General features: G+C 46.8%; 1 long non-coding RNA gene and 1 pseudogene across 2 annotated transcripts; both read left to right on the forward strand.

The window, feature by feature from the left end:
* The first annotated feature begins 16,815 nt into the window (after positions 1-16,815).
* On the forward strand, positions 16,816-52,411 carry LOC308546663 (prolactin-releasing peptide receptor-like; annotated as a pseudogene). The gene is made up of 4 exons: positions 16,816-16,830; positions 43,646-44,781; positions 51,913-51,964; positions 52,307-52,411. The product of its transcript is annotated as a prolactin-releasing peptide receptor-like (transcript).
* Positions 52,412-60,075: 7,664 nt separating this feature from the next.
* Positions 60,076-73,246, forward strand: LOC308569086. The gene is made up of 4 exons (XR_014000553.1): positions 60,076-60,233; positions 61,018-61,328; positions 62,107-62,221; positions 72,552-73,246. It is a non-coding gene; the product is annotated as an uncharacterized lncRNA (long non-coding RNA).
* Positions 73,247-111,637: the final 38,391 nt, after the last annotated feature.

Genomic DNA, 111,637 nt, shown 5'->3' on the forward strand with positions numbered 1-111,637 from the left:
TTTATCATAAAAGCTCTGGCTTTTATCATAAATAACGAATTGCAGACTAAAAGTAATCAGGGGAGAAACACTCAGAGATACGTGTTCATCTAAATGCTGTTGTTCTAAGGTTGAGCTCTTAGGTAGGATTCGTGCTACTTGTGAAGAGTCTGTATTTACGAATTGTCCTTTTGCAAAGGCAAACCTTTTGTAACCATTGGCATTTTCTGAGATACTGTTAAACGTATTTTGACATTTACACATCTCACCCATTGTGTTCCTGGTTTATTAAAGCACTTCTATTCACCTGAAAGATTAAGGTTAAAATATTTTAAAACTTGAATTTTAAATGTAAAAGTTTCTTTTATTGCAGTGAATCTCACTTGCTGATCTTTGTATAGTGAATGCATCTGAATCAGCCAAGAAGGTTTTCTAAACTCTAGATTCCTGGGCCCTAATCCTTAGAGATCCTGATGACTTAACATTTTTTTTTTTTTTAAATATATCTTTATTGATTTCAGAGAGAGGAAAGGAGAGGGAGAGAGAGAGACAGAAACATCAATGATGAGAGAGTCATTGATCAAGCCTGCAACTGGGCATGTGCCCGACCGGGAATCGAACCCCAATCGCCTGGATCCAAGGTCGACGCTCAACCGCTGAGCCACTCCTGGCCGGGCGATGACTTAACATTTTAAGTGTGTTATCATTTGGTCTTTAGAAACTCAGCTTAAAAATAGTTGCCCTTCATTTAATACACGTTTTTTGTTTCTTTATCTTTATTTTAATCACTGCTTGGAGTTCCATAAAACGGCAGGTCTGGTTGGCGGCTCACACCGATTGGTTGTGGTCCCCGGAGCACTGTTCCGAGGCTCTTTCCACACCCTGTTTGAGCTGAGCGAGGTGGAGGGACACGATTGAGGGCATTTTGCCATGAGTCTGTTCAGGGCTGAGTGAGGTGGCCCTTGTGTCATTTTCAGTCCTTATTTTTTTTTTTTTTGCCATTTCTAACTTGGCTGTTCTCCTGTTGATTTTTTTTTTTTTTTTTTAACTTACCAATGACCCAGCATTGCACAGCATTAGCGTAAATTTTTTCAAATTTATAATTATATTTACTTAAGATTACAATTTTACAATTGAGCTCACTGGAATAAATAGAGCATTGACATTTTATGGTTTTTGATATACGCAGCTAAGATGTTTGCAAAGAGTGAAAATTTGAAAGGGCCAGATTAATAGACTCCAAAAGGGTAGCAGTGCTCACAGGCAGGGCCACCAGCAAGGGAGGCGGGTGCTGGTTCCCGCACACCCCTGCTACAGGTGGGCATTAGTTACAGTTACAGGTCGGTGAGCAGGGGGGGGGATTGTGTTTATTTTAGCCTGAGTTTGCATAAATATTAACAAGGCTTTTATTCTGTTTTTCTTATAAATTATTCAGTCCTGTCTTTCATTTATCTGGTCTTAGTGATTTGTAAAAATGCTTTATAATAAAGATACTAATTCACCTTTGATGCAAATATTTCCTTCCCTCATATTTAGAATTTTTGATAAGGCCCATTTAAAAATCTCTAGAGATTTTCATTAAATTTTGTTATATCGGTAAAATGTAAAGACATCTGTTTTCTTTACACTGTAAATTCTTTTTAGAAAGGAAATTTAACCTCTTGTATCTTCTTTATCAGAATAAAATTGCACTTAATTTGGTTTAATATATATTTAATTTAATTTGTCTATATGATTTTCTTAAAGAATCTTTTCCTTCCCTCACAGAGTGGGTTCAGATGGCTCCAACTCTATTTTCTAAATTTATTCCAAACATTCTCCCTCTGGCGGTGGAATCTGAACTTTCTGAATATGCTGCTCAAGATCAGAAACTTCAGAGAGAACTTATACAGAATGGTTTTATGAGGCAAGTTTTATTTTCTTTTGTGACAAAATATGTCCAGTTTGTGGAAAGGAAGGCACCTGGCTCCTCATTTGGCACAGTTGTGACCACAGTAGTAGGTGGATCATTGACTCACTTTTCTTGCTGGGACTGGGGAGAGACATTCACTTCCATAGATTTTGAGGCCAAATTAAGTCTCAGGATATTGGTCTTGACCAAGATCACTGGTACCAAGTCTCTAGTTTCAGCACAGGTTAAGAAGTAAAACAGCTGACTGGTTGGCCCATGGATTGGCTTTTCCCCCCGTTTTTTCCTGGTGGCACCTCTGTTCATATGGCAGTGGGGGCACTGAGTAATCAGTCCACTGGCCACTTGCCCTGCTCACCATCAGGTCCCACTGGAAAGGCTCCGTGACGCTCAGTGGGTAGATAGGCCTGGCTTTCTTGTAGCAAGTGAGGGAGGGAAAGGCCATGGGAAATGGGAGCACGCAGACAGCTAGTTCTTCTTTGATGTCCAGTGGTCACGTGTTTCCTGACATTAACTGTAATGTCCCTAACAGCAGTATTATTTTTATACACAGAATGAGGCCATTTCATGACATAGTAGTTTTACTTAATCATTTTTGAAGAACTAATATATTTGTGTGGTTCAAAAATGAAAATGATATACATTGAAAATAAAAAATATACACTGAGAAGTTTTTTCCTCACCTGCCTTTCCATCTACTCCCACCCCGTTAGGTAATAAATTTTTAAGTTTCTTGTGATTCCTTCCAGTGTTTTTCTTAATATATAGATACAAGCAAATACAATGTATTTTCTTATTTTTATTCAACTCTTACACATCCTATCGTGTAGATCTACTACACCTTGTTTAACCAGTCCCCAGTAGATGGCAACTGGATTATTTCCAATCTTTTGCTATTACCCAGACTGCTGCAATCAATAGCCTTGTCCATGCATAATTCTATACCTGCTGCAGGTATATCTGGAGAGTAAAGTCCCATAAGTGGGATTGCTGGGTCAAGAGTAAATGCAGTTGTAATTTTGATTAATATTGCCAAATTGCCCTCCATAGGGGATTGTGTCATTTTGCACGTGCCCAGCAGAGTCTGAACGTACCTGTTCTCCGTGGCCTTCCATGTAGAGTCTGTTGTTAAACCTTTGTATTTTGCCACTCTAGCAGGTGAAACATAATTACTCAGAGTTGGTTTAATTTGCATTTCTTGTTATGAGTGAGGCAGAGCCTATTTTCACGTTCGTATATTTCTTTTTCTGTAAACTGTCTGTTCATGCCCTGGACTCATTTTTCTATTGGTGGTTAGTGTTTTTTTTAATCTTAGTTTCTAGGTGCTCTTTCTGTAGTATAGAGATTGATGCTTTGCCTGAGAGAAGACAGTTATTTTTTTCCAGTTTGTTTTTTGACTTTACTTTTGGTGTTGGTTTTTCTTTTAATTTTAAGTCATGTAGAAGTTTTTATTTTTGTATAACTAACTTTGTCAGGTGTTTTTCTGGCTTTTTAATTTGAATTATAGTTAAAAGTGTTTCCTTAAAACTTTTAAAAATACATGTAGAACAATCTGAGTATACTTTTTATGTTTTCCCCCCTATAAATGTAGGAGAAAAATCACCATAAATTTGAAGTCTTTTATGCTTTTATTCATGTTTTATTTGAATGTTTGCTTTTAATTTAGAGATGAACTTATTGGTGTCTTTAGAAAACAAACAGCCTTCTGAAAACTTTTTATTTCTATGATGCAGTTGAGGAGGTTAGCTCGTGTGGATTTCTCTGAACACCTTGAATTCACCTTTCTGAGCAGTGTGGGCAACTTTTTAAACACCTCCAGAGACATTCCCTAACCCTAATTTTGGAATTGGAATAAGGTAGCAGGGTGCAGGACTGCTTGGTGCTGTATAGTAGCTCTTATGTAAAATTTGCTTGGGGTGAGTGACTGACTCCATAAATAGCTTCATGTAACATTGCCCTGGTACATGGACTAACATGGACTGTTCTGCCAAGGCCAACACATTCAGGGAAGTGCCTTGGGTTTGGGTATAAATTGGATTTTTTGTTTCTCTTAGTGGAATTCTTTCGTATGCCTTCTGCCTGAAATTTAAAACGTTAGTATTCCAAGAGGTGATAACATTAAAATGTTTTATTTTACAAACTGAATTGGGCATTTCTAGAATTAAGTTGGCAGTTTATTATACATTTACTGTGAAGATTAAGGTCTGCCTCATAAGTTATTCTGATAAGTGCTTAGCACAGAGAAGGCCCTTCCCAAGCTGACATTCTTGGACTCACTCGCCCCACTGCTGAGCTGGCCCATCCCGAGCGGAAAGGATGCGCAGCACCGTCCACACGGCCGCTGGGAGAGAGTCAGCCTGTGCCCCCGGCCCTCGTTCCACGTTCTGCCCTGCCAGCTTTGATGCTTCCTTGCTCAGTATTTGGCTAGAATTGTTTTAGAAGAAATGGTGTCCACTGATGCAAAAATAAAAATAAAAATTGGGAATATAGTACAGGCTGTCTAACAAGAATTCTATTACTGGCTGTTCTGACATGAGCAGTCATTTTATGGTTTATGCCTAACCAACCACATGATTCCTTTCAGCTTTGCAAACTGTTTTTTCATTTAAGATTATGTTCCACTTACACGATGTACGGAGTCCTGAGTAGGCAGTTCACAGCTTTAATGTGGACGGCACAGAGTAAGTCTTTGAAGTATTTTGAAATCGTGTGAATGTTGTCAAATATATCCTCTTTTGCATATCCTCATTTGAGCTGAGTTTATGCGAAATATCTTCAGGTGCATGGAAATACAATGTGGACTTATTTCAAAGCTAGAATTAACATATAAGCTAAGAGTGACATTTTCCTTTCTCTGTTACCTGCATAATTGAATTGCTTATTGTCAGGGAAGGCAGGTTGGAGTTCGGTGTTGTCAGACTGCATTATGGAAGATGAGCTCATCTGGAAACTTCTAACGTGCATGCCCTGAGGCGGAACATCTCACTCAAACCAGCCTGGGGTCCTCTTCAAAGCGAGTGCCAGATAGCTTTCAAGGGCAAATGAAATGTTCTTTCTGAGGAACTGGTGCCTGGGTTTCTGAACCCAAATAGAACCTTGTAGGGCGGGGGTGCTGTTGGTCTTCAGCTGAGGGGTTCCTCTAGACCGGGGCTTTTCCCTTCAGCAGCAGGGCCTGGTTTGGAGCGCCGCTTGCAGCTTTCCCTGCCGCATTCGTTGGCTGATCTTTGGCAGCCTTCGCGTACGCCGTGTGCACGGCCGCTTCCTGTCTCCTGTCCTCACTTCTGTTTTTCTCCTGTTATTTTTGGCAACTTCAGTTATTTGGCATTTGGGGGTTGGGAATGCAGGTTGTCTGTAGAAGTTGAGGCTCCATATCTCAAATCCTACATTTTCCTTTTGATCAGTGTTAACTTGTTTCAGAATGTTCGGTGAATGCTGCTGTGATGATATCCTGTAAATAGTGCTCCTGTAAGATGCTCAGCTGGCTTTGTGCAGGTGCAGTGTTCACAGTAGACATGTTCAAAAAGTGGCCTTAGAACTTCTGTTTCAAATCCTTTAACTGTGTGAGGCCAGTTCATGCTAAAAGTTGAGCATGTTTTTCCCTTAAGTGCCCTGCCAAGAACAAACCCTTTCAAGGCCATTTGCTGTGTTCTCTCTCTGTGTCATTAAGACTCCTCTCACCCAGCCCAGCAAGAGGCTTCTTTCCTCATCTTGAGCAAAACCAGAGAAATGAAGTGGGAAATTTTGGTCATCTGGAAGATTATTCAAAAGCAGAAAATAATTATTTGAGCTAGCATTTTAATCATCTGTAGAGGCCGTTTATGAATTTATTCACTAATTTGTTAATTTAGCAAATACTTACTTTCTACTATGTGCTCGATACTGTTCTAGGTACTGGGGGAACAAGGCAGCAAAGTTCCTGTTTTTATGGAGCTTGTGCTTGAGTGTAGGGAGATAAATAATAAACATGTAAACAGTTTATTTCAAATAATAATAAGTGTTCTGAGGAAATGAAACTGTGTGTGGGATAGAGAAAGGGTGACCAGGGCATTTTGAGGGGCTATTCATGCTAACTTGGTAATGTCGTGCCTCCCGAGGAGAGGGCCTCCAGCCAGGGAGTTGGTGATCAGGAGATAGCCATTGGCCGACTAAGTGAAGAATTTTGCAGGCAGGGTTAAGTACATACAGAAGTGCTAACGTGTCCAAGGGACGGAAAGAAAGCCAAAGTGGCTTGGGTGTAGTGACCAGAGGTAGATAGGATGGAGAGGCAGACGGAGCCGCATCTCACAGGACCAGGGAAATGAATTTGAACTGATTTGTAGTTGTAGTGGAAACCCAGTGAAAGGCTTTAATCAGAGGCATGAAATAATCTTATTTATGCTTTTACATAAGATCACTCTGGCTCTTGTCTGGACTAATAGTAAGACTCTTGCACTTGTGTAGGGGAGGGATAATAGTATCTTGAATTGGGGTTTTTGCTGTGGAGTGGGTGAGGGGTGGTTTATTTTGGATTTTGTTTGGGGGTAAATGCTCCAGAGTGAGGGCTCTGGTCTGAGGAATTGGGTGGATATTCATTTATTGAGTGAGACTGGGGAAGGAGTGGGGGTGGCGTGGAGTCAGCGGTATTCCTTCTGGCCATGGTACATTGGTGGTGTGTATAAATTATCCAGGTGGCAGTGGTCATGGGGCAGTTGATCTGTGTCTGAAGTGCAAGGGAGGAAATATCAGAGCAGGAGATAGAAGTCTGGGGCCCACTGGCGTGTGAATTTGAATTGATTTTTAACTGTAATGGAAATCCACGAAACCCACTCAAGTATTTCAAGTCACAGGACTGGTGTGATCACTGTTCTAGACAAAGGAGACTATACAAGGGAGAGAAAGGCGACCGAGGACGGAGTGTTGGCCAGATGAACAGGCTAGTGAGTTGGGCGTTACTACTCATGGTTCGGGCATTTTAGTCACTTGTCTGAATTATTGTCTGGGAAACTAGAGACACAAAAATAGCATTTATGGGTAGCATAGGTCCTAATCAGACCTGTTCTCTCACCTCTAAAGTGGAACCAGGACTTCTTTGGTGTTTGAAGGTAAACTGGGTAATGTAGGGAAAGGTTTGTGTTCTTCTGCAAGAAGTGTGTTCACGTTCATTCTAAGGAGAGCCTGAGACTTTCAGAGCTTGAGCAGTTTTCCGTTTCTTAGGGTAAGATTTTAAGTTACCCTTCGTAGTTCAGACTTGGAGTTTGCCCTGGTGCAAGGTCACTAGGCACGTTGGCAGCAGAGCCCAGGGCAGTCTTCAAAGATAGACAGTCTGAGCTGTTTCTAGAACCTAGCGTAAACCGTCTTCATGGATAACCCCTCCTTCATTTAATAGCTTCCTATATTTAAAAGGACACCTTTTAGCTAAGAATATCAGTTTGTAAATGACTCAGTTACTGTGCAATCTAATGTCTGTTTCACAATTTAAGGCTGTTGGGTTAGCATGGAAATGCCTGCTGCCCTTCATCATCAGCTGTGCGGTTCATTTCTCCTGTTGGTACGTGGAGGTGTCAGTCAGCTCTGTTGACTCACTTTTCCTTTTTGATCCGCAGAGCTGCCCAGTCCCGGAAGAGAGCTGGAGATGAGTTGGCTTATAGTAAGTAATAAGGTTCCTTTCCATCTGTGGGGGTTGTGGTGTAGATAGCCACCGGCAGTGACCGTGCAGCAAGTATGATGATCCCCACAGTGTTCTTGATGGCGGGCTCATCGGGACTGTGTGTGATTGAGGACAGACTGTTCTGTGAGTTGGGGCCGATCTAAGGTCCAGTGGGTGGTGGTGGCTCTCAGGCAGTTGTCAGGGTGCTGCCAGTGACTCAGTCTCAGTTCCTGATGACCTAGCCCCCTTTCACCTTTCACTCCACTCAAAACCACTTTTTAAAAAATCTCCTTTTTGGCGATTGGGAGAGGGGTAGGAATATGTGTTAAATAGGTTCCGACCATGATCCAGTGCCGTCTGCTATTCATACCTTTTCCTGTTTTGATGATTTTTTTCAGACAGCTCCTCAGCATGTGCGAGTTCCAGAGGCTACAGATAGTGAATGTGTTGAATGTACTTTCCTTCCTGCCACAAGGACACACTGGAGCTGCAGAGATTGTATTCCGAGCACAGTGGGTCCTGCACTCACTCAGGCACTGTCACAAAGCTGTTCTCGGAAGAGGATGTCGGACTTCTTACTTTGATTTGTAATTTTAAAAAACAAAAAACTAACAAACAAAAAAACTGTCAGTTGCTGCTAGACTTGGGGATGATTTTGAAATGGGACAATCTTTTAATGAATCTCTCTATAGATTCCGTGAGGAACAGGCATCTTGAAAGGTGACCATTGCTAAGTGAAATCGGGCGGCCCAAACCAGCAACTTCCTCCAAAAATATAAGAGCAGGAGAATTTTTTTAAGCACTGTTTTATTCATTTGTGGACTTGGCGCTCGGCATATTGGTTTCACACATCAAGATACCTTTTGCTTTAAAATCAAGCACATCATTACAATACAGTATTTTTCACCCATAACCAAAAGAAGCCCCTTGAAAAGAGTTGGTCTTTGTTTAGCATTAGAAAGTCTCGTGAAAGGAAAATGCTAACTCTGCTTTTGCTCTACCTTTCCCCCCATTAGTCCACAACCTTTTTCTACTCTGTGCCTTGAGCTTTGTGCACTTTGCAACTCTGTGACCATGTCAAACTCACAAATGCCTCCTGGAAAAGCTTACGGTATCATGGACTAACCCGCCAAGATGCCACCAGATGTCAGGCATGGCTTCGGAGCAGGAATCTGAACGAGTGGGAGGACAGAACCTTGTTGCACATTCATGGTCAGCTTCCCCCCGCCTCACTATGGCACATTCATGTTAATGTTGGGGACCAACTCTTGTAGGACATTTCCATTCCCTCTGTCACTTACATGACTCACCAGCTGCTGTAGTACCAGCATCACGCTAGTTCAGGCGTCGCCAGGACTCCAGCAATAAAACTCCCCTCGTAAGGTTGAGAATCATCCAACAGTGAAAGCTGGCTCCTGTGATGCTCTAGAAGCAGATACGGTTTTTAAATCCAAATATAATCAGTGGTGTGGGATTCCTGATCCGTTTCATTTTAAATGGGTAAGATAAGTGCTTTTGAAGAAAGGCTGCAGTCTGCAGCTTCAGACATCGTATTGGAGTCAGAGAGAAGTAGCACTGCTGATCTGAGGCCCCCGCCCAACTGTGGCAAAGCTGTGTTTGGTTTTTCTACACCCACAGTGCTAGTTAGTTCCTGTTTAGACTCTGAGGCTTATTCTAGTTGTTCTTGAAAGGCAAAGAAAAATAGAAAGATGTGGCAAATGAAAAATTTTTTCATCAATTCTGCTTGACTCTAAATTGAGTATTGTGCTCAAGCCTACTCGGCTATGTGGGACTGATATTTACCTCTTCAGAGAACTTGGAGCAGAAAAGGAAGACATTAGAGATCGTCACACTTCTGATTTGCAGGTTTTTCATAAGAGTTGCCTCTGCCAATTCAGTTGTCCTTTTTTGGGGAGTGGAGGAGTGGGAGAGTTAGAAGTGTGATCTTGGGAGCAAGTCAGTCATCTACCAGAAGTCCTCTGTTTGTAAAATTATTCAGAGAAGTAAAAGTAAAGGTTGTCAGATTTATTTTTTTAAATACTTACCAACCAGAGTTGATAGATTTTGTGGAGGACTTGAGTTAGACTCTTTAACTCTGTGAGTATCTTGGATTGTATTGATAAACACTGAATTACTGTAAGAATATATACAGACTCTTACTATGCCCTGTATAGTTTGATTTGCTGCACCAGTAACATTCTAGTATCAAGGAAAATTCCATTGTACCCTGAAGGCCAAATTTTACTTTTCTCAACGGAATGTTTGCTGCAGGCTTATAAATAACACCTGCAACTAAAGTCTCTCCTGAGTAGTTTTAATAATATTTCTGCAAGGAATAAAATTGGAATTTTTAAAATCCAAATATAAAATGTGGGTGAGTTCTTCAGTAATTTAATAATTACCCAGATGCTTTTTCTGTGAGAGACCATTGTCTGGCCAACAGCAGAACTTTCCTTATGAAAGCATTGTATTATGATGTGAATTGGCATTAAAACCTTTGGATGTCTTTGTGTTATTAAGTTAATGGAGAAATATTTTATATTGTCTTCTTTTTATTATAACATATGTGTAAACAAAAAGTGGGCAGAGTAAAGTCTGCGAAATTTAGTTTCTCTAAAGTTTTGTGCGGTGACTGCAGCCAGCTCTGGGCCAGGCTGGTCCTGCAAAGCCAGGAGGGGAGGCCGCAGGGGGATCTGCATGTCCTGGGGCCTGTGACTGTTGCTCCTCATTTCCACACCGAGGCACATGACAGGGTGAAGGACCCGCTTCTTTATCTCAAGCCTGAGTCGACCTTGCTTATTCACTGGGATTCTTACCTAGTTAGTTTGCAGCATAAGAAGAAAGGAGGTTTGTCATCCATTTTGCTTTGACGAAACACTGTTTGCCAGAAAGTATTTTCTCATGTTTGCCTGTGTTCTTGCCAGTACAGTGTGTAGCTTTTCCACCCCAGTTAAATACCGGCTCCTGTGGGGCCCGTGTCAGGAAACCGTGCGTGCAGGTCGATTGTCTCGTTAGTCAGCACACGCGGCTGATTTGGCTGAATCGCCTGTGTACGGGGAGCCTGAACCTAGACCCTCCGAAAGGAAGCGGTCCAGTCACGTCAAAGTCACGGCACGTGAAAGTATAAACAGACAATGGTTCTGAGAGACGGTGCTTATTTTAAATTTTGGCCTGGATCTTCAGCGACAGTGTCCTTGTACCCTGTTTTCACAGCTGCACCCTAGCCTAGCAACCGCGTTGTCTCCTGTGGGCGGAAAGGAAGCCCTGATGAGTTCTTTGTAGAATTAGTGAGGACACCACCCACCTGGATGCAGGAGCTGGGCGTCATTACATTGTACATTCTGTTCTGTCCCTTTTACAAGGGCAGTTCCCTTTCCTTTATTTGGGGGACAGGATGGAAACCGATCTGTAAGAGACTGCAGAAGAACGGATGCCCAAGGCCGTTAGCCCTGCACGCGCATCCCCTGCGCCGCAGGCCTGTAAGGCTGCTGGGCCCTCCTACATGGTTCCCCTTGGGCTGCAGACTTGCACACAGATTCCTCAGGGAGAGAGTGCACATGTGTCCCCTCGCAATGCTCTGGACTGACCGGGGATTCGGGCGTCCTTCCGCACAGAGAACTTCGGAGCAGCGGTCGGAGCGCGCGTGCTGGCAGAGGTCATGGTGACCCAGCGGACACGATGGTTTCTGCAGGTACGCAGTGAGCAGGAGCACTTGTATCACAGCCTTTAAAAGCCCCTTGACTCTCCTAGAGGAACCTTCAAGATTTGTCATCTTATTGAGGCTGGCTGTGTTTTCTTCTGTGTTTTTTCTGTTTTATTACAATTATTTTCATGATTATCATGCAAGAGTTATTGCCCTTAAGCCAAAAGTCAGTTGTTTAATCAGCTATTATTAAAACAACAGAACATTGTTTTAGGAATATACACTAATCTGAGACATTAAAAAACTTTACAACTAAAACCCAACACAAAATAACCTACGTTAGCTATCCAGTCACTGTGTAGATGTTCTGTTTTTTTTGTTCTTTGTTTTTTTTAATGGTGTCTCATTGAGCTTCAGAGGATTATGTTTACTTTCCTCAAGGTCTAGACCTCTTAAGGGGACTTTGAAATTTAAGATCAGAATGTGAGTTCCTTGACTGACACCTATAAGAGGTTTATAGGACCTTTTTGGTTGTGATTACTGTTTTCAATAAGATTGCATAAAATGAAGTTTATGTTTATCAGATGTTAAAATAGAGGTCATAGTAGTTCATGGAGAAATGACTTTCTGCTTATTTTACCTTGTTGAAATTTGTCCCAGTTTCTGGACACCAGAATACAGGGTGGGGCAAAAGTAGGTTTACAGTTGATTGTATGGAAAATACTACAATAATTAATAAATAATACTATAAGAATAAACTGTGTTTCCGGCACTCACAACTGTAAGCCTATTTGTCCCACCCTGTTATGTGAAAAGACCCCTGTTATTTTCCAAGGGAAATGATTCCTCTTCTGTCCCCACTGATTATTAACTAAGTCATTGACACAGGGATTCGGGCCTTCCCTCCTCCACTGCCCAAGACCCTGTTTTCACCTCTTTCCACAGCCGAGTGACACAAGTACATGCACCGTGTCTGCTTATGTTGATGGAGTGGCTGTGGGAGCGTTAAAGAAAATGCTCATCAGAGGACATTCTTACAGACCCTAGTAGACATTGTACCCCTGCTGGTTGGAAAGTATCTTCATTTCTGGTTGGATTGGATTGTTTAGGAAATGTTAATGGCTTACAATTCTGGGAAATTTATAGTGTGGCTCGGGTGAATTCTGTGGTTTCAAAAAAATAAATATTTTGTATTGATTCCCACATGTCATTTTATTGTTGTGACTATGTACTAAATGCAATAAGACTGTGGCTATTCTCTTAGAAGGGTATGTTTTGTTAAACAGATGGCAGTTTAATTGCTCTCCTTAGGCCTGCTTGTCAATATTAGAGCCATGCAATCCAGGGGAGATTGTTCCCATGTGAAGTTGTGGGAGCTGCGGCTGGAACGGAAAGCTAATGAATGAGTGGAAGGTCCAGGCAGACAGGAGGCTTTGCCATCCGCCGGCACAGCCAGAGTAAGGGGGAAGCAGCGAAGCCTAGTCCCCGGAGGTGCTTGCTTGTTGGAAAGCGCGGTGGAGCGTAGATCAGGGCGTCCTGCGCATCAGCTCCGACAGGTCCAAGCAAAGCAAAATGGTAGGTGAAGCTCACTGACCGGGGGTTCAAAGCCACCGACTCCGGCTCTGACCTTTAACTCTCGGAGGCTTTAGGTGTAAGCTCTCGCTCTAAAACACTGTGGTTCATGAAGTCGGTCCTGCACAGATGTCCTTGGCCTCGCTGTGCGCTGCCTGGTCCGCCGGAGCTGTGCTCCAGCGCAGAGCACGATGTTCTGCTCGCAGCGCGCCCGCCGCCTCCCGCGGGGACCGCGCAGCGCGCCTGCCCTGCCTGGCCCGCGGCGGCGCCCACCGCCCCTCTGCGCCGGCGCGAGCTGCGTCACTGTGCGCGCACGCGGCATACACACACTGCACAGATCCGCGTGGCTCTTCTACTTTCAAACACTGGGTGCATTGTGGACTTTTGATCAGAACTTCTGACTTGGGTTTTTTTGCGTTGATTATACTGTGCTTTTTCAAAAAGAAGCCTTTGTGTTTTCTTGCTATGAAATGGTTTCCCCTGAGGTTTCTTGAAATCTTACTTTACAGTTTTTGTTTCTGTCGCTGTGCCTTGGCAAGTGTCCTTTCCCAGTGTCCTCAGAATGCTGGTTCTCACCCTCCTGTGTAACCTCGGCTGTGTGGTAAGGTGCCTGCTTTATGGTCATCACACAGCCGGATTCGGTGGCTCCATCTTCTTCTCTGCGTTTAAATCACCTGACATTTTCCCTTAGTTTTTTTCTCCCCCCCCCATAGGGGGCTGTTTAAGTCCTCTCTCTTCAATTAGCAAATGTTTTTAATTGAGCGTAAAATTTTCCTACTAGAGCCAGTTCTTAGTATATATTTATGTATGTTATTTTTTCTATTGGCCTATTTCTCAATAATCCAAAATTCTAAAGCATTTGAATTTCAAAAAACATAATAGTAGAAAGAATAACATACATAGAATCTGAGAACAAATTTAAGTTTCAACTAGTTATGTATATTCTTGAGTAGGTTATTTTTCTGACCTAGGTTTCTCCATATTAATTTTAAGCCCCGCCCCCAGATTGCTAGTATAGGACCTCTATGTATGTATGGCAATGGGCTTAATTTTCCAGAAGGATATAACAGTTATAAAGTTACTAATTATGCACCTTAGTAACTAATAATATACCTCAAAATATATACATATAAAGAAAAAAATGGCCACAACTACAAGGAAAAATAGAGAAATCTACCAACATAACAGGTATTTTTAACTCACCTCCCTCATAATTAATAGATCATGCAGAAGACAAAATTAATGATCATTAAAAGCATAGAAGATTTAAACAGCACAGCTATTAAATTTGATTTGATGACTATATATGTATATGTAATATGTGTCTTCCTTTCCACCCTCCAATAAGAAAATAAGCATTTTTGCAAACCAAATCTAACATTGTATTTAAAGTATAACAAATGACCAAATTGGATTTATCTCAGGAATACAAATTGGCTCATATTAGAAAATCAATTAATATGACTCATTTATTAATGGATTAGCATTGTCTATGAAAATCCAAAGAACCTACAAGGCAAATTAGAACATTTAAGAGTTTATCAAAGTTGCTAGAACAAAATCAGTATGCAAATGGCAATTACATTTTCATGCACCAGCTACAAACAATAATGGCTTTAAAAATTTTTAAACATAATTAAATAAAATTTATAGCAGGAACAAAAATATAAAGTATCCAATTTTAATAAAAAGTATAAGCCTTTTAATGAGAAAATGATTATTTTAAAAAACCACCTTTACTCACCTAAATGTATGGAGAGACTATGGTGGATAAGAAGATGTAGGTTTCAACTGTGTCAACAAATTGGTTAATAAGTTAATGCAATTTCAATAAATAATCCCAGCGGTTTTCATTGCGGTACTTCACAAGCTGACCCTAAGATATAAGTGGAAGAACAAAGGGCCAAGGATGTCCGAGACATTCCTAAAAACAATGAAGGGGAACTAGCACTACCAGACTGTAAAGCTTAACATCAAACGGTGATTAAAATGTAGAAATGGTACAGAGGTGGCACGTAGGTGAATGGACAGGAGGGTCGCTCGGGGCCTGATCACTCGTGCACAGGATCTTGCTTTTTAAAAAAGCAGCCTCGCTGCAAGTCAGTGGGGGGAGGATGGGCGTCAGCTCTGCACAGAGGACCATTGTCCCCCCCCCCCCAGGTTGGACTGGAGAGCGATGGAGGAAAGTTAAAGTTATAAAACCTTACGAGGCAATAGAGAGGCATTTTTTATGACTTTGGGCAAGGTAAGGGTTTTGGAAACAAGAAAGTACAAATCGTTACTTCAAAGGTGATGATTGGGTTACACTGATAGTGAGTACTTTGTTGACCAAACATGACATAGAGTGAAAAAATAAGCCCAAACTGGTGAAAGCACCTGAATGCAAGTCTAACAAAAGCAATTTGGGAGGGAAACGAGCAAGAAACAAGCAGGCGTTTCGTAGACAAGGAAATGGCCCATAAACATGAAAAGATGTTCAGCTTCATAAAATGCACATTGAAATGCATATTAAAACCATAAAAAACATTTCCTAGGCACCAAATCGGCAGCAGCTAAAATGTCAGAAAATGCCAACAGCTGGAGAGAGTACGCCAACAGGCACTTTCACCGCCGCTGTTGGCGTGTAAATTGGCATTACCACTTTGGAAGACGGTATTATCCAGGTTGGGCGCGGGTAGATCTTCCAGCCCAGGGTTTATGCTGTTAGAGAAACTCGTGTGGGTGCGTACACCCAGGACACAGGTGCAGGGAATGGTCCCAACCCCGTGGTTTGCAGAACCAGAAAGGGGCAGGAGAAAGCCAAGTGCCCGCCTACAGCGGAGCGAGCGCGTGAAGTGTGTGGAGCAGCCCGCGCAGCGGGGAGCTCTGCTCGCAGGATGGGGGCGTCTCAAGTCCTGCTGAGTTACAGGAGCGTGGCAGGAAGATACAAAGTGCAAAACCAGGAAAAACTCTATTGTTTCGGGGGCCATAAATAGCAAAACTAGAGAAAAGAATTAACATTCAAGATCCTGCTTCCCTTGGAACGAGCGGAGAGGAGCACAGGGCCTGATGAGCACTTGGAAACTGGGAACATTGCGACGTCAGCTCTTGAGTTAATACTGTAAATTCAGTGCAAAGCCAACCCAAATGCTGAGTATTTTAATATAAATTAAAAATCCATGATGTACATCTGAAACTAATGTGATATGTCAATTATACCTCAAAAAATTAGGAAAAAACCTAAATGCTCAACAGTAGGGATGGATTTATAGTGTGCCCGTATAACGAGGGCATTAAAAATGGTCTTGTAGAAGATTGTGGAATGATGGGAAAGTGTAGTAAGTGAAAAGCAAAAATATATCTGAACCCATTGGGTGAATGTTATGAAAGGAATGCACAAAATGGCTTTTTAAGAAAACCAGATAATTGTTATTTTCTTTGTGTTTATTTTAAGTAAATATATATGTGGAAACATAGACATGAAAGTCGGAAACTCTTCATTGAAAGGGGAAATAGAAGGAGCTTGCTGTACCAAAAAGCGAATAATGTTTTTTAAAAGTACAATTTTTTACACTGGTGTAAAAATAGACAAGTGAATGGAAAATTGTTCTAAAAATAGACCCAAATACTTCTAAGAGTACATTAAAGGTGGCTTTTTGAGATAATTCTGGCCATGATGGATGATTCAATAAAAGGTGTTAGTCTAGCTGTAGAAAATTAAATTGATTTCCTGTTACACTACTCACCAAAGTCAATTAAGTTATTAAAACTAGAATACAATATAGTTAATACCTCCTTGGGGCTGGAGAAGCTGTTGCAGGTCACAGACAAGGGCAAGAAACAGCCGCATGGACCCGCCGCCCGCCCCGCCCGGCGTGCGCGCGAACAGAGGCCTTTTTACACGAATGCCCGTGTCCTGTCCTGGCACGCGGGAGACAAACATAGAAAAAAGATTAAGTAAAAGTGCTTTAGAACATTTTTGTGTGTATTTGTGGGTAAAAAACACGTTTTGCTCTAAAAATTTTTCTTTTCGTGAGAGCCATGTGGTTAAAAACGCCTCGCTATATGTGCAACTGCTGGTTTTAACACGATGATAAAAACAGCGTCATGCCTGCTTCCAAGGTAAGCTGATTTTCGTGGCTGTCGTGGCTGAAAAAGCTGCTTCCTTACCATATATGGATCCAAATGACTGCTTTGCTGAAAAACAACTCATTTTTCAATTCCATCCACTAGTCTCAAAAAGTGTGTTTTGGAATCTTTGTAATAAATGTCCGTCTTTCTCCCAGCAGCTTCCCTGGCTCGGTGACCGGGAGCGTGCGTGCTGACTGTCGGCAGCGGATGGGCCCAGAACCTGCCGAAGCTCACGGGGCTTCGCTTCCCAACCTTAAGTGCGCACTTAGGGAATTCGTAGAGGCGACGACTTGGGCAGCAGTTTCACAGAGCTTGAAGCGTGGCCAGCCATTGTCAAAATGCACTGAACATGAATTTCTTTTGGAAAAATAGCTCCTTACTCACTGCCAGGCTACCATCTCTACCTGGAAGGGTCAGATAAAGTCTGTTTTGTTTTTTTTACCTCCCAGATTGCATGACTTACCACAACCACAAGAAAGGTTGGCACGTTGCAAACGTCTGTCTTTTTATTAAAAAATATATATTGTTTAGTTTGACAGTGCTTCTAAGAATGTTGAGATAACCAGCAAACCGCTGTTGGGGTTTAATTTTCCCATCTCATAAACTCTTGCTAAGAGGCCCTTGTGTAGGGTAATAAAATGGTAAGTCCGTGCCTGGGGCGGGGAGGGGCACCAACTACAGTATTCTGAAAGCATCGACCAGGGTGGGCCCTCTGCAGTGTGGAGCTCTCCCAGTGCTTTTAGGACACCTCAGGTTTTCCCCCTGCTACCTGACCACGTATGCGTGCAGTGTGCCTGTATTGGCCAAGCTTCTTAAGAACAGATATAACTCTTGTTTTCTTCCTGCACCTCTGTGGATCTTGTTTGCTCTGGAGACCACTAGCCTAAACATTAGGGGGATTTACTATCTCACAGAAGGTCCAGGGTTGAAAAATACAGCTTCTCATTGACCTTAAGGAGCCAGGTTTCTTCCAGCCTTCTGCTCCACCAGTGCACGGGAAGATCAGGCTTTTGGGGCACAGGGAGAGAGGTGCCCCCAGCACTGTCAAGAGTGGGTTCTTTGAACAAGGCCAGAGGCTCCCAAAGCTAACACGAATGCTCTGCCAGTACATCCAGAAAGCACAGTTGAGTGGCTAATCATTGTATGTGGTTTGGAGGGGGAGAGATGTAGGCCAAGGTCAAACATACTCAGGGGAGGCTGAACCCTATTGTAGGGAGAGCTCATCCTAGAATTTGTACCTCTGATGGAGGCCCAGCTTTCAGGGGGTACAGGTCCTGTTTCCTGTAACTCACAGTGCCTTCCTCCCTGAGTGCTCTCACCCTCCCCAGTCAGGGGTCCCTCCTGTCCCCCCAAGCCCAGGGAGCCCTGCTGTGGTTGGTGCACAGTCACCACATCTTGGTGGCTGCTCAGCCCTGGGGGGGCTGCTTCCTGCTGGCCCAGTTAGGGTGAAGCAACTATCCAGCTGGCTGGGGATGGGAATGGAGCTTTGTAATGGAGCCCTCAGAGCCCTCTGCACTCAGGGCTTATTAATATAGAATAATGGGCATAGACAGGACTCTTGATTTCCTTAAATAAATGGATTTTAAATGGTTACTGGGGCAACCAGGCCTGGCTCCATTCATAATCCAAGGGATGGAGATAACTTGATAGGCTCTTGCCCTATACTTTGCAATCTATGAGTTCGTGGGGTGGAGAGACCGGGATGGCATGAGGAGGGGTGCCATTCCTGGGCCCCGAGCTGGGACAGCAGATTCAGAGACTCTGGGATTAAGGCCAGCAACCTGTGTTGTAACAAGCCCTCCAGGCGATTCAGGGGCGGGCTAGAGCCTGAGAGGTAGCTCACAGGGCCCTTGGCTTTGAGCAGCTCCTGCTCTGTCCCGGCCCCACGCAACTCCCCCCCAGCCCAGCAGCCTTCCTCTGCCCTGGCTGCCCTGGGATCTGTGCCTGCACAGGGCCCTCTGCTCTGGACCTGCACGACCTGAGAGTAGGCCAAGAAGCAAGTGGCCAGTAGGGGCCGCCCTGCCTCTGTCCCCCTGCTGCTGGCCCTCCTCTGGTCGGGTGTCATTAATCTGCAATCTGCGGGGGCTGCTTCTCAGACTGTTACCCTCCCAGTAATGAGCCCCATGGACAGTGGTGTGGACACGGATGGTGCTACCCACTTGTTTTGGAAGGGATACATCTCCCCAGCTGATGGCTTGTGACTGGCTGTCAGCCTCAGGTGACAGGCATCAGTGAGAGCATCTGCCACAGCCTGGAGCTCCCAGGTCCCCAAGAGAAGGAAAGGGGAGGGAGACGATGGAGAGAGGCAAGCCGCAGACCAGCTGCGGAGGCGAAGGCACAGGTGTGCGCTCAAGGCCCTGGCTACATGCTAGCATCACTTGGGGAGCCTGAAGCCCGAGGGAGCCCAGGCCATGGAAATCAGACCCTCGGTGTGGCACTTGGGCACTGATGATTTTTAAAAGCTCCTTGGGTGGTTTTCTCTCTCTCCAGCTTTATGGAGATATAGTTGACATTTAACATTGTGTAATTTAAGGTGTACAACCAGTTGATTGGATGCGTGTGTACACTGCAAAGGGGTTACCCCAATAAGGTTAGTTAACAGTTACCATTTGGTGGTGGTGGTGGTGAGAACATTTAAGACCTTTCTTAGCAACTTGCACGGATACAGTACAGTATTGTTAGTGACAGTCATCTTGCCGTACACTAGGTCCCAGAAGTTACTCACCTTATAACTGAAAGCCTGTACCTTTGCCCTGTATCTCCTCCTTTCCCCCAGCCCCTGACATCCACCAACGAGCACTGTTTCTATGAGTTTGGCTTTTTTAGATTCCACTTATGGAATCAGACAGTATTTGTCTTTCCCTGACTCACTGTCACTTAGCGTAATGCCCTCAAGATTCATCCAGGCTGTCACACATGATAGGATTTCCTGCCCTTTTTAATGGCCGAGTAATATTCCGTTGGGTATTTTCATTCCCCATTCTTCCACTGACGGACACTTAGGCTGTTCCCGTATCCTGGCTGTTGTGAGTAATGCTGCCATGGACATCTCTTAGGGATAGTGACTCCATGACTCCAGTGTGTGGCCAAGACTGGAAACCATTGCTCTAAAGGAGCCCTTCTCACACCTGAAGGGCACTAGGAGTACCTGGGAGATCTTGTTTAAAATGCAGATCCTGACTCAGTGAGTCCGGAAAGGGGCCTTAGCATCTGCACTCTGTCCTCACAGAACCACTTGCCAAATGACCAATTTGTCTACATTATCAGATTTGGTCAGTGTAATAGCTTATTAAGGGAAAGTTCACTTTTGCTTAAGATACTTCATCAGCAGAAAGTTACCAGCATTTCATTAGAGAATTTTAAAACCTAGGCTAATTTTTCATGTATGATATTTTCAATCCGGATAATTTTCTATTTTACAAAATGATTCTCAGTGAATGGGCTGCATTCGATGTCCATGGAGGAGTCTCGGCCAACCTGAGAGAGGCACAGCAGAGCTAGGTCTTTGGGTGAGCATTCTTACCCAGAGCCCCCCAATTTTTCAGGCTGGGCCTTCACTTGTTTTACATTTTAAGAATCTGCTGCTAAGTGTTTGAAAACTGGATTTAATTTTATTTTATCTAAATGCTGCCTTTAGCAGTTGAGAAACACAAGGCTCAGAGAAGTTAAGCAACTTGCCTGAGGTTGCACAGCCAGACCATCAGGCCAGATAGATGCTCCAGGCCTTACCTTGTCAGACCTTGCAGGTAGAGCCTGCTTGATGTCCTGTGCCATCTGAGAGTTGGAAATGAGTGCGGGGACTCCTCCCTCCTATGACCACTGACCGGATCAGTGTCAGATGTGGGCGACACTGGAGCGGCATCCGGGGGAAGTGCTGCTGTTCCCGCCCCAGTGAGGGCTCCCCTACCACCCAGGACCTCCTCTGCTTTACCTGCCTGGCCGGGCTCCGCTGTGTCAGGCGGCGAGCAGGTGCGCTGGGTTCGCAGTTTGCCGCCCCGGCTTCCTGCGTGGCAGTTTCCTGAGCTCTCCGGTCCTGGTCTGCGGGGCCGCATCGGGACCTGCCACAGACACGCGGGCGTGAAGCTAGACGGTCCCTGCGGAGGGCTCAGGGCGTGAAGCTAGACGGTCCCTGCGGAGGGCTCAGGGCGTGAAGCTAGACGGTCCGTGCGGAGGGCGCAGGGCGTGAAGCTAGACGGTCCCTGCGGAGGGCTCAGGGCGTGAAGCTAGTCGGTCCCTGTGGAGGGCTCAGGGCGTGAAGCTGGACGGTCCGTGCGGAGGGCGCAGGGCGTGAAGCTGGACGGTCCGCGCGGAGGGCGCAGGGCGTGAAGCTGGACGGTCCCTGCGGAGGGCGCAGGGCGTGAAGCTAGACGGTCCGTGCGGAGGGCGCAGGGCGTGAAGCTAGACGGTCCGTGCGGAGGGCGCAGGGCGTGAAGCTAGACGGTCCCTGCGGAGGGCGCAGGGCGTGAAGCTAGACGGTCCCTGCGGAGGGCTCAGGGCGTGAAGCTAGACGGTCCGTGCGGAGGGCGCAGGGCGTGAAGCTAGACGGTCCCTGCGGAGGGCTCAGGGCGTGAAGCTAGTCGGTCCCTGTGGAGGGCTCAGGGCGTGAAGCTGGACAGTCCGTGCGGAGGGCTCAGGGCGTGAAGCTAGACGGTCCCTGCGGAGGGCTCAGGGCGTGAAGCTAGACGGTCCCTGCGGAGGGCTCAGGGCGTGAAGCTAGACGGTCCGTGCGGAGGGCGCAGGGCGTGAAGCTGGACGGTCCGTGGGGAGGGCTCAGGGCGTGAAGCTAGACGGTCCCTGCGGAGGGCTCAGGGCGTGAAGCTAGACGGTCCCTGCGGAGGGCGCAGGGCGGTGCGGGCACAGGGCGGCTGTGCGGGGGGGTTCCTCCTGGGTGGGCTGTCTTTGGGGAGGAGGGGAGAGGGCGGGGCTGCCGTCTTGGCCACACCCCGAGGCCTGAGGGGCTCGGCCGGAGGGGCAGCAGGAGACCTGCGTGGCCACTGTCCGGGCCGGCCCTGCTCTGCGGCCCGGGGGACCCCGCAGCTGTCCGGGCCGGCCCTGCTCTGCCGCCCGGGGGACCCTCCAGGGGCCGCGGCTCCTGCTCCCCGCGGGGGCCCGGCGCGGGCACGAGGCTCGGAACGCGCGTGGGGGAGCTCGGCGGTCGCGCTGGGCGGGGCGGGCTTCTTCCACAGCTCGGGTGAGAGGCGCGGCCTCTCCTGCCTTTTCGCCAGAAGCGGGATTTTCCTGCTTCTGAGAATCCTGCGCTGGGGGAGGCGGCGGAGCTGCGGGCGGCCCCGGGGGCGCGGGCGCGCTCCCAGCCCGATGGAGAAGCCGGACCCGTCTGACCCAGCCCCTCCCCTGGGCCCGGGGGCGCGGTGACCTCCCCGCGGGGTCCCCAGGCGGCGCCTCTGGGCAGCGCCTGAGACGGTCCCGCGGGGGGGCCCAAGCAGCCCCGCCCCCGCAGGCTGCCCCGCGAGAGGGGGACCCAAGCAGCCCCGCCCCTGCAGGCTGCCCCGTGAGAGGGGGGCCCAAGCAGCCCCGCCCCCGCAGGCTGCCCCGTGAGAGGGGGACCCAAGCACCCCCGCCCCCGCAGGCTGCCCCGCGAGGGGGCCCAAGCAGCCCCGCCCCCGCAGGCTGCCCGGTGAGAGGGGGGCCCAAGCAGCCCCGCCCCCGCAGGCTGCCCCGCGAGAGGGGGACCCAAGCAGCCCCGCCCCCGCAGGCTGCCCCGCGAGAGGGGGGCCCAAGCAGCCCCGCCCCCGCAGGCTGCCCCGCGAGAGGGGGACCCAAGCAGCCCCGCCCCCGCAGGCTGCCCGGTGAGAGGGGGGCCCAAGCAGCCCCGCCCCCGCAGGCTGCCCCGCGAGGGGGCCCAAGCAGCCCCGCCCCTGCAGGCTGCCCCGTGAGAGGGGGGACCCAAGCAGCCCCGCCCCCGCAGGCTGCCCGGTGAGAGGGGGGCCCAAGCAGCCCCGCCCCCGCAGGCTGCCCGGTGAGAGGGGGGCCCAAGCAGCCCCGCCCCCGCAGGCTGCCCCGTGAGAGGGGGCCCAAGCAGCCCCGCCCCCGCAGGCTGCCCCGCGAGGGGGTCTTGCCCGGGTGGGGTGACTGCCCCTCCCTGCTCCGACCATGGGCCGTCGGGCCGTGGGCTCTGCGGGAGGCTGCCTCTGGCCACCCCGGGTCCCGTCTCAGCTGGGCGCGGGGCGGCTCTCAGGAGCCCCCGCCCCGAGTCACAGAGGCCGCGCTTGGACCCGTGGAAAGCCTGGATGCAGAAACATTTCGCATAAGCTGGGGCGGGCGCTGAAATGCGAGGGCGCCCTCGCAGGGACCGAGGCCTGCGCACTGTTTACTGAAAGGGAGTTTGTAAGCGGCGGGTGGCGCCGGGGTCTGCTCGCTGCCTGAGGCGCCTGGGCCGCGGCTCCCACCGCAGACGTTTATCACCTGCGCTCGCCGAGGCTGGACGGTCGGGGTCCAGGTGCCCGGGGTTGGCTCTGGCGAGGCCCCTCCTCCTGGCCTGCAAACGGCTGCCGTCTGGCTGGGTCCTCACAGGCCTTCCTTCTGCATGGGGCGGGGGTTCTGCTTGGGGGGGATGTAGGGAGACGTACTTTCTGATGTCTCCTTATAAGGACACCAGTCCTATCAGAGCACCACCCCCTGACCTCATCTAGCCCCAATTACTTCTTTAGAGGCCTGTGTTCAAATATAGCCACATTGGGGGTTAGGGCTGCAACATGTGACTTGGGGACACAAGCACCCCGCCCATAGCAAACCCTGACCAGGACCTTGGGCTCCAACCAGCCCCTCTTTGTATAGGTTGGGTCACTTGGGTGAAGTGACATGACACATCTTTGAGGTCCTCAGTTTCCCCTCCTGTGCCCTGGGGGAGATTGTACCTTTGCCTCCCACCTTCTAGAACTGGCATGAGGACGAACACGACGACTGGAAGGTGGTAAGGGCCCCGAAACGGGAAAGGAGACCTCACCCAAGGTTAGGAGGGGGCATTTACAGAGATGCCCAGTGCTCAGGGTATCAGGTGCGGCATCTGCAGTGACCGTGGCACAAACACAAATGCCCAAAGGCTGGGGTGGCCCTGTCAGGGGAGTGGAAGTGGGTGGGAGCAGGATGGGAGGTTGCCATGGTGACGAGACACCAAGAGCCCCACTCCGCTCCAGCCAGGGAAGTCAACGGCTTCTTTGGACTTTCTGAATTATCAGAATGAGATGGAAATTGACTTGTTCTGCTGGTAAGTAGCTGATTAAAGCCCTTGAAACACTAGCAAACCAAACAGGTCCCATTTGGTCCACAGTCCAGCGGTTTCTGACCGAGGCTGTCAGAGTTGCTAGTGGGCTGGGCAGGACTGGGCTTGGAAAGGATGCAGGAGCTGGAGAGAGATGGGGGGTGTGACTGGTATCTAGTGGGTGGAGGCCCGAGATGCTGCTAAACATCCTGCAATGCACAGAGTAGCCCCACAGCAAAGGATGCTGGTAGTGCTGAGGCTGAGAAACCCTGATGTGTGTTGGGCAGGATGAATCTTTCTTGTTCAGGGCTGTCCTGTGCACTGTGGGTCAGGCACACACACACAGGCACACACACGCACACCACACGCATTCTTAACTGGAAGTCAGGAGGCAGGGGATGGTCTCTCAATGCCAGCCCGATGCCCCCTCTCCATCTGAAATCCATTCAGGCCAGTTCCAAGCCTCCCGCTCCTCATTCAGAAGGCAGTTTTCAGGTGGAAGATGTTTCTCCAAGTTTACCCGGCTCCCTGCCTGCTCCCAGCCTCTCTGGGAGAAAAGCGCAGCCTTAAATATCGATAATTATCATGCTGACAAGATTACTGGGTGTGTATTTCTGATGTTCTAACCATGCACGATCAACTGGGCTCTTCAACAGAGAAACAAGCTCATTTCATTTACTCTGAAAGCTTCCCACTTGGAGCCCCACTTCCTCTCCCGCACCGGGCTCCCCACCTGGACAATATGCCTTCTCACTCCAGAGAGGGGAGGCCAGAGAGGCAGGGACACAGGCCTGTTGTCTCGGACTCAGGGTCCTTAACAGCTTCCGGGGCTATTTGTCCATGAACCAGTGCTCCCGGGATTGGATCTGCAATTTATTAGTTGATTAGTCTCTCCAAGGGCATCTTAATGTGCCCTTCGCAAGCACGTACTCCAGCCAGACGGTGTGAGAAATTACCCCTGTGGAGCTGCAGTAGCGAGACAATTATTCCAGCCACGTCCAAGATCCTGGCAACAAGTCTGGAGCTTGGTCACGGCCTTAATTTCCATCTGGGGTGAGACTGCACGGAGAATCTGAGAAGCCACGGCTTTTAGGTGACTGGTTTACAGAGGGAGCACTCGTCTGTGCATTTCCCAGACTCCCTGCTGGCCTGGCTCCAGGGTAAACACTTGCACTCATCACCATCAGATCCACTTGCCGGGACTTGAATTCAGAACCGAGGTAAGCGGGGCAGGGTTGCTGCACCTGTTTGGCTGGGGGGGCTCCAGCGGCACAGAGCGGCCCCAGAGCCGCAGTGCCAGGGGCACCGTCTTAACCCCCGCCCACCAGAGCTGTGGCCCCTGAGCCAGCGCTGGCTTCTCACTCGGTTCCCTGGTTACAGAAGAGCAGCCTCCTCCCCTCGGTGGGCCAGTCTGTTTGGTTTTTATTTTGTTTTTGTTTTTAAATTTTATTTATTTATTTATTTATTTAAATATATCTTTATTGATTTCAGAGAGAGGAAAGGAGAGGGAGAGAGAGAGAGATAGAAACATCAATGATGAGAGAGTCATTGATCGAGCCTGCAACCCGGGCATGTGCCCTGACCGGGAATCAAACCCCGATCGCCTGGATCCTAGGTCGACGCTCAACCGCTGAGCCACGCCCGGCCAGGCTGTTTTTGTTTTTGTTTTGTTTTTTAACTTGAATTTCTTCTCAGCCTAGACATTTTTTATTCCTCCATCCCTTCCGACGACTCTGTAAGCACCTAGTTCCTGGAACTAAATTCATTTCTGCTTAAACCAGCTAGAGTAGTTACTATTACCTGCAACTGAACCCCGACTAATAGGGCCCCTGAGGGAAAAGAGTTTTTGACCCCCGATTTATTCCTTACTTTCTCTGAGAGCACATCCTGACTTCAGTTTCATTCGCTTATTGAATCAGCCAAAACCTGTATCAAGCATCTACTAGGTGCTTATCACTGTGCTGAACGTGGGGGATACAATAATAGTGAAATAAGATGGTACCAACCGGCACCCCTCCTCCAGCCTTTGGGAACCCCAGCGTCCTGTCTTCCAAACTAGAAACCATGCATATGCCATCGTCTCTTCTCTTTTCACTGCGTTCAGGTCCCCACGGCCCTGCGATAGGTTCTGCCTTCATAGTGAGCTTTATAAGTTGATTCCACAGGCCCCCAAGGCCCTGTCCTATCCGAGCATATCCCTGTGCAGATGAAATAACAGACAAAGAGGAAGGAGGTTGTTACCCAAGAAGGTCACCTGTGTTCCAAGGCTTCCAAAGGGCAGCATTAGCATTTGCCTTGAAAAGCCCAGTGATTTGGATCTAAGAGAGTTGCCTCTTTTTTCCCCAAGACGAAGGGCCTTATCAGCCCAGCGGACAGAAACAGCTGCTTCCCCTGCAGCCCAGTGGGAATCATGTCTGGGAAGGTTTAAACCAAACAGACCATTTCTTGTTGTATAAGTGATGTTGTATAAAAGTGTTGAGATCAGCTGTGCTCCAAGAGAGGGAGTGAAAAAAACCAAAACCCAACCCAACCCAGAATATCTTTGACTTTAAAATGATCAGGGCCACGGACTAATTTCTAATTTCCCTGATACCAACTGGCACAGTAAGTTGGTACTGGACTTGCAGCCAGCTGACACCTCACAGCTTCCCACCCTTTCCCCATCACCTGCCGCCAGGCTAATTCACATCAGATCAATTTGCTCAATGGCCATTGTCAACTCACCACATTAACTAAAAAAAAAAAGTAAAATAAAACTGGGTAGTTTTAACTTACTGGTTTTCCCTTTGTCTTCATAGATGTATTTTAGGGAATGCTCAGTTTATCTTTGCTCTCCCTGTTGCCGAAGCCAGAGACCCACGGGGAGGGCGAGAGAGAGGGGAGGCCCAGAGGGAAGGAGGGAAGATGGGGAAGCATGAATATATTCATGGGAACGTGCATAAGACTATAGCCTTAAGATGACATATTCATTGAATGTAATTAACCCACTCAAAAATATATTCAGGAAAAAGATACACGCAGAGTATTCTTGAGTAGAAAGAATTCTGCTTGCTATACATTCTACTTTTGAATAGTAATATGTTAATGAAAAATATATTTGTAAGAACCCTCATGTTCAAGATAATCTTAGGAATATATTTTCTTGGGCCCCTCGGTCTCCCTTTCTGTGCCCCCTAAGTCTTGTTAACAGCTATTTTTTGTTTCTTTAATCCAAATGACCTCAGTGCCTTCAACTTGGTCTTGAACGCCTCCTTGTCACATACGCACTAGTTTGCCTTGTGTCTGCTTCGATGGAACAGCCACCTTCTTACACTCACACCCTATACTGCCCATCATAATCACCGTTAATTGTCTAAATTTGTGTTCATTTTCTTAATAACTACCCGACTGCGAGTTCAGGCTGGGCTTGCAGCCGATGAACCCCCTCACTCCTTTCCCAAGAAAGTTGCCCCTCGCCTGGGGAAAAGATTCTCTACCCAGACCTGGGGCCCTTAAAAACTAGAGATCAGGCTCCATCCTTGAGTTCCAAGCCCTTATCTTTGAGTGGGAAGAAAAGGCCTGAGACCTGACACTGTTTGAAAATGAGAGTTTGCACCACTGATGTTTTAAATGCTTAGGAAGCGTCAGGTACTTTTATATAGTTTGGCGATCATTCTAAAATTCGTAGGATGTGCTTGCTCCCACTTTTCTGTAAATCTTGCAGCAGTGTATCTCGATGGCTCGAATCTGTGTGTGTGATCACCGCACCTGCTCATTCCCCTACTTATTAAATCACACCTGCCTTTGTCGGGGCTCTCCATGGCAAATTCTGTGACTTAATTAGATTTTTATTTCACCATAGAAAAGGGAAACATATTATGTTTCCAGACAGTGTTTGCACTTGAACTTGAAAGCACTTCCCATCATAGTCTCTAATCCAAATGTGCTCTCCACCTGCGTATTTCATTTTTACTTTTGTTGCTGATGGCATAATTAGCCTTTAAATACTGTTTTAATCTCCATCATAATTACATTGCTCTTCACCCTGGAGCCTTACATTCTTGATTGTGTGCTAAAAAGTGACAAAGTTTCAAGAAATAAAAAATGCATCTGATATTTTACAAAGGATCCCATGGCGGTTGGAGGAATTATGCATGGAATGAGTCAGATGGAGGGGGCGGAGCGCTGAGGCAGGCGGCTGACACGGGGCCTGAGATGCCTAAGCTGGTGGGTCTGGTTTCCCCGCAGACGCTGGGCCCTTAAGGGAGGGTGGAAAGAATCCAAGACTCTGAGCTTCCAGCCTCTGCCCCTCAGGTTCCTTGTCTGTAAAATGTGGATGGTCACAGCTAATGTTTACTGAGCACTTCCTCTGTGCCAGGTGCTATTCTTTCTTTTCTTTTTTAAAATTTAAATATGTTTTTATTGATTTTAGAGAGAGAGGAAGGGAGAGGGAGAGAGAAACATCGATTGGCTCCCTCCTGCACACATGGGGATCGAACCAGCAACCTGGGAAGGTGCTCTGACCAGAAATTGAACCTGTGGCCTTTCAGTGCACATGATGATGCTCCAACCAACTGAGCCACATTGGCCAGGGCCCAGGTGCTATTCTAAGCACTTTGGTCATTCATTCTTATTACTTTGTCTGTTTTAGAGACAGGAAAACAGAGGCCATGGCCCATAGTCACATATCAAGTTAGTAGTGGAGACTGGATTTGAACCCAGCAGACTGGCTCCATAATCCACACTGTTAACCCCAAGCTGTATGTGTAGCATGAGAGCTTTTGGTCTCCCACTTTAGGAAGGAATTAAATGTGCCTCTGTTTGTGCCAGGTGAGCTGCCTTGTAAGCTCAGAAGCTTTTCAGTGTCCTTAGAAGCACCCAACACCCTGATGTCTGGTGTCCTCACGAGGAGGAAGGGGGCAAGGAGGCCGATGGTCCGGGGTGTGCATCCGGGCTCTGCCCCTTCAGCCATAGAATCTTCAGGAAATTACCCGATTTCTCTGAGCCTCAGCTTCTAAGTCTGTAAAATGGGCATGACACTCTCACTTATTTCTCAAGGCTGCTGCAAGGTGGAAGCAAGGCAAGGAATGCTGGGAGCACCGAGAAGAGCTGGGAAGGGCTGAGATGGTGCAAGCATTTGCCGAGGGCTGACCGTGTGCAGGGATCTGCATGGAGCCCATTGCATGGGGTATGTGATTTAGACCCCCAGGAGCACCAGAAAGTGAGGACTGTTACGAACCTGATTTTAGAGGAAACAGGCTCAGAGAGGTAGGTGACTCACCCAGCATCACACAGCCAGGAGTGGTCAGAACATTTGGGCCCCTGACCTTAGCCCCTGCCTGGCATGCTGCTCCCACCACAGACCTTCACGGGCAGTGGTTTTGAAAGGTCTCCACCCCCACCCCACCCCACCCCGGCCATGAAGCCTTCTGGACGACCACCTCTGGGCGCCCAGCCAGTCCCCTCAGTGCCCTCGAACCTGTGCTTTGACCTCTATGAGCTTATTCCCGAGCGTACCGGGTCTCAGTCATCCTTCCCCCAGGCCGCCTTGTGTCCTCCATGAGATCTGAGCTTGGGGAGCAGTCGTGTTTGAGGGGCGGCGGTGAGACCGGGTGCACCCTCCATTCCCCGATTCCCGTCCCTGGTGCTGGCGCGGAACCCGCCTGGCTCGGGCGGTTGGCGTTTGCGATTTGAGTGACTGAGCTCAGGGAGGGCAGCTGCGGACACCAGGCCTGGCTGGGGCACAGGAATAATTGACCGGGGCAGGCCGGAGGCTTAGGCGGCAGAAAACAGAAAGCGAGGCCGCCCTCCCAGCATGAATTCAGAGGAGGGAGCGTTCAGGCCGCCCGAGGCTGCTGTGGTGGCCGTGGGGGTGGCAGTGGGGGTGGCGGTGGCGGTGGGGGTGGCGGTGGCGGTGGAGGTGGCCGTGGGGGGTGGCCGTGGGGGTGGCCGTGGAGGTGGCAGTGGGGGTGGCGGTGGCCGTGGGGGGTGGCCGTGGGGGTGGCCGTGGAGGTGGCAGTGGGGGTGGCGGTGGCCGTGGGGGGTGGCCGTGGGGGTGGCCGTGGAGGTGGCAGTGGGGGTGGCGGTGGCCGTGGCGGTGGCTGTGGCGGTGGCGGTGGCCGGGGGGGGTGGCCGTGGCGGTGGCTGTGGCGGTGGCGGTGGCCGTGGGGGTGGCCGTGGCGGTGGCTGTGGCGGTGGCGGTGGCCGTGGGGGTGGCCGTGGGGGTGGCCGTGGGGGTGGCCGTGGCGGTGGCCGTGGCGGTGGCGGTGGCCGTGGGGGTGGCCGTGGCGGTGGCTGTGGCGGTGGCGGTGGCCGTGGGGGTGGCCGTGGCGGTGGCTGTGGCGGTGGCGGTGGCCGTGGGGGTGGCCGTGGGGGTGGCCGTGGAGGTGGCCGTGGAGGTGGCGGTGGCCGTGGGGGTGGCTGTGGGGGTGGCAGTGGGGGTGGCCGTGGCGGTGGCGGTGGCAGTGGCTGTGGAGGTGGCTGTGGGGGTGGCGGGAGGGAGGGGCTGCCCGAGACCGCCCCCTGCCCAGCACCGGCTCCCCACGGGCCTCAGGGCGGCCAGGCCCCCGCCCTGGGCTCCGGGTCCGACCCCCCCACGGGTGTCTGCTGCAGCCCCCGGGCCACTTCGAAGGAAAAGGCAGGAGGCGCACAGACAGTGGACAGATCAGTGTTCCTCCCGCGAGTCAATGCTCCGCCTTTAAGGAATCCCAGGGCGGCCCCGCGCGAGCCTGTGGGGCAGACACGGCGCGTCTCGCTCGTCTCCGGGGAAACCTCTCGGGGGCCTGCTGCCTGGGACCCGCCCCGCCTGGGACCCGGCCCGCCTGGGACCCGCCCCCGCCCCGCCTGGGACCCGCCCCGCCCCGCCTGGGACCCGCCCCGCGCCGCCTGGAGCCTGCCCCGCCCCGCCTGGAGCCCGCCCCGCCCCGCCTGGGACCCGCCCCGCCCCGCCTGGAGCCCGCCCCGCCCCGCCCCGCCTGGGACCCGCCCCGCCCCGCCTGGAGCCCGCCCCGCCCGGCCTGGAGCCCGCCCCGCCCCGCCTGGGACCCGCCCCGCCCCGCCTGGGACCCGCCCCGCCCCGCCTGGGACCCGCCCCGCGCCGCCTGGAGCCCGCCCCGCCCCGCCTGGAGCCCGCCCCGCCCCGCCTGGGACCCGCCCCGCCCCGCCCCGCCTAGAGCCCGCCCCGCGCCGCCTGGGACCCGCCCCGCCCCGCCTGGAGCCCGCCCCGCCCCGCCTGGAGCCCGCCCCGCCCCACCTGGGACCCGCCCCGCCCCGCCTGGGACCCGCCCCGCCCCGCCTGGGACCCGCCCCGCCCCGCCTGGAGCCCGCCCCGCCCCGCCTGGGACCCGCCCCGCCCCGCCTGGAGCCCGCCCCGCCCCGCCCGGAGCCCGCCCCGCCCCGCCTGGGACCCGCCCCGCCCCGCCTGGAGCCCGCCCCGCCCCGCCCGGAGCCCGCCCCGCCCCACCTGGGACCCGCCCCGCCCCGCCTGGAGCCCGCCCCGCCCCGCCTGGGACCCGCCCCGCCCCGCCTGGAGCCCGCCCCGCCCCGCCTGGAGCCCGCCCCGCCCCGCCTGGGACCCGCCCCGCCCCGCCTGGAGCCCGCCCCGCCCCGCCCGGAGCCCGCCCCGCCCCGCCTGGGACCCGCCCCACCCCGCCTGGAGCCCGCCCCGCCCCGCCTGGGACCCGCCCCGCCCCGCCTGGAGCCCGCCCCGCCCTGCCTGGAGCCCGCCCCGCCCCGCCTGGAGCCCGCCCCGCCCCGCCTGGGACCCGCCCCACCTGGGACCCGCCCCGCCTGGGACCCGCCCCACCTGGGACCCGCCCCGCCTGGGACCCGCCCCCGCCCCGCCCCGCCTGGGACCCGCCCCGCCCCGCCTGGAGCCCGCCCCGCCCCGGGGGCCCGTGTCTGGGCCTCGCACCAGTCGCAGCCGCTGCGGGCAGGAGGCGGGATCGGAGCCGCGGGTCTTCCGGGGTCAGGCGGCGGATCAACCGCGAGGAGGCGGCGCCGACTGAGCCGGAGCTGGGCCCCGGCGGGGCCACAGGCTGGGGGGCGGGGCGCAGGGCGGCTCCTTCCTCCTGGTTTTGTAGAATGAAGAGGAGTTTAAAGGCCGCGGGGCCACCCCGGGCGCCGGCGGGGAGCGAACCAGCCGCCCGGCCGCGCTCGGCTCCGTCCGGTCCCCGTGTGTGCAGCCGCCTGGTCCCCTGTCCCCGTCCCCGTGTGTGCAGCCTGGTCCCCTGTCCCCGTCCCCGTGTGTGCAGCCTGGTCCCCTGTCCCCGTCCCCGTGTGTGCAGCCTGGTCCCCTGTCCCCGTCCCCGTGTGTGCAGCCGCCTGGTCCCCTGTCCCCGTCCCCGTGTGTGCAGCCTGGTCCCCTGTCCCCGTCCCCGTGTGTGCAGCCTGGTCCCCTGTCCCCGTCCCCGTGTGTGCAGCCTGGTCCCCTGTCCCCGTCCCCGTGTGTGCAGCCGCCTGGTCCCCTGTCCCCGTCCCCGTGTGTGCAGCCTGGTCCCCTGTCCCCATCCCCGTGTGTGCAGCCGCCTGGTCCCCTGTCCCCGTCCCCGTGTGTGCAGCCTGGTCCCCTGTCCCCGTCCCCGTGTGTGCAGCCGCCTGGTCCCCTGTCCCCGTCCCCGTGTGTGCAGCCTGGTCCCCTGTCCCCGTCCCCGTGTGTGCAGCCTGGTCCCCTGTCCCCGTCCCCGTGTGTGCAGCCTGGTCCCCTGTCCCCGTCCCCGTGTGTGCAGCCTGGTCCCCTGTCCCCGTCCCCGTGTGTGCAGCCTGGTCCTCTGTCCCCGTCCCCGTGTGTGCAGCCTGGTCCCCTGTCCCCGTCCCCGTGTGTGCAGCCGCCTGGTCCCCTGTCCCCGTCCCCGTGTGTGCAGCCGCGTGGTTCTCTGTCCGGGATGAAGAGACATGTGCGCAGGGGCTGGGGACGCAGGTGGAGCCTGTTGCTCTTTCAGGTGGTCATTGGGGTCACAAAACACCCCCCGCCCGGAGGAAGAAGCAGAGAGTCCCCGAGACCTGGGCCAGGCCTCGCTGTGCTGAGGAGCAGGTGCCCCGGCCCCTCACTCCCCTGGCCTGGGTCTCCTCACCTGTAAAAACCCCCTTTGCCCTCAAGTTCCGCGCCCGGCCGTCACCGGGCCTCAGGAAGAGCCTGGGCGCCCTGGATGGAACCCACAGCTGAGCTCTGCGAGCGGAGCAGCCTCCGGTGGCCTGGTGGCCTGGGAGTGACACCCTTCCCCTGAACGAAAGGATCAGGCTGCTTCTGACGCCTGGGGTCCAGCCTGAGAGAACCGGGTCCCGGGGATAGCCCTGCTCTCGCCCCATGCCCAGCTGGTTGCCAGAGTCAGCGCTCTTTTGTTTTATCTCAGTGTAATTTTAATTTGCATCTCTCAAAATCTCAATAGACAGTCTAGATGTGGACGAATGTGAAGGAAATGTGTAAAAATACACCAGTTCTTTTGACCCTGAAAGATGTTCCTGTTTCTCTGCAGATATAACATTGTAGTTTCCGAATACAGGAAAAATCAATTATTTATTACTTTGGATATTTTCTAAATTGGGCACAGACTCAGCACTTTCTGAATTCAGCCAACCTCCCCCCAATATTGAAAGCCAAATGCCCCTGTGAAGGTATGGGGTTTGCCAGAGGTTCGCAGGAAGGAGAGAAGAGGTCACTTTGTCCAACAGTAAAGCTGTGCTGAACTTCCCTTAGCGCTGAGGGCGCCCAAAGCCCGGCTGTGGCCACGGGATCTTGTTAAAATATAGATTGTGGTTCCTGAGGTCTGGGGTAGGGCAGTGATTCTGATTTCTTTTTTTAAAAAAATATATTTTTATTGATTTCAGAGAGAGAAAAGGAGAGGGAGAGAGAGAGAGAGAGAAACATCAATGATGAGAGAGTCATTGATTGGCTGCCTCCTGCAAGCCTCCTGCTGGGGATCGAGCCCGCAACCTAGCCATGTGCCTTGACTGGGAATCAAACCCTGATCACCTGGATCCTAGGTCGACTCTCAACCGCTGAGCCACGCCCGGCTGGGCGTGATTCTGATTTCTAACAAACTCCCCCCAAGGCCGATGCTGCCAGCCGGAGGACCGAGCTTTGAGTAGCAAGTCCCTGAAACATTTAAATCCATTTTTGATAGGCAGTAAATAGAATTGAAAAAATAAAATGAAGACATGAAATCAAGACGGTCTCAAGGCCTAATACGTCACCAGGATTGTCAGCAGCTTAAGCATTTTTTTTACGACCATACATTTCCTAGGAAAACACCTTGTTGCCTTGTGTCCTGTATGTGTCCTTTTTGGTTGCTGTCTATGAAGATATTTCATAAAAAACATCTCAGGGAGCTCTCTAGCTATGTTTAATTTTGTGGGTTTGATGTAAAAAAAGAAACCCCACTGCAGCCTTTAATTATGTTTTTGAAATTTGTGATATGAAAGGAAAGTAGCTGGGGGAATAGTAAACAGACTAGTACAAGGTTTTTAAGTCTTGCCTGCAAAAGCTTCATGGAGCCAGCAGGGTGTTCACATGGCCGGAAAAGGCCCCAAGGGCGAGATGAGGAACTGTTTTGAATGGATCTGGTGAATCGTAGGAATCGAACAAAAGCCAACTTACTGAACTCCAAAGCCTGCCAGCAATTACACAGGCCAACTTTGCTCGTGCTGTTTAAAGCTTGAGAGCGGAATCCTTGGGGAGAGCACACGTGGACTGAATTATTTCCCCCAGGGATCCTTCCCTTAGCGAAGCGTGAACCCACAGGCCCAAGGTTAATTCCAAGATTTGTCAGAAGGCCAGCCCCTGGAGAGAAAAACCAAAGCCAGGCTTAAAGGATGGCAGGTGCATCAGATAGAAGGGGGGCCGCCTTTTATTAAGGAGACAGGTGTTGCCAGGCAGGTGTGTGGATAGGTAATGTCATCCAGGTGGGTGCAGAAACTGATGTTATCCAGTGTGTGCAGAAACTGATGTCACCCGGTGTGTGCAGAAACTGATGTCACCCGGTGTGTGCAGAAACTGACGTCATCCAGGTGTGTGCAGAAACTGATGTCATGCAGGTGGGTGCAGAAACTGACGTCATCCAGGTGTGTGCAGAAACTGACGTCATCCAGGTGTGTGCAGAAACTGATGTCATGCAGGTGGGTGCAGAAACTGATGTCACCCGGTGTGTGCAGAAACTGACGTCATCCAGGTGTGTGCAGAAACTGACGTCATCCAGGTGGGTGCAGAAACTGACGTCATCCAGGTGGGTGCAGAAACTGATGTCATCCAGTGTGTGCAGAAACTGATGTCATCCAGGTGTGTGCAGAAACTGACGTCATCCAGTGTGTGCAGAAACTGACGTCATCCGGTGTGTGCAGAAACTGATGTCATCAGGTGTGTGCAGAAACTGACGTCATCCGGTGTGTGCAGAAACTGACGTCATCCAGGTGTGTGCAGAAACTGATGTCATCCAGTGTGTGCAGAAACTGATGTCATCCAGTGTGTGCAGAAACTGACGTCATCCAGGTGGGTGCAGAAACTGACGTCATGCAGGTGTGTAGATAGTTGACTCTCTCGGGATCAGTCCTGGACTCCTGAACTATCAGAGCTTGTAGAGACCTTCAGGATGCTCCCTCCCGCTGGCCCCCCGACCTGCTTTGCAGATGAAGAACAGAGGTCCTGAGCTGGACAGGGCTTGCTCTGGTGCCTGGGCTGTGGCTGTCGGCGTGGGAATTTGCACCAGGGCCCTGATTGCAGGCCTGGGAACGTCAGTGGCTCCCCAGGGCCCCTTGCCGCTGCCCCCTCCTCACCCCAGCTCACTCCTACAGCGCCCTGGCTGGCGATGGTCCCGGCCTCTCCCAGAGACTCCACCTGACCCAGGGGGCGGGTGGCTTAGATTTTGGCCTCAGACATTTTATTAACCATGGGATTATGAGCTTAAGTGAAGTCACCGGTGGGCACCTAATTTTAAAAACATTAAAACAGAGGTCCCTCTCCAGGCGGAAAGCAGTGTCTGCCTGACACACACACTTTATACAGGTCGTTCCGGGTGAGCCAGTGCCCCAGCCCATGAGAACTCATCCTTCCCAGCAGTGAGCCAGCCCATGAGAACTCATCCTTCCCAGCAACTGCCATGAGGCCCTGGTTGGCACTGAGCTCTGTGAGGACAGTGGCGGTCTGCTGTGCCCGTGGAGCTCTGGACAAGTGTGCCCACCGGGAGGAAGGGGGACAGGCAGGTGTGGGGTCAGATGAGGAGGTAGCCCAATGTCCCTTCCAGTCGGTGGGATGGAGTCCACCTGGCCAGCGGCCACAAGGGGCAGAGCAGTGCAGACCCAGGTGCCTTCCCACGTCCTTGACAGAGAACAAGCCTCACCAGGCTCTTTGTCCATGGCTCCCCCTGCCCCCTCTGCTGGTTAAGCCCCTCTCTGACCCTGGCCTGGTGCAGTAACTTACTCATCAGGTCTTAATAAGTAAGTAATAAAGGCTGTGTCCTTCCCCTCTGGTCCCCCGAGTGGCTTTTTCGGACTAGTGAAGAACAGCATGGTGCTCCTGGGATTGGAGCCCTTAGGCCACAGCAGGGAAGACCCAGTTGGGGGGCCATGGAGGCCAGTCCCAACATCCATGAAGAATGCTGCTTGGTTCTAGAGCAGTGTTCCCATCCACACTCACCTGACCATCATAAGCACTCACGCCGATGTAATGAGCTCTTACAATTCATTCAGCAAAGAGAGTCCCCTGCAATGTGAATTGGGCCACATCTTGTGACTCAGAAATTTCTCTTTGCTGAATGGACCCCTGAGATATCCTCCCCAAAGAGGCATATGGAAACCCGTTTATTTTTATTTTTCTGAATTTGAATCCTGAGTTTTTACAAAATAGATGACTATTGAGCAGCATTAGAATGTTATGGTCACTGGAAACATCACCACTGATAATATATATGCTTCACTCTTAATCCAAATACTGGAATAGCATATGGATCTTTTGCTACAGATTTATTGAGATATAATTGACATATTGTATAAGCGTGAGGTGTTGATTTGATACACTTGTATATTGCAAAATGATTCCCACCATAGCACCTCCGTCATACCACATAACTACCATTTATTTTATTTGTGGTGAGAACATTTCAGATCCACACTCTTAAGCAACTTTCAAGTATATAATACAGTATTATTAACCATGATCACCATGCTGTCCGTTAGATCCCTAGAATTGGTCATCTTAGGGCTGGAAGTTTATAGTCTTTGACGACCTATATCTGGAACATCTTTATTTTGGTAAAGCCTATAATAGCAAAAAGTTGCAAACAACCGAAATGTCCATCGATACTACTTTTCTGTGGCTTCAGGCATATATATGTTAACACACAGGGAAAGGACAAGTGCAACCTCTGAGAGAGGGACTGAGATGGAGGGTGGAGGTCAAAGGGAGCTTTAGGCTCATCTGTTTCATGTCTATAAAACATGAGAATGTGTTCATGTGCTATTTATGTCACTAAAAATAACTTGAAAAGGCAGAATATAGGAAAAGCACTGAGCTCCTACAGTACAACTGTCTTCCCATATTTATCATGTAAGGGGAGGGGACCGGCTGAGACCCAGTGTGGCTCCTCTGGTGGCAGGCCAGGCTGGGTTTGGTGGCTGCATCTCAGTCACGGTGGGGCCTAGTGGCAGACTGTAGGACACGGTCCTCACACTTGAGTACGCATCAGAACGACCCACAGTGCCTGTGAGATTTTCATTTCCCCAGCTCTCGCTTTCAGCAGTGCTGATTTAATAGGTCTGTCTTGTGGTCCATCAATCTGCAGTTTTTAAAATAAGCACCAGAAGTGATGTTGACATAGGTGGCCTTTGAGCCACAGTGGACGAGAGGCATACAATCCATGTTATTCGCCCTCTGCAGAGACACTGCTCTCGGTGTCCTCAAGGGTGAACGCTGGGCTGTTTCCCTGGTGAAAAAGGCCCACTAGCTAAGAAAAAACACAGGGAGATCACACCTTCCTAGACATCTGAACTGTCAAACTGCTGTCCCTGGATGTTGTGCATGTACACACACGTGTAAATCACTGGAAAAACGCAAGGACCATTCCAGTTTTGCATTTTGTTAAAAACTAAACAGGAAGAGGCCCTAGCTCACGAGACAGTAGCACCAGAATGGTGTCTAGAGAACAACTCAGAGGGGGGACATAGAGAGACGTGGTTTGGGTCCGTCTCTGTGTTTGGTCAGGAGGCAACCGGAATGAGGGGCTTCTACAAGGTCCAGTTTTCTATCTAGATGTGACCACAAAGAGCCCTTACTGCTAAATGCCCTAATGCAAACACAAGATGATTGTAACCAGCCATAAAAGCCATTTCCAGTTGATTATGAAACAGGATTGGAATCAAAAATAGGAAAGCAAATTGCCTGCCTTTGGAAAAGAATGTTATAGAAATGGCTTTCGAGTGTTTTGTTTTGCTTTATTTATTTATTTAATCATTTATTTATTTATATTTTCTACTCCTGATAGACTAAGCTGAGATATGCCATTCCTGCTGCTCATGTCTGAGTATCGACAAGAATCCAATCAAAAGTTAAAAAATAGAATGTGCTAAGATCTTGAATTGAGTCGATTGGTCAAGCCTTGTGTCTCTTAGTGCTTTTTTGGGGGGTACAGAATGTGACCTGGCTGGGTCCTGAAGAGGAATGCGGTGAGACCCAGGGATGTATGCAATGAGGCTGCCTGTGGCGAGAGGCCCTGGATAGGCCAAGGTCAGGGACTAAAGCTGCCCTAGAGTTTTGGGGGTGGGGGGGGAAGCAACTCAGCCAGCCTGGGTTAATCCTGGATAATCCTATCAAAACAGGCCACACTGTGAGCATCACTCATGGACCACTTGGGATATTATTAAAGGCATGCATTTCAAAATTAAACCACAGAAAGGAGGAGAAGGGAGCTGTGCCATGCAGCAAGCCTGCCTAGTTACTCCACCCCAGGACCTCACAGGGATGCAGGAATCACCGCGAGCCCTCCCCTGGGAAAAGCAGGGCTGGGGAAAGAGGGAGGTGGGTTCCTCACACAAAGCCTCAGCCTGTAGAACATTCTGATGATTAGAGCACTCACTTTTCATTCATTTCCTGCCACCTGAACACTCATAGAGATTCATAATGGCTCTAAATTGTTGTGTATGTTTTACATAAGCATAGGAAGGAGTCACATTTAAACAACATGTGCAATGTTGATACAGTTGAGTAGAAAATGTTATGAATACTTTAACGACTCTTGTGAATTAAAATAAATATGCTCTATAAGGGTAAACACAATTCTGATTTGCTAAGGCAATTAGTAAATTTCCCAGTGGTCGTTAATGCGCCCTTTCACAGCAGGTGGTGGCAGGGGCATTTTCCATGGGCCTACGTCACAGTGATCCACGTGGGCTTCCTTCTTACTCACTGAAGTGCACATTTCCAGCCAATAATGTTTGGTTGTTGTTTTCTGTCCTTGGTTTTTTACACAATATCTCACCCGGGGCGTTGCATGACTGGTAAACAGTAATATACCGAAGGAGAGCATTTAGACCGAAAAACGGTGAACTCTCCTCACCACAGACAATTTTTTGGAGGAATGTTCAAGTGGGTTTAGGGAATTGCTCCCCTGAAAGCCTCTTGACAAGAGACAGTGACATAAGGCAGGACAAAGGAGCATCCAAGAGTGGTCGCCATTACTAGGTGCCACTATGTGCAGTTCCGTCACATATGGGATCTTCTCAACATCCTCCAGAGGTGGGTATTTTTATGAATTTCTTATATTCTCCAAAACGGGGGTTCTTGCAGAATAAAATGCCCAAGGCCCACATTGAGTGATGGCGGAGCCCCTACACAAGCTCAAGAGCTGTGTCTGTTCCTTACTTGGGCTTTGGGCTTTGGGCCCAGTGATCGCCTCTGTTTGGCAGTCAGCTTGGGCTTATCTTAGGGTTTTCTTAAACATCATCTTTTCCCATTTGCCCCGCTGCTCTTTCAGGAAGCGATGAGTAGACAACCTGGTAAATGCAGGGTTTTTGGAAATACAATTCTGGGGTTCAGATGTCTGAAGAGAGCTGACTGTGAAGGCTGGTAGCACTTTCAAGCAGAGGACTTTGTGAACTTTTAAAAAATATATGTTTTTATTGATTTCAGAGAGAGGACGGGAGAGGGAGAGAGATAGAAACATCGATGAGAGAGAGTCATTGACCAGCTGACTCCTGCACGCCCCCTGCTGGGGATCGGAACCCGAAACCCAGGCATGTGCCCTGAATCGAACTGTGACCTCCTGGGTCATAGGTTGATGCTCAACCGCTGAGCCACGCTGGCCAGAGTGCTGAATTGGTGTAAGGCACTGGTTCTCAGCCAGGGGTGATTTGGTCCCCCACTCTCACCCTCAGGGGGATACTTGGCAATTTTTAGAAACATTTTTGGTTGTCACAATTGGGTATGTGCACTCCTGGCATCTAGAGGGTAGAGGCCAGGGATGCTGCTAAACATTCTACAATGCACGGGACAGCCCCACATGACAGAATTACCCTGCCCCCCATGTCACTAGTGTGGAGGGTGAGAAACCCTGGTATGAGGGGCTGCTACATTTCTTATATATTTGGAAGCTAATTTTTTCGGGGCTTTAGCTAAATTGATTATAACTTGGAGAGCGTGGGTTTAGAATGGATACAGGTGCATAAAATTGATTGTTTTTGTTCCAGTGTTGACTTTTCCTCCTCTATGAGTGAATCATTTGAATTTGGAGGGTGAAATAATTTTACTTCTATCAGCCCTAACAGAGATATCTGCATCCAGAAGACAAAGGACAAGGGCTTGCTGGAGAGGGGTGGAGGAGCTCCGCCCTCTGGAAAAAGGCAGTAAGATGTGAGGGGGTGAGATAGCTTCAGAGGAGTGTCGAGTAAGAAACATCTAAACCTGTAGGGAATTTTTATGGGTTTATCTGAGCCAAACTGATGACAATAGGTAGGAAGCAAAATCTCAAAAGATTGAGAAAATGCTCCAGAGGACAATAGCTAGGAAGCAAAATCTCAAAGGATTGAGAAAATGCTCCAGAGAATGGCCGTTTATTTTATACATTACAATCAAAGGAGGAGACATAAGAGGGTTACATGAAGTCCACTGGTGGTATATTAGGGACCAGGGAGAAAGCAAAGCTGGGAAATCTCTAGGGTTGGATAAAGAGTAGAATGGAGAGACGCCTGCTTCTTTTACATTGGTGGGAGTGGGACAGTTAACAATGAACACTTACAGCACTTAGAGGTGTATTCGGAGGACAAGATAGCAATGAGGGGTTCCGTGGTCAAGCCCTCTGGTGTGGTCTGGGCCCTCAGGGGTCTGGAAAAAGAGATTACTCTCATATTTTAAAGGTATGTTGTCTTTGATGCAAAAAGACAATTGAAGGGCTAATTTAAGGTAACGATTCATCTTTGTAAAGGAAGCTACCGACCTGGGGTGTGACTACCCGCCATAATCCACTTTCAGTTAGGAATTTCCCTGTGCAGACCACGCTATGCAATTACTTTCAGTCTCTGAGTTTGTAGGGTTTGCCTTTCAGGCCTGTGCTGAGTTGTCAGGTTTAGTATGGGGCCCCTTTTTGCCCACAGAAGGGAGGTTACAAAGTCCCCTCCCCTCCCCTCCCCTCCCCTCCCCTCCCCTCCCCTCCCCTCCCCTCCCCTCCCCTCCCCTCCCCTCCCCTCCCCTCCCCTCCCCTCCCCTCCCCTCCCTTCCCCTCCCTTCCCCTCCCACTGTGGTCCAGGCTAATTTGCATTTCAAGGACGACATAATACAACTAAAATTTTATGTAACTTTTAAGCTTCTCAAATGTTTGTTACTTCTGTTTTCCAAGTGGAAATCCTGCAATTACTAGTATGGACATATTTCACTCTAAAATGAGGTGAGGAGGCCTGGGGGGTGTTCGTACAAGGGGAGAGGGTAGGGTCCCGGCCCAGGAACTTAGATTCTGCCCTGGGAGAGCCACGCAGATGAGGGACAGGGCCTGGCGGCTGAGAAAGAGCGGGAAGGGCTGTTGGGGAAAGGGGGGCCGGGTGTTAAGGTGTCTGTGCAGTGTAGCTGGCGTGAGGGCTGTGTTTTCTGACCTAGAGAGGGGACAGAGTCACACCCTCCGACGCCCAGGGGCCCCTGCTCACTGGCCTGCACTCCACCTGCTGCGCTTGGAGGCGCAGCCGCAGCCCCAGGAACCGGGCTGGCCCCTTTTCCCAATGCTTCGCGCCCAGACAGGGGTCGGAACCCCCCGCAGCACCGGGCTCCCGAAGCCCGGCCCGGGAGCTGTCCGCGGTGCTGACCCCTGGGCTGGGGGAGCCGCAGCCCCAGGAACCGGGCTGGCCCCTTTTCCCAATGCTTCGCGCCCAGAGAGGGGTCGGAACCCCCCGCAGCACCGAGCTCCCGAAGCCCGGCCCGGGAGCTGTCCGCGGTGCTGACCCCTGGGCTGGGGGAGCCGCAGCCCCAGGAACCGGGCTGGCCCCTTTTCCCAATGCTTCGCGCCCAGAGAGGGGTCGGAACCCCCCGCAGCACCGAGCTCCCGAAGCCCGGCCCGGGAGCTGTCCGCGGTGCTGACCCCTGGGCTGGGGGAGCCGCAGCCCCAGGAACCGGGCTGGCCCCTTTTCCCAATGCTTCGCGCCCAGAGAGGGGTCGGAACCCCCCGCAGCACCGGGCTCCCGAAGCCCGGCCCGGGAGCTGTCCGCGGTGCTGAACCGTCCTGGGCTGGGGGGAGCCGCAGCCGGGGGAGCGCTCGGGGTCCCGGGAGGGCGAGAGCCCGCAGGTCTGCGGGGAGCTCAGGGCTCCCCATTTCAAATCCCTGCAGGAGCCCCCACGCTACTCTCTACCCCCAGCCTGGGCTCTGCGCAGGATCCAGCGCTTAAGGACGGGCCCTCGCTCTCCCCACACCCGTGGTGCATCTCAGCCCCCACCCCGCTCCTCCAGCCCCTTCCCTCTGACACTGCACCAGGTCCCGAGAGACCGGGTGCTTCCCGCCCCACGCTCCCCTCGTCCGCCCCCCCTCGGAGCGGAACTCCCCCGGGGCGCAGCAGCTCCTGCAGTCGCGTCTCTGCCGCCCAGGCTTGTCCACCCCTCCTTCCCTTGCCGTTTCCGTCCTTCTGTCACTCGCCCTTCTCCCCAGTTGTCTAAGCGCCGAGTCTGGTGGTGTGCGCTCCGCCCCCATTTTCCATACAAGGGCGCTGGAGTGGGGGCGCGGCAGGGGGGGCTCCCGGCCCCCCTCAGAGCTGCGAGCCCGCTGGCAACTCCGGCATCTGTTCAGCTCCCGCGGAAAAGCGAGAAGCCGGCACCGCAGTCGCGGGCGGAGGACTCCAGGGGGCAGATCGCGCCTCTCCCTCCCTCGACCCCTCTCCGTCCGCCAAGTCGCACTCGCCAGGTAGGACCGCGCCCCTGGGTCTAGCCTGTGCCCACTGAGAGCTCTAAATGGGTTAGAAGGCGTTTAAATAACCTGTGCGTGCATAACCACGCACCGATTTATTTTTGCAGAGGTGGGAAGGCAGCACTTTAAATTGTTATTTATCTTGGCCAGTTACTCCAAAGGGAGTATTTGGGTAATTGGGGAGGGAGCGGTTGGGTAGGAGGGGGTAGATAGAACATGAGAATTTACAGACTTTGATTCTCTTTGGAAGGTAGCCGTGGCTTCCCTGCCGACTCAGGAGCCCCTGGTCCCTGACTTATTCTCTGAACTTCCCCCGGTGGCCTCAACCCCAGCGAACCAGAGCGCAGGGGCCCCGGTGGCAATGGGTCGGCGGCTGGCCCGGCGCCCAGGGCGCCGCTCCGTTCCAGAGCCTGCAGCTGGTGCATCGGCTGAAGGGGCTGATCGTGCTGCTCCACAGCGTCGTGGTGACTGTGGGGCTGGAGGGCAACTGCCTGCTGGTGCCGGCGATCCCGCGCGTGAGCCGGCTGCACCACGTCACCGACTTTCTCGCCGGCAGCCGGGCCTTGCCCGACGTGCGCACTGCACGGCCTGCGTGCGCTCGCGCTGGCCTAGGCCTCGAGCCGCGCGGCTGGGGGTCCGGCGGGGCCTGTGCCGCCTGGTCTTCTCCCTGCGGCCCGTCACCGTGTACGTGTCGGTGTTCACGCTCACCGCCTTCGCCGTGGACCGCCACGTCGCGCCGGTGCACCCGCTGCGCCCGGCGTCTTGCTGCGCTCCAGCGCAAGCGCCGGGCTGGGCACCTGGGGCGCTGTCCGCGGTGCTGGGCACCTGGGCGCTGTCCGCGGTGCTGGGCACCTGGGCGCTGTCCGCGGTGCTGGCGCTGCCCGCCGCCCCGCACACCCACCACGTCGAGCTCCAGCCGCACCCCGTGCGCCTCTGCGAGCAGTTCTGGGGCCCCAGGAGCGCCAGCGCCAGCTCTACCTTGGGGGCTGCTGCTCGTCACCACCTGCTCCCCTGCTGGGCATCCTCCGTCTTACGTCCGAGCATCGGTGAAGCTGCGAAACCGCGCGGGGCCGGGATGCGTGACCGGAGCCAGGCCCACTGGGGCCGCGCGCGCCGCCGCCCCTTCTGCCTCCCGGTGGTGGCCGCGGTGGTGCTCGCCATTTGCTGGCTGCCGCTGCACGTCTCCAACCTGCTGTGGGACCTCCGCCCAAGCGCCATGGACCCCTGCGCCCTCGGGTGGAGCAGCTGCTCGGCCACTGGCTCGCCCTGAGCTCGGTCGGCTACAACCCGCTCATGGACGCCTGGCTGCAGGACGGCTCCCGCCAGGAGCTGCGCAAGCTCTTGCTCGCCCGCCCGCAGGACGGCGCCGCAGGGCCAGAGCATGACGTCAGCGAGGTCATCTGATGCCGCTGCACCTAGGCCAGCCTCATCTGATGCCCTCCAGCCCCGCCCTGCTCTCCGAGGGTGCCCGCGAGGCTGGACTGGGGAACCTGTTCCCAGAGCCAGAGCTAAGCCAACACGGGCAGAACACGCAGCTCAGCCCTCTGCTCAGCCGCCCTGCCTTGTCCTCGAGTCTTTGTAAAACGTTCCATGGGCTTTGCTGCTAGTGCTTTGCTTGGAGGAGGCCAGGGAGAGGGAAGGAGATTTACTATTTTCTATTTGTGCTTTACAGGTCAAGCAAAGCTCTTTCTCTGGTTTTCAAACAGTGTTTCTGAACCGTGGCCGCCTTCCTTGCTTTTCCTTCTGTTTGCCTCGCGGTGAGACCAGAAGGGGCAATGAGGTAGGACGTAAAGCCTGTCGGTTTGCCTTTTTAAAAGTTTGCAACTCGGATATAATACCTGATATCGCTTAGCTGACTGGAACCCGTTTGTTTCTAGAATTCCGGGGAGGCGTGTATTACCAATCGACATCTAGGATGTTAGCGTTTCCTGAATAAGGTCTTGACACATCAAAGGGGGTTTTCATTTTAAATCCACTTGCATTTATAGTGCAAAAGACTTACAAGTCCCCTTCAAGAAGGTCTTGCTATTGTTTTTCCTCTCCTTACCCCCAATTTTATTTGAAAATGATGAGATAAATTAGTCAATGAAGAGATTAAATAGGAACAAAGTGGGAAAGGTACCAGTCACTTAAGGGGACATACAGCTGTGCATAGGACAGACGTCCTACCTGTGGGTATGTTTGTGTGTACGCACCCACTGTTTGCCACAAGGTGGGCGCTCAGGTATTTGCTTTTCTGAAACTGGGTGTAATCTGTGAGCTACAGCGTTCTCCTGCATCGTCTAATTGCTCGGTCGCAGCAGACCCATGGCGGTGGTCTTACAACTGCTCGCCACCTGCTCTGTAGCGACACACCTGGGACACGATCAACTCCGAATACAAGGACCGGGAGAAGCTTACTTAAGGTCAAAAGAGAAAAATAAACTGTCACTCCCCAGGATGCACAGAACACGTAATTCCAATCCCATGGTTAAGGGAACAGGTGAAGACTGTTGGGCTGTGATACCATGCTGATAATTCTCACCGTAACCTCCTGAGAGTTCTGTAAATGAGGACAAGTGCCCAGGGACAGGGGTTTCCCATTGATGTTGCAACAGAGACTGGGCAGTGAGAGCAGGAGTCTTAGGCAATGATACCTGGTATGCAGCTGTCAGATCAGCCCTGTGGCATCCCAGGGACCGGCTCCTGCGCTTCCAGCAGCGCCATTACCGGGAGGCTCAAGGCCACACACCCCATGTTTCCTTAGAGCATTCTTGGGGTATGTGTGGAGAGTGGGGGCGATGGGGAAAGGATGGGATTCGTTGGGGAGAAATATGATTGATTGTGGTCTCCTTGTTGCCAGGTTAAATTCACTGCTTCTTAGCTCTGGTTGCTCCTAGAATCACCTGGGGAGCTTTCAGATAACATCACTGACTAGGCCCTGTCCTCAGAGAGTCCAGTCGATTTGAGATGGGCCTGGGCATAAGGGCTTTTCAAAGCATTTTTGTTGGTTTTAATATACATTCAAGATTCAACTTTATAATTTTTAAAATTGGCTTTAGAGAGAGAGGAAGGGAGAGGGAGAGAGAAACATCCATGTGTGAAAGAGACATCGACCAGTTGCCTCCTGTACATGCCCCTACTGGGGCTCTAACCTGCAGTCTGGGTATGTGCCCTGATGGGAGTTGAACCTCTGACCCTTTGGTGGACAGGATGACCCTCCAACCAACTGAGCCACATTGGCCAAGGTAAGAAGTATCCTCTTTTTAATTAGTCTCAGAAACATCTGAGTGAAGCTTTCATTGTACCTGTCACAGGTGTGAAGAATTTGAAGTTGAATTCTGACAGTGAGTTACTTGGGGAAAACTCTTTTAAGCCTTCAGACAATACCTGATGAATCACATAGAGACAACTCGTTGTCATCAGGAATATATAGGTATGCTTTCAACAATTTCCTTCTATGTGTAAGGCACTGCGTGAGTCCAGTCAGATCAATTGCATTATAAAGTTATACACTACGAACTATTCCAAATCCCAAAATTGAAGTGTTCCCTGATTAGCTTGATGTAAGTAAGTCTATATCAACTGTGAGAAGAAGGTATCCCAGTAATTACTAGAAAAGCGGCCACCTGTTTCTATCATGCTTACAACTTAACATTTTTAATATTTATATAGATTTTTATGGAGAGCCTAAAGAGGTTGGAGAGTTGTGCCGTTTATAAACATTTTTACAACGTACGCAAATTGGCAAATGAATAGCAACTAATTAATTCTTACCTTATCTGAAATCTCTTTGGGACTAGTTTGGCTATAAAACTAACTTTAGCACTGGCCGGTGTGGCTCAGTTGGGTGAGTGCTGTCCCATGCACCGAGAGGTCGCCAGTTTGATTCTCAGTCAGGGCACATGCCCAGGTGGCAGGCTCGATCCCAAGTAGGCTGCATGCAGAAGGCAGCCGATGGATGTCTCTTTCTCATTGATGTTTCTCTCTCTCTCTCCCTTTCCCTCCCTCTCCCTCTAAAACACATAAAAATATATATTAAAAAAATTGTTCTAAACATTTTTAAAACATATATTTTTTAAATGTTATGAAAAGACTAACTTTAAAAAAATCTATCAGAAGTGAGTCCTGGAGAAATCCACAGAGGGTTTCCACAAGTAGAAAATTGTATTTAATATAATCCACTTTAGGTAATACCAAGCATCCAATCCTCTCCTGCAAGGAGTCATACGGGCCATAGAGCTGGGAACTGAGCCAGTCTGGCACTTGGCAGCAGCCCTCTCCGAGGCTGACGGGAGGTTCTGTAATCCGCTTTGCAAGCATTGTCACCAGGTCTCATTTTTGGCAGTCAGTCAATAGATTCATCTCACTAAATCGGCTGGGGAATGTTTCACTATCCGTTGGCATATATTCAATTTGTGATAGTTTCATCGAGAACATGAAGTCCATCATGCTTTTGCACTCTGCAACCGACAGAAATGACCTTTTCTACATGCCCGTCTGAATTTCACTGAAAAATGCCCTTATTTTCTGCTTTCTTGAATCTTCTCAATGCATTAGGTGATGCGGTGTGCTTTTCCCTGGATTTCAAGTCATTTGGGATGCATAATCCGCGTTTTTCCACATTGTCAAAGGAAATCACATAGATGGCTGCCCATGAGGTTTGCAAGAGATGAAACAATGCATTACAAAATTTACTCCACCAGTGAAAATACATGTTTCTACAAAGACTTTGAAGGATCAAGCAGAAACCTAGTGGCTGAGTGTTCTTTCAGAGAGAAACAAATGCGTTTCATCCTTGTGGAGTGAGTTTTCAGCCTGGAATTCACATGCATTTTTTACTGTGGACAATGTAGCTATCTGCTCGGGGGTTGTGTCATAGACGCACCTTTCCTGCAGGAGCTTATTGCAACATTCATTGTTTGCCTAAGTTCTCTACGGCTGGTTTTGGAAGGTCTTTCAACTTTGGCAAAATCCCACTTCGTGCGAAATTTTTTCACAGCGCTGTTTCCAAGTGTAAACAAAGAGCTGCGGCTTGAAATCCTACACATGATCTTCTTCCATACTGGTGTGCTCCTTTCACTACCTGGATTTTGGTTTCCTCTTATTTGTTTGAAATGACAAGACTTCTTTCCATGTTCGTCCCACCTTTGGGGATATTGACAATAGAAGTCCATTTCTGAAAGGTCCTCTTCTCTGCGATGTGTTATGAGGCAAACATCTCCTAGAAAGATGCCTCTTTCTCCATGCTACACACACTTTGTAGCAGTTTCATTTTTAAGCATGTTGGTGCTCTCAAAACGCTTTGTAACATAGGTAGAGTGTGTCACTCTCCAGCACTGAATACACACCTTAGAGCTCCTTTTGCCAACACACACGCAAACACATCTTTTTTTTTCTTCAAAGTCCTACTTCAGGGCACCTGGAAATGTCAGGGATTCATCGAGAACATGAAGTCCATCATGCTTTTGCACTCTGCAACCGATAGAAATGACCTTTTGTACATGCCCGTCTAAATTTCACTGCAAAATGCCCTTCTTTTCTGCTTTCTTGAATCTTCTCAATGCATTAGGTGAAAGAGCGTGTTTGAGCAAGAGTGATGCGGTGTGCGTTTCCCTGGATTTCAAGTCACTTGGGATACATAATCCACGTTTTCCCACATTGTCTAAGGAAACCACATAGATGGCTGCCCATGAGGCTTGCAAGAGATGAAACAATGCATCCCAAAACTTATTCCACCAGTGAAAATATACGTTTCTACAAAGACTTTGAGGAGCAAGCAAAAACCTACTGGCTGAGTTTTCTTACAGAGAGAAACACATGCGTTTCATCCTTCTGGAGTGACTTTTCAACCTGGAATTCCTATGCATTTTGTACAGTGCAGAATGTAGCTATCTGCTCGGGGGTTGTGTGTTTAAAGGGCATAAACCATTTACAGGTGAATGGAGCTGACCCCCCCATCTCCCCTATCCCCCCCCCAGGTTTAATGTTTATTGGTAACCTTAGCTTTCTTACTCTTCAGGTTATTGGCACCTTACTGTGCTTGCGTGATGATGACTGTTTTATCAGGTCAAATTCTTCATCTCCAGATCTTGGAATATTATTTGAACTTGGTATTTCTTATATTCACAATGTATGTCAGTTGAAAGACAAAGCATCCTAATGTATCAGTTAAAAAGGAAGGTTTTTAATAAAACCTTGTATTTACAAGTAAAATAATTGAGGTCTGTGTGTAATAGAATTTTAATCTCTGAGGAATGGAAATCACTGGTTTTTATTTTAGATGTAGTGCTGCTTACTCAGTAGCATTTAAAATGAAAATGTAGAGGATGCTCAGCATCTAATCACCAGGGAAATGCAAATCTGAACCACAAACTATCACTTCCCACTGTCAGGATGGTTATTATCTTTTGGTAACTTTGTAGAAATTCAGTTTTTAGAATCTAAATACCTTAGGTTTGCAGAATGTATGCTCTGTTAGCATTTCAATAACTTGTGGGGAGAGGGCTTTGAATGTTGATTTTATGGTTCCTTAGGGCTTTGAATGTTGATTTTATGGTTCCTTAGTGTGTGAAAACAGCATGTACAGTTTCCTGCTAGGGCGGGGAGGTGACAGATAAAAAAGGGATCTTAAGAGATGTTTGCATCACTGTCTGCTGAGATTGTTCTCAGTGGTATTAGCAATTTTCAAGGTGCTGAAACAGCCCAGTTCCCTCCAAAAGAGGAAAAGCTAAGTTGAGGTCCCCAGGTCCTCTGTGACTCTGCCTTTCTTCTGTAGGTAGGACATCGACATTTTCATGGCAGCCACTGTAAGCAGATTTAAAATCTAAGACAGAAAGTTTTTACAATATGTACATAACAGAAGATTACTATCCCTATATAAAAAGCGCCCTCAGAAATTAAGAAGATAATCTAAATTCTAACATGGGCACACACAGAAATCTAACTGTAAAATGAGCACACACACACGGACATCTAACTGTAAAATGAGCACACACACAGACATCTAACTGTAAAATGGGTACACGCACAGACATGTAACTGTAAAATGGGTGCACACAAAAATCTAAGTGTAGGATATAAACAGGAAATTCACAGGGATACAGGTGGGCATGCAGGACGAGGGTGATGAAGATCCAGATTTGCATAAAATTCAGGGCTCTAGTTCCCCTGTATCTGTGTAACTCAGTCTCCAAGTTGCAGTTTCCCCAATTTGAGAATGGGGACTATCATAGTTTTTAACCCCAAAGGTTTAATTCAGGTCAAGCTCCCCCCTCCACCTCTGCTCACACCACAGGGTGGCTAACCCTTTACCACAGGACAGAATTGAAAGTCCTGACTGGACTAGTCCTTTGATGTCACCAGGCAGAAGGGGGTGGGCACTTCTTTACCCCCCATCTCCCCCAGCTCCCCAGTAGATGTAGAAGGCCAGGCTTCTCATGATTTGGGGGTTTGGGGTTTTAATAATAATGTTCAGGGTTCTAGTTGTAGTTAGTAAGAGGGAAAGGTGTGTCTACTCAGTCTTTCCTGAAGTGAAGTCACAGCTCTTTTTTGTTTTTTTTTAATTGATCTTAGAGGGAGGGAGGGAGGGAAAGAGGGAGAGAGGGAGGGAGGGAGGGAAGGAGGGAGGGAGGGAGGGAGGATGGGAGGGAGGGAGGGAGGGAAAAAGACAGAGGGAGAGAGAGAAACATTGATGCTAGAGAGAAACATTGATCGGTTGCCTCCTCCCGAATGTGCCCTGACCAGGGATGGAACTTGTAGCCTTTTGGTGCACCCAACGGGGCCAGTCACAGCCTTTTCATTTTTAATGAGGTGCAGGCCTATGTATTGATACAGAATCATTTCCATTGTACATTTTTACACGAGAAACGCAAGTAGCAGGATGGTGTGTATACTGTGACTCCAGTTTGGTTCACGAGGAACTGTGTTTGTGCGCATACGTGGGTGGGTTTATGTGAACTGATCCCAGAGGCGGCCCCGAGGAGCAGGAGTGGGAGCTGGCGAAGTGGTATGAGGGAGGCCTTTTACCTTCTGCTTTCTACACTTCAGCAGTGTGCAACTTTAAAGGAAAGCATGCTCAGTTTGAGATTGACTGTTGACTGTATTTGTTTGAATTTACCTAAAACAAGATAGGGCAAGGGACTGCCAAACTTGGGGAGGGAGGCTGTCGTTTTTTCCTTATTATTTCTATGCCATTCAAACTTTCTACAGCAGTCTGCATGTTACCTTTATATTTTAAAAATAATATAAACTCATATTGCTTTATTCAAATGATGATACAAAACATTTTAATGACAAAAGACTAATGACATCAATAATCTTTCTCATGTTAATGTGGAAAATATATTTCTATGGTTCATAGGTAAGAAAGGAAAAGACATTTACTGAGATGGTGCCCCACAGAAGGAGCAACTTTCATTCTCACTCATCAATGAAACATAGGTGTCTGCAGAAGTATCTGCTAAAAAGTAATTGACGAGTCCAGTGCCTCAGAACGTCCACCGCAGGCCTCGGTCACACTGCACCCTTCTTTTGTAGGACTTACGAGCTCTTCCTGAGTGGTGGCACCGCCTATGAAAAAGGTGTGGAAGTGTCCAGAAGAGGCACTGTGCTTACGGGTCACCTCCCTCCTTTCCTTAGAGATCAGCAAATGGGAGGCATCAGAGAAGATATATAATTCTAATACATAAATAGTAAATTCACATTTAAAAATGCTTTCAATGTTAAAATCTTGCCCATTTTATCTGAGTGCTTATTTTCTTGGTAGCACACATGAGACTCTACTGTGGGAAATGAGGAAGTGTGAGGAGCTGCGTTTGCTCCTCACTGGACACTGGGCTAAATTAATAAACAGGTTAAATAAGAGATGGTCATGGCTAGTCAACATGTGTAGACGTTAGCAGTTGTGTTGCATATGCCACTTTCCCTCCAGAAACACCGAGCACCTTCTGATGTGTTCACGGACCAGGCCCTGTGCTGGGCAGTGGGCATGGAGAGCCAGGCAGGTGCGGTCCTTGCCCGGGGCGCCCCAGCCTGACGGCGCTGACCCCCCACTCCTTGGACGCGCCCGCCCTGTTCCACAGCTCGGCCCGCTGCGGCCCCCGCCGCGCCGGCCCCTCCTTGGGACAGGAGGGAGTCAGACTGCTCTGTGAGCTCCCCCCATGTTTTGGTGATCCGGGAACAACGATGCAGCTGTTGGGGCAGCACTGGTGCTGACAGACTTTGTTGTAAGATAGCAAAATACCATGTCTTTCAATTAATATGAAAATATTTTGTTGTTATACTCACTGTCTTGAGCACTTAAGGTTCTCACATTTATTATTTTTTTAAACGCATGGGAGTGTTTTCCGTCAGATGATGGCAATGAGGAGGCAGCCACAGCTTCTAGTAAAACTGAGGTCTTTGAACAGATCAAGAGACATAATGAGGCTGGGACCACTGTGCCAGTTAGGAGCTCGGGTCACTCCGCACGTGTGGACCATCTCTGCTCTCAGCTGCTCCTGCCTGGTGGTCTTTTGTCGGTTATTATTTCCTCATTCACTGTCTGCCAAAGATCAGTAGGGAAATGGGACGGTAAGTTCAGATTAGCTTACCAGTTAGCACAAGGATAGATTTGGTCAGAAATAGTGCAGAAAACTTCTGACTAAGTAAGCTTACCCACCCGTGAGCTTTTCTTCAGAGACTTTTTTAATGTTAAGTCTGTTGAAGTTTAACTTGGTTTACTTCTTTTAGTTTACTGTTCTTTGAGTTTTGACAGGTGTATTCAGTCTTGTAACTATCAGCACAGTCAAGTTGTAGAATGTGTTCATCACTCTAAACATTTATCCCCCCCCTCATTTGTCTTTGTCCTCAATGCCCCAGCCCCAGGCAATCACTTCTCTTTTCCTTCCCAACCGTTCTGCCTTTTCCAGAATGTCTTACACATAGGATGACACAGTACGTAGCCTTGTGAGTCAGGCTTTCACCCACCCTAACGCTTCTGAGATTCAGCCACGCTGATGCATGGTTAGAATTTTGTTCTAAGCACTACAAGTACACTTCGGGTATACTGTGGGCTCGGCTCCAAACCACCACAATAAAGAGTATATCACAATAAAGCGAGTCAAATGAAATTTTTGGTTTCCTAGTGCATGTAAAAGTTATGTTTACCCCACTGGTGTGGCTCAGTGAGTGAGCATTCCAGTTACTCCATATTCTTGGCAACACTTGATATTATTAGGGTTTTTGTTTTTTGATTTGCATTTTCTGCACTGAGATTTTTTTTTTGTTTGTTTAAAATATTACAGATGTCCCTTTTTCTCCCCGATGACCCATTCTACCCCATCCTATTTCTCTCCCCAGTCCCTCTCCCCACCATTGTCCGTGTCTTTGGGTTGTGCATATATGCATATAAATTCTTTAGTTACTCTCTCCCCCTCTACCCACCTGCCCTCCTCCATCCCTCTGACATTCATCAGTCTCATCTATGCTTCCATGTCATTGACTCTATTCTGTTCATCAGTTTATTAAGTTCCTTAGATTACACGTATAAGCGAGATCATGTGATATTTGTCTTTCGCTGCCTGGCTTATTTCACTCACCATAATATTCTCCAGGACCATCCATACTGTCCCAAAGGGTACGAGATTCTTCTTCTTTACAGCTGCGTAGTATTCCATGGTGCGAATGTCCCACAGCTTTTTTATCCACTCATCTACTGATGGGCACTTGGGCTGTTTCCAGATCTTAGCTATTGTAAACTGTGCTGCTATGAACATAGGGGTGCATAAATCCTTTCTGATGAATGTTTCAGGATTCTTAGGATACATTCCTAGGAGTGGAATCACTGGGTCAAAAGGCAGCTCCATTTTAATTTTTTGAGGAACCTCCACACTGTTTTCCACAGTGGCTGCACCAGTCTGCATTCGCACCAGCAGTGTACTCGGTTCCGCTTTCCCCACACCCTCGACAGCACATGTCGTTTGTTGATTTGTTGATGGAGCCATTCTGACAGGTGTGAAGTGACACCTCATTGTCGTTTTAATTTGCATCTCTGATGATTACTGATGTTGAACATTTTCTCATGTGTCTCTTGGCATCCATATGTCCTCTTTGGAGAATTGTCTATTGAAGTCCTTTGCCCATTTCTTAATGGGGTTGTTTGTCTTCCTCTTGCTGAGTGATACGAGTTTTTTGTACACTTTAGAAAGTAGCCCCTTATCAGATACATCCTTGGCAAATATGTTTTCCCAGACCCTGGGGTTTCTTTGTATGTTGAGGCTGTTTTCTTTTGCTGTGCAGAAGCTTTTTAGTTTGATGTAGTCCCATATGTTTATTTTTTCTTTTGTTTCTCTTGCCCTAGGAGATGTATCAGTGAAAAATCCACTACGTGGGATGCCTGTGACTTTACTGCCTATGTTTTCTTCCAGTATTTTTGTAGTTTCGTGACTTACATTTAAGTCTTTTATCCATTTTGAATTTATTTTTGTGTTTGGTGAAAGTTGGTGGTCTAGTTTCATTCTTTTGCATGTATCTGTCCAATTTTCCCAGCACCACTTATTGAAGAGACTGTCCTTACTCCATTGGATGCTCTTGCCGCCTTTGGCAAATATTAACTGACCATAATGGCGTGGGTCTATTTCTGGGGTGTCTGTTCTGTTCCATTGATCTATATGCCTGTTGTACAAATACCAGGCCATTTTGATTACAGTGGCTTTGTAATACAGTTTGAAGTCTGGTAATGTGATCCCTCCCACTCTGTTGTTTTTTCTCAGGTGGCTGCAGCTATTCAGGGTCTTTTTTGGTTCCATATAAATTTTTGATGCAGGGAGAGTTTTTAAAATTTTCTCTTTATTGTTGAAAGTATTACAGAAGTCCCCTTTTTTCCCCATTGACCCACTCAGTTCCCCCCTCCCCAGGCCCACCCACTATTGTCTGTGTCCGTGGGTTGTGCATATATGCATATAGGTTCTTTGGTTGATCTCTTCCCTCCCCCTACTCCTTCCCTCTGAAATATGTCAGTCTGTTCCATACTTCAATGTCTCTGGATCTATTTTGTTTCTCAGTTTATTTTGTTCATTAGATTCCACATATTAATGAGATCATGTGGTACTTGTCTTTCTCTGACTGGCTTATTTCACTTAGCATAATACTCTCCAGATCCATCCTTGCTGTCCCAAAGGTTAAGAGATCCTTCTTTTTTTATAGCTGCATAGTGTTCCATGGTGTAAATGTCCCACAGCTTTTTTATCCACTCATTGACTGATGGGCACTTGGGCTGTCTCCAGATCTTAGCTATTGTAAGTAGCGCTGCTATGAACATAGGGGTGCATATATACTTTCCAATTGGTGTTTTAGGCCTCTTATAATATATTCTTAGAAGTGGGATCACTGGGTCAAGTGGCAATTCCATTTTTCATTTTTTGAGGAACCTCCGCACTGTTTTCCATAGTGGCTGTGCCAGTCTGCATTCCCAACAGCATCGTACTAGGGTTCCCTTTTCTCCACACCCTCCCCAGCACTTGTTGTTTGTTGATTTATTGATGGCAGCCATTCTGGCAGATGTGAGGCATGCAGAGAGTAGAATCCACGTCTATCAGTTTCTAAATCAGGAACCTCTTGGACAAGTCATAGAATCATCTTCTCGGGGTCTCATTGTCTACATCTTTGAAATGGGCACAGTAGAAATATCAACCCCACAAGTTGTAATGAGGTTTAATGAAAAACACAACAACAATATAGGAGACACTTAGTATTTATAGTGCATAGCACACAGTAGAGCACAGTCAGTGTGAGATCTAATAATTGACTACTCTTGTGGTGACTGGCTGCAAATGAGATTTTGTGCATTGGCCCTTTAAGAGAGGGCCTGTTGCCCTGGTTGGTGTGGCCCCGTTGGCTGAGCATCATCCCATGCACTGAAAGGTCACTGGTTTTATTCCTGGTCAGGGAACACGCCCAGGTTGCTGGTTCAATCCCCGGATGGGACATGTATGGGAGGCAACCAGTCAATGTTTCTCTCTTACATTGATGTTTCTCTCTTTCCCTTCCTCTCTCTCTAAAATAAATTTTAAAAATATATTTAAGAAGGTGCCTGTCTTTCATCAATAAATCAGCAAACAACTAGAGTTGGAGAGGCTGTGAAGAAAAGAGAACCCTTGTGCACTGTTCATGGGAATGTAAGTTGTTGCAGCCACTGTGGAAAACAGTCTGGAGTTACCTTAAAAAAATTAAAACTAGAACTGCTTTATGAACCAACGATTCCACTTCTGGTAATATACACAAAGAAACCTGAAACACTAGTTTAAAAGAATATACGCATCTCTGCCTTCACTGTAGCATTATTTACAATAGCCAAGATTTGGAAGGACCCAAGTGTTCATCAGTAGATGAGTGGATAAAAAACCTGTGGTACATTTGCACAATGGAATACTACTTGACCATAAAAAAAGAAAAAAAGGAAATCTTACCCCTTGTCACAGCATGGATGGACCTGGAGAGCATTATGCTAAGTGAAATAAGCCAGCCAGAGAAAGACAAATACCATATGGTTTCACTCCTATGTGGAAGCTAATGAACAATATTAACAAAATAGAAACAGACTCCTAGATATAGAGAGGAGACTGACAACTGTCAGAGGGCAGGAGAGTTGGGGGCTGGGTGAAATAAGTGAAGGAATTAAGAAAAAAACCTCATTGACACAGACAATAGTAGGGTGATTACCAGTGAGAAAGGGGGTGGGGGAGGTAGAAGAGGGTATGGGAGGGATAAATGGTGGTGGGAGGAGACTTGACTTGGGGAGGTGAACACAGTGCAACATACAGAGGTGTTATAAAATTGTACACCTGAAACCTATATAATTTTATTAACCAATGTCATCCGAATAAAGTTAATATAAAATACATTAAAAATTGAAAAAGAAAATAGACTGTGTGATCAAATTTTGTACACTTTGAATATAATTACATTTCATTTTTAATTGTTTAGCTCATAACTATCTATATAACACACTATGTGAAAATGTTCATACCAACAGAATTAGTAATTATGCTTAAGTGAAAGCACAAAAATAATGTGTAGAATGCACTTCTAATAATTTATGAATCAGGTATGTCTTTATTTCGACATTTTCAAACCTTCCCAGAAGAACACCTAAACCTGCATAACACAAATATAGCCATCTGTGATATTTGGCCCTGTTTCACTTAATAGAGAAACCACCCCTCTTCACATTTTTTAATGTGTTATGAAATTATACCTGTCATGCAGAAGAATAGAATGTATTTTACTGAACAGTATGCTAGCTGGTTTTATAACTTTAAATGTTTAAACATGTGGTATGTGAGCCTCTATTTGTACTGTTGTCCTGGGCACTGCAAACACTAGGAGGAGGAGTGTGTAGTAGCGAACTGCTGAAAACAATATAAATGTAGATCAATATGGTATTGATTAAATAATATATGATACATCTGTATAATAGAATCATATGCAGCCTTTAATAAGCAAACACTAAATGGCTGGAGCCAAATGGCTGGGTTTCAAATCCTGTCTCTTCTACTTACTAGATGTGTGACCTTAAGCTTTTAATCTCTCTGTGCCTCAGCATCTTCATTTGTAAATAGGGAAGTACTAGTACTTTGCTCATAGGACTGCTGTGAGATTAAAGAGTCAGTTTGTTTAAAGTGTTTAGAATACTGGTGGACACAGAGTAATTGTATATAATAATCAGTACGATTATGTTCATTATTTGCACTGACATTTTTAAGTTGATGATTTTGTATGGTGTGAGAACGACGTTATAAATATCCAAATGGACCTTGGCACATAAAACGTTCCCCACCCCTACATGATTTCAGGCTGCCTGGAGCTTTCTGGTTGTGTGCAAAGTGCAGCAGGCATCTCTTAAGGCAAGCAAGCCGGTTTCATTAGAAACTCAGTTTCTTTGGGCCTCACAGCTGACTGCTTTGATGTGTTGCTCACCAAACTTATGTACACCCTGTTGACCATTTTCCTAACTAAATTCTCCTCCTTTTTGCCTTCCAAAAACTGTTAGTTTTCACCTGCATCTTGACCATAGCAACCCCTGCAGCCTTGGTCCTACTCTCAATAAACAGACTCTAAAATGAGGCTCAAAGACACCTTACCCCCCCCACTTCCTCATGGATAAAATCAGAACCAAACTCATCCTTCCCAGATCAGAAATGCAGGAATTCACAGGTTTGCATTTCTCATTTCTGTTTCTCCCTACCACAGAAGGAGTTTCCTGTTTTTCTTTCTTTGCCAACAATAAAGCTTAAAGCACGATTTTCTCACTCAAAACTGAGAAACCCAAAGTGGGGTACCACTATCCTGATTTGATGAAGGTGATGATAATGATGGTAACATTTGGCAAGTGCTTACTATGCCACCAATCTTGTTTCAAGTGAGATATTTATTTAACCATAGAAAACAATCTTCATTTTACAGAAGAAATTGAGACACAGAAGTAAAGGAATGCTTCTGGGGTGTCATGGTTGTTTGAGGGTGGAACCAGGATTTTATTTCAGATAATGTGGGAGGTAAGGACCTTCTATCAGGAATTTTTTTAAATTTTTTTGATGTGGATCTTTAATATATTTTCTGTCTTTCAACAGTAACTGCCAGACACTGTATGGGTGAAATAGTCCTGCCTTCAGTGAGTCCAGGCAGATAGAAAACACAAAGGCTTAGAGAGACCCCATGGTCTGAGGCCACAAAGTGGGAAAGTACTTTAACCTGGGACTCAAACCTAGATCTGTCTGACCCCAAAGTAGATGCTGGTGTAAAGATTCTGAGTTTTATTCTGGAAACACAGACTGATTGATGTCTAGGAGTGTGTGTAAGGGCAGAATGGAAGGAGATGAGGTCAGAAGAGGAGGCAGAAACCTCAGGGTCCTGAAGCACCCTGCAGGCCTTGGAAAGGACTTCAGATCATACTCTGGGCGAGGAGGAAAATCACTGGAGAACCAGTGAACCTGACAACCTTTGTAAGGGCTAAGTAGGATCCTAGCCGGCACGTGGAATGCAAGCCTTTGTCTTATAACCGCTCCGTGGGGGAGGGGGAGCAGTGTATTATGCTTATCAGGGAATAACGTAGTATAGATGTCGATTTAGTCATATGTTATTTATATTGTTCAAATTATGTAAGCCAGAAGTTTCAGTTGGCCTCATCTGTCACAGACTGATCAGGGTGTGTTATTTCCTACCACAATTTTTTTTTCTCCTTTTTTTCTCTAACTCCAGCAGTGATTGATATTTTCTTGTGCTAGTATCTGGAACATATTGGTTCATGTTATTGTGTCTTATTGTGAGGTCTGTATTTCAATAAAACTGGCCTGATTTTTCCCATTTCATCATATCAGCCTTTTATTCTTATTTATCCAATGTTACCCTTACCCCTTGTTTTCTTTTTTGTTCACATTTGATTGATGTATTTCTGTGCATCCTTTTATTTTTAACCTCTCTGTTATTTGTTTAGCTTTGCTTTTCATAGATGGCTTTCTGTTGACTATTTTCTGATCCAGTTTTAAATTCTTTGCTCTTTAATTAAGCTTGGGAGGGGGAGATTAGTATATTTACATTTCTAGAAAACTTTTATAGTAAATATGGACATGCTTAAATTACCAAATATATTTACTTAATTTCAAAGTCGAAATAACTCTAATTAAGGCATCTTTTAAAATTATGTTTCCAGGATTTTTGAGACTTACATTAACCCACAAGAATTGGAAGCATGCCCCAAAATGAAGGAAGAAATGAAATTCATGACAGAGGAAGTCGAGGCCACAAGCCAGGATTCGTGGCTTTCAAAATTAAGCTCTTTCCATGAGCTAATCCTTATTAAATGTTGTAAAGAAGAAAAGGTAAGTTATCTTTTTAAACTAAAGGACTGTGTTATAACTATTTCTACTAAAGCTCACCAGCTAGTTATTATCCATGAACTGATTAGTTTGAGCTGTTAGCCGTGGTGGTGAGACACGCATCCGTGGGCTGGTGTGCAGACACACTCACCTCTATTGTGTGGCCTCTTCCTCCACCTGGGAATCATGAACCTTACTTACCACTGGAGACACAAATAGCACTATGGCAAATCTAAAGACAGGAAACTGCATGCTAATTCCACAGGAGACCTGGCTCTATTGATTTACCTGATGCATCTCCTTTCCGGATTCTATGTATTTGACCATGTTCTTGGATATATGTATTGCTGGGTATATATTATGTAGAGTAGAGCCTAACCAAGTGTGTGTTTTATGCAAACTTATTTTCTACATGTTTGAAACATTTCACAGAGAAAATCAGTTCATACACATGAGGAATTGCACATGTAACCAAATGGTTTGTGATCTTTCATTAATAAAGCCATTGGAAACCTAGATTTCTCCAACTGTTTAAATTCAAAAGCATTTCATGAGTGTGTTCCACTTTTATATTTACATAATAGCCCCAAGAAATGTTACTGATGCTTCATCCTGTTATTTACTGTAAACACTATGAGCACTTTTTTGTAAAAGTAAAAGCAAATAAATAGCTCATATTATTGAAAATATTTTAAATAAATATAATAAAGAAGTTAGTGCTGGAATTATATTTAATCACACAGTGACACAGCTAGAACAAAGTTCCAAACCCTTGGACTTGTTGCAGGCGCTGTGCCTTCTGGACCAGGCTACCTTTACAGTCAGCACCACAATATAGCCTCACTGAAGTGGGAAAGCATGTGAACATCTTTTCCCAGTGTGGCCACATTGGGGTGCCATCCAAATCCTTCACCCTGAACCGGGGAGGATGTCCCACCTTCTCCCCCCCAAACAGCAACAAAAACGTGGTAAGACTTGTTTGGACAGGGTGCTGTCAGCACCTACTGGAGGGCTAACATTAAAGCCCTGGTGCTGCCTACAGCTGTGAAGGATGTGCCCTGCACCACCTTTAAGGCAGCCATTCACATCATAACTATGGTAGGTTAGGTTTGTATATTTATCACGACAGTTTTCTGGCACAAGCATCTTGAAAAAGGACACCTCTTTCTATCTCAAACAAAGGCTCCATATGGGCTACAGAGAGACATGATCTGCAAGAGCAGAAAAGGGGTCCATTGGCTGGGGTGAGATCAGTGAAGGAAACACATTGGTGTAGAAAATGGCCAGGCAGGGCCTGAGGCTGGTTCCCAAGAGAGGTCAGAAGACGCTGATGCGTAAATGAGATAAAGATGGTGAGACGATATATGCAGTCAGTTCTTCTGAGAAGTTGGCTTGTGAATGAGGAGCAATGAAATGAAATAGCAGCTGGGAAGGGACTACAATCAAGGGAAGGCTCGGGATTGGGTTTTACGAATAGGAGACAGTAGAACCCAATTGTATGATGGCAGGGAGAGATCAATAATGCAGAGAGAAATGGAAGGGCTGACAGTAAAGTCCACGAGAATGCAGGAGGGATAGAACCAAAGGAGGCAGGATGGGGAAACAGCAGGTTTACAGACAGACGGAAGGATGAGGGACGTTCCTCTCATCCAATAGTTCATCCTGCTCAGTGAAGTCAGGAGAACCATGGCTGTCAGCGGTTATGCGGGGTACAATTTCTCCAAATTGATCCATAGGAAGAAATATACCTGATCAAGAAAGAATGAGTTCAAAGGGCAGGGCACCAACCTCTGAGAAGCTGAGGGGGAAATAGGGTAAATTTATGAAGGATACTCAAGCAACACATTTTTAAAATGTTTTTCTTTTCATCTTGCAGGTGGTTTTCGCTCTTCCAGACTTTGTAATAAAAAAACCTTGGAAAACGCCTTATAGAGACACCACCTATGGACCTGCCTACTCTATATCAAGACATGTCATACAACACTCCCCTGGTACTTATCTTAAGCATGGGCTCAGATCCCATGGGCGCATTTCATAGATTTCCCAGGACAGTGGGTATTCAGAATGGTAAGTTCACATTTAGCAGGTTTAACAACTCCTATGAGCATCTCCCTGATAAAATTTTCTGCCGCGGTCCAGCCGCAGCGGGAGTCAGGGGTGCCGAAGGCGGGCAAGGCGTCGGCGCTGGGAGACAGCAGACTACACGACTCGGAGGTGGTGTGACACTGTTCCACTTTATTGAGAATCAACATAATCTTTTATACTTTCTTTTTTGGCTACGATTACCTTTTTTCGGTTAGCAAGCAAGAAATATTATTCACAGGTTAAACAATACAAGTTTCGATTTCATCAGAATGGAACAATTTTGACTTTTATTTTTTAGAATAGAGGAGAAAGGAAAAATCAGTGACCTATAGAGTGGTAGATGCGGCTTTGTTTGCAGCAGGAATATATTAGTTTGTGAGACAGAAATTTTATATAATGTTTGCCTGTGGTTACTACTTCTTCTGGTTATATTTTAACTATGGACCTATTCTTAAGCTATTATATTCTTCTTGCCATTTTCTTCTAAGAACAGAGTTCCTTTTGCCGTAGCTATTGATTAACTGCTAAGAATGCTTTGCTTTTGTTTCTTGGGGAGCGAGCACCGGCGTGGCCGCCGCCTTGCCGAGCGTTTCATGGAGGGCAGGTTCTCACGCTGACCGTGCCTTCCGTTTACAGTAACTGCTCTGATTCCGTTCCCATTGGAAGCACCTGTGTAAGGCAGAGGAGGGGCTGGTGGCCTTTCCACACTGTTAGCCCTTTCAGGGGGATGCCACAATCTGCCATTTATTGTATGTGCTACCCAGGGTGGTCCTTGTGCAGCAGGCGAGGGGCGATGGCCTTTCTCTTGTCCTCGACTAATCCTGCAGTCATAGGCGGGGCACTGGAGGACAGGCGGCTGGGTGAGCTCAGCTTTCCCTGGTTCCTCCGTAAATGCCTTATTGGGGCGCCAGGGGGAGTTTTCCTGGCTTCTTCTAATAACAATTTGTTAAAGCATCCGGCACATGTGATAGTGACTGGACTTGGGGAAATCAGGATTTCTTCAGAAGTGAGAACATTGTTTACCATTCCCAGGTTAGTTATTGATTTATGGCCCAAAATCCCCCTCCAAGGAGGAGAAGGGATATTCCCGTTAAGCCAATTCCTCCCACCCACATGCCACGTCCTCTCCTCAGAAGACGCCTTCCTTGAAGCTTCCTCTCCACGTCCGGATTTTGTCAGACGACATGGTTGGGAGAGGATGCAGCAATTTTCCTTTTTGTTCCCTCTGTAGATTATGAATTCCTACATAACATCGGTAATAGAATCAACAATAAAATAAACCCTCCCATAGTGCTGGGTTTATTCTAGCAATGCAAGGATGGTTAAAATATAGAAAATAAAGTAATGTAATTGACCACATTCAAAGGTTAAAGGAGAAAACCCCTTTAAGTAAATAAGAAAAGTATTTCAACAGATGCAGAAAAAGTATTTGTTGAAATTCAACATGCATTCATGGGAAAAATAGTCCTAGTAAACTAAGAATCTAGAAATCATTCCTTACAAAAATAAAACCAGGAACAGGACTTTCTTTTACTCTGATAAAGGAGAGGAAGAGATTAACCAAAGAATTTAGATGCATATATGCATAACCCATCCACACAGACAATAGTGGAGTGAAGGCCTAGGCAGGAGAGGGGTCAGTGTAGGGAGAAAAGGAGACATCAGTAATACTTTCAACAATGATTTTTTAAAAATTAAATTAATATTTTTTTATTGTTCAAAATATTACAGATGTCCCTTTTTCTCCCCATTTACCCCTTCCACCACCCTCTCCTCAATCCCTCACCACACCATTGTCTGTGTCCTTGGCTTGTGCATATATGCATATAAATTCTTGAGTTAATACCTCCCCTGCATCCACCCACCCTCTTCTGTTCCTCTGAGAATCGTCAGTCTCATCCATGCTTCCATGTCACTGAATCTATTCTGTTCACCAGTTTATTAAGTTCTTAGATTCCACATATGAGTAAGATCATGTGATGTTTGTCTTTCTCTGCCTGGCTTATGTCACTTAGCATAATATTCTCCAGGTCCTTCCATATTGTCCCAAAGGTACGAGATCCTTCTTCTTTACAACTGCATAGTATTCCATGGTGTAAATGTTCCACAGCTTTTTTATCCACTCATCTACTGATGGGCACTTGGGCTGTTTCCAGATCTTAGCTATTGTAAAGTGCACTGCTATGAACATAGGGGTGCATATGTTCTTTCAGATTAATGTTTCAGGATTCTTAGGATATATTATTAGAAGTGGGATCACTGGGTCAAAAGGCAGTCCCATTTTTAATTTTTTTTAAATATATCTTTATTGATTTCAGAGAGATGAAAGAAGAGGAAGAGAGAGAGATAGAAACATCAATGATGAGTCACTGATCGGCTGCCTCCTGCATTCCCCCAACTGGGGATGGAGCCCACAACCTGGGCATGTGCCCTGACCGGGAATCGAACCCAATTGCCTGGACCTTAGTTCGATGCTCAACCACGGAGCCATGCCCGGCTGGGCCCATTTTTAATTTTTGAGGAACCTCCGTACTGTTTCCCATAGTGCCTGCACCAGTCTGCATTCCCACCAGCAGTGTATCAGGGCTCCCCTTTCTCCACACCCTGGCCAGCACATGTTGTTTGTTGATTTGTTGATGGAGCCATTCTGACAGGTGAGAAGTGATACCGCATTGTGGTTTTAATTTGCAGTTCTCTGATGAATAGGGACATTGAGCATTTTTTCATATGTCTCTTGGCCATCTGTATGTCCTACTTAGGAGAAATGTGTATTTAGGTCCTTTGCCCATTTTTTAATTGGATTGTTTGTCTTCCTCTTGTTGAGTTGTATGAGTTCTTTGTACACTTTGGAAATTAGCCCCTTATCAGATACATTCTTGGCAAATATGTTCTCCCAGACCGTGGGGTCCCTTTGTATTTTGAGGCTGATTTCTTTGGCTGGGCAGAAACTTTTAAGTTTGATGTTTATTTTTTCTTTTGTTTCTCTTGCCCTAGGAGATGTATCAGTGAAAAGTCCACTATGTGAGATGTCTGTAACTTTACTGCCTAAGTTTTCTTCCAGGATTTTATGGTTTCGCTACTGACATTTAAGTCTTTTATCCATATTGAGGTTATTTTTGTGTATGGTGAAAGTTGCTCATCTAGTTTCACTTTTTTGCATGTAGCTGTCCAACTTTTCCAGCACAATTCACTGAAGAGACTGTCTTTACTCCATTCTATGCTCTTGCCTCCTTTGTCAAATATTAACGGACCATAATTGCATGGGTCTATTACTGGAGTCTGTGTTCTGTTCCATTGATCTATATGCCTGTTGTTGTACCAATACCAAGCTGTTTTGATTTCAGTGACTTTGTAATACAGTTTGATATCTGGTAGAGTGATCCCTCCCACTCTGTTCTTCTTTCTCAAGGTGGTTGCAGCTATTCGGGGTCTTTTTTGGTTCCATATAAATTTTTGGAATATTTGTTCTAGTTCTGTGAAATATGCTGTTGGTATTTTAATAGGAATTGCATTGAATCTATAGATTGCTTTGGGTAGTATGGACATTTTAATGATATTAAATCTTCCAATCCATGAACATGGTATATTATTCCACTTGTTTATATCTTCTTCTATTTCTTTTTTCAGTGTCCTCTAGTTTTCCGAGTACAGGTCTTTTGCATCCTTGGTTAAGTTTATCCCCAGGTATCTTATTTTTTTATTTTCAATGGTAATTGGTATTGTTTTTTGTTTGTTTGTTTCTCTTCCTCAGAGTTCATTGTTGGTGTATAAAAATGACATCAATTTTCGAATGTTATATTTGTATCCAGCTCCCTTGCCGAATTCATTTGTCACATCTAGTAGCACTTTGATGGACTCTTTAGGGTTTTCTATGTACAGTACCATGTCATCTGCAAATAATGACAGTTTTACTTTCTCCTTTCCAATTTGGATACCTTTTATGTTTTCTTCCTGACTGATGGCTGTGGCAAGGACTTCCAGTACTATGTTGAATAAGAGGGTGAAAGTGGACACCCCTGTCTTGTTCCTGTTTTTAACAGAAATGGTTTTAGTTTTTGCCCATTGAGTGTGATGTTGGCTGTAGGTTTGTCTGTTATAGCCTTTATTAAGTTGATGTATGTTCCTTCTATTCCCACTTTGCTGAGAGTTTTTAGCAAAATGGTTACTGGATTTTGTTGAATGCTTTTTTGCACCTATTGATATGATTATATGATTTTTGTCCTTTTTTTTTTTTTTTTAATGTGATGCATCACATTTATTGATTTGCAGATATAATACCAGCCTTGCATCCCCAGAATAAATCCCACTTGGTCGTGGCGTATGATCTTTTTAATGTACTGCTGGATCCAGCTTGCTAGTATTTTAGTGAAGATTTTAGCATCTATGTTCATCAGGGACATTGTCCTGTAATTTTCTTTCCTTGTAGTATCTTCATCTGGTTTTGGGATTAGGATGATGCTGGCCTCATAAAAAGAGTTTGGGAGTTTTCCCTCTCTTGAACTTTCTGGAATAGTTTGAGGAAGATAGGTGTTTATTTTTCTTTGAATGTTTGGTAAAATTGGCCTGTAACTCCATCTGAACCAGGACTTTTGTTTCCTGGGAGTTTTTTGATTGCTGCTTCAATTTCACTAGTTGTCATCAGCCAACTCAGGTTTACTGGCTCTTTTTGATTCAGCTTTGGAAGACTGTTTGCTTCTAGGAATTTATCCATTTCACCAAGGTTATCCAGTTTGTTGGCATATAGTTGCTCATAGTATTTTCTTACAATCCTTCGTATTTCTGTTGGGTTGGTTGTTATATCGCCTTTTTCATTTCTGATTTTATTTGTTTGGGTCCTCTCTCTTTGTTTCTTGGTGAGTCTGGCTAAAGGTGCATCAATCTTATTAATCTTTTCAAAGAACCAGCGCTTGATTTTTTTGTATTGATTTTTTAGTATCCATGTCATTAATTTCTGCTCTGATCTTTATTATTTCCTTCCTTCTACTTTCTCAGTGATTTTCTTACTGTTCTTATTCTAGTTCTTTTAGTTGTTGTGTTAGATGGTTTAGTAGAGATTTTTCTTATGTCTTAAGATAGGCCTGTACTGCTATGAACTTTCCTCTCAGGACTGCTTTTGCTGTGTCCCATAGATTTTGAGTTGTCTTTTCATTTTTGGGTTTTTTTCCAAGAAGTGTTTGATTTCTCCCTTGATCTCATTGGTAACCCATTCATTTTTTAATAACATGATATTTATTCTCCATGTGTTTGAATATTTTTGAGTTTTTTTATAGTGGTTGATTTCTAGTTTCATGGCATTGTGATTCAAGGAGATGCTTGATATGACTTCAGTCTTCTTGAATTTGTAGAGACTTGCCCTGTGCCCTAACATGTGGTCTATTTTTGAGAATGTTCCATGTTCCCATGAGAAGAATGTGTATTCTGCTGCTCTGGGATGAAATGTTCTGTAAATGTCAATTAAATCAATTAGATCTAGTATGTCATTTAAGGTCTGTGTTTCCCTGTGGGTTTTTTGTCTTAATGATCTGTCCAGTGATGACAGTGGGATCTTAAAGTTCCACACTATGATTGTGTTGCTGTCAATCTCCCCCTTAAAGTCCACCAAGAAATTTTTTATATATTTAAGTGCTCCTATATTGGGTGCATATATATTTATAAGGGTTATTTCCTCCTGTTAGATTGATCCCTTTAGTACTATATAGTGACCATCTTTGTCTCTTGTTATGGTCTTTATTTTGAAGTCTATTTTGTCAAAAATAAGTATTGCTGCTCTTTTTGTTTTTTTGTTTCCATTTTCATGGGCTATTTTTTTCCATCCCTTCACTTTAAGCCTGTGTTAATCTTTTGCTCTCAGGTGGGTCTCTTGTAGACAGCATATATTTGGGTCCTGTTTTCTTATCCATTCAGCTACCTTATGTTTTTTGATTAAAGCTTTTGTTCCACTTACATTTAAAGTCATATTGATATATACTTTTTAATTCCATTTTTCTATTTCATGCTTTTCTCTCAGTATTTCTTCTTACGTACCTTTCTCTTAATATTTCTTTTTTTCTTAAAGCAGTCCTTTCAGCATTTCTTGCAGTGCTGGTTGAGTGGTACTGAACTCCTTCAGCCTTCTTTTGTCTGGGAAGCTCTTAATTTCACCTTCAATTTTAAATGATAGCCTTGCTGGATAAAGCAGTCTGGGTTGCATGTTCTTGCTTTTCATTACTTTGAGAACTTCCTGCCACTCCCTCCTTGCCTGAAGAGTTTCTGTTGAGAAATCTGCTGTCAGCCTTATGGGGGTTCCCTTGTAGGTCACTGCTTGTCTCTCTCTTGCAGGCCTTAATATTCTCTTTTTCCTTGACATTTGCCTTTTTAATTATGATGTGTCTTAGAATGGTTCTCTTTGAGTCCTTCTTGTTTGGAACCCTCTGTGCTTCCTGAACTTGTGTGTCTTTTTCCCTCCCCAACGTAGGAAATTTTCTGTCATTATTTTCTTTACCAAGTTCTCTATCCCTTGCTCTCTTTCCACCTCTTCTGGCACCCCTATGATATGAATGTTGTTTTGCTTCATGTTGTCCCAAAGCTCCCTTAGTCTGTCCTTATGCTTTTTAAGTGTTTTTTATTTTTGCTGCTCTGATTGAGTGGCTTTTTCTACCTTATCTTCTAAGTCACTTATTCTATCCTCTGCTTCATTTAGCCTGCTTTTAATACCCTCCAGCATATTCTTGATAGCAGATATAATATTCTTCATTTCTGCCTGATTCTTATTTATTGTATTTAGCTCTTTTTTCATGTTTTCACTAAGTTCCTCGACCTTTCCAGTAAGTGTTTTGTTGTTCTCATTAATTTCCTGGAGCATCTTTATAACCACTACTCTGAACTCTGTTTCTGATAACTTGCTTAACTCCATCTTATCAGGGTTTTTTCTGGTGATTTTCCCTATTCTTTAGTTTTGGGATTGTTTCTTTGTCTCCCCATTTTGGTGGCTCTTAGTGTTTGTATCTGTATATTAGATATATTTGCTGTCTCCCAGTCTTGTAGGGTGGGATTTTGTAGTGTATGTTTAGTGGAGCCCAGAGGGGTGTTTTTCTTGTAATTCTGAGCTCTTTGCTCTATGTGTATCTCTTTTGTGAGTATCCCTTTTGTGAGTTCTTTGGTCTCTGCTGTTGTGATTGGGTCTAGGGTGTTGACCCATTCTTGGAAGGACTCTCCTCTCAGGTTGGTTAACTGTGTGTCTCAGCCCCAACCACGTCACATGAGCTGTTGTACAGGTGCTGGCAAAGCAAGACAGTACCCAATCAAACTGCCAGGAAACAAGCAGTATCTTACAAAATATCTTGACAATCACAATGAAAACATCCCAAGTGGAAGTAGAATTGGGAAAGCAAAGTGAGATCACAAATGCTAAAGCAAACAAACAAACAAACAAAATATATATAGAGAAAATTATATTATTGGTAATAGTAACGAAAAATAAAAAATAAACTAATATAAAAAGTACAAAATAGAGACCCTACTGGGAGATAAAGGGGGCAGAGAAAAGATTCTGAAAAAAAGGCAATCAAAAAATTAAGGGTAGAGTGTAGGAATAGAAAATAGTTGAAAATAAAAAAAAACAAAACTTTTTTTAAATACAATAAAGAGACAAACAGAAACAAACAAAGAAAAAGACAAGAAGAGAAAAGGGAGAAAAAGAAAAAAGAAGGTATGCCAATGGAACAAGAAGAGAGAGAGAGATAAAGCAAGGGCACAAAGGGAGCCCAATAAGAGATATAGGGAAACGATAGAGGAAAGTAGTAAACTTATTGGTTATAACGATCATTTCCCAGCAATTAAACTGACTATCAAGAAAATCTTGATAATAGAACAAAAGACAAAACAAAGCAAATAAACAAAACAATAAAACAAACAAAGCTAAACAATATATTTTTTTAAGTAATTGAAAAAAATTTTTTTTAATTTAAAGAGGAAATTTTTTTCTTTTCTCTCTTTTTCCTAAGAAAAAATTTAAAAAGTCAGTCAGCTGAGTTTCATCTGGGCAGCTTATGTTGTCTGAGGGTCACTGATTTGTATGCTGATTTCAGTTCTCCTGGGAGGTACTTGTGTATCAGCCAATGTCAGAAGCTGTCTAGGTTTGGCTCTGGTGTCCTTAGGTAGTTGGCTGATCTGAGGCTCTCTGTGGACCACCTCTTTTTGTCAGCTACTTTGCTTCCCCCTTGTGGTTGCTGGGTCTTACTCCAGAGTCTTCTGCAGAGTCTTTCGGGTGCAGGCCAGCTGGTGTAGCTGGGCATATTCTTCCCCTTACTTATAAGTTTCTCTTTCAGGCACTCACTGTGGGGAAGTTAGTCTCTGCTTCCAGATTACTGAAAATAAAAGCAGACTATATTAAAGCATATTAGCAACAGGAACTCTCTTCATTGCTGATGGGAATGCACAATGGTACAGCCACTTTGAAAGACAGTTCAGTGTTTTCTTACAAAATTAAACATACTCTTATCATTCTATCCAGCAGTCACACTGCTTGATATTTATCCAAGGAGTTGAAAACTATATCCATGGAAAAACCTGCACATGGATGTTTACATAATCACCAAAACTTGGAGGCAACCAAGATGTCTTTCAGTAGGTGAATAAGTAAACAAAGAGTGGTATGTCCATACAGTGGAATATTACTCAGCACTAAAAAGAAAGGAGCTATCAAGCCATGAAAAGACATGGAGGGATATTAAATTCATATTACTAAGTAAAGAAGCCAATCTGAAAAGGCTCCATACTGTATGATTCCAACTATATGTTATTCTGGGAAAAGGCAAAACTATGGAGACAGTAAAAAGAGAACAGAGGGTTTATATCCAATATAAAGAACTCTGAGAAATAAAATAAAAATTTTTAAAAAGACAGGTGATTCAATAGAAAAAAAGGAAGAGATCAAGGGGAGATACAAAAAGGAGTTAGCCAAGAGGGCAATAAGTAAACCTATGAAAAGAGGAAACAATTAAAACCTCAATGAGATACCACTACACATTTATCAGGTGTTAGCAAAGAAATGGTGAGACAAGTACTCTCATCTGCTGCTGGGAGAAATGTGGACTGGTGACATCCCTTTGGAAAAGTTTGATATTATAAAAAATTTAAACATAAACAAACTCTGTCCAACCAGCAGTTCCACTCCTAGGAATATACACAACAAAATGGAGTGCACATGTGTACCCAAAGACATGTACAAGAATGTTTGTTGAAGCATTGCATATAATAGCCAAGGACCATAAACAATCCAAATGACCATCGAGAGCAGAATAGATAAATAAATTGTGGTCTAACCACAGTTTATAGCAATAAAAATGAATGAACACAGTGACACACAATAATGTGAGTTAACCTAAAAAAATAATGTTGATTGAAATAGACCAAATAAAAATAAATAAACTATATAATTCCACTTATATAAAATTCAAAAACAGGCAAGACTGACCTATGGTGTTAGAATTCAAAATTGCCTTTGAGAAGGAAGATGGATCCTGACTGGGAGGATGATGATGATGTTCTTTATTTTGTCCTCAGTGGTGGTACATGTGTGTATTCACCTTGGGAGAATTCAGTAAGTCATGCATTAATGATTTGTGTACTTTTCCTAAATATGTGGTAGACTTCAACTTTTTTTTTTAATCTTTTAAAAACTGACCTATAAGGTTGGAAGTCAGGATAGTGCATGCCTTTGGGAAAAAGGAAGGGAAAATGATTGGAATGGAAAGGGGTATAGGAGAGATGTCTCTGAGATGTTGGCAAAGTTTTCTTCTCAACCACAGATGTTCATTTGCAATAATTCATAGAGCTGTATATTTGTTCTTTGCACATTTTTATATGTGTTACAGTAAAAGTGGTTTTAAAAAAACACACACAGACAAGGAAATAAGAACAAAACATTTGTACATCTATCAGAATGAGCATTTTATAATTTTTTTTTTAATCTCGCTCACTGATATTTTTTCCATTCTTTTCAGAGAGAGTGGAAGTGGGAGAGAGAGAAACATCAATTGGCTGCCTCTTGGATTGAGCCTGCAATGCAGCAAAGTTCCCTTGACCGAATCAAACCTGAGGCCCTCCAACCCGAGGGCCAAGGCCACTGAAACAAACCAGCTAGGCCAGAATGAGGATTTTAAACATGTGCTTATTCTAAGCAAGAGTCTACTATATTTAAATATCTTAATAATTTCATTACTTACAAAACAGCATTGTTGTTATTGTTCAACTCAGGGTGCAATCAATTTCACTGGGGCAAGGACAAGGACCCATTGCTGAATGAATGATCAAAGATGCTATGAAATAAGGAAACTGGGCATTTTTGCAAAACTGCCATCTTGCTGTTTTTTGGATGTTGGCAATGGAAGAGCTAATTATAACCTTCACAGATCCAAGTATGTTGAACACATATCATTTGCATAATACCATTTTATGTAGCCTTTCTTGTTGAATTGATTCCTTATAATAATTCTTTATTGTTTCCCCATATTAAAGAGGAGAAATTTGAGAGCCATTAGTTAAATTACACAACCCAGATGAGAAAAAAGGTCTTCAGACCTAGGTAAGGGTATCACTTACTGGACAATTTCTGTTTCAGGTTGCTGTCTGTGGGAAGCCATTCCAATTCAAAAAAGATTACATATAGGCATGATAAAAAGAAATAGAAAAATGAATTTAAACAAAGCAGGAAATTAAATCTTTCACTATAGAAGGAGAGAAGTTAGGAAACAGAGTTGAGATTATCATCAGTTTCCTTAGAGCAGTGTTTTACCACTTTTTATCCTAGCTACAGTATTACCACCTTCTTTCCCACTCAAGAATGTATAATGGGCTGCAAAGAGAAAAGAAGTAGTTACAATCTACTCATTTTAAAGTGTTAGTATAAAAATAATTGAAACCTTAAGAATATATTATTGGTCATAAATAGGGTGGGCCCTGCTTCTCCACCCTGCCAGGAAGCCATGGGAGAGAATCACCAACCTATAGTATCTGGAGTCCTCCTCTGGGGTCTTCCTTTGTGTCTCAGCCACAGAAAGCTTCCTGGAAAGGTGAGAGCTATGCAGCTGGTCTTATAAGGGACTTTACTTCATGGTGCCCATTAAGGGGGAGAGCTGCTCCCTTAGAATGGCCAGCCTGCAATGGTTACCAGCCATAGCCAGGGCTTTGCAGCCTTCCCCTAAAGGCCCCTGGTTTCCTGGTCCCCTTTCCCTGTCTCCTGCAGGCTGCTTCTAACAAGGCTGAAGAGTCATTTCCATCTACTGTCCAAAATCTCCACTCTTTCCACTCTTGCAGTGCATATAAGAGGTGGCCTTGTTCCAGATAGCACTGTGGCTTATTTCCATTTAAATGATTAACGAAAAATGACAAGAATGTCTACCTTATGATTTAGGAATCCCAACGATTAGGATTATAATTAAGAAAAAATGCTGGGGAAGGCATCTAAAAGGCATTTTGCTGCAGTGGTACTACATGAGCCTTCAGAATAAAAAGACATGTTCAGCTTGCCATGATCCATACAGGATCATGTGCCAGTTCTTCAAGGAAGCTGGCCGGCTGTGGAAGCCAGAAGTCCTTAGTAGGTTCTAAGTAATTGCATCTCACTAACGCTTAAGTAGATAGGAAAATCCTCCCCTGGCCCTTTTACAGTCATTTATTAACCATTTGAGTTCTGATGTTTAACTTGAACCGGTATAAAATAAAATACATGCAGGTAATTAGCTGAAAAAAAAAGTGAACAAAAAAAAGAAACAAAAACTCTGGACTTGAAATTTTAAGACCCAAGTAAAGTTCTACCCCCACCACTTCCTGACTGTGCATATTACATTCCCACTCTGGTACTCAGTTTCCCCAGCTATAAAATGATTGCATCATATTGTTGCTAGAAGTCTCATGCTAAGATGATTTCTGAGATTCCATTCCAGCTCTAAACTTCTATGATGCCTGTGAAAACTAAGTCTCTTGATGCTTTAGCAGTTACAAGAGAAAATGTGTGGGGGAAAATGCAAAACGCTTCCCTAAACCTGCCTTTTTTTATTCTTCAGGTTTTTTTGTTAGTGAAATTTTTATCCCTAAAACTTCGGTTGATGTGTGACTTCTATGCCCAATAGTTGCTACCTGTGAGTAATTTTAGTGTTGCTCTAGAGTTGTACTAGAAATAACTTTTAACTTTGGCTCTGTAAAGTAGCTCATTAACTTAGCTCAAAGAAGCATAAATTCAACCTTGATCTGCAGTCATTCATTCAATAAAATTTGAGAACCTACTATGTGCCATGCACTGTTCTGAATGCTTAGGGTATGTCAGTGAACAAAACTACCACAGATAGCTGCCCTCCTCAAGCTTATGTTCTAGCCAGGAGAGACAGAAAATAAATAAACCACATGATAAGTAATTTATATGGTGAAACAGAATATGGTCAGTGCTTTGGAAAACATTAAAAGGGGAGTAAGGAAAATCAGAAAGGCCAGGATGGAATGTGGGTAGGGAGGCAGGGTGGATAGCAATTTTAAATGGTGTAGTCCAGGAAGACCTCTTTGAGAAGGTGACATTTGATCAAGACTTGAAGAAAGTGAGGGAGTCAAAGGAAAAACATTCCAGGCAGAAGGAACAGGTAGTGCAGACGCCCAGGGCCGGAGCCAGCTTGGCATGTTGGAAAAACAATATGAATGTACTTAAAAATCAGTGCCAAGAAAGTCGTCTTTGGATGATTCTCTCATCTTCCTGTGATGTGAATGATGACTTTCCCAACATTGCTCTGGCATTTTTAACCTAGAATGAAACACAATCTTTCTTATATTCTCATTTCTTAGCTCTGAAAGTATATTGACTTAACCTCCTGATACTGCACTTGAGGTCTCTCCATTTCCCTGCTCCCTTGGTTCCCTCTGCACCTTCTCTGCAGAAGGGAGAAGTCCCTTTCTTCTCCATAGGCTTCCTCACCACTTTCATGCAATTTGCCTTAAATCGAATGTTTAAGAAAAAAACTTCATGAGCATAAATGCACTGGCAGTCACTGTCCTCTTTTTCAAATGAAAATTTTCTCCATTTCAAAGGGAAGGCCCTTAACTTCTCCTCCAGGTATTGAAAATTAACATCTCTCATATCTTTACTCAAATGTGCCAATGTCTAGACTGCCAGACCCTCCTGTATGAAGATTTCTGTAAAGATTCCCTGAGAACATTTTACAACACACTTTAAAAAGATAAACTAGTCTTTAAACAGAGCTTACAGCATTGTTTGCTACCCTATAATAATAACTGCTTATAGAAAAGTATTAATAGGAGTTAAGCATTTCCGTTTTTATTGTTTTGTCTTCGTTTTAAATAGATATTGCGATCAAGGACACTTTTTGACTTTTTTTAAGTTCCATGCCTAATAGTACATTTCCTGTTACAGTTCTTGAAAACTCCGCCAAGGTCACCTATGCAGGTGATTGGAGTCACATGAAGTGACTGGCCTCAGAGCGTTCATCCAGCGGGCCCAGGGAGCTCGGACCCGTGCAGAACTGTGTGAATGTCTGAGCCGTCCAGGTGAGGAGGTGGGAGGCAGCATCTCTTCCCCAGATAGTGAGCAGGGAAACAGCTTCCTAAGCCACCGCCCATCCTCATGCCCTAGGCCTGCTGGTCATTCAGTTCATCCCCTCTTCCCCTCTATCAAAAACTGTTAAGGCTGCAGAGTGATGAGAACAGGATCCTTCCCAGAGTTAAAGGAATGTTTCAACATTTGAGAGACGGGAAGACCTTCAGGCTGCTGGATTTCAGTCCTGAAAGATTCCAATATGTGAGCAGCATCTGAGGATGTTCACACAGGGATGTTCAGAAGGGATCCCTCTTCCCTCCCTGCCCCACGTCATCAAGGCAAAGTGTGATACAATGCCATGTGTTGGGGTGACCAGAAAATCCAATGCAGATGGCCTTGTTTAGAAACATGGACACTAAATGGAAGTGTCTGAGGTCCTTGTGCAGGTGGTTTACCCACTGTAGGTGTGAGGACCCCACCAGGCCCTGTTCTCCCAGGACGGAGTCTGAGTAAATTACAGAGCAGGCATGGAGGTGCCAGGATACCCCATGGGCATTGGTTATCTACATTTTTTCAGTGGCTTTGGTCCACATGTGTTATTCAGAAATAATGCAAATCTGTAAAATCACCCTCTCTGCCACTTATGTTCCATCTAAATCCAGGTAACCAACAATCCTCTAAAAAGCTTACATGCAAATATCAGGTGAGAATTTACTGAAATGACACCTTCATATTTTGAAGAAAATATAGTTGTACAAAAATGGAGACAAATAATATTCAGCATTTGTTTCTTCCATACAATTGTCCAGGTGCACTCAACTCTGGTTCTGAATAGAAACAAGAAAGTGTATTTTGTTAAAATAAATAAAAAGTAAGAATTAAATGAAAGCTTACCAATGGCATTGTGAGGCCCTGTTCTGTGTCTGAACCGAAGTAGTTTTAAATCAGTTGCTGAGTTCTGTGCCCCCCTTGTCTCAGTATCTCACAGCGTTGCCTCCCAGTTCTATTCTGATCTAACTACAGACCACCATCACCTGGACAATTGTGGCAGGTCAGACTCAAAGCAGAAAAGTGATCTCAGCTATGCCTCATTCCCCAAAATCTGTTTCCCCTCTAGACTCAATTTCTGAAATCAGCACCACTGACCTGTAAGGAAAATTCTGGGATTTTTTTGTTCTTCCCTTTTGACACATATATATCATTAAACTCTCATTTTTCTTGCAGTAATTTTAGTCTCATCTGTTCCTACTTGAGTGGCTGTACCAACCTTCAGAGCTTCCTCCCTGTGGCTGGAGTCCCAAGTACCCTGAAAGATGATCTTCAGATGAGCAATACTTTCTCCTTCCTTCTGTTCCAATCTCACTGCTGTGGTCTCCTTCCTTCTGTTCCAGTCTCACTGCTGTGTCCATCCTGTGGTCTTTTCCTTGAATTCTGACTCTTCAAATCTGTATTTCTAGATGGTGCCTTGATTAGACTGGCTTACTGCTTTTCAGATGTGTGTAGTCTATAGAGAAAAAAATCACTATAGAAATAAAACAAAGATTAAAGATGTAAGATATAAGTAAACAAGTTCTTACAGGAGATCCAAGAGGATCGAGGTTTGCAGGTATGAGGCCCTTGTTCTAGTAAAAGCTGTTGAGATGAGGAAGTGGTTTAAAATTTAGAGAAAATTTGAAACCAAGAGAAGAGAACATAGGACCAATACTCTGGTATAATCAATCAATCATCAGTTTAGAATTAAGAAATTAAGGTGGGATAGGTAGAAAACAGAGGGAAAGATTTCATTATGAAAAGTCATGAAACAAAGATTATTATTCTCTGTACCAGTTTTTAAAAAAAAAATCACTGTAGAGAAGTAAGTATGCAGTCAGCAGAGCGTGGCGTGACTGAAGAGCCTGCATAATGGACACGCTCCTTAGGACACTAGGGGGAGCTCTCTCCACCAGATGGAGCATTAGTGTCAGTATATATATATTTTAAGGTCTTTATTGATTTCAGAGAGAGGAAGGGAGAGGGAGAGAAAGAGAGAGAAACACCAATGATGAGAGAGTCATGGATCAGCTGCCTCCTGCGTGCCCCCAGCTGGGGATGGAGCCTGCCATCCGGGCATGTGCCCTGACCGGGAATCAAACTGAGGTCTCCTGGATCATAAATTGATACTTAACCACTGAGCCACTGAGGGAGGGAGAGAGAGAGAGAGAGAGAGAGAGAGAGAGAGAGAGAGAGAGAGAGAGAGAACATCGGTTTCTTGTTCCACTTATTTCTGCATTCATTGGTTAATTCTTGTATGCACCCTGACCCAGGATTGAACCTGCAAACTTGGCATATCAGGACGACACTAACCAATTGAGCCACCTGGGCAAGGAAGTAACTGTGTTTTTAAAAGAATAAAAAGGAACAAGACAAAGATGTATCCACTGTCACTACTTCTATTAACATTGCATTGGAGATTCTAGCCAGGGAAATTAGACTAGGGAAAAAAATAAAAGTCATCCAGAGTAGAATGGAAAAAGTAAACCTGTCATGATTTGCAAATGACATGATCTTGTATATAGAAAAATCTAAGAAATTCATGCACTAAAAAAAACAAAAAAAACCCTAGACATAATACTAGCAAAAAAATTTAACAAAAGTGAAGGCTTGTACACTGAAATCTGAAAAGCATTGCCAAAAATATTAAAGATGACCTAAATACATGGAGAGATGTGATATGTTCATGAATTGAGAAACACAATATTGTTAAAATGGCAACAATTCACAGGCTCATCTATACATTTAACACAATCCTCTTTAGCATTTTTTCAGAAATTGGCAAGCTAATCATAACATTTGTATGGAAATGCTAAGGGCTCCAAATAGCAAAAACAATCTTGAAAAAAAAAAGAACAGTCAGAAGAGTTAATTTCCCAATTTCAAAACTTCTGCAAAGCTACAATAATCAAGTCAGTGTGGTACTGGCATAAGAATACACATATGAACCAATGCAATAGAATTGAGAATCGAGAAATAAACCATGTATATTTATGGTAAATTGATTTTTAACAAAGATACCAGGACAACTCAGTGGGGGGAGGACAGTCTTTTAACAACTGATTCTGGGACAATCAGATATCCATCTGTAAAAGGATGAACTTGGATCCTTATCTCACACCGTATACACAAAATTCAAAAGGAGTAATATATCTAAATATGAGACCTAAAACTATAAAACTCTTAGAAGAAATCATAGAAGTAAATCTTTGTGACTTTTGGTTAGGCAATGACTCCTCAGATATGAAAAAGCACAGCAATAAAAGAAAAAATAATACAATGTTTAAAAGGTTTAAAACTTTCACATTTCAACAAACATGATCAAGAAAGTGAAAAGAGAAAGCCACAGACTGAGAGAAAATATTTACAATCATATCTCTGATAAGGCAGTTGTATAAAAAGTATATAAAGAATTCCTATAACTCAACAGTAAGAAGAAAAATGATCCAATGGGGGTGGGGGGGAATGAGCAAAAGATTTGAGTAGATATTTCACCAAAAAAGACCTACAAATGCCCAATAGGCACATGAAAAAATGCTCAGTCATTAGCAAAATGAAAATTAAAGCCACTTCACACCCACTAGAATGGCTATAATAAAAAGGACATATAGAAACAAAAGGTGACAAGAATATGCATTTCTTGTAGCAATGTAAAATGGTGCTGCTGCTTCAAAAATTTTTTTAAATAGACTTACCATCTGACCCAAAAATTTCTTTATCTGTATATACCCAGAGAAAATGAAAATATGTGCACACACAAAAACTTATAAACAGATGTTCATAACAGCATAGTCATAATAGCCCAAAAGTGGAAACAACCTGAATGTCTTATCAACCGGTGAATGGATAAATAAGCAGTGGTATATCTGTGCAATGTAATATTTTTCAGCCATAAGAAGGTATAAATTACTGATACATGTTCAACATGAATAAACTTCAGAAATGTTATGCTAAGCAAAACAAGCCAGATACAAAATACCTTATGTTGTATGGTTCCATTTATATGAAATTTGCAGAAAACCAAAATCTATACAGACAAAATATATTTATGTTGCATGGTGTAGAAATGGTGACTGCAATGGACACAGATTTTTGGGGGGATAATAAAGTTCTAAAATTAAATTGTTGTGATGGTTGTACAACTTGGTAAATTAACAAAAAGCTACTAAATTATACATTTTATTTTAATATATATTATTAATACATGTATTAATTATACATTTTAATTCATGTATAATTTTATGTGGATTTTATTATTTTTTAATTATAACTCATTAAAGGTGTTTTTAAAAGAGGGTAAAAAGGCGATAACTGATATTTGCTAGTGGTGGGATTTTAGGCAGTCACTTATAGATTAATCCAGAAAATATTGATTAGGAATACTATGATAGATACTGAAAATACAAAGATGTCATAGTCCCTGCCTACCCAAAACTCATGGGGTGGAGAGTAGAGATAATGAATAAATTATAATATACTATGATAATTACCAAAATAAAAGTGTGTGCACAATGCTGTGGGAATTCAGAAGGAGCAGCTAACACTGTCTGGAGGATTCTGGGAAAGCTCCAGCAAGGAGGCAACAGTTGAGCTGGGTGCTGATCAGTGATCTGGGCTCACCAGGAGAGGAGGCAGGAGAGCACATGGGCAGAGAACAGTGATGTTTAGAACCTCTAGTGGCGATGTGTGGCATGACTATAGACATCATGAGGCCTTCAGTTGGGCTGAAGCACAGTAGGCAGAGGAAATGTGTAATGCTGGGGACCTTTGTCTTCAAAACAAAAAAGAGAGAAGCTGGGGACACATCCTGAAAGGCTTGTGTGTTAATAAATGTGGCCCTTCCTTGTAGGCAATGGTTGGCAATTATCGTCTCTTAGGCTGGGAAGAGGTGCCGTAACTTATAAAGCTATAATCAGTGCAACGTGAGGATGGAACGAGAGGATATAGCAGCACGGGGGAGGGGGGGACTAGACAGCAGACGATAAGCAGATAAATATTGAGGAGGCTTTAAATACAGGAGGGTATTTGGAGTTGAAAGGGGTATCTTAAGACTTCATAGTGTCGGCTATAGCACTGCAACAGCCCATTAGACAGGTCTGAGCTCAAAGTGGTCAACTACGAAGACAAACCCAAAACCTCTCCAGTTTGCATTGGGCCATCCCCAAGCCAGCCCCTGGGGACAGAAAAGGAAGAGAAGAGGGAGCCACTCCACCCCCACCCACAGGTCTGTGGTGCGGGCACTGGGCCAGGTGGCGGGCATGTGCGGTGGACACCCTCCCCCCAAGGCCCCTCTTCTGAAAAGACCAACCCAGAAGACTCCTTCCTACAAATGAGACTAAAAGGGAGTCATCTATCCTGCATCAAATTGGGAGAGCTCCTGTTCCCTCAGTTTGATCCTGAGGTAGGAACCGCCGCCATTTTAGGAAGATTCCCCATTTCAGGTATCAGGTTACCTGCCTGACTGTATATGTAACCTTATCTAATCTCTGTAACCCCAGCCACTATTTTCTCGCCAAAAGCAGGCCCGACCTACGACCCTATAAAGCTGACCTAAGCCCTTTGTTTGGGGCCCAGAATTTGGAGACTGCCTCCTCTGGGACCGCATGCGTTAAATAAAGTTATCCTTTCGCCTCCTCTGGTGTACGGCCTGAGTCTTTTCCACTACAATCCAAGGGAAGGAAAACAAAATCTAGATGCAAAAGCACAAAGTCGGATGCTTTGTAAGGAAAATGTTTCTGTGCTGCTTCTCAAAATGCAGATAGTTTAGTTGGAAATGATTTTTAGAATAATATGCTTTGTAGCAACTGTTTCCTTTCACCACTGACTTTTCGGAGACACCATCATGTAACTGAAGAAATGTTAGCTTTACATTCACATCCAGCCCCAAGGATCTAAGAGGAGCTTCAATTTAGGCCCAGACTAGATGGACTTACCAAAGAGATTTGTGTCCCAAGTCTTCCGAGAGGGTGACTGAAGAACATTCCCAGGAAAGAGCAGCAGAATCTCTTCCTTCTCTCCTAGAATTGCTAATACAAGGACTCAGCTACTTGACCATCCCTGGTAGCCACTTCCCCTCCCCTTCCCCTGATGCCTGATCCAACAAGACTGACCAGAGGTGCTTCAACAGGAGAAGGAAGGTAAGTGTCCCTACCAGAGGTACAGGGAAACACACTGTCACCTTAGAAGAAATAAATTATTGAGATTCCCAAGACTAAAATAACTTTTTTCAACAAACCATCTTGGCTTCGAAGAGAATGAATAAATTTCTGTCTGACATAATGGGAGATGGAGATGAGTATGGATGAACAGTTAAATGATTCAGAAGCTGACAATGTCAATATCATAGATAAAATCCTCCCAGGAACATTACAGTATTGAACAGTGAAATCTAGCATGCTTCCTTCCTCTTCAGGCAAATATGAAAGGCCTGGGACACACTTCAGTCACATGGCCCTGGGGGAAGATGAAAACCAGATTTCTAGGCCAGAGAAAGACTCAGAGCCATCACCATGGGAGGTTGATGCTATGAGCATGACAACTGGTAGGAAATGAGCAGATAATAAGACCCTGACCCACGAGGCCAGTTCCCCGACTCCACCTGGCTGTACTACAATCCTTAGAAGAGCCCATGCTTTCACCAATACTGACCAAGTGCCACCCAGGTACATTAGAGCCCCTGCCACCTCAAAAGCAGGGTCAGCTGGGCCAGTGCTAAGATGGAGTGTGGCAACCCTGCCAGCAAGGGTCTGTTTGCTTCCTCAGCCATAATGTGAGCCAAGAAACTGGGAATGCACAGCTAGGAGGTGGGCCTCTGGATAAAGCCAACCACCCCCTCACAGGAAGCTGGAAGAACTTAGTCGGTCATAGGAATTCAACCCTCTCACCTTACCTCCACCTCCCCACCTTCAGGCCCATACCTGTCAAAATGAACAGACTCAAGCCCCAGAACTGAAGGGAGCACCACTGCTATTACTCAGAGTTCAGTGCAGATGTCAGAAGCTGCGCTTGGTGTTTCAAGCAGGGGCAGGTGCTTACGAAGCTTTGGGAATGGCTGCAGCTGCAGAAATCAGAGGCACCACATTAAACACCACAGCAGCTGCAGTCCAAGGCCAGGAAGCGGTAGAAAACCACACGGCTCACAAGTACACCATGCTCGTTAAGCAGGTGACTGGACTGTGGGGTGTAGCGTTTGGCCTCTGCACAAACTTGTGTCTGCTGGACCCTACACATAACTGCCACCACCACTGAAGAAAAGGGTCTTCTGCCCCTTCTGGCTTCCAGTCTCACATCCACATAGCTCATTATGAGAATCTTACTTATAGCAGCAAGGGAATCTGGGAAAGTTTAGTTCTCATGCCCCTGCAGGAAAGGGGTTGCAAAAGTGGTGGACATGATCCTTAGGCCATCACACCACTCTTTCTATGAGACCCTCAGAGGTCTCTGGTCCCAGGAAATGACTAAGAATGAAACCACAAGAAGGTCTCTGGCAAAGAATGAAAGACAACAAAGTTGCAAGCCCACGCAATCCAGATAACCCTCAACCAAGTTAGAAACAAAGGCAGCTGCTTCCTATTGGCCCCACCCAAATCCTGGGAAGACCCTCTGGGTCATGAGCTACTAAGAGGCCCAGGAAAACCATGAGGAAACAGTGCCACAGGTGGGGGACCCTGGTCTGGACGCATGGTGGGAGTAGGATGAGGGTTGGGGAAGAGGGGCTTAGATAAAGCTGAACAGGGCTAAAAGCTCCCATTTCAAATTCAGCTGGGACCGGTCTACTCTAACTCATTTTATATAGAGATTTCCCATAAGATTTTATTTGGGCAAGACACAGACATATAAAATAAATAACACAGGAAGGGTCGCATTTGAAAACCCCATTTTGCATCACACCTGACAAAGCCTACCCATCTTCAGCCCTTCAGTGACACACTCACATGCTACACATAGTGAAAGCATGTGTCAGAGTGCAGGAAGCCCCCTACTCACCAGACCAGGAGTAGAGGGGAGCAGAACAAAGGACCACGGCCTGCTGATGGCCCTGCACCCAGACCAGGAGGGAAAATGGAGACGACAGCAGGAAGGACAGCACAAAGGGTGAGGATTCAAAGTGGCAGGCAGGCCCCGGAGGGGGCGCGGGAGTGAAGCAGTGATGGTATTCAGAGGATGTGAGCAAAAGCGTTGTTTCCCTGACATAACATTGTGGGAAAGAGCCTACACGAAAAAGCTATTTATTTTCACATAATTCATTTACAATTAATTATTTTCATACAGCTCATTGTGTTATAAAACTCTACACCTACCCCAAGCATTGCTGGATAAACCCAAAGTCATTAGAATCAATACTGACTTCTATTCTGAACATCTCTTCCTGGTTTGGGCCTATCAAGGCCAGACCAGAGCGTGGGGGACAGAAATGGCAGTCCTGCACGTCCAAGGGGTCAGGATCTTGGCCTGGCTCCTCCGTCCGTTACAGGAGCGGTGTCTCTGTTTGGGGAGCCAGAACCAGCACCTCAAGTAACAGGAGTCCAGAGAGGCATGGAGGCACTGCTCGCTACCATCTGGTTGTGGTGGGAGTGTCCAGGGCCAGGGAGCCACAGCTCAGCAGAGATGGGCCTGTCCAGACCAGGGACTTGGAGTTGTAGAACCACAGCACTGGGAGGCAAAGGAAAAGGGTCTCAAGGCACAGCAGGACCCACTGGATACTTTAAGGCCCCCAGTGCCAGCAAAGCTTCATTTCATCTCCCTTCCTTACAGACCATTCTTTAAAATATGTTAATCAGTTTCTTGTGTCTTTGGCCCTTGTTACCACTGATACAACAAATGCAAGCACTAACACTAACACATTGGGCTTGGTTCAATTATTAAAACTCTACATGTAAAAAGGCCCAACTCAGGTTTGCTTATCATTAGCCTCTAGGCGTTCTCAGGCAGGGACCGTCCTCACTGACCACACAGAGAGGCACAGCCAAACCAGAAAGAGTCCTCTCTGGGTCTCTGGCTCTCTCTCATACCCCAGCTCAGCTCTGGTGTGAACACCAGGCAAGGCATCCCAGGTCAAGACAGTGTGAGCTGAGGGGCCCATGACCTGGTCCTTTCAGCTCAGCTATAAAGGGCCCTATTCCATGACTCCCTTGAAAGGAAATGGTCCAGATTGAGAATGTTCTAAACAGATCAATTTATCCCTCCATCAATAAAGGATGGTTGAGGAGTCAGGCACCAGGGGCAACACTGAGACCAAAACGATCTGTCCCTGTCCTCCAGGTGCCATTTGACTGCCAGCTTCTCTCAATTTAAAAAGGCAAATCCCACAGCATCAAACTTTTCAGTGGCTTTCTCCTTCCCTCAGGCTTGAGACTCCACCTGTTTACTTTTCTGGACCCATCTCACTGCAGTCCCCCTTGACCTCCCAGGTTCCAACCAGACTTACTTTCTCTGGGTTTCTTTAACATGTCCACTCTCTTCAGACCAGACTTTCATAGTGTTCCCTTTGCCTGGAACTCTCTCCTCCTTGTTCAGTTATTCATTCATTCAAAATTTATTATTGTGCATTCGTGCAGGCCCTGGATCCCTGGATCTCCTGACCCAGACTCAGAAGCTCTAATCATTGGGCTCCACTTTGTCAGGCTTCTTACTCAGCATCAGCCTTTCTCTGGGAGGTTTTCCCTAACTGACTGCCCTCCACCAACCCCACCCCAACACACACACACACTCTAAGTTGAGTAGTAACCTCCAACAGACACACATGCACATTCCCACAGCAACCTACACTTGGATTGCTGTCAGGAAGCAGCCTGAAAGACAAACAAACCTGAGTTCGAGCGGTGGGAATGAAAGAGACAATCGCAGTTATGGGATCGGGAGGGCTGCCCTCAGATGAGGTGCAGCCCCCAATGGCTTCAACACCTTTATTATAGAGTGAGCAACAAACAACCGGTAAGGAGGGGAGGGTGATACAGAGTAGTTCTTTCCAGGCTGCACAAACACACTTTCAGTGTAAACGTCCTGCCTCCTGCATGAACTCAGACCTTTTAACTATCTTCATTTCAGCTCCCCACAGGAACCTGTGGGGAGGGTTGAGTCCCTGGCTCCAGGCCCTCAGGCTACGTGGACCATGTCCAGACACGTTACCGGCTCCCAACAGATTGCAGGTAATCAATTCAAAATCCAGCTTCCTCCCCAGGCTGAGCTCCATGAAGGCAGTGTCTGTCTGGTTCACTCCAAAGTCACAACAACTCAATAAGTTTGGGTGGAACTGAATTAGATCAGATCCCAAATCTCTCAGGTGTAGTTCTTCCAACATCCTTACACCCCACAGAACCGGGCTGGGTCACCACCTCCCCTTTCCGTCTTGGATCCACCCCCTAGGCATCTCAGAGAATGTATATTGTATGTTCAGTGGTCACCAGCCCCCTGTAAAATGTGGGGGCTCAATAAATCCATTCTTACAGACTTGCCTCCAACTCTGTAAAACTCTGAAATTCTCCTTGAGCTGTAATGGAGAAAGGGCTGGCAAATTAAGTTCTTTACAACTTTTTTTTCAGTCTCATTCTACTTTTCCCTAACTTTTAACAGATCCATCCATGCCCCTGCCATCACCACCATTTGCTAACAAAGACAGACAGGTTGCCCTTAATGAAGCCTTTAGGAATTACCTTTAATCTGGATGCGTCTGTGTCACCGTGGACAGAAGATCATTGCCAAGGGTTGTGAGAGGCAGCTCCATGAGGACAGATGCAGGCGATGGGTCCTGCCTGGCCCAACCCAGCAACCCCACCTCACATTTCCTCTGGTAGGAACCTTAGAAAGGTTGTCAGGTTTGATGATTCTCCAGTGATTTTCTTCCTCCTCCAGAGTATGATCTCAAGTCCTTTCCAAGGCCTGCAGGGTGCTTCAGGACCACATGGTACCCTGCCTCCACTTCGGACCTCATCTCTTGCCATTCTGCCCTCACACTTTCCCACACATCAATTGGTCTGTGTTTCCAGAATAAAACTTAGAATCTTTACACCAGCATGTACTTTGGGGTCAGACAGATGTAGGTTTGAGTCCCAGGTTAAAGTACTTTCCTACTTCATGCCCTCAGATCAGGAGACTCTCTAAGCCTTTGTTTTTTCTACCTGCCTGGACTCACTGAAAGCAGGAGTGTTTCACACATACAGTGTCTGGAACATGAGAAATTTACTGTTGAAAGACAGAAAATATATTAAAGAACCACATCAAAAAATTTTTAAAAATTCCTGATAGAAGGTCCTTATCCCACATTACATGGAATCAAATCCTGGCTCCACCCCTGAAAACTCATGTGACCTCAGAAGCATTTCTTTACTTCTGTGTCTCAATTTCTTCTGTAAAGTTTGCAATATAAGGATTGTTTTCGATGGTTAAATAAATATCTCACTTGAAACAAGATTAGGGACATAGAAAGTGCTTGCCAAATGTTACCATCATTATCACCTTCATCAAATCAGGATAGTGGTACCCCACTTAGGGTTTTTCAATTTTGAGTGAGAAAATCATGCTTTAAGCTTTATTGTTGGCAAAGAAAGAAAAACTGGAAACTCCTTCTGTGGTAGGGAGAAACAGAAATGAGAAATGCAAACCTGTGAATTCCTGCATTTCTGATCTGGGAAGGATGAGTTTGGTTCTGATTTTATCCATGAGGAAGTGGGGGGGGGTAAGGTGTCTTTGAGCCTCATTTTAGAGTCTGTTTATTGAGAGTAGGACCAAGGCTGCAGGGGTTGCTATGGTCAAGATGCAGGTGAAAACTAACAGTTTTTGGAAGGCAAAAAGGAGGATAATTTAGTTAGGAAAATGGTCAACAGGGTGTACATAAGTTTGGTGAGCAACACATCAAAGCAGTCAGCTGTGAGGCCCAAAGAAACTGAGTTTCTAATGAAACCGGCTTGCTTGCCTTAAGAGATGCCTGCTGCACTTTGCACACAACCAGAAAGCTCCAGGCAGCCCATAATCATGTAGGGGTGGGGAACGTTTTATGTGCCAAGGTCCATTTGGATATTTATGACGTCGTTCTCACACCATACAAAATCATCAACTTAAAGATTAGCTATTAAAAAATCTCCTAGATTAATTGAATTTTGAGTCCCACCTCAGTTGACTTGGTAGGGCCAGACCAAATGATTTTTCAAGCTGTGTATGGCCAGTGGGCCAGGCATGCCTCACCCCTGTAATGAAGGAAAACCTGGCACAGCTACTAGTGAGGTGAAGGAGAGCAGTGGTCTGGGCTTGGGGAGGGGAGAGGGCGGGGGGAGGCATTGCAAACATGTCTTTTCTTTTTCTTTCTTTACTTTAAAGTATTTATTATTTCAGAGAGAGGAAGGGAGAGAGAGAGAAACATGAATGATGAGAGCCGCTGACTGGCCGCCTCCTGCACAGCCCCTAGTGAGGGCTGAGGCTGCAGCCCAGGCCTGCGCCCTGAGGAACCCAGCCTCCACTTCCGGGATCCCAGGTTAAGGCTCAGCCACTCCGCCGGCCGCCAGCCAATCATACGCTTATTCTGTGAGGCGGGCACAGAACGAAAATTCTGCATGATTGGTCTCTGGTAACCAGGTGACCGCAGAATGTGTTCTGATTGGCCGGCGCCAGCAAGGAGAATCCTCTTCCGTTGAGAATGCTCCTTAGTTGGCCCCGAAGGAGCAGCAGCTTTGGTTGTGTTCTTTTCCCCAAGTGGTTGTCCTTCTCAGCACTGGTCTGTTTCCTGCCGCTTTTAAGTATGTTTGGTTGGTAGCGGTCCTCACATACTAGTCAAATAGAGGGAGGCGGTGGTACCCACCAGAGCCTGTGTGGCTGGGCCCTGAGCCCTGTGGGGCCCCGAGCCCGGCAGCCAGGCCATCAGGGAGCTAGTCTGTGCCTGCCTGAGGGTGCCAGCTGTGTCATCGTTGTGGGGGAGGGACTGCTGAAGGCGGGGAAGGCAGGTGACAAGTTAAGGTGTTAACAGAAGCAAGGCGTGAAGGCACATAGCGGGCAATGAGCTGAGCTGTTGCTCGAAGCCCAATGCCAGCCCCAAGCTGGGCCGAAGCTCAGACTACAAGCCCGAAGTTCCTGAGGTGACAGCTGGCAACACGGTGACAGTAGCAGCATCGCCCGCTTCCCTGAAGCCCAAGTTGGATGTTGGAGGCAGTGAGCAACAGCATCTACAGCAAATCATTGACCTGCAGAGGCTCAAAGGTAAGGAGGCCTTGGACATGGTGCACTCGCAGGTGTACCTCTGGATTTTGTTGTTCCCTGGGTCCCTGGGGAGGCACCTACGGCCTCAGGCTCCTTCTTGTCTGGAGCCAACTTTTTCATGGCTGAATATCAGGGACCAATGCTGGCTAGGCCTGGCACCCCGCCCCTTCTGTTTCCCCCTTCAGTCCAGCCAGTTTTTTTGCTGTACTACCTGAAAGCTCAGGTCTTTCCCTTATTTTCATTTTTTGATCTTGGCTAGGACACTCCAGTCCTCAGTCATTCTTGTTTATATCACCAGTTAGCTTTTTGTGAGACGTTATGAAACTTTTGGGAATGTTTTCTTCCTTTTGCAATGAAAACTTTAATGCCTCACTATTGGAGGATCCATTTTATTTATCCATTCTTAACTTTCCAGATGGTACCTAAGTGAAGGAACCAGATAGAAGCTTGGTGGTACCCTTGCTCCCACCTGTTAAGGTAGTTAATATTCAGGACAGTTGAGGAGCAAAGAATTTAAAATTTGTTCTTTAAATTCAAAATAGAGACTGACATGGGAGAGTCTATATAGTGTCAAGGGAGCTGTTTTCAGTTTTCTAGATAGAAGTTGTCTCATTCTTTCCAACTATAATTTGAACACAGAAGGAAAGAACATTGTGGAAAGTAAAATATAAAATAAGTGAACAATGTGAAATGTTATTCCCAGCACTGTACATCATAATTTTTGTTCATTTGTTTTTACCCAAAACAGAACCCATGGAGTTCTGATTACTTGAAAATTTCCACTTTTACACAAATGTGGTTTTAGTCTTGAATGACTTCACAGATTTTCCTTTTACATCTCCTATTCTAAAGAAAGGTGGTATGGTTCATGAGATTGTTTGTTGGTCAACCTTTTCAAAAAAGAAACAAATTTATACTTTAATTTGTAATATAAAATTTTGGACGTTAAGATGCCAGATCTTGCACAAGAATGTTTGTCTCCATGGCTACCTCTGCCTGCCACCCCCCAGCCCCCAGTCCCTATCCTCCCCCCACCAATAGAATCCTGTTCAACTTTAAGGCTTTTGAGGTCAAAGTTTTAAAGACCAAATGGGTGGGGGGGAGGCAGAGAAGAGGGAGAAGAGAGGGAAAAGAGAGGAAACGGTTGATTTAAAATAATTCTGGGTAACAATGTGGCTCATGAACACTGTGGTCTTTGAAATAGAAAACATTCTGTCATAAAGATGTTAAAACTCTATTTGCCCATTTGTTTCATTTAAATGCCAAATTAGCTGTGGCCCGTGTGGCTCAGTTGGCTCAGCGTCACCCCATGCACTGAAAGGTTGCAGATTCAATTCCTGATCAGGGCACATGCCTGGGTTTCAGGCTCCATCCCCAGTTGGGGGTGTGCAGGAGGCAGTTGATCCCACACAAGTGTAATGTGTAGCCCAGATTCTGCAGCTTTCTTAAATTTTGGGAAAATGTTGGGTCAGTTTCAGAAATCTCAAGGCAATGTTAAATTTGACATTTAATTATATTTCTATAGTCTACACAAATTATGTCCATTTAATAATCTTCAGTGAATGAAAAGCCAATTACAACATTTTACTTCTAAAATTTTTAACTCTAGGAAGTCAGCTTGTGGAATGCCTCCATTTTCTAAACATGCTTTTGTTTTCAATTGCCTTTTTAATTGACTGAAATTATTAGGTTTCAATCTATGGCCGTTGCTGGGATTCCATTTCTTTAACACAGTCTAATAGCTTACAAGCAACACAGACCGTGAAATTCACATAGGCTGGGACAGTGTCTCTGGAAGAAACACTCTGAGGATGTGCTGCCATGGGAGTTTTCACAGCAAAGGGTGATGTTTCTCTGGGTAACCTCAGGCAGGGAAGCAGGAACCTAGGCGGGGCAGTCAAGCCTGTGCCCCAGCACAGGAAGGCAACGTCTCAGACATTCATTTCTGCTCAGATGTTGCCTTTTTTGTGCAATACTGTTTGGGGTTCACTAGGCTGGACTTGGTGGTCTTGGGAAACCCTGAACTCATGTGTACTTTCTTTTTATTGATTTATGATGGTTGGAAATTTCCAGTCTGGACAAGTTCACATTGGAGGGACGAGGGGCAAAAGGTGTTCTGAGAGGGCGCAGGCGAGCATGAGAAAATACATGAGGGGCAGACTTACAGCACCAGGTGTTTCCAAGGGCTTCCCTATCACACGACTGATCATTTCCAAATTTTCTAGATTGATCACATGCTCAGTTGCTCCAAGAACCTAGACTTGGCTTTTAAGCTCAGTAGGAGCTAGTGGTGTACAATGAGTGGGCACTGCCCCTCGACACATACAACTTCCCCATGGCTTTCACCTGACACCAGCTCTTCAATTTCAGAATGGTGGGGTAGGGCCCCTGTCAAGCCTGGGATTCCTATTGAGAATGCAAAGAATATGTTCCCCTTCCAATTTGTGGGAGCAGGACTTTATTCTATATCCCTGGAATCACTTCAAAGATGGAAATTATGTCTTTCTATCCCAGGCACTAGGACCTCAAAATCTGGGAGCAGGGTACTCAAAGTAGCATGGAACACTGGCTGGCAAGGACAGGGCATGGGCCTTGGGAAGCACAGGTTTTTTACAATAGCATGGGGAGTTAATTTCCCCAGGGCAGGGTCATTCAATCCTTAATCGTAGGCACAATATTCACTAAGCAATCCTGTAAGTCTCTCCAAACAGTGAGGTAGTGGGGCTGGGCACCAATTCAGGACAGCAATTTTCCTCCGAAGCACCAGGGACTCTTTTGCTAATGCTCAAGTGAGTTAAAGGCTCCTCCAGGGCCTGGGTACTCCCCAGTAATGAATGCATCACCTTGTGCAGTGTCTCTGGGGAACCTGCACAGAGATGGATGTTTTCAAAGTTGAGCAGAAGGATTAATTCCAAGCTGTGAAACAGATCACCATCTCAAATCAAGAAAATTTTTTTTGTAGTGACCAGCAACTTCCCCAGGTTGGCTGGTGTCGACCCCCCCACATGGTAACAAATTTACCAAGGTAAGGAGGGTGCTTTACCTGAGCACATATTATCCACAGTAGCATAGAAGGAGCTGCCAAAGTAGCACAGGGTGAGGTTGTTGTCTCCACAATAATGTGGATCATTTGCTGCTGGCTACACCTGGAATGCCTGGGTTTTCTTATTAGTAGCTGTAGCTTTCTCCCCAACATATGGGGTCTGAAGCAAGGGTTCTCCCTCCAGATAACAGTATTGTCAAAATTGCAAGGGGGCCTTTATTAGTGTGAATGTTTGGGGTCACACCTAAGGCATAGGTAACCCCATCAAACTATGTCACACAGAGAACCTTGTTTGTGGAGAGCATGACCAGGACTGGGATTTTTTCCATGTATGCATAATAGTGACTCTTTCTGCCTTTGGGTAATATTCTGTTTGTGTATTTCTATCCTGCAGTTCCAAAGAACCAGTAGCCCTGAGGAAGTGTTTTTTTTTATTTTTCTGTCTTCATTTAGGGTTTGTGTTATCAATTTTTGCTACTGGGTTTGTCCAAAGAGAAGGGGCAGGGGAAGTAATGTTTGGAGGCAAAAGAAAAGAGAGGCAAACCTGAGACAGGCTGCCTTCACAAAACGTCTTCCCACCAGGTACTGTTAGGCTGGCTGAGGAGGAACACACGAGGCCAGATGAGAAGATAAAGACAATTTTATTAGGGCATCTGAATACAGATGGTTAAAGCATTTGAATACAGATGGGCTGAGCTGAAGTGGAGTCAGCCGGAGTGGTTGGGAGGAATTCTCTTTATAAGGTTAGGGAGGGAACTTTCTGGTGAGGGCATAGTTTTTCTGAGCTGGAGTAGAAAGTATTGAATATAAGGAACAGGTTGTTGCTTGAGATCATCTAAAAGTTACTTTCTCATGCAGGGAGTGAAAGTTGCCGGGCATGATGAACAGAATGTGGCTAGTGAAGTGAATTCATCTAAAAGTTCCATTCTCATGCTGTGGAGGGGCGAGCCCTCAGGAACATTAAGTTTTTGTCCAAACCTACCACTAACCAGGCCCTAGCCTACATAGTTTTGGAGATCAGCCATAACATGTTTTAATCTGGTGGTGGCTAACAGGAACTCAAAAAACAGTGCCTTGAATTCAAGTTCTGCATCAAGGAGCTGACTCATACATAAATAAATCCTTGAGAGAAACAGAAAGAGATTGAGAAAGTTGGAGGCGGAGGAAGAAAAATGTAAGGAGTGAGTGACTGACAGGTTAAGAGCCAGCCAAAAAAGCAACCAACCATTATTTTTTTATTGATGTTTATGAATATACTTTTATTATTGTTCAAAATATTACAGATGTCCCCTTTTCTCCCCAATGACCCATTCCACCCAGCCCCAACCCCTCCCCCAGTCCCTCACCAGACCATTGTCTGTGCGCTTGGGTTGTGCATATATGCATATAAATTCTTTGGTTAATCTCTACCTCTCCACCCACCTACCCCCCCCCCTCCATCCCTCTGAGATTCATCAGTCTCATTCTTGCTTCCATGTCATTGAGTCATTTCTGTCCATCAGTTTATTAAGTTCTTTAGATTCCACATATAAGTGAGATCATGTGATGTTTGTCTTTCTCTGCTTATATACTTTAAACATACCCTTACTTTCAAGAAACACACCTTCAACAAATCATAAGGCATTATATCAACATTTCCAAATTGCACTTTATAGACTTCGTGCAATTAAAGCTAAAAGTAAGCGAACTTGTCCAATAATTAAAGTTTGAGCACTTCATGTGTGAGGACCCACCAAGACAGAGGCAGGCCCCTAGGCCCCGGGGCAGGACAAAAGGCATACATGAGTGACTCAGTAAACTGCAGAGGATGGAGGCAGTTCCAGGAATTAACTTAAATCGGTGGGTTTGACAAATACCAGGTGCACTCCAGCTTCAGGCACCTGTGGTTGAGAAACATCCTGAGCCCACCCTTCCTAAAGAATTTATAACCCATGTAACTTTGTAACTGACAATGATTGCTTGCTCACTGTAACCCTATATAAGCTTGTGGTAAATTTAGATCAGGGTTCAAGTCAGAATTCCACTGCATTGGATACGACCGAACCCCAGCTAGCTGGAATAAAAGTCCCTTTTGCTGTTACATTATCAGCTCTGGAGTGATTATTTTTCCGCCACATAGGGGATCTGATTCTCGGACATAACATTTGGGGGCTCTTCCGGGATCCCCAGGCAGAGGATCAGGCAACCCTCCACTGCTGATATAGGGACATACTCTGTAGGGAGCCGCGGTTACTTGGGGGCAACTCTTAGGGGCCGAGAGGCCCGAGTGGATCGATAGAGCGATCCGTCTGACCCTAGGCAAGGGAGCCTAGGAAGGTCCCGTAAATCCTGGCAGTGTGCCTGTGCGGACGCGGGGAAGGCCACCGGGGGAGCTGGGGAGACGTCCCCGAGGCTCCAGAACCCGCTAGAGAACGGTGGGCACCGTTCGGTAAGAGTGGGTAGGAGAGAGAAATTACGGGAACGCGCTGGCGTTTTGTTTTCTGTTCACTGTTGTCTACATCATGTCAAATTTTTGTTGTCGCCTTTGTTACAAGTTTGCTCTGTTTAGGTATCTTTGGACCCTTCGTCTGGGACCTGGCTATGGGACAGACCCAGTCCACCCCACTCTCTGTCTTTGTTGACCATTTTTCCGAGTTTAGGTCCTGAGGACAAAATTATGGCATGGAAGTCCGTAAGAGAAAACTACAGACCTTCTGTTCGGTAGAATGGCCGACGTTTGGGGTAGGGTGGCCACCCAAGGGGACATTCTATGTCCCCACAATTAAGAAGGTCCAGGAAATTGTAAACCGAGGTGGACCCCACGGACATCCTGACCAATTCCCATATATTCTCATACGGCAGGTGATGGTTGAAAGCCCCCCATCCTGGTTAAAACCTTTTTTGCCTCCCGAACCAACAGGAGCCCAGGTGCTGGCAGTGACCGCGAAGACTCAGCCTATGGACTCCCACGGCCCGGCGCCAGCGCCATCAGCTCCTCCTAAACCTATTCTCTCCGATGATGGCATTTATCCTTCCCTCATAGATCTAGATGTAGAGGAGGTCCTCCCCCCCTTATGCTCCTCCACCGGCAGGACCAGAAGCTGTAGTCTCCAGTTCAGGGCCCCGGGGGGACAGCATTGCCGAACAACTGCGGAGACCACGGCGCCAAGAAGACCCAGGAGAGGGAGAGGGCCCTTCCTCTACAGTTGCTCTCCCTCTCCGAGCCATTGGTCCTGTAGGGGCTAACGGACAGTGAGCCTACCAATACTGGCCTTTCTCCTCTAGTGACCTCTACAATTGGAAATCCCAGAATGCGCCTTTCTCTGAGAACCCCAAGGAATTCATTGATCTCTTAGATTCTGTCATTTTTACTCATAATCCCACTTGGGATGACTGTCAACAGCTTTTAAAGGTTCTTTTCACAACCAAAGAGAGAGAAAGGATCCTGGTGGAGGCTCGGAAGCTAGTCCCGGGCGTTGACGGGCGGCCCACCACTCAGCCTAACCTCATTAATGAAGGATTTCCCCTGGACCGTCCCACTTGGGATTTCGACCAAGATTAAGGTAGGGAGCGTCTTTGAGTGTACCGCCAGGTTCTAATGGCCGGTCTCCGTGCTGCGGCTCGAAAGCCCACTAATTTGGCAAAGGTAAATGCAGTCAGGCAGGAAGCCAATGAGACTCCGGGAGCTTTTCTCGAGAGACTCTATGAGGCCTTCAGGCAATATACTCCTATGAACCCCTTAACCACAGAATCTAAGGCTGCGGTAGTCTTGGCTTTTGTGAACCAAGCAGCCCCTGACATTAGGAAGAAGTTACAAAAGATAGAGGGGCTCGGGGAACAGTCAGTGCAGGACTTACTAAAAGTAGCAGAGAAAGTGTATAACAACCGGGAGACACCAGAAGAATGAGCAGACAGGCTCAGGAGGGAAGATCAGGAGAGAATGGAGAAAATTAGACAAGAAGATAGGGAATTTCAAGTTAAGGAAAATCGAAGACACCAGAAAGAACTAGCCAAGATATTTTTTGCAGGCTCCAGGGAGGGACCGGAAAAGATTAGGCAGGAGAAACCCTGGCAGGCTGGCCGAGGCCTGCGACAGTCCAGACTAGGGAGAGATCAATGTGCCCTCTACAAGAAAAAAGGACACTGGAAGATGGAGTGCCCATCCCATAGAGGGACAGACAAGGAGTCCATGGAGTTTAAGCCCAGAGAGGCCGCTCGGGTACTTGTAGCCGGGGACGACAGTGACTAGGGCCAATGGGACTCGGAGCCCCTCTCTGAGTCCTGGGTAACCTTGGAGGTGGAGGGGAAACCAGTTGGCTTCCTAGTGGATACTGGGGCACAGTACTCTGTAATCAACAAGGACACTGGGAAAAAGTCCAGTAAGACCAGCATTGTTCAAGGGGCGACTGGGTCCAAATCCTACCCTTGGACCACCCAAAGAACAGTCAATTTAGGAAAGCAGCAAGTAAAGCACTCCTTCTTAGTTATCCCTGAATGTCCAGCCCCGTTAATGTGCCGGGACCTGTTAACCAAAGTACGTGCCAGAATCTACTTCGAGGAGACAGGTGTACACGTCACTGATGGAGAAGGGCAGCCTATCCAGGTATTAACCATGTCCCTCCAGGATGAGTACAGGCGGTGCCAACCATCCCCCGGCCCCGAACTAACTCCTGACGTGGCGGCCTGGCTTAAGGAATTCCCCAACGCGTGGGCAGAAACAGCTGGGACAGGATATGCCGCCCACCGAGCCCCTATCGTAATAGACTTAAAGCCAGCTGGAAGGCCAGTAAGAGTACACCAGTACCCGATTCCGTTAGAGGCCAGGAAAGGAATTGCCCCTCATATCAAGCGCCTCTTGCAACAAGGGATACTAACTCCATGTCAGTCCCCGTGGAATACCCCACTGTTGCCTGTCAAGAAACCAGGGGACAAGGACTATAGGCCAGTACAGGACTTAAGGGAGGTAAACAAACAGGTCACGGATATTCATCCAAGGGTACCCAACCCGTATACATTATTAAGCAGTTTACCTCCCGGCCACATATGGTACACCACTCAAAACCTGAAGGATGCATTCTTCAGCCTGCCATTAGCCCCGCAGAGCCAGGAGATCTTCGCTTTCTAATGGTATAATGAGGAGAAGGGAGGCGTGGGGCAGCTAACTTGGACCAGACTGCCCCAAGGTTTCAAGAACTCACCCACTCTCTTTAATGAAGCCTAACAGGAGGATTTGAGGGGATTTTGGGCACAATGGCCTGCACTAACTCTCTTACAATATGTGGATGACCTTCTCATTGCTGCTAGGACCAGGCAGGAGTGCCTGGCAGGGACTTGAGGTCTACTAAGAGTACTGGGAGACCTAGGATACAGGGCTAGCGCTAGGAAGGCCCAGATCTGCCAGGAGGAGGTAACCTACCTAGATTACAAGTTAAAGCAAGGCAGTCGGTGGCTTACCCAGGCAATGAAGGACACTGTAGTTTGAACCCCGGAACCTAGGTCACCTAGAGAAGCAAGAGAATTCCTTGGCTCTGTCGGGTACTGCAGGCTATGGATACCAGGCTTCACCGAAAAGGCTAAGCCCTTGTATGCAGCCACAAAAAAGGGAAAAGAGTGGGAGTGGACCAAAGAAATGAAAGAGGCCTTTGAAGGCTTACAGAGGGCCCTACTGGAAGCGCCGGCCTTAATGCTACCTGATCCAACCAAGCCTTTCCAGCTATTTGTAGATGAAAGAAAGGGGGTAGCTAAGGGGGTATCGCTCCAGATTCTAGGACCCTGGCGAAAGCCGGTTGCTTACTTATCAAAGAAATTGAACCCTGTCGCGGCAGGATGGCCTTCGTGCTTACGGATCATAGCTGCCACGGCGACACTAGTACATGACGCTGACAAACTGACTTTCGGACAGAAACTGGTGATCACCACCCCCCATGCAATAGAGGGAATATTAAGGCAACCCCCTGGTAAGTGGCTATCCAACGCCCGGCTGACTCACTACCAAGGCCTCCTATTAGATGCGCCCCGGGTCACGTTTGAAGCCCCGGCTGCCCTGAACCCCGCCACCCTACTCCCTGTGCCTGATCTGGAAGCCCCGCTACACGACTGCTCAGAAATCCTAGCCGAGGTGACGGCGGTTCAAAGAGACTTACGGGACCGGCCGTTAAACAATCCTGACCTGACTTGGTATGCAGACGGGAGCAGCCACGCAGAGCGAGGGGAGCGATACGCGGAGCGGCAGTGGGAGATCAGAAAGGGAAAGTAGTCTGGGCCCAGGGCTACCGAGCAGCACATCGGCCCAGCGAGCAGAACTGATAGCCCTGCCGAAGCCCTCAGGTGGGCAGAGGGACGGAGCCTCACTGTTCACACAGACAGCCGACACGCCTTTGGGACTGCGCATCTCCACGGGGCAATCTATCGGGAGCGCGGTTTCCTCACTGCTGAAGGAAAGAGATTAAAAACAAGGAGGACATTTTACGGCTGCTATCGGCGGTACAGAAACCGAAAGCCGTTGCCATCGTGCGTGTCCCCGGCCCTCAGAAGGGAGGAGCTCCGGAGGCAGCAGGAAACGGGGCGGCCGATGCTGCGGCGCGCGAGGCGGCGAGACGCGGTCCAACTTCCATTCTGAGTCTGCGGCTCCCACCACCAGGCATGGGTAAGCTACCCCCCCCTTGTATTCCAAGTACGCTATCCAGTGGGTCACTCAGAAGGCAGGCGCCGAGGCTGGGTCGGACCTCTGGTGTCGAGACCCTGAAGGGAAACTGCTGCTGCCAGAGGACCTGGGAAAACATCTAATCCTACATCTGCACCAGACTACACATCTAGGAGAAAAGAAAGTGGGCTACCTCTCAGAGACCGCAAAGCTCCGGTTTCACCATCAAAGGAGGACTCTCAGAGGAATGATCGACCAGTGTCGTGCCTGCCAGGTCATGAAGTCTAGAAAAGTAACCCATCAACATTCAGGTAGGAGGGGGAGAGGGTGGAAGCCGGGAGTAAGCTGGGAGATAGACTTTACAGAGGTAAGGCCCGGAAGGTATGGATGTAAATATCTACTAGTACTAGTTGACACCTTTTCTGGGTGGGCTGAAGCATTCCCCACAAAGAGAGAAACTGCCTCCATAGTAGCAAAGAAAATTTTAGAAGATATCGTCCCACGATGCGGGATGTCTGAGAAAGTAGGTTCAGACAACAGCCCTGCTTTTGTCAGTAAAATCATACAGGGTCTGTCCCGGATCTTGGGGACTGATTGAAAACTACATTGTGAATATAATCCCCAAAGTTCTGGGCAAGTAGAAAGGATGAATAGATCAATCAAGGAGACTCTATCTAAATTGGCAATAGAAACTGGCGGGGACTGGGTCACGCTCCTACCTTATGCCTTGTTCCGGGTTAGAAATACCCCATATGTACTTAACCTCACGCCATTTGAAATCCTTTATGGTAGCCCCCCCCGTGTACCCCACCAGACCAGAACCCAAGGGGGAGGTTCTGTCAGAATCGGCCGAACTTACAAAGGCCATCCAGGCATTACAAGCTATCCAGAAGGAGATTTGGCCTGCCATCGCGGCGGCACATAGGTGTTCGGAGCTGACTTCCCACCCAAAACATGGGATTGAGCCCGGAGACTGGGTATGGGTGCAGAGACATCAGACAAAAACTCTAGAACCTGGCTGGAAAGGGCCTTATGTTGTGCTTCTTATGACCCCTACTGCCCTCAAGGTTGACAGTATAGGTTCCTGGATTCCGCACTCCCACGTCAGGAAGGCCAGCGCCCGGGAACAGGAGGACGCCCGAACCAGCTGGAGAGTTGAGCCTCATCAAGAGGACCCACTGAAGCTTAAGATAAGCAGAAAGGATGTATAAAACAACGGGCCAAGGACTATTGACTTTGCTAACGCTGCTCACAGACTGGGGGGCTACAGACCCCAGTCCTCATACCCCCTATAAGTGGACTCTGACCTGATGGGAAGACAGACACGAAGGTAATACAGACAATAACAACTGTGGGGGGTCCTGCTTTTACGGCATACCCATGCGACCTAGCGCCAATTAAACCTTGCCTCAATCAAATAGCCTACTATCTATGCCCCAGCAGTAATCCAGGAAGGACATATTGCAATGCTCCTGGAGAATACTACTGTGCTTATTGGGACTGTGTAACCTTAGCTACAGCTTGGACTCCAGGGAACAGAGATAAATTCCTCCAGGTAGTATGGGGCCCGTACGGGTGCACTCCTATTAATGTTTACCGGAACCCATTTGGCCAAAGGGTCACCTGTCAGTACTTGTTCCTAAATGTCACCAACCCCAATGACCCTGGATGGGCCACAGGAAAGACATGGGGTTTCTGGTATTGGGAGAATGGAAGAGACAGGGGAGGGTTACTACTCATTAAAAGGGAAGATCTCCCTCTGAGAAGGCAAGCAGTAGGACCAAATCTAGTCCTAAAACCTCCCCATAATAGAAGCAAAACCGTCCCCATAACTCCCTCACCCAAGCCTCAGACAGATAGAGCCACGGCTACAGGCGAGTCTAAGTTTACTCCCACCCCCACCACCCCCCCGGGAGAAAGGAACGAGCCCCTTTGGGAGCTCCTAACTACTGCTTATGCCGCTCTGAATACCTCCAACCCAAATGTAACTACCTCCTGCTGGCTTTGCTATGATATCCGACCCCCTTTCTATGAAGCCGTTGGTCTAAATTCTACATTCACCACCTCGGAGGACGCGTCTCCTACTGAGTGTAACTGGGGGGACAGGAGGGTTGGATTAACCCTCCAGGAGGTGTCCGGACGAGGAATGTGTGTAGGAACCATACCCAACTCAGCAGGAGCTATGTAGCTCAATCAATACCACTCTAATAGCTAAATGGACCATACCAGCGACTGGGGGATGGTGGATTTGTTCTAGAACAGGGCTGACCCCATGTTTAAGCAAGAATGTTTTTGATGCCAGTAGTGAGTGTTGCGTAATGGTTGGGGTACTCTCCAAAGTACTATATCACCCAGAAGAAGAAATGTTCTCTCACTGGGGGCCCCAACCCCCTGCCTCTCCAAGGAGGCGCCGCAAACCAATTACTGCCGTCACCATAGCCACCCTATTCGGGTTAGGGCTAGCGGGAGCAGGAGCTGGCATTGCGTCTCACGCCACTCACCATCAGGGACTAAGCTCCCTAAGGGCCGCCGTAGATGAAGATATAGACAGAATAGAGAAATCCATCTCCCACCTTACCGAGTCTCTGAACTCCCTATCCGAGGTAGTTTTACAGAATTGGCGGGCCCTCGACCTAGTATTTCTCCAACAAGGGGGCCTATGTGCGGCATTAGGGGAGGAATGCTCCTTCTACGCCGACCACACCGGCATAGTGAAAGAGTCAATGGCCAAGGTGAGAGAGGGGCTTGAAAAGAGAAAACAGGAACGGGAAGCCCAGGAGAGCTGGTTTGAGTCTCGGTCCAATAAATCTCCCTGGCTAACCACCCTTATCTCAACCTTAGCAGGACCATTAATAATCCTGCTCCTATTACTTACTGTGGGTCCTTGCATTTTTAACAAACTCATATCTTTTGTAAAAGACAGGGTTAATATCATCCAGTTAATGATACTACGGCAACTACCACTCCCTACCCTCTCATATGAATGAGGACGATTCCTCATTATGAGGAAAAAGAAAAGGGGGGAATGTGAGGACCCACCAAGACAGAGGCAGGCCCCTAGGCCCCGGGGCAGGACAAAAGGCATACATGAGTGACTCAGTAAACTGCAGAGGGTGGAGGCAGTTCCAGGAATTAACTTAAATCGGTGGGTTTGACGAATACCAGGGGCACTCCAGCTTCAGGCACCTGTGGTTGAGAAACATCCTGAGCCCACCCTTCCTAAAGAATTTATAACCCATGTAACTTTGTAACTGACAATGATTGCTTGCTCACTAGAGCCCTATATAAGCTTGTGGTAAATTTAGATCAGGGTTCGAGTCAGAATTCCACTGCATTGGATACGACCGAACCCCAGCTAGCTGGAATAAAAGTCCCTTTTGCTGTTACATTATCAGCTCTGGAGTGATTGTTTTTCCGCAGCATAGGGGATTTGATTCTCAGACATAACACATGTTATTTTAAAATATTTAGATGTTACCCGGCCAGGCATGGCTCAGAGATTGAGCATAGACCTAGGATCCAGGAGATCATGGTTCAATCCTCAGTAGGGGGGTGTGCAGGAGGCAGCTGATCAATGACTCATCAGAGACAGAGGAGATGTTGGAGGAGAAGTTAACTCCCCATGTGGGCCACCAGAATGTTAGGATTTGGCCAGTGACATGGGCTGTGAAAGAATTTCCAACTAAAAGAAAAGATGCACAGAATAAATTTATTTTACTTTCCCAAAGGGGAAAGAGCCAATGCATTGCTAATCAATACAGGGCAATAAACAAAGGTCTGCCTTCTCTTTGGAGAATTGCTGTTGCTAGGTGACAAGGAAGAAAGGGGGAGGTTGTCTTGAAGTAGAGGAGATACCAGGAGCTGTCTTGAAAAGTTACAGTATGGCCCAGCCAGGCATGGCTCAGTGGTTGAGCGTCGACCTAGGATCCAGGCGATCAGGGTTTGATTCCCTGTCAGGGCACATGCCCAGGTTGTGGGCTCCATCCCCAATGACTCTCTTGTCATTGATGTTTCTATCTCTCTCTCTCCCTCTCCTTTCCTCTCTCTGAAATCAATAAAGATGTATTTAAAAAAAGAAAAAAGGGAAAAGTTACAGTATGTGTGCTTTCCAGGAAACAGTCCAGTAGATGTTCTTAGGGAGGTGTCTTATCAGTACTTTTCCCAAGGGTGTAAAACACGATTAGAGGAAAAGTTATGAAGACTTCAAAACAGGCTTGTTTACAGGGGACGGGGAAGGGAAATTTTGACTAACTATAGACTCCTTGGTGCAAATTATCCCTGAGTTGTGAAAACTGCAGGAAGGAGGGGGATGCAAGAATGTAGCCTTGAGAGTAGTTTATCTTGTCCAACAGTTTGAACAAAAAAGCCAACAGTCTTGGGGTTTATTTACAGGTGCTTCTCATAAGTTGTGGAAGTCCACAGCAAAGAAAAAGAGAGGCCTTTTTTCTGTCCTTACAACTACCTTTACTGAGAGTTTATCCTAGATTTGGAGCTTGCGAGCCAAGCCTTGGAGCCTTGGAGAGCTGAGCCTATCCCTGAAGAGCTGAGCCTAGCCTCGAAGATAAGAGCCTCTTTCTCCAAGGGTCCCACCGAGGCCCTGGGCCCTGGCAGCATGGACCATGGACCTCTCTCAGAAAGTCCCAGGGATGCCTTGCAGCCTAATACATGTCAATCACATGAAATTCACACTCTATTGTCCACATTTAAAGTTTTATTTGAATAAGCCTCACCTATTTGTTGACATATTGTCTATGACTGCTCTCCAAGTGTGAGGACAGACCTGGAGTTTCAACAGAGACCATAAGCCATTTACTCTCTGGTTGTTATAAAAAAGGTCTAGCTGACTTCTGAGCTCTAGGACCTTGAATTCCCTGTATAATCTTTGTATAGCTGTTTAAAAACTTTGGAGATATCTTTTTCAATAAAGACAATCTTTTCCATGCAAATTAGGCATTCTTTAGCCATTCCTGATTATAGGAACACTATGGAAGGTCTGTAAAAGTTTTTATAATTCCATGTAAAATTGATGTACACTCAAATGAAACCAGTCTACAGTAGCTGTTGCTCTTTATATAGGCCCAGGATGGAACTTGGAAAGAATTGGGGGGGTGGGGGTGAGTGTCTGTTCCCTGCAGGCGAGTTAGACTCATTGTAAGTTGCCACTACCAACATATGAACAAAGCTTGTGACTTGCCAACGTGCAGTGTGACATCATTAAAGACTGATGCTAGCCTCAAAGTCTAGACTATTCTCAGAGTCAACCCTAGCCTTTGAGCCTGTGAGCTCAGCCTCAAAGTTGCAGAGAGCCATGCCTATCTCCGAAGAGCAGAACCTCTCTGAGATGTTGAGTGAATCCCAGGGCCCTGGCAGCCTGGGCTTTCTCTGGAGAGTTTGAGTAAAACCAAAAGTAACTTTAGGGGCCAAATTCCATAAGGACAGTGGCTTCCCAGAGAACTGTGGGGAAGCAAGGGTTCCTTTCTCTGGCTGAGGTCCATTTGGGCATCACTCATGGCTTCTGTCCCCTCTTATCCCAAAGCAGCCCTAGAAAAGGGACCAATATTCAGGGCAAGGGATTCACATGACCCTGAATATGGACTGTGATTTTTCCTACAAATTGTTATTATAATTGTTATCTCAATTTCAAAGAAAAAGTGTTTAACCATGGGCCACCAAGTTACCATCCAAAGTGAGCTGTCCTTTATGACCTGGGTGTAATTTCACACACAGAATCATAAAGAGTCCAACCACAGGAAGACTACATCAATTTAAAGGGGTACATACATGATCGAACTTGGGAGGACCAAAGTACTTATATAAGTGGTGGTCCAATTGACCTCAGTCCCTACATCTATACAATGGATCCCTCTTTCAGCCTATCCCTTTGGACTCATGGAAAGCCTCCTATGACCTGTTGACAGAGGAAAGAATATCGTGGCCTGGATTACTAATTATTTTGCATGATATCGATGACCAATCAGAAAGTGGACAGCTACAGCATGGCAGACCATCTCTGGACATCTGTTCAAGACACTGGATAAGGGAAACCATCATAATGTGCTGAGTTTGGGGCAATTCAACTCCTCATTCAATTTCTTGGATAGCAAACTACCAGATACACAAGCAGATACTGATTCATGGCTTTGGTCATTATCTTGCAACAATAGTTGGAGATATGAAAGAAACATGATTGGAAAATCCTTCACCATGACATTTGGGCAGAACTTTGTCTGACAGGCCTCACACCATGGGCAAAAATATACAAAGATACTTGCATCTCACATATTGTTCATCACAGTGAAGCCTCAAAGTGGAGATTTTTATTAATCAAGAGGACAAAGTTGCGCATTCCCTAATTTATGGAATGTAAAATCACAAACAAACAAACAAAATCTACATACAGACCAAATCATGGTGATTACTAGAAGGGAAAAAAAATAGGAAAGGACAAGGAGGGTAAGGGGGTCAAATACACCAGGACAGAGGAAACTAGACTTTGGGAGAAGAGATAACAGAGTATGCTATGTCGTACTATAAAGCTGTACAAGCGAAGTTTATATAATGTTATGAAACACATTACCCCTCAAATTTAATAATAAAATTTTTATTTTTTATTTTTATTTTTTAAATATATCTTTATTGATATATAGACAGAAAGAGAGAGGGAGAGAGAGAGATAGAAACATCCATGATGAGAGAGTCATTGATCGAGCCCCCAGCCCGGGCATGTGCCCTGAGGGGCATGGAACCCTGATCACCTGGATCCTAGGCCGACACTCAACCACTGAGCCATGCCCGGCAGGGCTAAAATAAAATAATTTTTAAAAGAAAATGTTAGTCCCATTCTCGTTAAAGAAAAGAAGAGACATTTTTGTTTTTGTTTTTGAATACGATAAGCACATTTTTGTCTACCTACCATTTGTTCACTGAGGTCCAGGTAAATAATCTGTTGAGACTGGGCAGTAGAAGGTGTGCTGGACGGCTTTAACTATCATATGGTTAGTGAGAAGAAAAGAAAAGAAAAGAAAGTCAGTGGTTAAGAGTTACAAAAGCAAGTGCTGATTCTAGACTCCCACCAAGCAAAACAATTTCTAAGTACTGGGCTGCAGCATCACTAGACGAAGGAGTAAGGACAGCTTGCAGTCCCCTGGGATCCCTGGGCTCTAGTTTCCATGTCTGTGGTGATGACACAGAAGTTCTGAAAAGTTTCTGAGCGGTCCCCAGCAGCTGACATGGACATGCTACTTCTCATCACTTGGTATGCCTCTTTACTTTATATCCGAGACTCCAGACTCAGCTTAAAACCTCGGGACCTGAGTCTGCTGTTTTGTTTGTTTTATCCTCTCCCAAGGATATGTTTTCCATTGATTTTAGAGAGTGGGAGGAAGGGAGGGAGAAGAGAGGGAGAGAGAGAGAGCAAGACATCAATTGGTTGCCTCCTGCAGACAGCCGACCAGGGCCCTGAATTGAACCTGCAACCCAGGTAGGTTCCCTTGACCTGGAATTGAGCCCCAGACCCTTCAGTCCTTGAGCTGACATTCTTTCCACTGAGACACACCAGCCAGTGTGACATGAGTTGTTTTTCTCTCTCAATGGTTCCAAACCAGTTGTGAGGCAAACTGTAAAGGTTTATGGTAGAGTTGTAATCAATATTGGAGGAAACTAGAATAATTCAGGATTTGTCATGGACTGGAAAAATGTGCAAGAGTAAACACACATGGGTAATAATGGTAGTGTCCCCTCCTGTGGCTGTTTCCACCTTGAGTAGACTCAAGGCCCAGAAGGACCCTAAAGTTGTGGGATGTGTGACCCTTAAGCAAGTGTGGTACACTATTGAAGAACTATGTTAGTTCTGTACTTTAAAGAAGCAGAAAAATAGGGGATATGTGTGGAAATAATTGTTATGTGACAGTGGTAAATTTGGATGAGAGGGAATGTATTCATTTGGGCCCACCAGACAGAGATTGTGCTATAGCTTGTGTCATTAGAAAAGGCTTTAAATGTTTATTGGCATTGTTGGCTGAAAAATGCATCCAATGATGGCCCAATAAGTGTGGTATGGAAATGACCACAGTGTCTTGTTTTAATGTAGAAGAAGTATTTGAAATGCTTAGCAAGGCAGGAATGTTCCAGTGGATTGGTCACATGAGTCACCTGTGAGTCACATATGCATACCTTTCACCAATACATTGAGAAATCTATTGAAGGTGTGGAAACAGTGTATTTGAAGAGCTGTGTGATGACTTTTTTCTGAAGACTAAACATTGGGAACTGAAGCTTCTCAATCAGAAAATCTAAATGTGGTGGGAGATGTTGGATCCCCTGGTGGCAGGGGCACTCAACCGTGTGCAACCATTGAGCTCATTGTAGATTTGATCACACTAAAGACGGCAGCATCAAAGCGTCTGACTGGTACTGACCTACCGTGTAGGCTGATCAATTGTCGTTTTCCTAGAGGTGAGGACAGCAAGCCCACTACGTTCCTCCTCCCTTTGTTGAAGGAGAAATGCTCTATCTGATGTGAGCAATGGTGCCACTGGGATCACAGAAACTTCCAGTCAGCCCATAGACCAATCCCGCACACGAGCCAGGTCACACACCCAGAATTCTTAAATGAGGAAAGACCCCCAAAAGACAACAAAAAATTTATACATTTAACTTTACCTCTTGCCTCTCCCCAAGGGACGGATAGTCCTTTTTAGCAGGGTAACTGTCTTTTTGGGAGAATGCAAAGAATCAGATAATTCAGGGACTACGGGAGACTTGTATTGAACTATAATTGGTCTCGTAAACCAAACTGTTACTGTGGGCCTCCACGGAGCCTGGGAGCTTTGAGGGTTAGGTGACCAGTGGAGCTTGGGCTGAGGCCCGTTTGAAGTGGGTGCGTATGCCGTCACCCCCATCCCGTGTTGCCCGTGTTCTAGAATGCAGGGTGAAATAGCCATAGCAGGGGAAAGCCCCACCCTGGATCCATGAGGAGTGAGGGCTACTGGGGTGAGAAAGTCTAAACAGAAGTCTTTAGACGCCTCTCCCTCGGTAAGTAGTAAATGAAAAGCTCTAGCACACAAATGGTTTAATAGGAGAGCTTTGTGCCAAAATCGAGAGTTTGAAAGACGCAGGAGTGCAGATCAGGCCACCTCCTCAGTAAAGTTTCTATGGTGCTTGTGAGAAAAGGAGAAAGAGGAGAAAAGAGGGAAGAGGAGGGAGAGGAGGAGGAACAGGAGTAGGAGGAGGAGGAGCAGGAGGAGGAGCAGGAGCAGGAGCAGGAGGAGGAGAAACAACTTAGAAAGTGGTCGTGAATTAACAGAAACTTTACCTGCAGGTGATTCTGGCCACGGCTGCTGAACCGATGTGTTTACTTAGCTTGAGTAACTCAGTGGACACAGCGCCTTGTGCCCACCTGCTGTTCTGGCAAATCCTTCCCTATGTGTCTCTGAAGTTCAACCAGAGTTGCCCTCCCTCAGCCGGCAGGGCCAGCGTACACCTGCGTCACCTTACCTCTGGGTGTGTCTCCTCTGCAGCCTCCGTCTTTTGCAGAGGCCTTCGCGGCCATTTCTATCCTTCCTCCATTGCATTACAGGGGTGACGTTATGCCGACGGGACCTAATGAGTGGGAACAGCACTACTGTAGACTTGATACACTTTTAGTGTCAGAAGTTGAGGAGTAAATCTGACCAAAATTCAGACTATTCTCATTCCATGAAATATTGTGGGTCCAGTCATATTTAGTAGGAGCAGTAATTGTTTCAAAACAATAATTTGTGGCATCAGGTTTCACCTGCCACCCAGATGGAGGCACAGTGCCCAGTGGGCCTCTGGAATTTAGAGGCAGCACATTCCTCAGTGGAGCATGTGACCGCAGCAAACTTATGGAGTGACCTGAACATCTGCTCCTTTTAAGCTGGACTCTGACAAAGAGAGGGCACTGGGACAGGTCCAGGCTGATGTAGAAGCTGCTCTGTGCCCTGGGCCATATACTGCAGCAGAGGTGATGGTCCTAGAAGTTTCACTGGCAGGTAGAGATTCTGGTTGGAGCTTTAGGAAGACCTGGAAGGGAATCAAAGTGCAGATGCTCAGGATTTTCAACCAAAGTCTTCATATCATTCACAAATAAATATTGCTCTTTTGAGTAGCAACTGTTGGCCTTCTTTTGAGTCAAATCTGACAAAGAAAGTCCTTTCATAAAAATGGAGCCATGTGGTTGGACCATCGCTCAAATGCAAAATCATCTCCACCCAGAAAATAGGCATTTATGTGTCCTCTTCTGTCAGATTAGTGTCCTGAATGAAAAAGCACAGTGGGGGCCAGAACAAAGGCCAGCAAGCCTGTCCACACTGCTCCTTCCTCCTGAGTACTGGGAAACAACAGAAACTGGGCCCAGAAGCTGGCAAACCTGATTATCATGGTTCACTGGGTGTAGAGAGCTGGGCAAGAAGGAACCATAGAGGCCAAGCTCTTTGAGGGTCCTGGTTCCCCAGACAACTGTGGGGAGGCAAGAGTTCCAGTCTCTGGCTGAGGTCCATCTGGGTGTCAAGGGTGGCTTCCATTCCATCTAAAGCCCAAAGCAGTCCTAGCTAGGAGGGGGAAGTGTTCAGGAGTGGATGCTTTCATCACCCCTCAAAATGGACTGAGATTTGTCCCAACCAGTTTCTTTGGCTTCAAACAAGAAATGGTTAACCATGGCCACCAAGTTACCACGCCATCTGAGCTGTCCTTTATGACCTGGGTGTGACGTCACCTATGGAGTCATAAAGAGGCCACCACAGGAAGACTACAACATCAATTTAAAGTGGTACATACATGATCAAACCTGGGAGGACCCCAGAGGACAAAGCAGTTATATAAGTAATGGATGAATTGTTCTTACTCCCTAGTGCTATGCCACGGATCCCTCTTCAGTGTAGACCTAGGAATCTTGGGGAGCTCCCTATGACCTGCTGACAGAGGAAGGAATGTCACGGCCTGGCTTACCAATGATTTTGCAGGATACCGATGAGCAACTAGAAAGTGGACAGCTGTGGCACGACAGACCGTCTCTGGGCATCTTTGCAGGATAGTGGGTAAGGAAAACTGTCACAATGTGCTGAGTTTGGGTTCACTCCCCTCCCTATTGACTTTGCTTGGTTGACATATGATGAGATGTGCAAGTATGTGCTGATTTCTGGCTCTGGTCAGTATTTTACATCAATAACCAGAAACATGTGAACTGTGGCCTGTCCCAGGGGATCCTGATGCTTCGATGTTGATTCCCAGACAGTGAACCCCCCGCGTCATGCCACATGAAAGTTAAGGGAAATAAAACTGTGCCTTTTTCCCCCTTTCAGAGGTGTCCCTGTCTCTCTCTCTGCCTCTCTCTCTCTGTCTCTCTCTCTCCCTTCCTCTCATTCCCTCATGTCGAGTGAATGGTTTGAGCTGGCCTGCATGGGCCATGGACACTGAGAAGGCGGAGGTAAGGCGTGCGCCTCTCGGTGACATCTTCCTTTCCTGCACTCTTAGAACTGCCTACTTCCCGGGCCTTGATTCGTGAGTATGCTGATGTGCTCTTGGCTACCTGCTCGAGAAACTCTGTGAATGTGGAAGGTGCCTCTTAAAATGACACAGACATCCCCATTCAACCAGATCTATTGTGCTCCTTCTACCCGCTACCCCCTGCCAGCCGTGGGCAAGGAGACCCGGTTGGAAGTGGGCGGGGAGCAGATCCGTCCTGTCCCAGCAACAGGGCGCTCTTGCCCGTCCGCAGGCTATCACCGGGAAATGTCCAGCTGAATTTGTTTTTGCTGATTGATGGGCGCCACCTGGTGGCCGCTTAAGAAAAAAAGAAGAAAAGAGAAAAAAAGGGCGGGGCGTGGAGAGTAGGCGAGTCGGAACAACTGGGGACAGAGAGAGAGGTTATACTTTGGGCTCCATGCGGTACGTATTCAGATGATGTTTCGGGATGTGTTCAGATGGTGTTGCCGTGTGTGTTTAGATGATGATTCAGGATGTGTTCAGATGGTGTGTGTTCAGGTGATGGTTCAGGATGTGTTGGTACGATGTTGCATTGTGTGTTCGATACTAGGCAAACCGGCCAGGGCTTCGTTGTTTCTTGTATGTGCCCGGACTGGTGATCGGATCCACCACCTTGGGAGATGGGGGGATGCTCCATTTAACTCAGCAGACTGGCTGAGCCACGCCCGGGCCGGCCGGGGGCGTCTAAGTTTTCCAAGACGGCCGTGCCAGAGATCCCGGTCCAGGTGGACGGCCTGTGATGCGAAGGAGCCGGTCCCTCGATCTCGACCGACCCAAGACCGCCGGCTTCGCCGTTTCCACCAGGGGCGCCCTTCTCTTCTCTTCCCCTCCTGGCTGCTGTTTGAACGGCCTGGGGAGGACGGCCGGGAGGACGGACGCCGAGCGTCTCTCCCTCCCGAGAGGTGGAAGGAAGGTTCCCCCCTCTCCCTTTCCTTCCCCCTTCTCTCCCGCGTTCTTCTGTGAGGAGGAGAGGTTTTAACCGCTTGTTCTCAAGAGGAGGCCCGCGAAGCTCTGTTTCGCTTTCCTGCCTCCGTTTCCCTATTCTTCCCGCCGGGACGCTTTCCTAGCCTCTCCCTGTCCTGTAACACAGAGACGGACGCCTCTTACACTTGGATGGGGTCGTGAGACACAGAAGCGTGAAAGAGACGGAGGGATCTCAGAGGGAAGGCGGCCGGGGTCGAGTTTCCGGTCCGTGGCCTGTGTGGCTTCCGGGCCTTGCGAGTAGGCCTCGGAAAGACCTCCTCCTTGCGTCGGAAAGGATAGACTTGGGGTGGGGTGTGGAGGGGAGGAGAACCCCGAAGAAAAAGAGAAAGAAAAAGGCGGCGGGGGGGGGGGGGGGTAGATGGGGACAGAAAGAGGCTTTGTGCTTTGGGCGGTGACCGCTCGATGCTAGATGACGCCGGAGGCGGGTCTGCAGG

This window comes from Miniopterus schreibersii (assembly GCF_964146895.1).
Source record: "Miniopterus schreibersii genome assembly, chromosome: 16".
NCBI lineage: Eukaryota > Metazoa > Chordata > Mammalia > Chiroptera > Miniopteridae > Miniopterus > Miniopterus schreibersii.